The sequence below is a fragment of the Lemur catta genome, chromosome 21, assembly GCF_020740605.2.
Source record: "Lemur catta isolate mLemCat1 chromosome 21, mLemCat1.pri, whole genome shotgun sequence".
Lineage (NCBI taxonomy): Eukaryota > Metazoa > Chordata > Mammalia > Primates > Lemuridae > Lemur > Lemur catta.
In genome coordinates this window covers 31,304,886-31,446,526 of record NC_059148.1, presented here as the reverse complement: position 1 = coordinate 31,446,526, position 141,641 = coordinate 31,304,886, and the positions used below count along the sequence as shown (strand labels likewise).

General features: G+C 57.1%; 1 protein-coding gene and 1 long non-coding RNA gene across 2 annotated transcripts; both read right to left on the bottom strand.

Annotated features, from left to right (window-relative positions):
- Window positions 1–38,919: 38,919 nt before the first annotated feature.
- On the bottom strand, window positions 38,920–39,910 carry LOC123625771. The gene is made up of 3 exons (XR_006730644.1): window positions 39,699–39,910; window positions 39,315–39,438; window positions 38,920–39,227 (listed from the first exon to the last, which is right to left on the bottom strand). It is a non-coding gene; the product is annotated as an uncharacterized LOC123625771 (long non-coding RNA).
- Window positions 39,911–52,336: 12,426 nt separating this feature from the next.
- Window positions 52,337–137,260, bottom strand: ADGRD1 (adhesion G protein-coupled receptor D1). The gene is made up of 27 exons (XM_045534313.1): window positions 137,173–137,260; window positions 135,939–136,566; window positions 135,812–135,848; window positions 126,513–126,596; window positions 124,471–124,566; window positions 122,711–122,833; window positions 118,204–118,383; window positions 115,669–115,923; window positions 113,420–113,484; window positions 112,214–112,369; window positions 111,524–111,583; window positions 109,143–109,260; window positions 108,250–108,360; window positions 107,169–107,244; window positions 104,898–105,039; window positions 85,884–85,957; window positions 83,482–83,605; window positions 77,277–77,380; window positions 76,335–76,446; window positions 75,801–75,954; window positions 67,925–67,991; window positions 65,515–65,581; window positions 59,682–59,773; window positions 55,556–55,682; window positions 54,358–54,399; window positions 53,120–53,212; window positions 52,337–52,534 (listed from the first exon to the last, which is right to left on the bottom strand). Exons 2-27 carry the CDS (start codon window positions 136,002–136,004, stop codon window positions 52,439–52,441), a joined length of 2,721 nt encoding a protein of 906 aa, XP_045390269.1. The 5' UTR covers window positions 136,005–136,566; window positions 137,173–137,260; the 3' UTR covers window positions 52,337–52,438.
- Between the last annotated feature and the right edge of the window lie 4,381 nt (window positions 137,261–141,641).

Sequence of the window (141,641 nt, the reverse complement as noted above, 5' to 3'; positions counted from 1 at the left end):
ATCCTGGTGCTCGCTTCTCTTCCTTACCAATAAACATCCTTCGTAGCATTTTTTTTTTTTTCCAGAATAGGGCACTTTTGTCTGCATGAAAAATCTGTCATGCAGATATCCTCTCTCCTTGAAGATTTCCTTTGCATCTGGGAACCCGTCTGCTGCCTCCTGGTTGGCAAAGCTGCTTCTCCTGTTATCTCGACACTTTTAAAGCCAAACCTCTTTCTAAAATTATCAAACCATCCTTTGCTGGCATTAAATACTCCAGCTTTAGATCCTTCACCTTCCTTTTGCTTCAGTTGTCATTTAATGACTTCACTTTCTCCCAAATTGTTTTAGAGTCCATGGGGATGCCTTTTTTACAGCAATCGTGCACCCACATAGAGGCCGCATTTCCAATATGCAGCAAAAGGGTATTTTGCTAAAAATGCAAGGCTTTCTCTTTTGCTGGCATAGCTGCAGCGACAGCTTCATAGATATCCTTTCCTTTTCTTTTTTAAACAATGGATATATGTATCTTGAAAACGGTGGGAACCTGCAGCTGCAGACCTCGATCTATGGCATGAATTCATATCAAGTCATTCAACCTCTCCTCGTAATGCCGTGACTTTTCCCTGCTTCTTGGGAACACTTCCAGTGTCACCAGTGGCACTTTGCATGGCTTCGGTGGTTTTGCACTAAACATGATGAAAAATACATGAGAACCGTGAGGCATCACTTTTTACTGCAATATGTGATTTACTGGAGAGAGAAACGCTCACTCGGAAGCCATTAGCGTCTCACGGTGTTCAGAGCGAATACTCACAGCACCTGAGCTCGCCACGGCGCCAGCGGAGGGGGCTAGGAAGTCACTGCAGGGGTACAGCGTGTACGACAGGTAGGTTATGCAGTTATGATTTGACACTGCGGCTTTACATTTGTTTGCACTTCTCTTGACTGCAAATGGTGCCACGTGTGGTCTGCGTTTGTGTGCACAAGTCTTGATAAATTTTAACTTTTTATAATAGATTTGTGTATATTTTATGGTAGTAAATGATAGAATAGACTAGAATCTACATGTATTTCATGCACTCATGACTTAGATTTTTCTAAATTTTTTCTGATATTTCTAGGCTGTGAGGTTCGTCTGTGAGTTCTTTTCAAATTGTTGTAAGTCTCCAAAATTTTTTCCAGCATGTTATTGAGAAAAATCTGCATAGAAGTAGACCCACACAGTTCAAACCCGTGTTGTCCAAAGTTCAACTGTATATAAAAGGGTCTTCAAAAAGTTCATGAAAATGCATATTTAGAAAAAACTACGTATGGATTCCAATTTTTTGAAAATTTTGTCCACCAGGAGAGGACACTCGGGGAGTGTCCGGCCGAGAGGGGAGCTGAGCGTGCCGGGTGGACACATGGGACAGCAGGGCCTAGTCCTGCAGCCTGACGTCCCGCCCACCTCGCTCCTCGGTCCCGCCAGCTGCAGCAGGGAGGCTCTCAGCTGGGAGGGCATCCAGGGAGCTTCCCTGAGCCCCTGTCAGCCTGGTGATGGAGCAGGGGCTGCCTGGGGGGCGGTCGTGGGGTCACCGGGCTCCGTGCCCACTCCGGGGCCGGCAAGCAAGTGGGGCCACTGCTGACATCCCAGTGCAAGACACCAAAAGCATCAGGAAAACCTAAGCACCCCACACAGGGACCGACCACGACCTCAGGACAGCAGCGGGCGGAGCCTCTGCAGAAATGAGATGGTCGCGTGGATCTGTGTTTATTTACACACAGTGGTGTCTGCACTCTGGTAAGTGAAATTTCATTTATAACATGGTGCAACTGAGGTGTAAACAAGGTTACCCATATTACATGCATCCTACACACGCCTTGTTAAAGGGAAAGTTTAAAACATAGTAAAGATTCGATCCCGGCCGCTGGCAGTGGTTTGTGTCTGGTAATAAATGTTCATGTGGTTTCATTTCCTTCTCTTTGCCAGTGTTTCCCAACCTTCCTGCCTTCCCTGCCGTTGAGTAATGAATATGCATCACTTATGCAATTGAAGAAATGGGAGCTTTTAAAGCTTGGCTGGGCTTCCCGGCTGGCACCTCCTTCCCCGGGCACGTCTCCGAGTGAGAACAGCCTTGGATTTCCCGTCAGGTGGGAAGCGCGGGCATCGGCTGCCTGGCACGGCCGAGGCCCAGGCCAACCCGTCAGGAAGGCGGTGAGGGTGAAAGGCAGAGGTCAAACGTGACGCGACTTGAGTGACAGAACCCGTGACCCTCTGTGCACACGCTGCAGTCTGCCTCGGTTACTCAACCCAGCGGAAAAGGTGCCAGGAGAAAAACAATCTGGGAGTGAGTAAGCCCCAGATGATTTATGATCTATATTGGGCTTCAGAATAAATTAATTCCCTTTTTAATGATGACTTCCTCCCAGGCGAATTACATTAGTGTTTGACTCCTCCATTCACCTCATTGCAGGGGGAGGGTCCTGCCTGGAGCAGAAACTTCCCCCCCCGGCAGGCGACCCCTGGCCCCCCCAGGCCCCTATAGGCAGAGCAGGGATGTCCCCGAACTGCGGGCGCCAGGGCAGGGTCCCAGAAAGGGACCCCTTTGTGGACTTAAATAAGGAAAATCTAGGCAGAGTTCGTGAAATCTAATCGGATGATCTGTGCTTATCATTAAAAGTGGAAGTCCAGGTCCAGGTGAGGCTTAGGGGAAATTCCTTTCCATGATTAATTAAACAAACCACCTGCTTTTCTCCATGGAAACCCGTCCTCTCCGCGCCTCACTCCTGTTGCCAAGGGAACTGTCAGGACGGGCTCTCCCGGGTCAGACCCCTGCTCCCCCTGGTCCTGTCACCTCCTCCTGCTGCCTCGGGTCACTGCTGGCCGCGTGGCACCTGTCGTGGAGCAGAAGACCCCCGTGGTGGGCGGGTGAGAAGGTGCTCGCGGCCCTGGTGCCCCCCGTCTTGGCCCTCCCCTGCCAGCTTCTGTCCAGGCTCAGACCCCACCGTCACGTGGGTGCTGCACCTCGGGTGTTTGGTTCCATCGAACTCCCGCCCCAAAGATGTGATCATGTAGAAAAGGACGGATGTCATCGAGCGGAACATGGGCTTTGTCCGCCCGGGCAAGGGTGGGAAGTGGCGCTGTGTTTCCACGTGGATTTGGGGTAAACCAGGAGCCTGTGGAAAGTGAGGCGATTCCCGGTCGGTGTGTAAGGCCTGGGACCTCGCTGTGCAGAGAAGCTAACACAGTGTTGTCCCCTCACGGATTTCAGCCCTCACGTGCCCCAGCCAGAGAGGGAGGCAGGACGGAGCCGCCCGAGAGGACCCCCAGCGCCCCACGATCTCCCGAGGATGGGATAGTCCACGTTAGCATCGTGGGAACACAACAATTCAAACAGATTAGAAAGGTCTAGCGTCACCAAGGGGAAGGGCGACATTCGTGGCGTCAACTCTGAAACTGTCTCACCCCGGGGCGACCCCGGGCCCGGCGCTCAGGCAGACGCTGTGTCGGGGGAGCCCCGTCTCCCGCGAGGGGCGGTCTCAGCTGCCCGGGGGGTTCGTTCCCGTCCACAAGCAGCTTCTTCCGCGTGGATAAAGTATCCTACTTCAATGAATAATCACCTCCCTCAATTATGTCATTAGTAAAAACCCCATAATTATACGCTTAGAACCTGAAATCATCCGTTGGGGGGCCCTGTTCTGTCATCTGAGCTGTGATTCACCGTGAACCCCACACAGTCCTGCAACACGCAGGGAAGGCAATTTCAGGCCGATGACAAGGGACGCCGCGGAAGACTGAGTGTTAACAATCTTTGTGCAGTAAAAAAAGAAGTCTGGAGGCCTGGTGAGAAGCTTCAAGTTACAAAAGCCAAGAAATTAAATAGAAAGTAGATTTGAAATACACTCCACAAACGGGTAATTTGTCTTTGAGTGTTTCAAAATCACTAACTAGGAAGGATTATAAAACACTGCGGTGTTGTTCAAAGACAAAGGGTGGTATTTTCCCCAAACGTGTAGAAGCGTGTGTGACTGCCTGTGTTAATACGACTCCACGGTAAGTTAGTACACACGACAGGACTCTCCGTTATTTAAGAGTTGTCTCCTGGGGAACTTGGGTGTGTGTTTGGAAACAGTTTCCTCTGGAAGGAAACTGTATCAGGAGCAGGTCTGGCATCCTTGGGGCCCAGCCCCGCACCTTAGGGGTTCAGGGTTCTGGGGAGTCAGGGGAACGTTGAATCAGCAGTAAAAAGGCACGTTTTTCTCTTGCTGCCTCCTGCTGCCAGGATCTGACCTTGCCTTGGGTGGGGGGGGGGCTCTCCTGCCTGCCAGCACCCGGCTGCCCGCTGCCCCTCCCCCGGTGTTGGGGGTGTGGATCGAGAACCCAACTCAGGCAGCCGGGGTCCTGCCGCTTGGGGACCGGGGACACCAGCTGCTCTGGGGATGGCCGTGCACTCCCTACACTGCACACTCCCGTTCTCTGCTTCCAGGACTGTGTGTCTTGCACCATCCTGTCCTTGTCCCCCTAGCTGGCTCTCCTGGGGGGTGGGGAGAGTCCCGTTTACACAAGCAAGGTCCCTGTGTGACATCCAGCGGGGCTGGGCGTGCATCTGACCTTCCTGATCGAGAACCCGGTGACTGGGGTGAATGCACCCATTAATCCTGCACCTGACGCCCAGGTCGGAGCAGCGGTCTCTGGTCTCCGTCCTTTGGAGCCTTAAATTAATCCACGATGCATCAGTGAGAGTCTCACTGGGAAAACTGAGTAATTACCCCAGGGGATTAGCAGAGACGGCAGCTGCTCCCACCCAGGGCGGAGGGGCGGGTGGGGGCTGCTGGGGAGGCTGAGCCTCAGCCGCCGGGTCAGGCAGGAGGGCAGGCACCGATTCTCACACGTGTTCCTGGAGGCTGTGGGGACGGTCCCTGCATTACTGGTTGACACGGCCGTGCAAGCACTGTGGTTCAGGGGTCTGGAATTTCTGCCATCGCAGCTGGTTGCAAGGCAGAGGCTGCCCGTGTGCCCAGCCCCCGGCAGAAGTTCTGGACTCTGCAGCCTCTGTGGGCTTCCCTGGCAACAGCACTTGGACGTGTGGCTGCTGCCCGTGGCTGGAGCATGGAGCGTGTTTGACGCGAATCCCCTCTCCCCAGGGAGCACGCTGGGAGGCGGCACCTGGGTCTCCACACTCACCTGTGTCTTTTTCCTTCCCGACCTTGCTGTGTGGCCTCTCTCGACAGTAAACCAGGGCGCGGATGAAACTTCTGCGTCCCACGAACCCACCTGCGTCATCGCCCAGCGTGGGGGTGGCAGGGGACCCCCGACACGAGGAGCTGCGGGAGACGCTGGCGGCAGAGAAGGGGGAGACACCCGGCCCCTCCCAGCCTCTCACTGTGTGAGCCTCGCCTGGGGCCAGCTGCCCGGGGCTGGGGACGCCACTCCAGGGCTCTCCTCCCCCAACCCCAAATCCACAGCAGAGCAGGAGGGGCCGGGCGGGGAGGGCAGCAGGTGCAGGACAGGCCCAGAGGCCACTCTCGGGCGTTTTCACGTGAACCGAGAATCTGCAGGAAGGACAAACACACACACCTGCCATCCCCATCGCCAAACCTTGTGGTGACCGCGCTCCCTCTCCGTGCCCGGCACGGCAGGCCGATCCTGGAGCCTCCCGAGGCCGGGAATGGGCAGGGGTCTGAGGATACTGCTCTCTGGGGCGACAGCCCAGCTTTTGCACTTCCGAGTTCGGACAAGACGCAGGCTTGAGCTGGGCGGGTGTCCCAGCCGCAGGCAATGCGGAGAACCCCGGGGACAGCCAGTACAGCCCACCTCGCTGTCCCCGCTGCACCCCCCGGGGTGGGAAGGCCGTCATTCCCACGACAGCCGGGGGCGGGATGGGGTTGACGGGCCCCTGAGGTCAGCCGTGCCGGGGCTGGGTGGTCCCCAAAGTGCTGCCTCACCCTCCTGTGCCCCCACCTGGAAGAGCAGATGCCAGCCGGCCTGGGCCCCCCGCCCCACGCACAAGGCAGACGGATCTTGGTGACGGGGGCAGGACGAGTGTCTGGACCTCCCTCCCCCTTACGGCGCGTCGGTCCCCCCAGACCCGTCAGAAAGCCCCTCCCGACGCTTTGTCCCTCATCGCTCTCACCTGGGCCTGTGCCGGCCTCCTCCTCCTCCTCAGTGCCCGCACCTGCGCTGCTCTGCCAGCCCCGGCCCTGCCCAGAGCCGCCAGGGGGCCCTTTACTGTCCTAGTCTGACATTTCCTCAAAGTCCCCCGTGGCCCCTGTGACTCCCTGGCTGCTCACACCTGTCCTCCCCACGCGGGGCTCCTAGCACGTGGGGTTTCTCTCACTGGACACTTTCCTCCGGTTTCCACTGGCCAAATTCTACTCACCCATTAAGGGTTCTGCTTAAATGTCCTCAAGGGGTCCCTGCTGGCCTGCCCGTGGCCACGGTGTCCGGGTAAGGAGCAGACAGAGCGGCGAGGCGGGGACGGGGCTCAGCGGTGTGGGTGGCGGGGCAGGGCCAGGGGCGCCAGACTCTGACCCAGGCAGGAGGAGAGGCCGTCGTGTGTGGTCCGGGGATGCTCTGGCTTCCTGGAGGAGGGTGCACGGCTGGGCACGTAGCGGGCTGGGCAGGTAGAGGGGCGTGACCGGGTGCTGGACGGCACAGCCAGGCTCGTGCCCACCGGGCATGGCCCGGAGCTGGGGCTGGTTCGCCCTGAGCCAGGAGCCGCTTGCACTCCCGCCCCTCCCCCACTCGGGCCTTTGCAAAGCGTGGGGGCCCCCTGCAGTCCGCATTTGTGATTTTGTGGTGTTTCCTCCGAGCAGCCTCCCAACCACGCAGGCTGCAGCCCAGGGAGCCCGGGCGCCCATCCCTCCCCGCAGTGGGGCTGCGTCGGTCCCTGGGGGGCCGGGGCCTCCCCAGCCAGCTCGCTCGCGGGGCTGCGGTTCCTGTGGGTGGTCACCCTGGTGGGGTCCCCTCTGATATAGCAGGACCTGCCCTTTGTTTTATTTTCAGAATATTGTTTCTTCCGAGGCAAACAACCACAAGCAGGAAGAGGCATGTGGGCAGAGAGGAGCAGCTGCAGAGAGTGACGCCCCCGAGGCTGGATCTCAACGTCATTCAGGTGACGTCAGGAGGGCAGCTCTGTCAGCCTGGGCCTGGGGGCGTCGGGGCTGCCCCTGCTTGCTCTGGGCCGGAGCTCTGTTTGCACGGAAGCTGCGGACAGGGGCGGGGCCAGCCCCGCTCTCAGGAGGAAGGTGCTTCTCCCTCAGTTTCTCTGTCACCGTCGAGCGAGTGCCTGCAGCCGCCGCCACACCACCAAGATTACTGATGAGTCTTGGGACAAAATGCACCACCTGTCCCCCATGACCCCACTGGCCCTGCGCTGGGGGCTGGGCACACGTAGGACGTTCCACCCGGACAGCAGCTCACGCGTTTTCTTCCGTGCTCCTGCTGCAGCGTCACGACTGCACCAAACTCCAGGGGGTAGAACAGGCCTCGGGACATCTGCGTCTCAAATCCTGAACCCAACCTTCCACCGCGGGAGGCTGGAGAAAGACCAGCAAACGGAGGCCAAAGGAAGAAGAAAGCAGTCAACAAAGATCAGAGCAGAAATACGTGAGATTCTAGTTCTCCGAGAGGATCGACAGCATGGACAAGACTTTAGCTAAATCGACCAAGAAAAAAGAGAGGAGACTCAAACGATTAAAATTAGAAACAAGAAAAGGGCATTAAGAGCAATCTTATGAAGACCAAAAAGATTACACGGATGCACCGAACAGCACGCGGGTGAGACCACCTGGACGGGAGGGCCGATTCCTAGGCAGGTGAGTCACCAACTGACTCAAGAAGAAAGGGAAAGTGGAATATACCTACAGCAGGCAAGACACTGAGCTCATAAATAATAACGGTCCCTGCAAAGTAAATGCCAGGACCAGGTGGCTTCGCTGAGAATTTCCCCAAATGTTCCAAGAAGAAGAAACATCAATCCTTCAAAAACTCCACCCAAAAATATGAGAGTAAGGAATTCATACTCATAATTCATAATATTCATATTCATAATTCAGCCTATGCGGCCAGCGTTACCCTGATACTAAAACCGGACAAAGATACCAGAAGACAGGAAAACCACAGGCCAATATCCCCTAAGAATATATAGATGCGAAACTCTTCAACAAAGCACTATTAACCCAAATTCAGGAGCAGAAGAAAATTGTATGCCATCACTAAGTAAGATTTTTTCCTAGAATGCGACGTTGGTTCAACATGAAAATCAATCAATATTCTACATCGTATTAAGAGGACAAAGGACATAACCATGCAATTATCTCAATAGATGCTGAAAAAATAGTCATGTTTGACAAATCCAATACCTTTTCATAATAAAGGTGACACAGGAACGTGACTCCCAATGCTGGGAGCCACCTGAAGTCCAAGCGGGTCCTTGGCTCTGTGCAGGAAAGAATTCAGGAGCTGACAGTATCAAGTGAGAGTGAGATTCATTCAGAAACTGCAGAAAGTCCACTGCACAGGCAGAGCAGAGGCCGGTTCTCCCTGCAGAAGAGAACCAGCCCCTGGCTCCTGTTGACGACTTCAGTCTGTCCCACTGCACCCTGTGCCCTTCACGCTGCCTTTTGCCTCTTAGGAAAAACTGCACCCTCCTGTTCACAATGACACTGCTATTTCTGCCCACGCGGCCGTCCCCTCTCCACTACCTGCCCTTTGCTTTGCCTTTGGGGGCCACCCCCAGGATGCAGATGGAGACACTGAGGGGAGCCTGCCTGGCCGTGGAGCCAGCAGGGAGGACAGCAGAGCTGAGGGGCAGAGAGAAGCTCAGATGCATCCCCTGAGCGCCTGGATCCAGCCGCACCTGAAGCAGCCACCCTTGCACCTCTCCGTTAAGTGAGCCAATAAATCCCCTTTTGTTCTTTAGCCGGTTTGGAATTGGTTCCATTTCCTGACGTGTGGCATCCTAGTTGATAACCCTCCTCTGTCCCTCCCACCCCAGCTTCCGTCTTCTGGGCCTGGGAGAATTCGGGGCAGACTTGAGTGGGCTGTGGAGAGTCAGGTTCTGAGATTGGGCCATCAGCCTCCTGGGGGGCTGACATTTTGGCCACGACACTTCCAGCAAAGCCTTTAGTGCATCCTGGTGCCCCCTCAGCCGGGCCGAAGGCCCCTCCCCGGAACTCCTCCTCTGATGAGCCCCGAGCTACTGTCCCCCCACATCCTGTGCTCAGCAAGACCCCAACTATTCCTGACCTTGGCACCCCCAGCTGTGCCTGCCCCGCAGCAGGAGCCCGTCGTGTCCTGGGTTCCCCGTCTCCTGGCAGAGCAGGGGACCCGACAAGCAACACCCCCGGTGACTGACTGTTCCCCCACTGGCATGAACACACCGTTTGCTGCTGAACCGCAGCGGGTGAGGGAGCAAAGGCTGGAGTTGCTGCCTGCCTACGGCTGGGATGCATCACTATGGTGATCTAATTAGGCTGATATTTCAAGCGGAGGCCACACTTCAAAACTAAAATTAAGGAATAATTCTGCAAAGGAGGAAACGGATGGTTTTTCATTTAGTTTCAACCGCTGTGCCTGGCAGGCGGGATCCGAGGGCTGGCGGAGGCTGTCACCCCCCCTGGAGAAGCCCCAGGGACCAGGACAGTTGAGGGAAACGCATTTTCCTCAATGTCAGCGCTAAGTGGTTTCACCCCTCCCTGACGTTCCGGCCCTGGGCATCTGCTCCTGCGGGCTCTGGGAGGAGATTGGTGAGAGGCAGGGACGGGGCCTCGGGCAGGTGCCAGGTGGGCCGGGGCGGCTGCCCCAACCCGGTGGGGACCAGCTCGGACCCTCCTGTTCCCGCGGCCCTGACGCCGCCCGCTGGGCGCCCGCTGGGACTCCCTCTGGGCGGGTCCTCCCTGGCCCCTCGCTGGGACCCAGCTCTGCACGGGAAGTGGAGGCAGACTCGGCCAGCTCCGTGTAGACCCCAGAAACGCCCGGAATGTTCTGCCCTCAGTGTCGGAAGCCAAGATCCAGCCAGCCACACGCAGAGGGTCCACACCGGCAGAAAACTGTCCACGGGAAACGCAGCAACACCAAGAGACTGTGTGTTAGCTCATTTCTGTTGATTTAACTGCAACGCGATTTGTTCCTGGGTGGGGTTGAGCTGGGGCTGTTGGAGGTTTAGCTGACGACCGTTAGCAGATGGTCACTGATTCCGCTGTGCTGGTTCACTCAGACTCATTTTCACAACCAGCGGAAGGAACCGTTTCTCCCCCCTAGGGGATGCTGACAGCCTAATGAGTTGATTGCTGTCACCGACGCCCAGAGATGCCCCGTCAGGGCACAAAAAGCAGCCTTTCTTTCCTTTAATTGTCATTTGTCATCTTTGTTTGGACGTTAAGGACAAATTTTTGACTTGAATGTTAAGGACAGAATTTTGACCTAAGACATCCAACCTACATGACAAATTATTAGAGAACATAAAATCTGAACTTGAAATTCTAAGCAGAAGCAGCCAACATTCACGTGTCACCTTCGCTCGGGCTCTGAGCTGTCCTAGAGGCTTGGTCTGATTTCTGTTAAATGACATTTTTCTTTCTTCTAAGTTCTTAGGCTTCCAGCTATCAAATCAGATGAGGACCAGGCTCCTGAGGGCCCTAAAGCTCTCGTGAGCCCTGCTGGCCCCAGGGCCACAGACAGGGCGAGACTCACCTCCTCACTGCCCACAGGGCCTGGGGGGACGGTCACCTTCCCACTAAGTCGCCTCTGCAGGGAGAGGGCTGCAAGCCGCTCTGGGTCCCAGGAGGAGCTGCTGCCCCGAGAGCTGCTTTGTGTTGAAAAGCAGAACTCAGAACTGTCACTGAAATCTGAAAGGGACACCAGGAGGTTCCCAGAACAAAGAGTCCACAATGTGTGACTCGGGGGGACATCGGCCACTCTGAACGGTGAGCGGCGCCTTGGCTGGTGGCTCCTGTGGCACAGTGCACGTCCTTGGCGGAGGGGGCAGATTTTCCGAGCAGAGAATGTCCCCGGGGACGTGGGGGTTGAGCTGGGCTCGAGGGGCATCCGTGGGGGGCAGCGACTCACCCGTGTTCATTCCTTCGCTCACTCAGGCATTCACGAGTTTATCCGTATCTGAGGCTACTCGGGGAAATTGTGGACGGGTGACCCTGTGGGGGACACAGGCACGGCCAGGTCAGAGCAGGAATCTGAATCTGAACCGCACGGCCCGACCCTGCTCCCTCACGCCTGTGTGTCCTTGGACAGGTTCCTGCACGTCTCTGTTCCTCCTCCATGCGTTGAGGCCAGCAGCAAGCCGACCTCCTGCACGGTGAGGGGGTGAGTGGGTCCTCCCGAAGGTCCCCGGAGCAGGGCCTGGCACCCAGAGTCCTGCAGCTCTCGTGCCTTCGCTGGGGAACTGGCGGGTCAGGCGATCACGTCCCCGCTGGATTCTGCCGTGAGACGCACCTGCCGGGGCTTGGGCCGCCGGGACTGCGCGGGGAGCCCCTGCTCTGATTGGCCCTTCTGTGACTCAGCAACGCGGGATTCTCACCGTAGCCACGTTTAAGTTGTATGAATTCCAATACATGCCGTTTGCAAGAAAAAATGAGAGAAATAATTCCAATTGAACGGCAAAATTAAGTTTAACACATGCACTATTTATTATACACTGTTCATTTCAGTATGTATCATGCATCGTGAATATATTTGCATCTGCTCTGAATATATTTTGCAGAACCATTGGGTGCTGTGCTTTTTGGTGATTTGAGAGGTTTTAAGGGCCGTTTAGACCCCGCAGTTCCACCCTCTGTGCTGGCGCCAGGGCCTGGTCCACACCCGGAGTGCGGGTCGGCCCCGGAATGAGGACTGTCCCCCTCTCAGCCTGGACTGAAGGGGAGAAGTGAGAGGTGTCAGCCAGCCCTCCCCCCTACGGTAGCAGGGTCTCCACCGCATGCCGGTCCCGCCCCGGCCTGTGCAGCCCGCCTTGTTCCTTCCCAAGCCCACGTGTGTGAATTCAGGGTCCACACGCAATGAGCACACGATCTCGCACAGGCAGGGGCAGGGCCACCGCAGTAACCGGGGACAGAGGGCGGCAGCCTGGGAGAGGGGCCCAGGCCAGAGCGGCTCCAAGGCAGAGCCAGCGCCTTCCCTTCCCACCGTCTGTGTTCATCTGCATTACTTATTCAGTATTTTTCTTTAAATCATCTCGCTTTCAACTTAACTAAATTCCTCTAAAGAGGAAACATCACTTCACTACCACAGACAGAAAATCATCCTCAGTTACCATAATCAGAAGGTGGCTGGGACGTGGCATGGAGACAAAACGATGTCGTTAACAAGGAGTTACAGCCGGCGTCTGCCGAAGGCTCGGAGCCTGCGCCCGAGGTGGACACAGCCAACGCCGCAGGGTCAGGGAGGGACCTGCAGGGGGACGGGGCTTTATTTGCACAATAAACAGGTGACGCTGATGGGGACGATGAAACCTAACAACTGACGTTCTTTCCACGCACGAACTCTACCCTCACCAGAGCCGCAAACATGGGGCGTCGCCATCCCCATTTCACAGATGAAGAGACTGAGGGTCAGAGAACACAAGGGACCTACCTGCTCAGGACACAGCTGACGTGGGGAAGCCCAAGTGAACTGGCTCCTGGAGTCGAGGTTTTAGCCACTCGTTTCCCACAACCGTGAGAAATGTCTGTCCGGGGGTTGTCAGAACACCCAAAACTCTTGGTCCCTCTTCTATTTTCCTAGTTTTTGTAAACACGAAAAAAAATTTCCCTTTCCGAGTTAGTCTGTTCTAGCGAGGACTCACCTCACTGTGGGGGGTGGCGGTGAGACTGTGGCGGGAGAACGCGGGCCACCAGAGGGCGGCAGCTGCTGCACCCACGGACCCCGCAGCCAGCAGCCCCGGCACCCCGACCACGCTGTGGGCCCAGCAGGGCCTCGGCACTCGGGCAGGGTCTGTCCCTGTCCCTGCGTACCCAGCACCCAGAGCGGTGCCGGCTCAGAGTCGGGCTCAGTAACTGGTAACATGTGAATGCACGAAACCTCCCACTTCAGCTCCTGGCGACTCACTGGAGGCTGCAGAACGGGGCTGGACGGTGCCGTGTGGGCCTCCAGGGTCGTCCTCCACTGGGCCTCGTGGACGCCCTTCGGGGAGCAGGGGCTTCCGAACACCCTGCCGAGTCCCTGCGAGTCTATCCTCCGTCCTGGGCCTCGTGGATGCAGGATTCCCACGTGGATTTCAGCGGGGCAGTCAGATCACCGTCCCTCACCTGGGATTGTCTCTCCATCGCGTGCACCGCGGGCTTGGGGCTCCCGGACGGAGCCAACACCCACCCATCCCAGAGCCCCTAAAAATGAATTTTGCTCGACTTTCCTTTCTTGGGGATTAGCAAATAAAATACTGTGTTTTTCACAGTGTCCTTTCTTCCCAGCTGAGATCAAGAAGGGGGAAGGAGGGAGGGAGCCGCGGGGTGGAGATTTGACAAGTTTAATTAAAGTCTCAAGTTCAAGCCCGGGTGATCCATTACCTGAAGTGCTGGCTGCGCAAACCTCAAGGAGAGACACCCCGCGCCCCGCGGATCAGAACTGTCTCCCGGCTGAGGAGTCGGCACGTGGCAGCTTCACTGACAGGCGCTTCTCCCAAATTCTCCTCTTGGCGCTGAAGTGATCTCCATGGTAACCGTGAAGTCCTTGGTGGTGAATTAGAGGAGCTGTTCTCAATCGTTCTGGAAACCATGCTGGCAGGTGCCTAAAAGCCTTCCAGAAGCTTCCGGCTCAGGGCGGCCACCAGCTGGATGCAGCTGAGGGAGTGACCCCAGCCAGGGCCACGTGGAGCAGAACAGCCACGTGGCTGGGCCCTGCCTGCAATCCCGGCCACAGAACTGTGGGGATCCAGGAATCATTGATTTGTGGTAATTCACAGCGTTTCTGGGTGGCTGGTTAGGCACAGCGAGGACAGTCAGGAGGAATGATGTCCACTGGGATCCGCGAGGAAATGCCTGCAAGGTCCCCGGACCCGGATGCCTCCCACGGGCAGCTGGTGACCTGCAGCTGGTGCTGATGCCACATGGCCACGTACCTCCCGCTTTCCTCATTGGCTCTTTACTGCCCTCCTGCCGTGTCGGGTGTAGTTTCTCTCGGCCGTACTGAGTCCTCCTGGCTGCATGGGCTCCACACCGAGTTAGCTGCCCTGCCCGACTCGGATGGTTTTCATCTCTGATCCGCTCTCATGCCCGGGGCACCTCCAGGCTTGTCGTTGTCTTAATTCACCTTCTGTGATTTAGCAAAGGGATCATGCCAGCGTGGGCCATGTCCACACCACACACCACACCTGCCCAGCCCCAGCCAGGCAGGACCAGCGCTCAGAGCTGCTTCGGAGGGGCCGAGGTCAGGGGCTCCGAGGGGCAGGTCACGCCTGGTCACGCCCTGCGTCCAGCCTTCGCCTCCAGCCACACAGAAGCAGCTGGGCTGGCCACGGCACAGTGGCCTGTGGTCGCAGGTCCTGCTGTGTGTTGCGTGTCTGGTGTTCGTTCCCTGCACGTCCAGCAGCAACGCCCTGACCTTGCTGTGGGCGGCCGCAGCCCCCTCCCCTCCAGCTCTCTGGACAGCTCTGGCGTTGCCGTCTCCTTAGCCGGCACTTGGCACAGGACTGCGCCAGTCAGACCCTCGCCTGCCCCCGGAGAGCATGGCAGGGAGTGATTTGGGGTAATTGCATTTCTGCAGTCAGGGCAGTCGGCCAAGGTAAACATGCACCTGAGTCCCTGTGCCAGGCTCTGTGGCTGAAATAAATTAAGCAGATGGAGTTTCCCAGCATCGCAGTAAACTCCGCACAAGAGTGGGGAGGGTGCTGCCGCCTCTCGGGGCGTCTCTCCCCTCGGGATGAGCCGAGCGGCAGGGGGGCTCCTGAACCAGCTTTGAGTTCTCAGCACAAAAGTCACTTCAGAGAGAACTTTTCTGCCCTATGCAAGTGGCCTCCCCGGGTTTTTCTCTACATCTCACTTTTTTGATTTCTGTTGCAGCGATTATCACTACCTACAATTATTTTGCTTTGTGACGTATTTTATCATTCACTGTTTTCTCATAGGGCAGAGTCTTGTTAGTCTTGACCCTCATTTGTCCGCAGTGGGGACAGTGTCGATGACAAAGTAGATGAACAACAAAACTCTCCTGGAGGAAGGAAGAAACCAATGAACAAATAAGCAAATGAATTAAACAACATTTTACGAATTTGACGAAGACACTCTGCTGGTTTTTCCTGCTCTGACCTGAAGCCTTCCTCCCGCTCCCTGGACTTGGAGGAGGCAGCTGCTCCCGAGTCACAGGGTTTAGGAAAGGATCAGACTTTGCCTGTGGCTTCCTCCGCCCAGTGCTCCGTCCTCCAGCCCGGGCCCGTCTCCCTGCTCTTTCCCGTGTCTGTCGACGGTTTCTCCCGTCTCCTCCCCAGTCAGCTGCACCAAGGGCTTGGTTGAGTGGCCCGTTTGCCCACCCTGAAGTCACTGAATGCCCACCCTGAACCCCACCTCTCCAAGCCCAAAGTGGCATCCACCTTGGATCAGCCTGCCTGGCCCTGGACCAATATTACTTCCTTGTTAAGAAAAAAAAAACTTTTTGCTCCTCCTTGGCTCTAAAACAAACCTGACATTTGTTACACTGAATTTCACCGTCTCCCCCGAGCACTCTCCGGAGTGGAGTGGGCAGACGCTCCCAAGCCATCAACACGGGTGCGTAAAACAACTCGATTCTTTTATAACTAAATATAGTTTCTCTCTGGAGCCCTCGCTCTGCCTAACGGCACAAAAGAACAGACTGGATTCCGGGTGAGCGGCGCCAGTGCGGGGTTGCAGGCTTTTGTTCTAGACCATTAAGGATTTTCTCCCCGCTCTCAGGTCGCCTGTCTGCTGCCGGTTGTCCTGGGTGGGGGTGGGGACCCCAGCTGTCACCTCTCGTCACCTCTCAGGCTGACACCTGCCATCGTGCACATCCCTACTCCGGGTCGTGCCCTGTGATTCCCCGTGTGCCTGGTGTCAGGGTCTCCAGCCAGGAGACTTCGTGACGTCCCGAAGTCACGTCCTTCCTTCCACTGTGTGACCAGGGCCCACCCGTCCCCACCATTGTCATCACCACCATCACCATCACTGTCACCACCATTGTCCTTCCGTCACCAGACTGTAGGTCAGTGTGAGCAAACACCTGCGCTGTCTGTCTGCTCTGCCCGCGTCTAGAGCCGTGCCTGGCATGCAGAGCACACGCGGGGCCACTGCATGATCGTGGCATTGTCACATGGAGACACGGACCGTGGCCCGTTGCAGAGGAGGCTGCCGCGGCGCCGACACCACTCGGGACAGGCTGCCCACGGCTGAGCCTGGCGCTGCAGGATCGAAGAGAAAAACCCTCCCTTCCGCCCCCCCAGATGCTCTTCCCGGCGCCCTGAGTCTCGCAGCTCCACGCGGCTGCATGGATGAGCTGCCCGGGCCGCACAGGGGCGGATTTTGCGCGGCACCACCCTGCCCCGAAGCAGGCGGGCAGGAGAGCCTCTAAATAAAGATGTCTGATGATGGCGTGTGCCCGGCCTGGGGAGGCGGGGAGGGGCCCCACCTCGTTAGCGAGGCCAGAGGGTCCGCGCTGGAGGGGGTGCGAGGGCGGGAGCCCCGGCCGTGCTCAGAGCCGGCTCGGGAGGCCGCCTGCCGTGCCCGGTGGGGGCTGATCTGGCCAGCGGCGCGGCCGGCCAAGCTCCCACGGAGGCCGGATCTGAGCCCCGACTCCCCGCCGTCTGCCCGGAGGGCGCCGGGAGGAGGGGTTGGGAGTAGCTGTGGAGTAGAGAGGAAATCCGACTGTTTTGTCCGATAAACTCAGCTAAACTCAGCACGCTGAGTGCAGGGGGATGTGGGCTCTGTGATGTCAGTAACGTTCTGCTAAACCAGATCACGACAGCAAAAGCCATGGCCTGTTTTAGTCAAACTTGCAGGGAAAATTGGCTAATTAAAAATGCTACTCCCAAATTTTTAACAGATACTTATTTGTTAAATTGCTGCTTGTATATAAGCACCTTACCTACACCTGTACCAGGGGAATTGGTCCCACCTGCTGAGATATTGTCCTGGCCCTCGTGTCCCTGCTCCCGTGTGCCCAGCCCAGGCCCAGGGTGGGGACAGAAAGGGGGATGGTGACTGACGGATGGAGCTTCTGGGGCTGGGACTAGGGGTCGGCAGCGGGGTTTGCAGTTACTCCCTGGGCTCCCCCAGCCCTCTCTGCTGTGCTGCAGTTCCTGCAGCATCCACCCTCCAGGCCCACTGCCCTCTGGGCCCCGGGACACCCCTCTCCTCCCCTGCCCCAGGCCTAAGGGAGGGGACGGCCTCCTGCCCTGGCCAGTGCCTGGGGCACCTTGCTCCAAGGGTGCAAGAGACCCCCACCCCCACTGCGGCCACGGGGTCCCTTGGACCCTTCCGTTGGGGAAAAAGGATTCTGCCCTCCGTCCAATGCGGCGATTTTTGTCAAAACTTTGCTAAATCATTCAGAAGTTGCTTAAGAATATTATTTGCTTTGAGTTGACTGAACTTTCAGCAGAACATCAAACCCAGGTGTTTTACATAAAAATTTAAAATAAAAATTGATGTTAGAACTGTCAAAATTAAGACTATCGCCAACAACTGAGTCGAGTTGATTTACATAATGCAGTGGGAAGCGTGAACCAGAGCCAGAGACGTCCTGCCCGAGGACAACACATTCCGAGACTTACGGGTTATTTATTCCTTTAATTCCCCCTCAAATGCAGCCATAAATCCATAGTATACGAATTTAATGAATATTTATTTCTAAAATGAAACGTGGCTGTTCTGATTTCTAACGAAAGGCCGAGGGAGGAGGAGCCGGCGGCCCCGGCTGCTCCCGGAACACTTGGTGTGGGAAATGGACCCGCCAGGGGCTGCAGGGGGCTCTGGGCTGTCCCCTCGCCCGAGAGGAGCAGGGAGGGCAGGGAGGAGCGGGGGAAGGTGGCAAAGCTGCTCCCACCGCCTGCTGGGTGCACAGCACTTCACAGTTTGCAGGGCACCCCCCGCCCCCACGCACACGGGGATCCTGGTGCGCCCCTGAGCCCCTGCGCCCCTGCGCCCCTGAGCCCACGTGGCAACAGCAGCACCCGCCCTCCTGTGAGGCAGTCCCGTCTGAGCGATGGCCCTGTGTGCTCACCGCTTCCTGCCCATGAACTTGAGTTTGCCAGCAAGACAGATGCTTCTGGAAACAAACTGCCGTGCACGGGGCTCTCAGGCTCCTGCACTGGAGGGTGGCAGGTGGTTGGGGTGTGTGGCTGTACAGAGGCGGGAGGCCTGGGGGCGGCGGGGTCGCCCGGAGACAGCGGAGCTCATGGCTCCATCGGCTCCGCTAATTGAAACGTAACCTCGCTCGTAAATCTCAGCTGGTGTCGCCAGGCCCTGATCATAAAGACACCTCGTGTACCTTCCGCGCCATTACCCGCCGTGGTTATTTGATCTGCGGGGCGGGAGCGAGTCGCGGGGTCTCGCCCTCCATCGATCAGCGACTCAGAGAGGAGGCCGCATTCACCGCGCCCGCCCGCCCGCCTGCCAGTCCCCTCCAGACCAGGGACGCCCCCGACACAGCCAGTGGTAAACGTTGGGATGAAGGGAGCCTCACAGGCCCTGACTGGACTCTGGCAGCTTCCAGCTCTTGCAAATCGTCCCTTTAGCACAGGGAGACAGACAGCAGTGAGTGTCACAGCCCTCGGCCATGAGCCTTTGATACCGGGGCTGTTCCTTGTATCCAAGGAAAACGTGAGTCATTTTAGGGAAAATAAATAAAAAAGGAAGAATTCGCAGGGGCAGCCGTGTAGGTGCAGATGCGGAGGTCGGTCTGACCTTGAGGATGGTGCAGCTGTGTGATCCTCGCGCCCCAGCCCACCTCCCGGGCAGAGCCGGACACACCGGCTGGTCCACACCCCCACTGGCCCCTCCCACCTCCCCCTGAACCCCCTGCCCTCCAGGCTCCAGGCCCCCCGCCCCCCGCCTGCAGCCCAGATGGCCCCCCCCAGGCTGGCCCAGGCCCCGTTGACAGGCCCCATTGCCTTTGTCTTTCCGGAACTCTTTTCCGCTTTGTCCTCTGCCCCACCGGGTGGCGTCCAGTGGCACAGGGACAGACACAGCTTCTTCAACCAGAGGGCTGGCAGGAAGGGGGCGGGGAGAGAGCAACGGAGGGGAAGGACCCTCACGGCTCCGTGGTCAGCAGGCCCTAGGGCGGGGGACACACACTCCCCTCCCCGGGGGGGAAGCTGATACACAGGACACAACCCGTCACAGTCCCTTTCCTAAGGGACAGCTTCCTGGTCACCTCAGGGAATGGCCTGGGTTTTACCCTGATGTTGGAGCTTAACGCACCGGCCACGAGCGTGCACCGTGCGGATCTCCCCGCTGAACACGCTGCAGCCCGCCCTGCGCCGGGAAAGACACTTTGCCAGCACCGCGGGACCCCTCCCGCCCTCTCACGACACCACCCTCCTCTGAAGCCCTGCGGAGGGGGCGTGTAACCGCAGACGCTGAGTATCGGCGGCGGGGCCTTCGGGGGCGACTCTGGGGAGGCCGTCTGAGCCCCACACCTGAGAGGGGCGGGTCCCGGTTGCAGACCCGGCGGGGCTCTGTCTCCGTTCGCCCTTGCACTGTTTATGGTTTCGGCTGTTTCGCTGCCGTGTGTCCCCCCCACCCTGTATTCACAGGGAATCAGCCTCCCGGAAAAACCAATTAAAAACAAAAAGAGATTAGCGGCATTCACTGTCACCAAACTCGGGTCTCCTGCACCGCTGGGAACACACAGCCTGACACCCGCCCACATTAACATTAAACAAATATTTTACATTCAGCATTCATTTCCTTGGTCAGATTTTGTGTTGTTTCCATGGAAACGTGTAGCTTTTGCGCGAAATGTAGGGCCCTTCATGCCTGATGCCTTTCTGCGCCCGGCTGCGGGCATTTCCACGCAATTCCAGGTGCTCCACGGCGGCTCCTCTCCGGTGTGGGCGCCAGTTGTCACGCGTAGCAGCTTTTCAAGGCCAGTTTCACGGGAGGTGCAGAGAAGTTTTGCCTCGGGAACTTGCACCAAATCCTCGGGAACAGAAGAGAGCGGCAGGGAAGGGAGCGGGACGGAGCGGCACCCCCGAGACTCAGGCTGGGCCGGGGTCTTGCGCTCTGTGGTCAGCAGGCATGGACCCTCAGGGACCGGCCTCCGGGAGGATTCAGGCCCTCGTCCCGGGTCTCATTCAACCGGCAAGAGATGCCGGAATGCTGACGGACAGTGGGGAGCCCAGACGGTTTGTGGTCAGAGGGCGGGAAAGGAAAACCCGAGAGAGAAACTCCACTGTCGCCCACTCAGTGTGCAGGATTAGCACCTGTGGGACACTCTGTGCCCCTGCCCCGGGGAGCAGAAACCGAGTCAGGAACGGGCAGCGCAGCAGACAGCGCGAGTCCTGGGCAGGCCCTGCTCCAGAAGGCTCGACGGCCATGAACTTACTGTCACAGCGGCTCTCGTGCGTCAGTACTAACAGACTGGCACCTAGCGTGCCAGGCCCCGCTCTGGGCAGGGGGGAGCCCCAGGCACAGAGAAGTCAGGTGACGTGTCCGTGGTTGCTGTGGTTTGGAGACGGTTTGTCCCCACCAAACTCATGTTGAAACTTGATCCAGATGTGGCGGCTTGGTTGGTGGGGCCCCGCGGTCGGGGAGGGGTCGGGGTCGCGGGGCTGTTCTCCTGCTGGTGAGTGAGCTCTGCTCTCCCAGGATGGCTCAGTTCCCTCGAGAGCGCTTGCTAAAAGGTCTGACTTCCGCGTGTCTCTCTCCTGCTGCCTCTCCCGCCACGTGGTCTCTGCACCCACCGCTCCCTTCCGCCAGGGGTCAAGCAGCCCGCGGCCCTCATGGGGGCAGATGCCCAATCTTGGACATTCCAGCCACCAGCATTGTGAGCCAAACACACCTCTTTACAGACGACAAAGTCTCAGGTGTTCTGTTATAGCAACACGAACGGACTAAGACAGTGGTCGCCCAGCTAGTGAGTCCCTGCGCCCGGATTTGAACCCAGGCATCCAAGTCCCGAGCCTGCTCCCTCAACCATGACAGGACGGGGCCTCTGGTATAGCTAAAAATGTGCATTTTTAGGGTTATTCATGGCAAAGTTATAAGAGCAACAAAGTGGAACAAATCTGTACGAGCAGGAAATTCCAGCATTAGGGAACCTGTTGGATACATCCCGGACAACTGCGCCATGGGATGCTTGCAGCAGTTACCGACAGCAGCAACGGCCCTGTGTGTCCCGAAAGACTGAACACGCGTGTGTGTGTGCACACGCATCGCACGCATACACCTATCACACACGCGTGCACACAGTCACATGATTGCGTTGCCAGCTCCCAAAGACTGTGGACACTGCTTACCCCTGGCGCTGGGTTAAAGGTGACTCCATTCCGTGTAGCATCACTCAACCTTTTGAGACTTTTACACAACTTTTTTATTTTAGGAGGAGGAAAAAAAAAAAAAACCTGAAAGCGGAATAGAAGGAAAAATGAGAGAAATAATCAAGCGCCGGCTGCTCTGCAGAGGTCGGGACTGGCCTGCGGGAAGATCGCTTGTGTGAACGGCCGAGTGTGTCAGGGTCCTGCCAGCCGCCCCGGCGTCCCGGCACCAGGCGCCTGCCCATGGCCTAATCCGTGCCCCAGGACATGAGACCCTCCACACGCCACTCCAGGCTGGGCCAGCTCAAGTGACAGAGGCTGGAGCCCCGACCCCGTCCCCCATGTGCACAGCCTGGCTCCCACGCACCTGCCGTGACATTGTCCCAGCCCCGGAAGCTGGTGGTGACGGACCCCTGTGTGTGCTCCTGCCTTAAGCGGAAGAGTTTCAGTGCCATCTAAGGGCCACGTTCCAAAGCAGCTGCCACGTTTTCCGTGCAAGGATTGGGGATGCGGCGTGTGTTTGGCACACGGGTTCCTGGGCCGTCCAGACTCCTGAATCAACATCTCCAGGGCTGGGGCCCGGGGTCTGCCTGTTCGAGATTGTCCCTGCTGCGTCGGGCAGGCGAGGGAGCTGCTCTAACGCGGTGGGTCTCACGCAGCAGTGTAAGACCCCAGGGGCTTGTTCAAACGCACCCCCGGGGCCTGGGCTCCTGCCTGTGGTCAGACCCGGCAGTCCGTGCCGGGATCTGCATTTCAAAGGCACCCAGAGTGGGCAGAGGTCTGACAGGTGCCCTTTCTGGGAGAACGTGACTCACCCTTTCCGTTAAAAAAGGAGCAGAGTTTTAGAAAGAAACTCACTGCCTGAGGGAAGCCTCTGCAGCTCTGGCCCCGGAGAACTTCCCGGCAGAGACGATGCCCCAGGGGCCCGTGGGGAGGGTGAAGGTGGGTGATGACACATGCGGGCCCTGTCACGGCCCCTCCGCGCAGCAGCCCCGCTGCGGGTGAGAACTGGGGACCCAGGGAGAGGAAGTGGGTCCCCGACTCCCCGCAGCTTGGGGACAGCGGAGCGGGGTCAGCCCAGCCGTCCGGCTCCAGAGCCCGTGGCCGTGGCCCCGCACTGTCCCGCCCAGGGAAGCAGAACCGCGGGTTACGGCTCAGTGTGACACACCTGCTGACCGAACCGCCGGCACCCGGGCCTGGCGGAGCGAGCGGGTCCCCGAGGGTTCAGGCTGGAGGTCGCTGGATTCCCAGGTCTCAGGGGCGGCCGCCCTGCCCGGGAAGCCGTCTCCTCCCGCATCCAGCCCTGGGACCCCAGGTTGGCCGAGGGGCCTGGGGTCACGGCTGGAGGTGAGAGACCCCCAGCACGTGTCTGGCCACGCATCCCAGAGCCCTGCGGGTCCTGGCCGTCCGCCTCCCTGTGAAGAGCCCGGCTCTCCCGCCGCCTGCAGGGAAAAGCGTGTTAGTAGCATGTAGAGATCCACGTCTTTCACACGGCACGGCCCTAGGATGCAACCCCCCCCACACCTGGGGCTCCGCAGGGAAGCGTGTGGCCGAGGGCTTGCCGTCCTCCTGCGTTCACCCCAGATGCAGCTTGAAAGATTCCAGAAGGTTCTCTTTTCCATCCCCTTCCCGCCCTGCATCTGTCCCGGCTGGGAGACCCTCACACCCTCAGCCACCACCGAGCGGCTCTGGGTTCCCCGCAGAGCAGTGTCCGGGCTCCGTCTTGCGCTGTGGCCACCGGGCGGAGGCTCCCAGCCCCAGAGGGCGGCGGAACCAGAGCCGCAGCCCCAGTGACGCCAGCCTCACCTCACGCTGCTCCCACCTGTCAGCACCTGCCCAGGGCCTCTAGTGAGGGACCCCTAGGGAGGCTGAGACCTGCGGCTGTCACCCCGGGTGTGTGTCCGGACCGTGGCTGCCCTGTCCAGGTCTCCCCAGGTCCACACGTCAACAATCCCGGGGGGGGGGCTCCTTTTGATCCTTGGCACACATTGTGCCCCCGACAGGCCATCCTGTCACCCTGTGCCCGGTCCCCTCTGTGTCCAGCCAGCGGCCACGTCCTGCTGTCCAGGCTGCACACAGGACCCTGGTGTCTGCTGCTCTGTGACCCCCAGGCGTCCCCCCAGCCCTGACGGTCACTCAGGGCCTGGTGCGAGGGGCCTGGGGGGATGGGCTGCACCCCCTCGCCTGCCAGGGTCCCCTCTGCCACAGTGACGCCGCCCCCCGGGAAGCCGGCCAGGTCCTGAGTCTCGAGATACATCACTTTCCAAAACCAAATCCTTCTGCCGGAGGCTTTCCACTCAAACGGCCATTGCTCATAATTGCTCATTTTGGGATCTGATCAGATATTTCCTTGACATGAGCCTGTGGATATCACGTTAATGGAGAAAAAATTATATTTGACATTTCTGCGCTCTTCCTTGCCAAAGGTGCTGAGCCCGTTTCTTATTAGTTTTCTGCCGGCAGATTTATTTTGCGTTTCCTCTTTATTGCTGGGCTTAATGGAAGCAGGGCCGCGTGCGGAGGGAGATTATGATTTCCACCTGTGTGACGCGTGGGTGTGACTCGCAGGGAGGAGGGAAAGTCGCGGACTCAGAGGGCGGGGGATGGGCTGGAGCCAGGACGAGGGGCCGGGGGTGGGGAACGTTCTCCCGTCACCGCCGGGTGGGGCAGAGTCCAGCGTCCCCACAACTTGCAGGCCCGGCGAGAGCCCTGGCGGCTGAAGGTGGCCCTGGCCAGGCCCCGGCCCCACCTCCTCCCCTCCGTCATTCCAGGCGTCGCGGCGCCTAGAAGTGCCAGACAGCTCCTCGCGGCAGGGCCCTGTGTGAGCGCCAGGGGGACAGCGCGTGTCCCCGGGCCCACCCGCCCCACGGGGCCCCACCGCCATGCTTTCCGGGGATAATCTCAGCCGTCCAGAAGGAGGGAGGAGGAAAGGGGTCCGTTTCCCGGCACAGAACCAGCGCGAAGCTTTGCCGTCTGTGGAGGTGGCGTGTGGTTCCTGTTAACGAGAAACCCAGACTGAGCCACGTGACAGTGTTAGCGTGTCCCATGCAGTAGGGCGTGTTTGAAGGAGGAAGTAACGTGCCTCTGTTTGTGGTTTGTCAGGTTTTTCACGTAATGTCATACATGAATTTTGAAACAAGATTGGGTCCTTCTTCTTATCATTTAACATCATGCCGGGGACATTTTCCCCAGGAATGCAGGCCTGTGCCGCCTCACCGTGTGGGTGTACCCTGCCCTGGGGTTGTAAAGCCAGTTTGATGTCAGCACAGACTGTTGTGGGTGAAGGTCCCTGTTCACGTGTCCTGGGAGCTTGTCCTTGCAGGACTTTATCCATGGCACAAGCATTTCCAAATTTCGAAGGCTTTTGACATATTTCACCAAACTGCCCCAGAAGTGCTGTACAATTGACACTTTCCCCAGCCCCTAACCCTAACCCTAACCCCTAACCCCTCACACTAACCCTAACCCTAACCCAGCTCTGAGAGCTGTGAGGACAACAGTTCCCTGGGTCCCCTGTGGTTAGCTTCAGTTTTTGCAACCCAGCAGGCAAAAACATTTTTCTTTTTATTTGCATAGCTTGGGTAACTAGTGATGCTGAGCTCTGTTGTTTATACATGTATCTGCTTTTGTGAATATCTTATTCAAGCCGCCCCTTTCTAGATAGAAATCTTCTTTCATATTGACGTGAATATTAAGGATGTAAACTTGTTGCTTGTCACATTTGTCATATTTCCTTCAAATGCTTCTCTCCTGTTTATTTGCCTTATAATTTTATGATGTCTTAGTTTACGTTCAGAAACTTTAAAATCCGTGTAATCAAGTTAACCTGTCTTTTGTTTATTATTTTCCATTGACATCATGCTTAAAACGTTCTTCTTTACCCTCAAGATTTTAGATTATTTTCCTGCCCTTTCCTGCAAGATGCATATGGATTTTAAATTTTCTGGTTTGAATGCCAGAATGAGTACATTCTGGTAACAATCTCACAGCCTTCGACAGAACTCCTGCGTCTGAGGACCTGCCGTCCACAGGTCCCGTGCTCGGTGCTGAGAATAACAATGAAAAATTCTCCTTCCTTTGGGCTCCTGCGTGGGAGGCCTCCGTGAATTATCACACCAATAACTGTAAAATTAGCACTGGGAATTCAGAAATTATCACAGGGATAAAGGAAAATGACGGCTGAGACAAATCTTATGAAGATGAGGACTGTGCGACAGTGGCTGCCTATAACAGAGGACTGGCCCTCAGTGCCCCCTCCCCCGTCTAATCACTCCCCAGGGGGAGACACTGGAACTGTGATACAGTGAGTGGAGCTTTGCTGCGGGTGGAAGACGGTGGCAGCCGGCCGGGAGGTGAGCGGGCACAAGGAACAGCATTCTGCAAATCTGGAAAAGCATGTGCAAAGGGTCTGTGGTCAGGTGGGGAACGGAACGCATGGGGAAGGATGGCTCTGAGATGTGGGAGAGGGCCTGGGAGGTCCCAACACAGAAGGGAGAAAGTAAACAGGCACCTTCTCTCCTCTCCGCCCTCCTGCCCTCTCACCTTCCTGTCCCGTTCCCACAGCCAGCCACAGTGAGAGTCGGGCGTGTGTCCTTCCCAAACATTTCGTGTGCATATTTAAATAGAAATTTGTAATATTAACAATGGAGAAATAAAGTCTGCGTGTGCATATATTCATATTTGCTTTCCGCTTGTGAAAATCTTCAAAACGTACACACAGGCAGAGGGTACGTAAAACTCCCAGGCACGCACCACCCCGCATCAGCCGAACACTCCCTCCTGCCTCAGGTTGACCCCAAGGATGCCAGAGGACAGAGGGTCCCCTTGTTGCACAATGTCATGGTCACCCTTCAGCAGACGCTGGGTAGGGAAGGCAGACGGCATGGGGGGTGGGGCGGGGAAGGACAAAGCGGACCCCACACCTGTGTCCTCCCCCTCCCTGATCCTACAGACTGAACTGTAATAGCTGATTCATTCGAAGCCAGATTCACATACCTTCTACGTACTGTATCTGGATGCCGTGTCTGTTACAGCTCTTTAAATCCAGAACAGTCTCCTTCCCCCCCACACCCCTTTCCCTGCGGCGTGCCGTTGAGGAAACCGAGTCAAACGTCCTGCTGAGGAAACCGAGTCAAACGTCCCGCTGGAACACTCATGCCATGATTTCAGCCGATTGCTTCCGTGCGTGTTTAACTCACCTCCCGCCTCCCGAACCGCTGCAGGCTTGGAATTAAACGCAAAGGCCGGTGAGATCTGGGCTTTTCCGTGCGCGAGTCCTTGGGAGGGGGTGCTGCGTCCTTTACAACGTCCTATCGGGAGTCGCCCGGTGCCTGGAAATCCCACTTTTTACGATGCCGAGATTGATCGGGGAGTTCCGACCGCGGCAATCTGATCCCTTCAGTGTAAATTTCTCTATTGATCTTCCACTTAAGAGTTTTACCACCCGTTGACGACACTAACACAGTCGATTCTTTAATAGGGCGTTGAGACTTCTAATCGTCCCTTTCCCTCTGAAATCATTTGCTTGCGTTCTTTTGTTTCCAAGAGCTATTTCTCATGCCCTAGGGCTATGGATTTATCGTGAAATACGGCTCATACCAGGAAGGCGGGATACATGCTTCATGTTCCCCTTTCTGTATTAATGTTCAGAGTCACGGGCTGCCGTCCAGGCAACCTCCAGGAGTGTGCGACGAGTTTTGCCGTGTACACTTTTTCCCTTCCCCACCCCCCGCGACCGCATTCTCGTACTCACAGCTTTTCTTTGTTCCTGAAGCGCATTTCACGTGACACAGAATTAACCATTTCAGGGTGCACGATTCAGCGGGTGTGCGGCTCACCCACACGGCCGTGCAGCCGTCCCCTCTGTCCAGTCCCACAATATTTCATTGTGTTGTTTCCAGCCTGGGGCTGCTGTGAGCTCCCAGGGACAGGGATCCGTTCGAGTTCCCATTTTCAATTCCTTTGGGCATGTACGTAGGGGTGACGGCTGGGTCACATGGTCTTTCTGCTTAATTTCCTGAGGAGCTGCCCAACGGCTGTCCACAGGGGCTGCGACATTTCCCATTCACGTGGCACGTACGGCAGCGTCGGAGGGTCCCACTTCCTGCACATCCTAGCGGATATTTCTTATATTTCACTCATCGTTATTATTATTGCTATTATCACACGCTGGGGGTGTGACGTGGTAGCATCTCACTGTGGCTTTAATTTGCGTTTCCCTAATGATCTTTTCGTTTACTTGTTAGTCATTTGCATCTCTTTTTGGAGAGATACCTCTGCAAGTCCTTTGCCTGTTTTTTTTTGTTTTTTTTTTTTAATTGAATTGTGTGTCTTTTTGTTGTTAAGTTGTGAGCGTCCTTGGCACATTCTGGATTCTAGACCCTGAGCAGATATGTAGTTTGGAGATATTGTCTTTCATTCGACAGGTTGTCTTTTCGCCTTGTTAATAGGGCCCTCTGATGCACAAAACATTTACTTTTGCTGAAGTCCAACTTATCTATTTTTTTTTTCCTTCTGTTACTTATGCCATTGGTGATAGCTAAAACTTCATTGTCAGATCCAAGGTCATGAAGACTTACACCTCAGTTTTCTTCTAGTAGTTTTATACTTTTAGGTCTCTCATCCATTTTGCATTAATGTTTGCACACGGAGTGAGACAGGTCCAATCCTGTTCTTCGCATGTGGATCCCTGTTTTCCCAGCACCATTTGTTGAAGAGATTATACTCCCTGTTGAATTTTCTTAGCATCCTTGTAAAAAAATTATAGGTGTGTGGGCTCATTTCTGGACTCTCAGTTCTATTCCTTTTGTCTGTGTGTCTGTCCTCATGCCAGTCCGCACCATTTTGATTCCTGCAGCTTTGTAATAAGTTTTAAAATAGAGAAATATGAGTCCTCCAACTTTGTTCTTTTTTTAGATTGTTTTGGCTATTTGGGATAACTTGTAATTCGGTATGAATTTTAGAATCTGATTTACCATTCCTGCAAAAAGAAACAAACAAAGACAAAAGAAAAAAAGCCATTGAGACTTTGATAGGAATAGCAACGAGTCTGTAGACTGCTTGGAGCATTTTGATATTTAACAATATTCAATCTTTCAGTGCATTAACACGGGATGTATTTGCATTTATTTAGGCCGTCTTTAACTCCCTTCATTAAGGGTGTGTAGTTTTCAGTGTGCAAGTCTCACACCTCCTTGATGAAATTTATTCCTAAGCATCCTAATTTATTCCTGCAAGACATGAAAATACTTTTACACAAGGGAAGAGAAATTGGCTACGTCCCTACAGGAAGACTAAGATCTTTTGGCTGCTCATGACTCCCATTTCAACCCACACATTCACTGCAACATCAATCAGTGTCAGAAACACAAATTTTAGGGCTATTTACAGATGGATTCTAAAACGCATCATGAAGAGAAAGTGCAAAAACAGTATGGAAAGAAAAAAGTGAAAGAGGAAGAAGAGAGAGGCGAATCTCTCCCTGTTTTCAACACATACTCGCTGCACGGTGTGGGAGACACGGGAGTTGACATTATAGAGCAATTCCATCAGCAGAATATCACGGCACGTCCAGAGACGGAGACATTTGCGTGCGTGAACTTCGTACACAACAAAGCAGCCACTTCCAATCCCAACGGGTGGAAATTAATGGTGCCGACACACTTGCCTATTCTTGTGGAAGAAAATATAAAATTAAGCTTCAATCTCACTCCATTCTTACAAATAATGACAGGTAGGTGTATGACCTAAATATAAAACACAACTATAAAAACATAGGACGGACATATAAGGAAATGTAACCCAGGAGACGAAAATGAAGAACTCATAAGTCTGGTACATCAACGTGTGACATTTCCCCGTGACCAAGATACTGTTAAGAGATTGACCAGACTAGAGGAAACGTTACACGATAGGGAACAAGAATGCACACGCGAATGACTGCACTCCCTCATGGGGTAACATCAAAAACGTGAACAACCCAACAGAAATTTAGACAATGGACCATAAACCGACAATTTACAGGGGAGAAATTACAAATGTCCAAGAAACATATGAAAAATGCTCAACTCAGTGGGAATGAGGGCAAAACAAGTTAAAAGGAGATATAATTTTTCTCCTATGTGTTTGGCAAAAATGAGCAATAGTGACAAGTATTAGCAAAGACGGTGGGGGGGGTGGGGGGGCAGCTCAGGCGGTGACGGTGACAGTGACACCAGCCAGGTTCCTAACAGGCGTCCACCTGGGGGTTGGGGACCTCGGCTCCGGAGGGTTCCTCCATCTTTCAACAAAGTTGTCTGTTCCCGTCAGTGTCCCCACCCGTCCCCACCCGTCCCCACCCCCTAGTCATGCGGCCCCTAAGCGCTCAAATCTCTCTGCGCCGTCGGGGGTTTGCTTATTTCCGAGACGCCCCCTGCACGAGTCAAGTTAAAACTTGAAGAACGCGGATGCGTTTCCCTGAGAATCTCCCTTCTGTCAGTTTAGCCCAGTCACCGAGCATAAGAAGGCGAGGACAGGTTTCCTCCGTACGGTTCTGTGAAATTAGTTTTCTCACCTAAATCTCCTCTCTGCTCTCCCCGAAGCCAGGGACGATTTCTGGATTAAATTTAGTTCAGGTCGAGGTTTCGTGAAAGTGCAAACCCAGACGGGGAAAGAGTCTCAACGAAGCCATCTTCCCAGAGAGCTTCCGTTGCAAAGCCTCCCCCGGGAGACGGGCTGAGGCGGGAGGGTTTGCAGCTGAGCTGGTCTCTGCCCAGAGGTCGCAGGATCCTCCCTGCTGGGGGCCTGGAAGCTCCTCCCAGGGTGACACGGGGGAGGGGCTCTGAGAATGCTCTGAAGGACCCGCGGGGCATGTGGAGCCCTCCGAGAGGCGGCAGCAGGTAGGGGACGTGGGCTGCGGCCCACAGTGAGTAAGGCGGCTCCGGGCAGGCGACTCACCTGCTCAGGGCCTCGCGGCTGGTGGGAAGTGCAGCTGGCATCTGTCCTCCTGCCTGTCCTCCTGTCTGTCCCTGTGTCTGTCCTCCTGTCTGTCCGTGTGTCTGTGCATCCACCCGTCTGTCCATGTGTCTGTCTGTGTGTCTGTCCTCCTGTCTGTCCGTGTGTCCGTCTGTGTGTCCGTCCGAGGCCTGCAGTGCCCGTTTCAGGAGCCTCTGACCAGAACCACCGCAGTCCTGGAGATCGGCTAGTGACAGGCCCTGTCACGGAAGCACGAGTGTGCGTGTGAGTGGGAAGCCGTGTGCAGCGGGCGGTGCGGGAAGGGTGGACGGGATTTCCAGTGGGTCGTGGGGAGTCTTGGAAACTGCTCTGGTCTCAGATCCCAGCACGGGCCCCTCCTTGGAGCCTTCCCGGCCCTGCCGTCACTGAGTTTGACGAGAGTGACCTCATCCTGCAACTCTGCACTGTCAACAGTGCCAGCTCAGCCCACCCCAGGAGTAAATCGGGTTGCGGTTAAATCAACAGAAATGAGCTAACACACAGTCTCTTGGTGCTGCTGCGTTTCCCATGGACAGTTTTCTGCCGGTGTGGACCCTCCGCGTGTGGCTGGCTGGATCTTGGCTTCCGACACCGAGGGCAGAACATTCCGGGCGTTTCTGGGGTCTACATGCGCCATGTGTCCTCCTGGGACCGGCAGGCCAGCCGGGCAGGGGTCCTCTTGGTGCCGGCAGAGGCCCCGGAGCCTGGCGGCCTGAGCTCCCTCGAGCCGGGGCAGCATCTGCCCGCTAACGTGTCACTGCACAGAGCGGGTGACACGGCCAAGCCGGTGAGTGAGGACTGGGGCAGAATGTTCCCCCCCGGAGGTGGGGGGTGCGGGAAGTGAAAGACACTTCTGGAAAATCATCTTATCTCCTCCAGAGCGCAGCAACATGTGGGCCTGGGGCCGCCAGGGCCTCGGGGTGCCCCTCCCAGCACCCCCACGCCGGCCTGTGTCCTGCCCAACCCGGAGTTTGGGCCCCCAGCCCCAGAGCAGACGGAATGATGCCTGTGCCTCCCCCCCCTGCTGCCGGGACCTCCCACGACGGCTAGAAGGAGCATAAAGCACTTTTGTCAGTTCCTGCCAACGACATGCTGCCCCATCTGCCACCCCCGCGCCCCACGGGCCCCGGGGCTCAGGGCCACCCGTGCTGACCCGGAGTCTCCTCGTCAGGACTCGATCCCCCCCCCACAGGCCCCACACGCTGCCAGCCCCACCAGGCCCCTCCACTGACGGGGGTCTCCACACGTGTGCTATGTTCTGGACGCGGAAGCCCACTGCAGTCTGATCACCTCTGTGGGCAACGCACGTGCACGGCTGTTCGGGAGGAGGTGCGGGGCCGTCTTTCTTCCTTACGGACAACCATGAGCAGTAACGCCGCGTTTACTGTGAGCTGTAAATTACCTGCTAAGTGTCTGAAAGCACTTCAGCTGCAGCAGCCTCTGCCGTGGAGATCACAGTAGACAACAGACTCCCCAGCTGCCTCCGGGGCTCCTGCTCCAGGGCGGATGGGACCCAGGGATGGGGACACGGAAGACCAAGGGCTCCGCCCCACAGCGAGGGCAGAGGGTAAAGTCCTGGGGCCAGGAGCCGGGGCCGTCCCTGCCCTCCCAGAGGGTCAGTTTACACTTGGGGGCAGGAGAGGGACAGGGACATCCCAGGGGCGCACAGGTGACGAAACAGGCCCTTGCAGGTGCGAGGACAGGGAAACCCCCTGGGAGGACACTGTGCTCCCGCCCTGCCAGAGCCCAGCCTAGTGTGTGGGAAAAGGGTCAGACGGAAAATGGAAAACACGCCGGGCAGGTGATGTGCAGCAGATGCTGAGTGAGAACGTCCAGAACTTTTAAACAATATTAAAGAAAGGGAGTTTAACTCCAGGAGCTGCTCACGACTGGAACGTCTAAAGAATATTCAAGAAGAAGAAAGAGAATGCGCTGAGAAGACAGTTTGAAATACCGTAGGTTACAGTGAGCAAAGAAAACGATGCATTTGGTATAATATTAAATAATTATTGAGCAATAATAATATCAACAGAAGAAATAAAAGAAACAGAGCTAAATGTCTGTGTATTAACAGCCTGTCGGCCAGAGGGCAATGATTGGAATTAATAATTATAATTCAAAGCACTTATACGGCTGATTAAAAAAGAAAAAAGTAATAATTATATGTCAGAAATGAGGTAGAGATATTAATTAAAGTGTAATAAATTAAATACACATTTGAAAAGGTGTGTGTAACCAATAATGTTATAGATACAGAACACATATCTTAAGAACTAGTAGAGAAAGAAAAAGAATGAAAAATTCTCAAGAACACAAGCACATACTATAGTATTTTGAAAAACACCTGCATACACACGTTTCTGCCTATGTTTAAAGCATCTCTGGAAGGTTCACAAAAGACAGGGTCATCCGTACAGAGAGAACTTGGAATTTCAGATCTAAGCGGTAGTTGCTGTAGGAAGAGGACATTCATTTAAAATCACAGCACATCCTTCTTGGTGAAAATAAATTTAGTTTTAAAATCCACCGTTTGAAAAATTGAAACGCTTGACTGTCGTTTGGGGGAGAAATAGACGACACACTGGCAGAGGAAACGGGCTTCGGGCGGAGCTTCCTTTGGGCTGGAGCTTGGCGTGTTCGGGGAGACGGGGGCGGCGGCAGGAGCAGGGCGGGTGGGCAGCAGAGAGCGGTGCTGACCGGTGCCGAGCCAGGGCCAGCGCCTGCCGCTGCGGCCGTGAGTCCTCAGCCGGGGCCCCCTCTGGGACCACATTTTATGCATTTGCAGTATCTGCCTGGAAAAGGGAGGACCGGCTTCAGACGTCCGGGGCTTTTGGCTGGATAAAGGCCCAGGAGGTGGTGTAGACGCACCAAGACGTGGTTTAGGAGGGAACCCGCCCATGTGTGAACGGGGAATGAGGTCTCGGTGGGCTTCGTCGGCTCTGGGCTGGAACAGACAAGGGCAGCGTGTGTCCTGGGAGGGGGGAGAGGGGACAGAGTTGGACACTCAGCGTCACCCCTGCGCTGTCAGAGGGACTCGGGCAGGAACAGCCATCATAGCGGCGTCATCCTCACACCCGATGTCATCTTTCTCCTCCCCAGCCGGCTCCTTCCGTCCCAGTTAGCGAGCCCCACCCTCCCGCTCTAACGGGCAGACGGGGGCAAACTGTCCGTGTGACATAGGCGGACAGCTAGACGCCCGGCAGAGGACTGGAGTCAGGTGTGGGAAGTGGTGGCACCTGCTTGCGTTTGCTCGCTGAGTTTGTCCTGACGCCCAGGGCGCTTTCTGACCCAGACAGTTTGGCAGCAAATCCTCTGAAGCCAACGGGAGAGGGACATGCCGTGTATGATTTACAGTTTGGTTAATTTAAATAAACAGTCAAACTCGCAGAGAGTCAGAACCACCCCAGGACAGATGGCCCTCAGCAGGGCGGGTCCTTCTCCAAGGTCGTGCTGCACACAGGCAACCCCGCAGCACAGCGTCAGCTCCGGGAGCCGGATGCCCGGGGCCTGCCCAGAGCCGGAGCCAGGGCTGCGTCCTCCCCTCTCGGTCCACACCAGGTGCCGCCTGGTTCTGCGAGCTTGAACCCCTGCGTGCTCTGTCTGGTCTGCCGGGTGTGGTGGGTGCCGGACCCCCGCTGGGCTGAGCTCCTGCCGCAGCCCTGTCAGCACGAAGAGGGCCCTGGGCGGCCCTGCGTGCGCCTTGCCCCACATAGCCGTGCTAGGGGACAAGCACAGTGACAGCTGGCCTCACATCTGGGAGACTCCTGTCCAACTGCAGAGTTGGGGAGACACAGGAGCTGAGACGGTGCCGTGGATCGGACCCAGGGGCTTGGGGATCCCACCTTTCACCAGCAGAAATGGACCCGCTGTCTGCGAAGGCAGCTGCCTTTGACCTGGCGTTGGCTGCAAGGTCTGGCTTTGTCGATGCAGGAAAGAGATGGCTGTGACGGCAAAGCCTGGGCTGTGGGGCTCTCGGGACCACGGGTGGCTGCAGACCTGGCCAGGCCACGGGTCCCCCGCCTGCCCCAGGGCACGTCGGCCCAGGCCCGGCCACAAACCCCCAAGCAGCCCCTCCAGTGCCTCCTGCTTCCACGGGTCTCCACGTCTCCATCTGGACCAGGAGATGGGGGTCTGCGCCCGGAACCTCCCCAGGGAGGCCTCCGTGGGGCGGTGGGCGACGCCCACCCAGGCCACCCCGTGGGGGCTCGGAGACCCACGGACACCCGCCGAGGAGTGGCGGCCGCCGCGGACGCAACCCGAGCCCGGGAGGGCTTAGCCAACACCCCCCATCTCTCCCCAACAGGGGACTCAGTTCTGTGCATTAAATGTACGTTTATGTTCCTAAACCCGCGTTTCTTATCGCCTCAGTCTTAATGCGTAAAGCTACATTTTAGAAGAATAACAGGAACTAGAACTACTATTTATTATTTTCAAGATTAGCAGGGATTTCTGGGCCTCCTCGTGCTGCCTCTGGCTGTTATCGCTGGTTTGGCGTCTTCCTCCCTCCTCTCTCCCGCTCCCCGCCCAGAGGGCTCCCCGAGTCTTCAGTTAACTACGTTAGGTTATTTTTAATTTACACCGACAGAAAACGGAAACTGCTCAAACTTAAACTTTCTCCTTTTCCGTTAGGCTCCTGCGTCAGCCGGTATCATTTCTTGTTCTCCACTTTTTAAGATAAAAATCACATAACATAAAATGACTCAACGTAAAGCAAACAATCCAGTGGCGTTTCACGCATTCACAGTGTTGTGCAGTCACCACCTCTGTCTGGTTCCCAATCACGGTTGTCTCCTGTCCCCCCAGCAGATGGGTTCCAGGACCCTCTGCAGAGACACAACCTGGCGGAAGCTCACGTCTCGTATGTGAAATTGCTCCGTGTTTGCATGTCACCTACATGCATCCTCCCATATACTTCAGTCCTCCCTAGATTACTTTTAACACCTAACACAACATAAATGGTATATAAATAGTTGTTATACTGTATTTTTTATTTGTATTATTTTTTATTGTGCTGTTTATTTTTATTGTTTTCAAATATTTTTAATTGGAGGCTAGTTGAACCCGTGGCTGTGGGACTGTGGATAGGGAGGCCGACTGGATTTCCATCATCCCACTGCCCACGGCCCCTTTCCCACCCCAGCGCGGGCCGTCTGCACTCGGTCTCCGTGGATTTCCGTAGTTTGGATGTTACATGTAAATGGAATTATGCAATATGTCACCTTTTGTTTTGGGCTTATTTCACTAACCTTCATCAGCAATTAATTCCTCTCCATGGCTGAATAATATTCCAGTGTATGGATGGACCACAATTTGTTTATTAGTATAGCTAAAGCTTTGCCAATTTTCTTGATATATTTAAGGAACTTTTGGTTTCATGGATTGTATTGTTTTTTTCTATTTTCTGTTTTGTTTACTTCTGCTGTAATCTTTATTTCCTTCCTTCTAAGAGTTTTAGGTTTACTTTCACTTCTTTTTCTAGTTCCTTCAGATGAGAATTTAGATCACTGGTTTGAGATTGTTCTTCTTGTTTACTGCTGTAAATTTACCAGTAAGAACTGCTTTTACTGCATTCCGTACATTTTGGTATGTTGTCTTATTTTCATGTGACTTAAAGTCTTTTCTAATTTCCCTTGGGATTCCTTCTTTGGTTCATTGGTTATTTAAGAGCATTGTTTAATTTCCGTGTTTCTGTGAAATTTCAGGTTTTCTTCTGTTATTGATGTCTAACTTCATTCCACTGTGGGCAGAGAAGAGACTGCATGATTTCAGTCTTTTTAAACTTATTGAGACTTGTTTTGTCACTTAACATACGGTCTACCCGGGAGAACGTTTCACATACGTGTGCTGGGAATGTGTGTTCTGTTACTGTCCGTGCTGTTCACATCGTCCACTTCCTTATTCATCTTCTGTCTGGATGTTGGAGCCACTGTTGTTGGTGGGTCCCTCCATTCTGTCTTCTCTCATGCTCACTCACATGAAACATACTTAAATGAGCCAACATAGAATGGAAAATCCCTCTAGGAAACCTTTCAGCAGCTTCACACCTGTGTATATCCCCTCTACCCACCCCCAGGCACAGCTTACACTTGTCCTCCTGCCTCCCACCGTCCATACCTCCGCCCCAACCCCCGCCAACTGTCTACAACCATGAACCCCTCGGGATGAACTGTACTCTGTCGCCTGCAGGAGAAGGATTCAGCTCTGCCTGTCCAGTGCTTCTCAGACTCAGTGTGATTCCAGGGGTGGCTTCTGTGACTATGGGACACAGATGACGTTTGTCACATTGGTGAGAAAACATCAATTTTCTGAAATTCTAATTAAAAATATTTGAGGTGAAGTCAAAACAACCTCCCGGTGGCACCCAGAGCTCTAACGTGTGTTGATGTGCAGGACCTGACCCTCCCTCTGAGGCTCACACCCAGCTCCCAGGGGAGGGCCTGGCCCACAGCACACAGTGGACAAAGATCGGTTCACAGAATGAATGTCTAGGAACTGTGCGAGGGGACCAAGTTCCCAGAGCCATTCAGCTGAGCCCTTGTCCTGGACACAGACTCATGTACAGGCTCAATATCGTAAGAACTCAATGTGGACTTTTCAGAGGGAGTCACCTGCCACAGGTCACAGACAACATTCCGGGATCCGTGCCAGAGCTGGTGCAGCTGGTGATAACAAGGGAAGCTGAGAGAAACCGCCCAGCTACTCCATAAATAACGGCGTGTGATTCAGACCTGCCAGCAAAAGGAAAATGGCCCCCTCTGTGTGAATCTTTAGAAAGGATAAGAAAATCATAGCAAACAAAGAGCACTTTCCTTAACAAAATCAGTCTTTAGATGTATCATTTCACAGTTAGGACACAAAAGGCATAAACATGACAATTTCGATAGAAAAAACCACCTCAGCAGACAACACATTTTCCAAACCTCTTTCTTTTCCCACTATTTCTAGAAGGTCATTCGGCTGATCCTCTGCCAAGTGAGCTGAGCAAACGGCAGCGTCAGGACCCGGCACGCGGGAGCCGGCGATTAGCTCACGGGATTCCAGTTCATGGTGCCGGCGCTTTGGGGCTGGCTCACCTGTTCTACCTTCCAGGACACTGGGGAATGCTACCGACCTTCTCCCCTGGGCAGGGGGACACGCCCTTCTCACCACGTCTCTACTCTCCATCCCAAGCACCCTCCAGTCCCTGCACACGGGCCCGGGTGGAGCAGCCTTCCGGTCTCTGCAAGCTGACAGTCAGCTTTTTGTCACTCCCAGAAACACAGTCACATGCATTAGGCTCCCACGGCTGCCCTAACAAATGACCACAGACTTGGTGGTTGGACAACACAACTGTGTTTTCTGACAGTCTGCAGGTCAGAAGTCTGACCTGGATCTCACTGGGCTCAGGTGAAGGGTCAGCGGGCCGTGCTCCTTGCTGGAGCCCCTAGGGGAGGTCCATTTGCTCCCTCAGGTTGCTGGCAGAACTCAGCTCCTTGTGGTTGCAGGACTGAGATCCTGTTTCCCACCGGCTGTCCGCTGAGGGCCTTCCCGCCCTCCCAGCCTTCAGGGGCCGTGTGCGAACCTTGGCCCTCGCCACCTCCTCTGTCCTCAAAGCCAGCACAGGCTGAGCCCCTCTCACACTTCCTGTGTCTCCTCGGGCTCATCCCTCTGACCCAGCCGGGAAAGGTGGTGTTTTAGGGTCACACACGATTACACTGGGCTCACCCGGATAGCGCAGGATTCTCCATCTCAGGTCCACGCCCCTAGTCTCATCTGCAGAGCCCCTTTCCCACATAAGGCAACATGTTCACGGGCTGCAGAGATCAGGGTGTGGACGTATTTGGGGCAATTATTCTGCCAACCACACCGTCATGGGCCTGCATCAAGGTTCTTCCCGCTCTTTTCCCTACACGGCATGTTGTCCCGTGGTGTGCTGAGCTCCCTGTCTGTCCACCTCATCAGACTTGGAAGCCAAACCTTCTCAAGATCGCAAACAGCCTCACAATTTCCAAAGCTCCACTCGGTGGTATGAGTTGATGCAAAGCTGGAATCCTCAGGACACCCTCCAGCAGGAGGGACCAGACCCGCCGGAGCAAGGGGGGCTGGGGGGCTGGCGAGAGCACGCCCCCACGAGGGGAAGGCCACTGCTGAGTGCCACCTGGCTGCCATTTATACAGGTCACACGACCCACGGGAAACACACTCACAAATCAGCAACACGGCAGCACACGTTTGACACACACACAGACTGACTCTGGACCGAGACTCAGACATGAGACTGGAGAAGAACTAGGCATGGCCCCATATTCCCATCTGTTCCGGATGCCCAGAGCTCTGGGAAGGCAACGTGTCTGCAAACCAGGGCGGGCCGGGGGCAGAAGGGCAGTGGCCACAGCTCTCTTGCTGGGTCCTGAGGGATCCAGCACTAATGTGCGTGGCTCTGAGCCCTCCTTTGTACAGCACATCACAATTCTCAGTCATCGTCCTTAGATCATCTGCAGGAAAGAAGAACATCAAGGTGCTTGAATAAGATAATCCTCAGGAGTTGACTTCTCTTTTTAGCATCATCTGTGCAGTAAATACTTTGCAATGAAGCCTTTATTCCTTAGATTTAAAAAAAAGAGCTGACACAGACATTCTTTGTTCACTTGCTCCGTAAATCCTCCTGGTTATGTCCTGCTGCCCAGGCTGCCCAGGCGCCCCTCCCCGTGGGGCAGGTGGGTTTGCTCAGGACAGGGTAACTGCTGGGCTGAGTGGAGACGCCTCCCGGATCCTAGGCGGCCTCAGCTCGGAGTTGCCGGGGAGCTGATGTCCGGTGAAGGGAGCTCGTGTTGGCTGTGCCCATTCCTGAGCTCAAAGGAAGGGAAGGATGAGGCCAGGGACCCTGGGGGAGGTGGATTTTGTTAACGGGACAATGGAAAGTGATGCTGCCCCTGGAAGTCCCAGCTGGAGAGCAATTTCCCATCCCCACCTTTCCAGGGACTCGGGCGTGCTCTCTGTCGGCCTCACACTGGCCGAGCACTCGCCAAGGCGGGGCTGAGGGACGGAGCTGTCCCCGGGAGGTGTCATCATCCACCAGGTCTTCAAGGAGACCCCTGCCAGGGTGGAGGAGGACGCTGTTTCTCAGATGTTTGCCCGCGCTGCTGCTCTGGCCCAAGCGCCCTCCCTTCGCCTTCATGCGACCTGCACAGGGCATCAGGACAGGGGCAGAGGACTCCCAAGTTCAGGGGGAAATACATTCAATGTCACAGTGTTTCCAGCTTTTCAGATGTGTGGCATAATGCAGACAAATGAGGAGTCTTCGGGTATGTGACCTGGGCCGAGGTCCTTATCTATAAAACGGGGATGATCATACCTGGATACCACGTGGATATAAACACAGCATGGGGCCTTTCCGTGACCCCTTTTCATCTGCACCGGCTGGAGTCCGGGTCTGCTGCAAGACCTGCACCTGCAGGGACCATGACTGTCCCTGGCAGAGTTCGCGTCCTGTGGGTGCAGCACAGCCTTGGGCTCAGGCCCCTCAGGAATGAAGGGCCCTTTGCAAACCTCCCCGACTGTCACGACTCAGCCACGACAGGACTGGCGCCCTCACCCTCCGCATCCAGACTCCGGATGCGTCCGGTGCTGCCCACCAGGGCACAGGCTCGGGAGCTGGGCCATTACATTGCAGCGTTTCTGCCCAAGCTCACCCCCAGCTCCCCTCCCAGAATGTCACCTGTCCTGTTGCTTTCAGCGGAGCATAGAGAAAGGAGGCCCTGTGTGAATTAAAAATGCATTAAGTCTCTCAAAAGACATCAAAGTCAATTTCAGTTTTCAAGAACAAAAGACGTTTGATGGAGCAGCATTGCAATTACTTTGCATTATAAAAACCAGAACCCTTGAAGCCCCGTCTCCCCCCCTTCGTTTGTTATGCATGATCTTAGCACACAGTGACATCCACCTTCATTGTAATTAAAACCTCATAATATACAAATGTATTTAGAAGGGAAAAGGACACAGATCCATTGAGGATAATTGTGTGATTGTTACAGCTCATTTGCTAAGTCTCAGTGGTGTGTACAACTCACCCCGTGAGCCCTGCAAGGACCCTGGTGGAGCTTGGTCACATGTCACTCAGCAAGCATCTTCGGAGTGTCTGCACCGGCCAGTCTGTCCGTGTTACTGGGGTCCTGGGACCGGGAAGACAGAGCCAGCCCTGCCCCCAGTGAGCGCGCAGCCTGGAGGGAACGCGGAGGGGGCTGAGCACGCTCGCCAGCACAGGGGTTACACTCGCAGACACTGCAAAGGGACATCACAGGGTCTATGAGAACACACGGCTCAGAGGTTCAGGAGAGAAGTCCCCAGGAAATGACATTTGAGCTGAGGTTTTTTAAATTGGCAGGTGAGTGATGGAGACTGTAGGGCCCGGTGTTTCCCTGGAGGTCACACACATCGTCAGTGGTGGCAACAGTGTCCCTGGATAGTCACACCTGGTGGTCCGTCTGCAAAGACTGTGCCCAAGCACCTTACTGCGATAGAAGCGCTCACAGCCTCCCCGGCCCGCGGGAGGGGACAGGGTGGGCTCCTGACTGTCAGGCACCACCCGGCAGCCCCTGAGGACTGTGTCGATCCCAGGCAAGAGCCCTGCCACGGGCACAGTCAGACATGCCTGGAAAAGGCAGACGCCACCAGGGACAGACCGTCTGGCTCGGCAGGAGGCCGGAAGATTTTCCAGGGACTTTGTCGTGGCGCTTGGGTCTCAGTGAGTTTGGAGACACAAACCCAAAGACCATGAAATTGCCTCAAATCATTTTCCTCCTCTTCCAACTAGAAACCCCCACCCCACCCCACCCCGGCGCCACCCCTGCGTGAGGGCTGGCAAGGGGAGCAGCGGCTCCGTCTCAGGCCGCTGAGACTCGTGGGGTCTGCACTGGCCTTTGCCACCGTTGCTGGAAAGAACGTGAACAGTGATGGCTCCAGGGATGTGGGGGGCGCACAGCCCCGAGTTCGCGCCTGCCTGGGTGGTCGGCGCTTGCCCCATGGGCTGTCACCAGCTCTCCAGGGCGACTCTGTGCATGTCGGAGTTGGGCTTAGTCCACTCTGTGCTGCAGGTACTTTTGCACCAACCGAATACCCAGCTCCGTAGGGTGGGTCTCACGGGAAAATGGGTCTGAGAGTGACAATGACAGAGAGAGGAGGGAAAGAGGCGTGGTGAGTTTGTGGGTCCCTCCTTCCGGAGGTCACATGGCTCAGCAGCACCCCTGCCCCGACAGGCCTTGGTGAAGTGCGTCAAGGCCCCCGTGGGGGGTCCCCAAGACCACCCTCGGGTTTGACAATTCAACAGGGGGACTCACAGGCCTCAGAAAGGCTGTTACACTTGGGATTAGATTTATCATCATGAAAGGATACGGATTAAAATCAGCAAAAAGAAAATGTGCGTAGGTCAGAGTCCCGGAGAAACCGGGTTCAAATTCCCAGGTGTCTCCGACCAGTGAGGCCGTGTGGAGAGCAGGTGACTCCCGGCTGCTGTGTGCACAATACCGTGAGGTGACTGCCACCCAGGAGGCTCCTAGAAAGAATAGTCTCACCAGGCAGGACACTCCGAGGACTCACAGGGCGCCCCCCAGAGCCCGGCCTCGGGCCAGTCCCGCGGATCTTGGGAAAGCGCGGTGTGGATGGCCCAGGCCTGCAGAGTCCACCCTTCCCTACACGGGCCTCACTCCCCAGGTGGTTTAGACTGGTTTCTGTTTCTTGTACCCCAAATCCTTCGTGCATAAGTGGCTGCATAATTCACAAGGCCCACTGCAAAATGAAATGCAGGGCCCCTCATTCAAAAATGAAGAATTGCTGGGCAGTAACAGAGCGTCAAGCCAAGCGTGCAGGGCCTGAGTGGACGCTGGGTAGCGTGCCCGTGTCGCCGTCCCTGCCGTCGTGAACACCGCGGCTGGGGAGTGGGTGTGGCTGAGGGGAGCGTGTGCCATGGAGCCAGCCTGGAGCGGGAGGAACCGTGAGCTCAGACAGTGCGGCCGGCGCAGAATGAACGGGGAGAGGGAGCTGGGGCTGAGAGGAGACAGGAGCCAAAGCAGTGGCCCCGGGGGCCATTCCCGGAGGCAGGCTTTGCTCTGAGGGGCAGGCAGGCCGCGGGGCACTGGGGGACAGGGGTGCCCTGGCCGAGCCCCCACAGCCTGCTTTACTAAGGGCGGTTTACTCACAGTGGGTGCACCCATTTGAGTGTACACAGTGCCCGTCCCCACATGCCCCCTCCTGCAGCCCCACGCCCCGCTCAGACCTGCTCCTCGGGGTGCAGTGAGTGTCACCTCCTCCGGGAAGGCCACGCTGACACCCTCGACTGGGTTGGCCCCCGTCCCAGGTCCCCACAGCACCGCCAGTGTCTCGCCATCGCTCCTGTCACGGCTTCCTTCACCTGACTGTCTGTGGCTCTTGGCTCCAAGCTCCCCTCCCGCTGACCTGGGAGCATCGCGAGCCCGGGGCCGCGTCTGTCTGAGGAGTCCCTGAGGAGGCCCAGCCGCCGGAGGGCCGGGCCCAGAGAGGCTGAGCAATCGGACCTGGTGCGGAGGTGGATAAAGGCCCGAGCTGTAAACTGGAAGATACAGAAAGCACGGGCGCTGGCCTCGCTGTCCCTGCCTGCACGGCTCCCAGTCCGTTGCTGAGTGCGGTGACAGTCCACATCAGAACGCAGCAAAGGCTCTTTGACTCAGTGATCCAGTTTCCAGGATGCATCCACAATACCCAGTTTTTGCAAAGACATATCTACAAACAAGTACTTCTAATGGCAATTATACCCCATATATACTTACTAACATGATGGCAGAAATACCCCATTTCCCATCATATGACATTGATTGAATCAGACCTTAGGTGTCCCCAGGACAGGACACTGTTCACCGCTGTGTCAGCATTATTCGGTCAGAGCCTCGGGGGCAGCCCGGCGATTTGTGCACTCTTAACGGCTCCTTAGGGACGCCGCTGTTCAGACAGAGGACAGCTCCTGCTAGGCAAGAATGATTAATGTCGTTAGAAACAAAGTCGTACTCTATTGCTACGTTGTATTAAGAAAAACAGTCAGATATCTGGTACCCTCTGGATGACAGCCCCTGTGGCCCCCTCCCGGCCTTGGCAACCAGGATTCTGCTCTCAGTTGGGGTGGGTTTCGCTGTTTTAGCTCCCACGCGGAAGTCGGGGATCACACAGCACTTGTCATTCTGTGTCTGGCTTGTTCCACTCAGCCTGAGGGCCCCCAGGTCCCTCCGCGTTGCCACAGATGGCAGGATTTCCTCCTTCCCTAAGGCTGGAAGACATTCCATACTATGTGTGTGTGGTCACGTGGACAGGTGTGTGTACACATGCGGAGATCCCACGGTTTCTTTACCGTCGTCCTTTCATGTTGTCTCCGTGTCGTGGCTGCTGTGAGCGCGGCCGTGCGGTTCTTTCCGAGATCCGGATCTCATTCCTTGGGGGGTCAGACCGTGGTGCTATTGGCAGTTTTTCTAGCAGCTTCCCTAGTGACTTCAGTTGACAATACTGTATCGTAGACTTAGAATTTGCTAAGAGGGCAGATCTTAAGTGTTGTCACCAAAAATGGAAGGAAGAAAGGGGCGGAGGAGGAGGAGGGAAGGAAACGGTGACAGTGAGGTGGCGGGTGTGCCAGTTCCTCGACTGTGCCAGTCGCGGTGCCAGGCAGACAGAACCGCAGCTGTGCCTGCAACAGAGGTCATTCCTTTGCCTTGTGCCTCAGTGCAGCTGAGAAGGTGTAGAGTGAGCTCATTTCCGTGCAAACGGAATGCACACGTGTGTGTGTGTGTGTGTGCGTCTGTGTGTGTGCACACGGCCTCTCACACCCGCCTCACCTGAAAAGCCATGAAATAGTTACCGTGGTTCTCCCAGTCGGGCACAATGACAGGTGATTCTTTTCCTTCCTTGTGGTTATCAATAACTAACACGTTTCCACAACAAGTATGTATTTTTATAATAAAAAGAATAACATTTTTTAAAAAATTGCTTCTAATCTTCCCAACATGATTGACACTTGGATACTTTGGAATGTACATACATGATAATACTAATAATTATAATATCACAAAGTAGAAAAATCCCAAATCCCATAGGAGTGATTTTATAGACTGTTGGAAATTATTGAGAGTTGGAAATGAATATAAATAAATTTGTGTATTTGGAGTCTAATATTCACCAGCTAATTTGTTTTCTGGTGAAGTTGCTCAAGATTCTGCTCTTTAAAAATTAATAAAGGCAAACTTAAATAAATAGATGAATTCCTGGAATAGGGCTAAAACTTGACTCACTGTTCAAGAAAAAAATAAACAACAAAATGATGAGTGGAGATGTTTCCCTGGGGAAGCAGCAGAGATTTGAGCAATCTGGGAAGACTTCAGGGGAGCAGGGGGCAGGTCTGAGGGTTCATCGTAAGAGCCAGGCGATGCCCAGGCTGCTCCTTGCAGGACTGTCCAGCCTGAGAAAGGACAGCGAGGAGCGCTGGGCTCTGCAGAGGCTGGGGTGACAGTCCAGGCGGCATTTACAGCCAGTCTGTGCAGGAGCCAGAGGGGGGCTTGGGGGGAGATGGGGCAGGGAGAAGAAGCCTCCGATTCCAGCTGTCTTGAGGAGCGCTAAGCATCCTCAGGAAAAATCAGCATTCCTGGGCTGCAGCCTGCACTCTCTAATCAACCTTCAGAAAAGAGAAGGGAAGCCCATCCTCAGACCCAGCGAACGGCTGACAAAGCCTCCTTCACAGGTCAAGAAGAGCATGAATGGAAATTAACTGGTCCTCTGGGTCTTTCCTAGCCCTCTGCTGTCACCACGATGCCCCAGTTTCCCGCTGTGGAGTGACGCTCACAGGACAGCCAGGCGGGGAGAGGTAATACGCTACCTGTCACTTGAGGCTGAAGAGTGACGGGGCAGCCACCAGGACCACAGTCATTACAGAGCCTCCGCCCCGCAGACACGTCTGCACTGAAATCCTCTTTGCTGATGGCTTTTCTCTGGAGGCAGCGGTTGGACAGAAAGTGTCCTGAATGTGGCAGGTGGGGACACCTGGGCTGGGGCCCAAGCAGGCAGGTGCGTTCTAAGCCCCAGCTACTCCAGGTGTGGGCAGGGGCCCTGCAGCACAGAATACCCTCGGGGCTTCTCAGAAATGCAGAATGCCAGGCCCCGTCCCAGGCCCAGGGACCAGCACCAGGGGACCCGTGAGCACACTGTGCTCTGAGGAGCACAGGGCTGAGCCGCCAGTCGGGAGGGAAGCAGCTTTCTCCAGTCAGCACCTCACAGCAGGGTCAGGAGCGCTCCCGTTCTGGCCACATCAGTTATGGGGAGAACGCCGCAAACCACAGGAGCTCAGACAAGCCAGGAGTTAGCTTCTCTCTTGTGAAAACAGAGTGCAGAGGAGTGTGGTCTAGGGCTGGCATTGTTCACCTCTGCAAGGGAGGGAGGGAGGCTCCCCTGCCTTGTCCCAGGGTGTCCTCATGTTCCACGATGGCTGCTGGAGCTCCAGCACCCACACTATGTTCCATCAGCCTGGGACAGAAAGGCCACCATCCTATCTGACTCTACTCTCCTGAACTTCCCCAGTCACCTCTGAGCTTGGGGACCAGCTTCCCACAAGCCACAGCAGCCACGGCCTGCATCCGGGATGGGCTCTGGGGGTGTCCAAGGAATCTCCCGCTGGGCCAGGCAAGAGGATTCTGTGTGCCCTGTGCTCCCCACCCCCACACGGACAGAGCCTGACCAGTGCCCACCTATAGGACCCCCTGGGAGAGGAGAAAGTCACTCCACTGAGAGAGAAAGCCCCTCCAGACCCAGCTCTGTAAAACCAGGACCAGAGCAGGGGCAGCACTGCCCGCAAGCTGTTAGCGACTGACAGATGCTGCTTGTTAACCTAATGGAAGCAGAGGAGTCTCGGGATGTCCAATTACGGGAGCAGGCTGAGCAGCGCCGGGAGTCAGGCCATTGTCTCATCTATCTGGACACACTCCATTAGGCCATTACTCTCTCTTGATTAAATCTTCCCTAAGGACGGCGGTCCAGGGAGGGAGGAATAACTGCAGGTCTGCGGAGGAGAGGCCAGGGCGGCAGGGGATTCCCCCCGGGACCTGCCCTTAGCCCCTCACCCTCAGCGCCAGGCCGGCAGTGCCCAGCACACAGGCCCTTCTCGCCCTGCGGGGACATCCTGGGGCTCCCGCTGTGAACAACAGGAAACCCTGCTCCACGGGCAGATGGGAATGAGGACACTGTTCTCCCCCAGCAGTGGCCCAGGGGGGCTCCAGGGCCAGGGCAGGAAGCAGCTCTGCCCACAGTCAGGGACCCCGGCTCTCCCCATCGTCCTGAGCCATCCCGGTGGTCAGCTGTGGCCTGGCCAGGTGTCCAGGTGGTGCGTGGCTTTCTGGGTGGACACCCAGTGTCCAGGGCAGGGACAGGGAAGGCTGCCCCTCCTGTGTCACAGCTGAGGTGCCGCCTGTGCCTTTGTCCGAACCAATCAGCAAAGGAGGGACATACTCTCCTGGAGGAGATTGTCCACTGCAGCAGTAGAGCTCGCAGCGTGGCCGTTTTGTCAGTGGGGCACAGGAACACGCCGCGTCAGACAGAGCAGCGGCCGTCGGGGTAGAACGTGCCGTGCAATAAGCACCCCAGCAGACTAAACAAAACTTCTGTTGAAAGCAGAAAACAGGGCTGGGCGCGGTGGCTCACCCCTGTAATCCTAGCACTCTGGGAGGCCGAGGCTGGTGGATCGCTCGAGGTCAGGAGTTCGAGACCAGCCTGAGCAAGAGTGAGACCCCGTCTCTACTAAAAATAGAAAGAAATTATCTGGCCAACTAAAATACATATATAGAAAAAAATTAGCCGGGCATGGTGGCGCATGCCTGTAGTCCCAGCTACTCGGGAGGCTGAGGCAGGAGGATCGCTTGAGCCCAGGAGTTTGAGGTTGCTGTGAGCTAGGCTGACGCCACGGCACTCACTCTAGCCCGGGCAACACAGCGAGACTCTGTCTCAAAAAAAAAAAGAAAGCAGAAAATAGGAACTGGCCCTGCAAAAAAATATATAAATTTGGTAAGTAACAATCAGTTTATGAAATACATCCAAAACATCAAGGAAACATAAAAATAAAATAAGAAAAAATAAGGGAGGATAACAAACACGGAGGACACGGCACAAATTTCTAACTGGTGAGTAATGTGAGTCCTGCCGGATGTGAACACAGACAGACGTCCTGTACGTACTCTGAGATGCAAGTTAGAAAACACAGCAAAAAAAAAAAAAAAAAAAAAAAAAAAAACTGAGGTTGAAGGAGGCATAGGCATATTCTACTAATAATAAGGAGAAAAACAATATCAATACGTAATATGGTTAAAAGTTAAACTGTAAGGAAAAGAATCTTGAAATTTTCCAACTAGATCAGACGAGGGCAAGCTGACTTTCAGGTGAGCTTACGTTACGTGACTTGAACCTGCCTCCTTCAGTAAACGGTCATGCCTGTAGGTGTTTCTAGGGGAAAGGATGTGATACCAGAATTATGTACCCTGATCCTGAAAAAGGAAAAACAAAAGATACCCGCTTTTTTATGAACTTTAAAAAATTCACAAGGCAAGTGTTCACTCAGCCAAGTTTGCTCAAGGCCGGGCGCGGTGGCTCACGCCTGTAATCCTAGCACTCTGGGAGGCCGAGGCGGGAGGACTGTTTGAGCACAGGAGTTTGAGACCAGCCTGAGCAAGAGCGAGACCCCATCTCTACCAAAAACATAGAAGGAAATTATCTGGACAACAAAAAATATATAGAAAAAATTAGCTGGGCATGGTGGCGCATGCCCGTAGTCCCAGCTACTCGGGAGGCTGAGGCAGGAGGATCGCTTAAGCCCAGGAGTTTGAGGTTGCTGTGAGCGAGGCTGACACCACGGCACTCACTCTAGCCCGGGCAACAGAGTGAGACACTGTCTCAAAAAAAAAAAAGAACAAATTCCGGAATCGCCAGAGTAGACACAGAGACCAGAGAGGTGCAGGGACACGGTGCAGGGACACGGAGCGGCACTGAATAATGAGAGAGGCGTCAGCTCTCCGAGACGTAACGGTCCTTACCGCACGTGCGCCAAGCAGCAGGGCACCGCAATGCCCGGGGTGAGCAGCGAGAGAGCCGCAGGGAGAACACGCCGGTCCACGTACCGACTGCACCACGCAGACACTCACTGGGACAGCGGTGCTCAGTGTCACACGTCACCGGGGAATTGAGGGTTGAAACAACAGGATGTCACCGCACACCTGCTGGAGCGCCTGACGTCCGACACGCTGACAACACCAGATGCTGGCGAGGATGCGGAGCGACACACACTCGTTCGTCGCTGGCGGGAACGCAGAACGGTGCCGCTACTGGGCAGCTTCGTACGCAACGCGCCTTCTCGTACCACGCGCTCTCGCAGTCCCGCTGCCTGGTATTTGCCCAAACGCGATAAAAACCTATTTCCACACAGAAACCTGCACACAAAGGCTTGTAGTGGCTTCATTCATCGATGCTAAAACTTGGAAGCAAGAAAGATGTGTCCTTCATAGGCAAATGGATAAATAAGCTGTGGTTCCTCCAGACGATGGGATATTATTCAGCAATAAAAAGAAATGATCGATTAGGCTGTAAAAATACACGGAGGGGCCTTAAATGCACATTGCTGTGTGGAGGAAGCCCACCCGAAAAAGATGCGTACTGTATGAATCCAGCTACGTGACATTCTGGGAAAGGCAAAGCTACAGAAATCATAAAAAAAAAAAAAAAATCAGAGGTTGCCAGGGGCCAGCAGGAGCGAGAGGAGAAACGGGCGGAGCGCAGGAGGGTTGGGGGCAGCGGAACTATTCTGCGTGATGTTGTAAGTTGATACTTTGTCAAGACCCGTACAACAGCGCAACGCACGGGGCGAACCCCACCGCAAACTGTGTGCTTTGTCTGTCACAGGGTCATCGGCTGCAGCAAACGCCCTGCTGTGACCCCGACGCTGACAGCAGAGGAACCTGCGGGGGAGGGGCGGGGCAGGGGGCTCTGTGGGGGCCCCTGTACTTTCTGCTCGGTTTTCCTACACGCCTGAAACTGCTCTGAAAAATAAAGCATAGATTAATTACATTTGCTTGATTTGTAAATAAGGTGAAAATAACATGAACGTGGATAACTTTTAAGAGAAAGTGCTAATAGGAATTCCTTTCTTTAGGTACCGAGCAGAAATATTAAACAAACAAAGCTGCCTCGGTGAGCGGCACACGCGTGCTCACCTGTGTGGGCCCACGTCACGGCACTGACATGGGCATGGTCACGGCAGTAACATGGAGACATTCGGGCACTGACACGGGCATGGTCACACTGACACGGACACAGTCACGGCAGTGACACAGGCACTGTGGTGGCACAGGGGGAAAGTCGAGGGCTCTGAGACAAGTGATTGTAAAAGATCCCAACCCAGACACCAAAGGGTAAAACAGAAGAGAAATAACAGAGAACAAAACAGAAAGCATGACTAAAATGTCAAATGCCCCTTAATATTCTGAAATTTTGAAAAAGCCAAAGGGTTACAAATATATCACATCGCAATGAAGACCTCAATTCCTCAGCTGAAAGCAGAGCTCTTCAGACTGAATTTGCAACGTGTCTAATGAAGTGACCTTTCGAAGTGAAAAAACTGGCACAAAGGCTAGAAATGGAGGCTGCGTAACAAGGGCCCAAATGCAATTTAGAAGAAAGCAGGGAATTGGTCCACGAGGAAAAGTGCCCACACCTGCCTCTCTCGCACCCAAATCCCCGAATATGATGGAAAAATATCCTCACGGGCCTCTGGAAGCACAAAAAGTAATGACCTCCATGTCATTTCTGGGGACTCTCGGAAGGAAGGGTGGCAGGAGCAGCCTGCTGCGGAGGTGGGATGGCAGCCAGGTGTCCAGGGACACCCAGGACGGTCACGGGCATCCGCGTGTGTCCCTGAGCCAGCTGGCGGCAGCGAGGTGACCCAGGCAGGCAATGGGCCGTGCACAGCCCTCTCTGTGCCCCCTGCACCCCCTGCCCGCGCTGCTGTTCGCCTGGTTTGTGTTCACACCCCTCCCCGGGACAGACGCTCCAGAGCCGGAATGCACTGGGTACACAGCAGGTGCCCAATAAATGTCTGTCGAGTAAGCCCCAGCCTAGGGTTCTCGTCTGTTGACATGTTAAGAGACTCGGGCCTGCTCACGCCCCACCAGCAACAGGTGTTAAAGACCACACTTCATTTTAAGGACAATAAGATTTTATTTCATAAAATCACAACATATTTTCGCTACACAGCGGCAGCCATCATCCTTCTTGTGCTACAAACTACTTTCAACACACAATTCTTTCCGATTTCTTATTTCTGGCCAAATTATGTGCAGATAATAAAGGACTACAGAAGCCAAAATCCACAGCCTATAAATAAAGTGCGGCTTTCATTCGTTGGGAATAAAAGGCGTAGGCAGGTTTTGTTCGTTAGCTACGGAGAGTGAACGTGGCGACAGTTACCCGACACAGAATCCCCCCGAACGCACAGTCCCGACTGGACTCGCTTCACCAGAAACCAAACAAGAAAAAAACTCCAAGTGTAAATCGTAGGAATACAGTGTTCTCACTTCTCGGTGCTCAGGGGCGTGACGAGGATCCGAGACTGTGTCCCCGTGACCTGGTGTTTGGCGCGTGGAACCACAGGGAACCGCAGTAGTGGCCAAGTGCAGGGTCAGCTCCCAGGGACGCCTCACTGGACACGCAGGCTCTGCGGTGGCCCCGGCCCCAGGGCACGGCCACGACTGTGGGACCCTACCCGGGGGAAGGGCGAGGACTGGCCCCCCAGCCGTGGTGCCCACGTCCCCCCCGCAGCGGGGAGGCCTGCGGAGGGCGGTTACGCCCGGGGGGTCGGGGCTGAGCTAAAGGCCACAGAACTAGTGGGAAACTTGCTCTGAAACGAAGCAGCCACGTGGGGGGGAGGAAGGGGCCTAAGGACGTTACGGTCACAGTTTTAGAGGAAGATTTTCCAGTACCAAGAACAGGTGTGAACGTCCAACGGCACGTGTCACAAACACCGCGGCTGCTGTAGTCACAGCGTGCTCACGCCTGTTTCCAGCTGTCCCAGCGGGGTCTCTGTTCACATCTGTGCGCCCAAACCCTCGTGCTCCGCGGGACCTGGCCCACGAGAGCTGCGACAGTCGTCCCGTTTGCTAAGGGGCTGAGTCTGAGTCCATAATTGTCACCCTCCCTCCCCGACAGTTGGGACTCAGGGCAGCTCTGCCACGTGGGACTCAAGCGGCCTCCCCCCCCCCCGTGGCGTGGCGTGGCATGGTCAGCCTGCTGGGCACAGAGCACAGTGTTGCTGCGGATGAGAAAGAGACCCCCCAGGGCAAGGGATGACTCGGAGACGACACGGGAAACTCCGTAGCAGGGAGGCAGCTGGGAAGGAGGATCCTCCGGCCGCCTTGGACAAGGGGGGCTGAGAAGCCCCCGGAGCAGTGGCCACCAGGTGGCCTTGAAACCCAGCTGCAGCCGGCCCCACCTGGTTCCTCACGTGGGTGGCGGTCACCCCCACCCCCACCGGACAGACGGGGACTCCAGCCCGCAGCTCTCTGCTAGGGCTCCGCGGACAGACACGCACTCCGCTGGCATCGGCTTCTTGCGGGGCCGGCTCAGCAGGTTGGGAACCTTCCCCACGCTCCCCACACGCCCCCAGCTGCCTGCACTGACCCTCCGGGGGTGCATGGGGACCTTAACCACCCCTGTGGCCCTGAGTCCCCACGGGGGTGCCGAGGTGGAGCTTCCCCTCCCATGAGCTTGTGCCTTGCTGGGTCCAGGGGAGACTCGCGCCCAGCGTCACAGCGGGCCACTGTGCATCCCAGGGACCCCAGACGGCAGTCACTGCAGTCTCGCAGCCCACAGGGGGGGCCACGCCCTGCTGGCCTGTGCCAGGGGCTCACACAGAGGGTCAGGTGATGACGCCGGCTCGGGCCACCACCCCCACGTCCAGACGGCAGTGAGGAGAGGGTCCCATGGGGAAGGTGGGCATCTGTCTGTCCTGCCCGGGAGGGGCTGCTCCGAGCGGCAGGCCTGGCGGGGAGCGGCCCCCGGTCACACGGCAGACAGGTCCACGCGGTGGGTGGAATGGCTGCTCTTGTCCCACGGGCTGAGCTTGGTGGAGGCCGTGCCCGGCCGGGTCCCGTTCATCTGCAAAGCACCCGGGGTGAGGAGTGAAGACCTCGCCCCAGGAGGAAGACTCAACCCACGTGAGTGTAGAGAGCTCTGGGCTGGAGGCTCGGGGGTCCCCCGTGGGAGCCTGCGGGAGGAGGGGCCGGTGCAGGGGACACAGTCCTTGGAGGCACGGCTGGGCCCCCCGACTTCTGTGCCCAGGGTCTGCCTCTCGTCAGCTGACCTGTAACCCCTCCATCCTCGGACTCAACACAAGTCCCGGCCCTGGGAATGGGCAGGGGAGAGGCTGTGGCAGCCTCATCAGGGTCAGGCAGGTCGTGGGGACGAGAATGACCAGCCCCCACAGCCTCCTGCCTGCACAGCGCCACCCTGCGGGGCCGGGGCTCACGGTGAGAGACTGAGCCTGCAGCATCCGGCGTCCCCGGCGAGCCAGAGGCCACAGTGGCACGGGGGAGCCAGAAGGCAGCCTCCAGGGCCGGCCTCCGGTAACCAGCACAGGAGCAAGGGCCCTGGGGCCAGAGAGGGCCGCGGGTGGGAGGCATTCGGGGTAGGGTCGGCCCAGGCGGGAGCAGGGGCTCAAGACGGGATGCCCCCCACACTCACAATGTCCGAGTGGAAGGGCTTCACGTTGGCGTGGCGGGTGGAGCTGCTCGTGAGGGACCAGACCTTGGTTTTGTGCTTGAAGGCGGCTCTCACCTTGGGAGGCGGAAGGAAGGGTTCGTTAGAGGCTGGAAGAACAAAAACCAGAGCTCGCTCTAAACAGCCCCTGGGAATTTGTGCTGAAGTGAGGCCCGAGGGCGCTGGCGCAGGTCGAGGACAGATCTGGACACATCAGAGTCACAGGCGGTGGCTCCAAAGAGGCCACATGCATCGCTGACTCAGCAGGTGCAGACCGTGCCCCCAATGCCAGGTGCCGGCGGGGTCTCTGGTGGGCTCCTCCCAGCTTGGCAATGACCGTCCCGGGGCAGAGTGTGAGGACAGAGAGATACATAAACCAGCACACGTGTGGCGGGCCGTGCGTGGCTCTGAGGCTGCAGGGTCCTGCCAAGTGGATCTCAGTCTCAGCCCCTGCTAGGGCCAGTCCCTGGTCCCTGCATCACGTGACAAGTCTGACACTGGGACCGTCTTCCTCAGCAACACTCTGCCCCACCTCACGCCCCGCCCGGCCTATCCTTGCAAACCGGCACCTCCACTGAGCACCCAGGCAGGGTGGGGTTTCACCGTCCCAGAGGCAGCCCCCCAACAACCGTGGCCTGGCAGGGGCTTGAGTGACAAGGGGCAGGATGCCAAGCCCACAGTGCCAGGGCAGACGTCCCCCGCAGGACTGTGGGCCGTGAGGGCAGGGCCGCGTCCGGAGCAGCCCACCCGCCCACAGCCGTGTCCACGGCAGATGCAAAGGCCCAGGGAGACGGGCCCAGCCGTGCCGCCCCGGCACCCTAAGCCCTCTGCCAGCTCCTGCAGACGGACGGACGTCCTACTGCTCACACCCCAGGCGGCTCCCCCGAGGCCCTGGGAGGACCAGTGGGAGCAGGGCTCCGTCCCACTCTCCCAGCGTGCCAGACAGTCCCGTTCTCTAGCGTGGCTCCCCACCGACCCCGTCTCCCGGGCCCCCTGCACAGCCGGCGGTGCCCGCGGTGACATCAGGAGAGAGGATGCTGGCACGTCGCTTAGCAACCAGGATGGGAGAGGAGGGGCTGCCGGAAGCCAGCCCGCTCCACACGCCCCGTCGCGGGACGAGGCTGAGCCGGGACTTGGTTCCCAGACACCAGCCTGCAGGGCACACTGTGCCCCTTCAGAAATGAAAGCCCAGCTCCGCTCCGTCGGGAAGGAGGGGGACGTACCTCTGAGTTCAGGAGACAATGAAAGAGGAAGATGAAAAGTCCCTGGGAAGGAGGGGAAGGAAACACAGGGTTAGAGCCATTTGCATTTTGTTCCAAACACTTTCCGAAGGCTCCTCCCACACACGGGCTCTGCGAGTGGCCCTGGCATGGCTGGCTGTCGGGGGCTCGCTGTGACCCCGGGTCCTGTGACCTGAGTCCATGGGGAGGGAGGACATCTCGGACCCCGTAGCCTAAGCCAGACTCAGGCAGCTGCTGCACCCAGAGTTCAGAGCTGGCGCTGCCGCGGGGGCCACGGGGCAGAGGCAGGTGGGTCCCGGGAGGGTTCGGCACGGACGAGGGGTGGACGTCAGACTGAGCCTCAGCTGCGCCTTGGTGGCCTCATCTGCAGGCTGGGTGGTGACAACGCCGAAAACAAGTGCCAGAGTGAGGATGTCCCAAATATCCAGAGGCCGCTGCTACGTGCGGGCACCAGGCCAATGTGCTGCAGGCGTTGTGTCATTTAGTGCCACCCACTGAGGGTCCTGCTGCCCCCCCCATTTTACAGGGGGGGAAACGGGGGAGGACACAGAGGAAAGCAGGGCTGCGGCGGGGACGACCCACACGTCTCACTGGGCACAGCCGGAGGAAGGTGCCACCTGGACTCTCATGGCCCACAGAAGGCCGATGCCACCGCGGGACGCAGCCCCGGCCCTGAGACGCAGGTGAGCAAGGACGGCGCGGTGAGGCCAGGGCTGCGGGTGGAGCCGGAGCCCACCCCTGCCTTTCCTTTGGCGGCCTGTGGTCTGAGGGCCCAGGCGTCCCAGACCTCTGGTCTCCGGGCTGGTGACCCCCACCTGTCCCTTGACACAGAGGACAGGGCCTGGGGCACTCTGGTCACCGCCTCCTCGCCTGGCTCCCTCTCAGGGGCCGTCCGCAGCCCGACCGCCGTCCATCTGAGGCCCGGAAGCGCCTCCCACGGATACCGGCCGGAAGCACAAGGCAGCCCCGCGGGGAGCGGGGCCAGGACACGGCAAGCCCCGGTTTCTGAGAGCCCCTGGTGTGCCTGTCCTCGGGTCTCGGGGTGCCCCACGCCGAGGGCTCGTGAGGTGCACGAAGGGGACAGAGCACGGGGCCCCTCCTGCCTCGGCAGCAACCTGCTGTGCACACGCTGCCCACGAGGGCGACAGCCTGCCCGCCCTGCCGCCCGGCGGGCTCTCACCTGCAGGGAGTTGAGTACGGCGAACGCGTACTGGAAGACCAGGGCCCGGTCGTTGACGGCGAGGACGCCGAAGACCCACGAGGTCCCCAGGATGGGCAGCAGCACGGCCACAGCCTTCGCCGTCAGCCTGAGAGAGAAACAGCTGCTGTCACTGCGGGCGGTGGGCAGGCAGGGGTGGGTGTGCGGAAGGCGTGGACACAGCCCTGCGGGGGACAAGACCTGGGGTCCTGCCTGCAGGTGACCTCAGGTGAGGCGTTTCCCTGGTGGGAGCCTCGGTTCCACCAGCTCCGCCCCTCAGGGCTGGGGGCAGGAGAGAGCTCTGGAGAAGGTGCGGTTTCCTACAGCCCTGAGCTCCACCCTGGGGGGCGCCCAGGACAGGAGGAGAAGCCCACCCAGGCCTGGGGGGGTGCGTTTGAGCTGTTTGCAAAGGCAAGGAGGGACCCAGGCAGGAAGGGCGAGACTCAGGGGGACTGAAGCAGCCAGGGACCCCTTCTGCATCCATAACTCAGAACCTCTAGGAGCTGGGAGACGTCTGGAAGGGGGTGACAAGGCCCTGGGATGAGGCTTCTTGCCCCAGTCCACGAAATGCCACGTCCATGGTGGGGGTTCTGGCAGGGACACCCCCGGCCCTGGCTGGGCTGCAGCCCTCAGCCCCCACCTGGGCCCTGGGCCCCGGAGCCCTGCACACAGTGGCACTGCTGCGGCACCGACAGTGACTCTCGGGGGCCGGTGCCAACCGGTCACCTTCATGGCCCCTGGACGTGGCCCAGAGGCGGCGCCAAGCCAGCGCTTGCTGAGTGGCTGTGCCGGGCGACTGCCCGTCTCCTACCACACGACACCCACCAGCATGCGCTTCTGCTCCTTCCGGCCCCGCAGGGCCCCCGGACACGGGTGGGGCAGGTTGTACATTGACCCCACTTCACAGATAAGGAGACTGAGGCCCCACAGCCCCAGTAATGGGGCCAAGGTGACACAAGCTTCCATCAGTGGCAGAACCGGAGGGTACGCAGATGTCCCCACCCAGGCCGGTGTGATTGTCCCCCCGGCCTCGCCCACCGTGGACCAGAGTGAGCCTCCCGGAAGCTCCCAGCTCCCTCGGCTTCTGCCCGTCCGGCCAGGACAGGACCCTGCGCTGCCCCCCGCGGGGCCACCCTCCGCCTCGGCTCCACAGCATCCTGGGCAGCTCCGGGGCTGCTCTTCCCTCATTGGCCGCTGACCCACTGGGACAGCCAATCAGGTTGCCCCGGCACCAGCGATGGCAAAGGGATGCGTGACTGAGGCCGGCCAATCAGAGCGAGCCTCGAGACGCCTCTCCTGCCAGGTCCCTTCACTGAAGAGCCCGGGCTCCTCCCAGAGTCCACGCAGGGCAAGGCCACCCGTCATTTGAGGCTGCCCTGGAGTGTGGCCCCCACACTGGGTCCTTTGACTTTGCTTGTGATTCTGTGAGCTGCCCACGACCTCCCAGGACAGGTGTTCTGTCCCAGCCAGAGAGCGCAGAGAGCCACCCGCGGGGGCCCAGCTGCGAGGGAGCCCCTCCCCGAGTCAGCACAGGCTGAGGCGACCTGGGACATGCGGGGCGGTTCCCAGCCAGGCCGCTCTGGGCCCCGTCCCCAGCGCTGTCCCTGCACCGTGGCAGCTGGCCGGGCACCAGGAGCCAGCACACCCTCGGCACTGTCAGACTGACCACCCGGATCCTGCCGGGTGACACTGGACGGCCGTGCTGACCCCAGGACGCAGAGGACGGGAAAGCCAAGGAGCCCAGCAGGGCAGGACCTGCCACACAGGTCTCGTGGGTGCCCTCAGAGCGCAGGCTCCGTGAGACCAGGTCGCAGGGCCCGGCGCAGAGCTGGAGAGCGGCCGGAGTCGGCCCTCCACGGGCCTCAGCTGAAAGACGGAGCAGCGCCAGGGTCTGACCCAAAGCAAGTCTGTGCACTCACGCAAGTCCCGTCCTGCCCGACTTCCCAAACACCCGGGCTTTCCACAGCCGGGTCCTTCCGCATCCGAGCTTTACAGAAAAGTCTAGAGGCTAAGGGGGCCCTGCTGCTCAGGCCAGCCACTGCCACATGCCTCAGTTTACCCCTCATCACTCGGCGCAGTGACTGTGAGTCTGTCTCCGTCACTAGACTGCGAGTTCCTAAAGCCAGGACTCTGTCTTTCCATCTCTGCAACCCCAAGTGCAGCCCAGCGCCAGGACTCAGATCCTCAGGAAGCAATTGCTGAATGAATGAATGATGAACAAACGGATGAAAGTGCAAAAGTGCCGCACATGGATCCGACACCTCCCAGGAGGAGGCGAGACACGACCAAAATGAGCTTCCTTGTCCGGAGCCCAAGATCCCGGCAAAATCCCTGCAAAACCCAGGACTGTTCCGGCACTTCAGCTCTCAGGGAAACTGCAGCCAGTGTGTTCTCATAATGTTAATGCAATAAAAATAAAACGCCTGTCTCTGGGAAACAAAAGCATCATGCATTATTCAGCCACAGTCTTTAGCTCATGGAGAGACCATGTTTGAAAGGATCAGTCACTGAGAAGTAGGTACCAAAATGTGCTACTTTAAAAGTGATGGTTTATTGTTTCTTAAAAATAGAGCAATGAAAGATCTTGGGGAAACAAGCTGAAGCTCTCTGAGGACTCTCGTTAGCATGGCCAGGGCCGCCAGTGTCCCCTAGTCAGACACAGAGGAGAGGGGGCCCTGGGCCGGTGGGGGCTGCAGCCCAGTCACACTTTAGTCCCCACTGCAGCCACCCCCTTCGCTCCCCCAGGGCTGGCCCTGTCGTGGGGGCTCAGGCCCTGTGTGAGTCCCCACCTGCCACACCCACTGCCCACGGGTGACCTTCCACGGGGATCTCACCCAGATCCCACTTGTGAAACCTGAACGCTCCCTGCTGCTTTCTTGGGAGTCTGGAATCTCGACCAATAAAGAGGATTTTAAGGAGTGGAGGCCAGCCCCACGGAGGGCCCTGAAGGAGCAACTCGTCCTGTTATTTAGAGAACATCAAGCTGCTCAGCACAAAGAAACGAGATTGAAACCAAAAGACCAGGCACGAGAAGGAGCCCAGGAAGTTTTCTAAGGATGCTGTGGTCACTCCCTTCCCGCCAGCTCCTGCAGCGCCGGGGTCTGCCGCGCCAGCCCAGGGAGGCGAGTGTTACGCGGCAGATAAGACCACAGAGTGAGACAGGGTCCCACGGGTCAGACTCCACCCCTTAGAGAGAGTTGCTGAAGGCAGAGGGACATGCTGGCACATGGCAGAGAGACCCAGGGGGACGCGGCCTGCACTCCAGAGGGGCCTGTCCCCGGGTGGGCACAGGGCAGAGGGGCAAGGCCTCGGCTGTGGCTCTGCAAAGACCTGGGAACACTCCACCAGCTCACGCTCCCCCGCCTGGAGCTTCCCTGGACCACGGGCACAGCGCCAGCCCACGCCTCGGGGACAGCCATGCAGAGCAAGGACAGAGGATGGAGGCTGCTTCCTCGAGGGTGTTGGTGGGGGGGGCACGGTAGGGTGGAGACAGGGAGGGGTGCACAGGTGTGTTCTGGGGTCTCCTTGGTGCGGGGGCTCAGAGCGGGGTGAGCAAGCTTTAGCTGGGGACAAGAGCTGGGGACAGACTGGCAGACCATGAATGCCGAGGTGACGGCCTCAGGAGCTGCCGGGTGGAGGGGGGCAGGGACGGGCCCCTCCCAGCCAGGCCACGGTGGGGCCGGACTGGCTAGAGGGAGGATGTGACTCTCGGCCCGGTGAGCCTCTCCTCCCACACGGGCACAGCCCTGCAAGGATTCCAGGGGCCGGAAAGCCCAAGGCGGCTGTGCCACCTGTCAGCTCGACTCGCAGCGTTCCGAATTTGCTACAGAATAATCATCTCATCCATTTGCCGCTGACTCATTTGCCACTTCAGCCTTCTCATCAGAAAAGACACCACAGCTGTGGCAACCTACGGGACGGCGGCTGCCCGGGGCCAGCCCTGTCTCCACAGAAGCCGCGAGTCCCCCGAGAGGAGCTGCCTCCCGCGTTCAGCCCGTGGTCTGGGGGCCCCTGCACTGTGGGGCTCAGGTGACGATGGCCTGGAGTCCAAGAGTGGCCGTCCCCTGGGGCAGGGCTGCGGCACCACAGGTGGCCAGAGGTCACTTACTTGAAGGCACTGGGGTCCCCGTGGATCTTGTAGTTGTCGGCGCTGATCTGCGAGATGACCCTGGTCACAGCGACGAGGATGCCGACGTTGACCTGCGGGGAGAGCGGGGCGGTGAGGATGGCCGGCCACACCCGCAGCAGGGCTGAGTGCCCCGGCAGCTGTCCCACCCTGCTGCCCTGCCCGCCAGGGCTCCTGAGCACGGGGGACGTCCCGGGGCCTTTTCCAGCAAACACCACGCAGCTCGCCTCAGAGACCCCCTGTGCTGCGGAGAACGGAGCAGAGGCGTGTTCTGGGCCCAGGGAGAGGGCAGGGCAGGAGGGGAAGAGCGTGGCTCCACTCCACTCTGCCGTGTCTGGCCACGTGGTGCTCCCAGCTTCTGTCACAAATCAGCAGAGGCCCTGGGGTGAACAGCACAATCCGTGGCCGCATTTCAGAAGGAAAACCAGGGATGCGTACTGTGGCAGTGACACGTGCCACAAAGGACAAAGTGGTGGTGGCCTTGAGGGGGGAAGCAGGCGGTGACCACAAGGATTCTGGTGTTCCATTTCTGGACCTGGCGCAGGGTCACCTGGGTATTTATGCATGAAAAGCCGCTGGGATACATGCCACCGTTTCACAATAAATGACACACACACACGCACACAAATGAGTGGTGCACAATGGCGTGCGCCTCAGTCCGTCCCCTGCTGCGGTAACAGAGACTACGCACTGCGTAATTATGCAGCACAGGGCTTCACTTCCTGCAGTTTTGGAGGCTGGGAAGTCCACGGTCAAGGGGCCATGTCTGGTGAGGACCTTCTGGAAGCATCATCCAGGGTGGAAGGTGGGAGGGCAAGAGGGTGCCCACCAGGCAGAGGCCGTGGGGGCAAAACTCTTCCTTTTATTGAGAACCCACACCTGCATGACCTACCTGCTCTCACGGTAGCGGCATTAGCCCTCCCCGAGGGCAGAGCCCGCCTGACCTAGTCAGCCCCTGAAGGTTCCACCTTCACCACCGGTGCCTTGGGAAGGAAGTTTCCAACACGTGGACTTCGAGGAAACATTCAGACCAGAGCTGCGTCTGTGTCTGCATTTATGTGTCCACAGGCAGCCCAGCGTGCAGCGGTTTCACTAACAATTTTCAACTTCACAATGGGGTGAAAGTGACGCGCGTTCAGTAGACACCGTACTTTGTGTGCTCACTCACCAGGCCGTTTTTCACTTTCAGTCAAGTATTCAACAAATTTCATGAGACAGTCAACATTTTATCATAAAATAGGCTTTGCATTAGATGATTTTGCCCAAGTGTAGGCTAATATAAGTGTTCTAAGTACATTTAAGGTAGACTAGGCTAAGCTATGATGTTTGGTAGGTTATGTGTATTATATGCATTTTCAACTTATAATATTTTCAATTTATGATGGGTTTATTAGGACTTAAGCCCATCATAAGTCCAGGAGCATCTATATTTCCCTGTAGCTGTATCTGTATCTATATCTCTGTATCTGTACATGTATCTATGTGTCTGTATCTGTCTATAATTGTATCCACATATCTGTGTCTGTGTATCTGCCTGGGTCTGTATCTCTGTATTTGTAACTGTGTCTGTCTCTGTCTCTGTCTCTATTTGTATCCATGAATCTGTGTCTATGTATCTGCCTGTGTCTATATCTGTATTTGTAACTGTGACTGTATCTGTCTCTACTTGTATCCATGTAGCTGTGTCTATGTATCTGCCTGTCTATATCTCTGTATTTGTAACTGTGTCTGTCTCTATTTGTATTGACGTAGCTGTGTCTATATCTCTGTATTTGTAACTGTATCTGTATCTGTCTCTATTTGTATCCATGTATCTGTGTCTATGTATCTGCCTGTGTCTATACCTCTGTATTTGTAACTGTGTCTGTCTCTATTTGTATCCATGTGTCTGTGTCTAGGTATTTGTATTTGTAACTGTATCTGTTTCTGTCTCTATTTGTATCCATGTGTCTATGTCTATGTATCTGCCTGTGTCTATGTATCTGTATTTGTAACTATGTCTGTCTCTATTTGTATCCATGTAGCTGTGTGTATGTGTCTGTATTTGTAAGTGTATCTGTTTCTGTCTCTATGTGGACTCGCAGCCACCCTGGCTTCGCCTCAGGGGAAACAGGATTTCAGCTTTTCCCCAGACCTGGAGGCACTCTCCTCCTCTCGGTGGGGCCAGCGCGGAACAATCCACTTTGAGGGCGCAGACTAAGGTGCCCTTCACATCTGTGGAGTCCCCTGCTCTGGTGGGGGTGTCTAGGCTCTGTGGCTACTGTAAAATCAGGTGCCGTGGGCTGTGTCCCCTCCAAAATTCATATGTGGAAGCCGTAACCCCCTGTACTTCAAAACCAGACTATATCTGGAGATAGGCTCTTTAAAAAAGTTAAAATGCAGTCATTAGGGTGGGCTCCAATCCACTATGACTTGTTTCCTCATTAGAAGAAGAGATCAGGACACAGACACACATGAAGGGACGACCACTCAAGGACGTGAGGAGAAAACAGCCACAAGAGAGGCCTCAGAAGAAACCAGTTCTGCTGACACCTCGATCTTGGACTTCCGGCTTCCAAAACTTTGAGAAAACAAATTTCCTTTGTTTAAGCCACTAGTCTGTGGCCCTCTGTCATGGCAGCCCTAGTTTGCCAGGGAACACACCAGAGAACCGCTGGTCCCATGGGCACATTTGGATTAAGTGTAATTGGAATCACCCAGTGAATGAAAACCCATTTCCCCGCATTACGGAGGACAGTCTGAGAAGGCACAGTGTGCATCTGGCAGCAAGATGACGGGAGAGGATGGCACCAGAAGGGACTCAGTCCAGCCTCTTCTCCCCAGCACCAGACCCAGCAGGTGCCACAACGACCGTTTACTGTCCCCCAAATTCCTGCCCCTTCAGGACAAACTTCACCAGGACACAGGGAAACCACACGTCTCAACAGAAACATACGGCTTTCCAAAGTGCTTTGCTTTAACATCATGCAAGCAATAGACGGGTGTTTTTAAAGGCGTGTAATCTTGAAGCCACAGTCCCCACGCCCAAATCTCCCCTTAGGGAGCCATCGTTAGGCATGCATCTGTCCAGACGTTCTCTTATCCACTCACACGCTCACGTGAATGTGCACTGCATGGAGCTTTTAGCCTCTTACACAAATGGGGTCACGCGACACTGGTTATCTTGCAGCTTCTTATTTAGAAATGAGGCTGATGACTGTGGGTAAACGGGAACATGACCCAAGGCGGCACGAGCCATGTGATCCTCTGAAGAGGGGAAAGAGGGGAGAGGCACGAGACCCACCCCCAGCCCAAGCCTGTGTGACGCAGGACAAGTGGGGGAGGCACGGGGTTGGCAGGACCCCCCACAGCACCCCCGGAGCAGGCTGCACAGTCGTGTCACCGTCCAGCCCAGCATGGAGCCTCAAAGCAGCCGCAGACGACGTGTAAATCAGGGGATGTGGCCGGTGCCAACAAAACTCCATCTGCAAAAGCAGACAGGGGCCACACTGGCCGCAGCCCGCTGACCCCTGTGCTGGGCCACAGAGTCACTTAAGGCTGCACTCAGCCCCTTTCAGCTCAGGCCTCCCTGCCAATCCCAATCCCACCGATGTCCGGGCGTGGGGGGCACTCAGGCTCTCAGGCTGCTGCGTGTGAGGATCACCCAGGAGGCTGCAGGGCCCTGAAGCCCAGGTCCAGAGAACCCAAACCTCTGGAGGGGGAGCACAGGCAGGAAGGACTGACAGGGAGTGGGAGTGGGGACCTAGAGGTAACCGACTGCCCCCCAGGAATGACAGCAGGGCACTGGCGAGCCTGCAACCAGGGAGCTGGGGCTGCACCCCACGCCCTGAGGGGTGGAAGGGGAGGGTCCCCGCTGAACAGCCTCAGAACCTCAGCCATCACTGACCAAAGTCACACAGAAAACTCATATCCCAGAAACGTCTCAGACAGGCCGACTCTGCCAGGCCCTGCAGTCCTGGAGGGTTTAAGTCGGCAAGAGAGAGAACACGGAACGTCATACTTAACACAGCTCTTTCTCCTCTCACCCTTTGCCACTAAATTGCCCTTCAAGCCCCATTCCAGGAGGCCGTGCTCAGATCAGGGCTCTGATTACTGGGGAGACTGAAGTCTGTTCCAAACACATTTCTACAGATTGTCCTTCTAGACCCCAGAGAGCCGGGAGGAGGAGAGAGCTGACCTCTTACTGGAGCCTCTGTCGTTCATTACAAGGCTGTCAAGTGACTGCAGGTGGCCCCATGCTGGCCTGGGGACAGCCGTGCAGCCCCGGGCTTGAGAGGCTGCACAGCACATCACAAGGTGCAAAATCCACGCTGACAGCAACCAGCAGAAAGACACGGCAGTTGTGCTCAGAGCCTCTGCCGGATGCAGGGACCCGGGCCCTCATGCAGGGAGAGCCACCATGGCAGGGGTGGTGGCCTGGACGGGTGACCCTCCTCTGCGGGATCAGGCGCCCCTGGCCCAGCGAGCGGGTCCCGGCGGGGCTTGGCCCCCACCACGCGGGGTAGGACCCACCAGCAGGAAACCCAGGCCGGGCCCAGCAGCCATGCTCACGACCACAGCGGCCCTGATGTCTTGCCCCGGGCGCACCCCCCTCTGGTGCCGACACCCATCTCCCCAGGGAGACCCCTCCCCACCCGCCCTCCATGGGACCTGGGGGAGGGTTGATCCCCCAACTCAGCCCCGGGATTAGAGCTGTGACCTACACCTGGCCAATCAGAGCATTCCTCTCCTCTGGCCACAGTGAGGGCAGGCCAATCAGAGCATTCCTCTCCTCTGGCCACAGTGAGGGCTGGCCAATCACAGCATTCCTCTCCTCTGGCCACAGTGAGGGCTGGCCAATCACAGCATTCCTCTCCTCTGGCCACAGTGAGGGCAGGCCAATCAGAGCATTCCTCTCCTCTGGCCACAGTGAGGGCTGGCCAATCACAGCATTCCTCTCCTCTGGCCACAGTGCGGCTGGCCAATCACAGCATTCCTCTCCTCTGGCTCAGCAGGGACTTCTGATAGATCCCTCAGGCTCACCAGAAGTGGCGAAACTCAACCCCAAGCCTTGTGGGAATGTGGGACAACAGCGGTGTCCCCACAGCAGTTGATGCCAGACTCCTGTGGGAACCTGGAGTCTCCCAGGGGCCTCGGGCACCTGTCTGGCCTCGGGTACCCCACACTCTAGTTGTCACTTGTACCCCACATCCTAGCTGTCACCTGCACCCCACACCCTGTCACCTGTACCCCACTCCCTAGCTGTCCTGTCACCTGCACCCCACACTCTGTCACCTGCACCCCACACCCTGTCACCTGCACCCCACTCCCTAGCTGTCCTGTCACCTGCACCCCACACTCTGTCACCTGCATCCCACACCCTGTCACCTGCACCCCACTCCCTAGCTGTCCTGTCACCTGCATCCCACACTCTGTCACCTGCACCCCACACCCTGTCACCTGCACCCCACTCCCTAGCTGTCCTGTCACCTGCACCCCACACCCTAGCTGTCGTGTGGCTCCCAGGACTCGACTGCTGACACTGCTTCTGCAGCCACGGTCCTGGTGCTCTTGAGCAAGGGGAGAGCTGCGTGGAGACAGCTGCAGGGAGCCGGGAGGGCACAGAACAGCGCCCGCATGGCAGGGCACCTGTGGCCTCAGCAGGGACAACGTCACCAAGTCTTCCTGAGTCATTCAGGGAGGTGAGACTGAGCCACTACCCCATGAGGAGCTGTGGCAGGTGACACTGCACCCTGGGGGGACATGTCCCTGGGGAGCCCATCCCCCCACCCCCCTCCCCAGCCCGGCTCTGCACCCACATGGGCAGGGGACCTACCACGATGACCGACAGGGCAGGGGCGACGAAGGCCCAGATGGCGCCACTCCGCAGGGACAGCCAGCAGCTGGGGAGGGAAGCAGACCGTTACTCCTCACCTCAGCCCACCTGCCCCGGAAGCCGGGGCCACCTTCATCCAAAGCAGTTGCTGAGACGGTGTCTTTCCCAGTGACAACGTCCACCTGGGGCACAGTCATAACAACATTCTTAATCCCAACAAATCTTTCTTATCCACGATGATCTCATGTCGTGTTCTTGGAAAGGATTTTCCAGGTCTGCAGACGGGGTCAGCGACCTCTGGAGAGTCTAGCCAAAAATCCAAAGTAGATTTTAATTTCATTACGAAAAATAAATAAGCCTTTGCCAGGGACCTGCTTTCTCGCAGAGCATTTCAAATATGACCTAATCAGCACCTTCCACGAGGGATGAGAGCGCTGACGGGTCGCCACGTGCACAGCACCCGGCCGTTTCCATCTGCCCAGAACGCGTGGTCAGTCCCACCCCTGGTGGCCCCACCAAGAGAACAGGCTGCGGAGGATCCCGGTGACGTGCTGACGTCCTGGGTCGTTGGGTCCAGTTTGAGGTCCAGACTCCAAGATGTGACCCCAGGACTCAGGCGGGAAAGCCAGGCCCTTCACAATCCATCCCTTTCCAGCGCCCGGGGCGCTAGCAAGAGCTAAGACTCCCCGGGCATCTCATCTTCTGGGTGCTGGGACACAGTGTTCCCCAGGCCACCTGGGTGGCATTAGTCAGGTCTTGGCAGGAGCCTGACACCATCATCACTAGCACAGATGTGACGTCTCCGCCTGCAGCTCACTGGGTGACCGTTTGCTGAGCAGTGCGCCTGCCCCGTGTCACATCAACCCCACACGCTGCATGGCCCAGCATCACCGCAGGGTGCCCCTCTGGCCGTGCTGTGCTCCCCCCACCCCACAGATGAGGAGTCCGAGGCCCAGGAGGCTCAGGTGACCTCCGAGCTCTCTCGCGGGCACACTCACTGCCTTTCTGCCCCGTTCCTCCCGACACCTCCTGGGCCAGGAGACACGAATGCCCGAGGCAGGTGACAGCACCTGCGAGAGGCTCACTCGAGTCTGCACACCCAGAGCAGGGGGAGGAGAGACCTCTCGCCTGCGGACGCAGAGCGTAGGAGGAAGACGTCCCGCAGGTCTGAGTGAGCCTCTGCGAAGGTGCAGCTCACACCGGGCTCTCCGGAGTGTGATGACTGCAGAGACGCTTTGTGTTTCCCGACGCTTCGTGCAGGACTTTGAGTCGACGAGGAGCTTCCGACAGACACGCGTCCTGCTCAGAGGCTCCCTGAGCTTCCTGAGCCCCGGCTGGCGCCGCCCGGCTCTCGGCAGTGGGGTGGGGGGGCTGATCCTCCAGTCCCGGCCTGCGGCTCAGTGCGGTGGGTGCACCCAGCACCCCCAGCGCCAGACGGGATAAAACTGAGCAACTGCCCTGGAGATGGTTCCAGAAGAACATTCTTGTGCTAATTAGTGCCTCAAGTTCTAAAAGCTTCCGGGATTGGGGGAACAGGCCAGCACAATGGTCTGCTTAATCATTCTCATTCCCGAATGCACGCAGACAGCGCTCTCTCTAAGTGCCTCGTCGTCACCGAATTGTTGCACTAACACAGACAAGCTGGATTCCTCCAGTTTCGTGGCTCGTCTGTAATATTGTCTCGTCCTGACGCCGTGAGAACGTCCGACTGGCTTTGTCTTCTGAAGTGCTCTCAGTAGCGTCTCTGTCATGTGCTCACTCGGTGGTGCCCCAGCCCGGCTGAAACAGGTGGCTGTTTCCTACAGACGTTTGAGCTAAAACCTTTTTTCTTTAAGGAAAGGAAATCAGAATTCTAGCGCTGGAACACACGACCTGGTCCCACGCGCCATCCCATCCTCCTCCTGGTCCAACCGCGGGCCCATCGGCTGCATTTCAGTGGAGCCTGTGACCTGGGACACGAAGCCCCCACGCCAGGACTCCCGCGTGGGCACCTCAAGCCCCGCTCGCTTGGTGCACGTGAGACCCCGTTTCTCCAAACACGCGTGTGCTCACTGCAGCTCCCCGGGCATGTACCATGGACTAGGCACGTGCGACTGCCATAAGAAAGGGTACAGGTCACACGTGTGGGCTCCATGATGGCAGGAACTGTGCCTGGGAGGACCCCATGGATGGGAAAGTTCCAACCAGAAACTCCTCCCGGCCCCTCCCTGCCCTGACGCCCTCATCGCTAGCTCCGCCCAGAGCAGAGCTGGCTGTTCCTCCCCTGTCTGGCCCACCCCCTCCTACCCCCGGGCCTGGGGGAGCCATCGCTGTGCCCGGGAGGACGTGGGAGACAGGGAGCGAGGCCAGGGGTCCCCGCAGGGACCTTTCCCCAGGGCCGTCCTGCCCGGGAAGGCAACCCTTCACTTACTTGTCACTTGTCCCGTAACTGTCCATGGCAGATGCCATTGAGATGACACAGATCAGGAGAGGGAAGCCTGCAGAAAGTCAGGGAACACGCGTCAGCTCCAGGCTCCTTTCAGTCACCGGTTCGTTCATTCACGTCACACCCGATGCGGCAGAGACCTGTGCGTTGAGTGTCGGGGGCCCAGGACGGCCCCGCTCCCCAGAGAAGTCACAGTCCGAACAAGGGACGGCGCACTTCGCACACCTCCCTGCCCACTCACACCCACACTGACTCACACACCAGCCGAGGAAGCGCACGAGTCTTGCCAAAGCGGTGACGTGGTGACACGCGGAGCTGCGGTGCCAGGGGAGGGAAGCTCGGCTCGGCCCCTCCAGAGCCTGGTTCTCAACCAGGCCCGAGGCCACCCCACGGGAGACAGAGTCATTTTGGGGTGTCACAGGGGGGTGGTGTCTGGTGGGTAGAGGCCAGGGACCCTGCTACACACCCTGTGATGCCAGGACAGCCCCACAACAAGGGTCACTCAGCCCACGCAGGTGTCAATGGTCTTGGTTGAGAGACCTGCTCCAGGGTGGCCGGGGAGGGGGCAGCAGGCACAGGGCCAGCCCGTCTTCATCCATGGACCCCTCCCGGAGCGTCCCAGCAAGGACCCCACATGACTCGGCCCCTGGGATGGAAGGTGGGGACGGAGAGGCACTAAGGACATGTGGCTCCTGGGAAGGCCGGCGGCCTGGTCGCAGCCTGTGGGAGATTCTGCCCTGGAAGAGGAGGAGGAGGGAGGGGACCCTCCATCCACCCGCCTGGGCGCCTCCGGGCCGTGGCTCGCCAGCGCCCTCTGGGGGCAGAATGGGCTCCACGCCTCCCCCTCTGCAAACCAGGGTTTGTTTTGTTTTTTAAATAATCACCTTGAAAAGGTGTCACCCTGGGCAGCCCTGTCTCTGAGCCCTTTGTTTTAAATGTCAAAATAGTCTAAATGCATTATGGGACGTCTGGCAATAAAGTCACCCGTGGAGGGGACGAGGTAGCCCCTGGGGAGGGGAGGACAGCCCAGGAGTCGGGGTGGGTGGGGACGACCTCTCACCGTGGCCTCTGTCCCCCCCCCCCCGAGTTTCCCACGTGCCGGCCCCTCTGCCATCCCTGCCCCTGCAGGTCCCCGTGTCCCACGGAGGGTCCGTCTGGGAGGAGAGTGGGAACTTTTCTCCAACCCACGGGAGCTGCAGAGCCCGGCTGAGTGGGAGTAGCAGGTTCTCAGCAAGAAAAGTTCCCAGGTGGGAGGATGAGGGGGTCACGGCAGGACGGAGAAGACAGCGAGGGGGAAGAGCCTGGCTTTGGGACCGGAAGCCACCACCAGGCCAGCTGTGCAGCTGCGGGGAACCAGCTGAACCTCTCTGGGCCTTCTTGTTCTCACTGAGGAAATGGACATGACAAGGCCCCCATATCGGGCTGCCATGAGGACCCCTGAGCTGTCTGTGAATAACGAGGCCTCGATACAGGCAGCTGGTCCCTGCAGCAATCTATCATCAACCTACTGGACCCCTGCCCCCTGCGGCTGTCACCTGAAACTCACACCCCGGCAGCTGGCATGAACTTGTGACATGTTTCTGCAGACAGTCGGGGCCTCGCAGCCTGTTGTCACAGGCACTGACACTGCCTGGTCTTCTCTGGAACACAGTAACCTTCGGGGGGACCAGGCTGGCGCTTTCTGGGCTTCTACCCGCCAAGGTCCAGGGGCAGGTGGCGCTGACCGTGGGAGCGTGTGCTGAAACATCCGCCAAGATGCAGGCAAGGCAGGGACGGGGGCAGGGCCCGGCGTCCACACAGAGGGAGGACGACACCAGGGCACGGGGAAGTCACCAGCGCCACCTGCCACGCATGCCCGGATGCCCCCCACGCAGGCACACGGGGCTTCACGCTCCTGCCAGGGCTCTTGGGGCCGTGGGGCTCGCTCTGGACAGGGCACCGGGCCGAGCGTTGATCTCCAGTGTGACGTCCCCATGTCTCCTCCCTCCCACGGCAACGGGCAGTGGCAAGAGGCAGTGACTTCTCCGTCACCCACCACTGACTGACCCACGGAGGACACAGAGTGTCGACAAGAAACGATCTTGTGTCGTTTAAACCCGAGGGGTGGGGGACGCTGTCGCCGCAGCATCATGCAGCCTGTCCTGACGGATGGACGGACAGACACGGCGCCCACGGCCCCGGCACGCCACGGTCTCCGGAAAGCCAGGCCTGGGACTGACCATGAGCAAGTTTCATCCCCAGACGGGTGGGAACGGACAAAGATACCAGGTTGCAACGGAGAAAAATAAAACAAGTTACATTTCTGTCGCTTTTGAGTTTGAGATGAGATTCACATCAGCTGCACTGACGTACAAACGCTCAAGTACTTGTCACTTTGCTCTCCTGGCCGCCCTGTGGGCTGCGGAGGACAGAGACCCTCGGCTCTGGCCCCCTCGTGGTTCCTGGTGCAGGGCCTGGACGCCGACAAAACCCCACCGAGAGCTGCTGACTCGATGTCCCCAACACCCATCTTGCCTCAGGGCACAGTCTCCAGGTTCCAAAACCACGTTGTTGAAGGCTGGGGTGAGGCCAGGGTGGGGTCTGCAGGGTGAGGCCGCTCCCCAGGCCCTCCGAGGGGACCCCACTGCTCTGGGCGACTTCCTGTCCCCGAATTAATGGCTGGAGGCTGAGAGCTCCGGCCGCAGCCGGCCCAGCCCAGGCAGAACGAGGGAGGCCGCTCCTGGCTCCTGATGAAATTAGCTGGGGGCGCTGACGGGAAGACGGATGGGGCCACAGAGCCAGCCCCGCGCCTGATGTGCAGAGAGCCGGTGCCAGGGGCCGCGGCCCGGAGTACATCAGAAGCCACACGGCTCCCGCCCTGCTGTCAGGGAGGAATATGAACTCAGGTGCCTGGAGTCTATGTAAAAATCCCTCAATTTTTACATTTTGGCAATAATTTTTTCTCCAATATTGTGCAAATCAACTGAAACGTCCTTCCAGGCTGGACCGGACTGGCTTGGATTCTCTCTCCCACTCACGCCCCAAGCCCACCTCACAGGCGGCACAGACAGCCCCAGGCACTAGGCCCCCCTCTCTAGCAACAAACCACGGACACTTCCCATTCACTCCGCCCGGCCTTGCTGTGCTGACAGGGCGTGTGTGCACCTCTAAATCCCGTGGCTGTGTCCACAAAGCAATGGTAGAATACAGGTGGCTGTCACATAGCGCCCTCTGAACCTTACTAATGACCTCGGAAATCTTGGGAAGGGGCAGTGTTCCTCTCTGGGGGAGTCGGGAGGGCAGGACGGGCAGGTCACGCTGGAGCCGGGCCACTGCAGGGAGGCTGGGGAGGAGAGGACATTCGTCACAGGACCCCCACATGCAATGGCATCCACGGGACGGTCCAGGCTGGGCAGTGAGGCTGTGGTAGGACATCCACGTGGCCTCGGGGCTCTCCCTATGTGGCCAGCAGCAGTTTGGAGGTGGCTGCTGGGTCCCCCCTTCAGTGTCCCCAGGGAGGCCGAGAGGGGTGCATAATTTACCTCCACCTCAGCCTCAGATAAATTACACTCTCCAACTCAGAGCACAAAATAAACATGTTTTTCTGCTCCTTGCATAATGAGGACTGTGAAAATTGAACCTATTTAGAGAAAAACAGAAACGAGTCACAGGTCCCTAGCGTCCGATCGCTGGTGTGTAACAGATGTGGGGATGCCAGGTACCAGAGCTCAGCCACCCCCTGGCGGGAAGCAGGGCCTCAGCCTCGCCAGGACGCCCGGGGACAGGCAAGAGCGATTTCAACAGCCAGCCCCGTCCAGGGCGGCTGACACCCAGATGACGCATGAGTCGGTCCACAGACCCACGCCCCAGGGAGACGACAACAACTGATAAAGGTTAGTTAAAAAAATACAACCATTTAAAGTCTCTGCAGATTTTCCTAAGGGCATATAGAAAAATTTTAAAATTTTACTCGAGAAAATCTATGAAATCTTGGTCAGAACAGTGAGAGTTAAAACTTGGGCCCTTGAGTCGAGGCCGCTTCCCCACCCAGCTCCTGCAGGGACGGCTCTGCTCCCAGTTGCTGTGAGCTCTGCTCCCCCAGGCTCCCAGGGTCTCCGGGGCGGGGCAGGCTGCCTGCATTTCTCACATCCCCCAACTCCATGTCACAGAAGCTCCACTCCAGGGAGAAGCAGCCAGCAGGCCGGGGTCCTCCTCCTCCACCAGCTCAGCGCAGTGTGTGGGGCCCGCCCTAGGGCCTAACAGGGTGGAGGGTCTACACTGGGAGACACAAGCTCTGAGGATTAGAAGCTGCTTCCCCCATCTAGTGCCCTGTGCAAGAAGAAGACACGTCACTCCACGAGAAGTGGGCCACTGTCCCTGCTCCCAGCTTTGGAGTAGCACCTCAGGGACTGCTCCCAGGGAAAGACGCATGCCATCAGAATAGAGAACTCCAAAATGTCCCCCAGGGGAACTGAGTTTATCTGACTCGGAGTGTGGGGAAGTTTAAGCCTAAGGGAAGGATGCAGCCCCTGTGGTAAGCGATGAAGAGGAGGCTGGCAGCTCCACGAGAACTCTGAGCTCAGTCACAGTCCGGCGAGTCCCCCAGAGAGATACAGGGGAGAGACAGGCAAGAGCCTTCCTGCGGCCAGAACGAACCTCAAACATTGGCCTCCAAACACACTTGCAAGGGGGATGGATTTACGTGGATCAGACTGCAGAGCGGTATGTGCCGCAGGCTGTGGGAACCGATAGAACAATCAGCTGGTGACAGTGGAGCCTGACAGGCGGGGCGACACAGACGGCCACAGAGAGACAGTCGAGCCCTGCGGAAACGGCCCGGGTGACTGCACACGTGCCCACGGCTGTGCCCTCCGGGGAGTGACACCAGAGACCTCGCACTGGGAGGTAAACAGACTTTGAAAACTGGTCCAGCCACGTCTCTAGACAAACACACAAGCGACAATAAGCAGCCGTGGGCGGAGGGCTGAGGACCCGGAGTTGCTACATTATCTAAAATGGCAAGTCTTCAACAGAAACGTTATGAGACATACAAGGAAACCAGAAAGTGTGACCCACACATGGGGGGAGAAAGAAAGCAAGCAACTGAAACTGCCTGTGCGAAGGCCCAGATGTCGTATTCAACAGAGAAAGCCTTCAAGGCAGTCATTATAAATATGTTCAAAGAACTAAATGAAACCTCCTTTAAGAAGTAAAAGGAGGCAGAATGACCATGTCTCATCAGATAAAGAGTGTTAATGAGCAGATCAAAATTTTTAAAGAAGAAAAAACAAGAACTAAATGGAAATTACGGAGTTGAAAACTATAATAACTGAAATGAAAAATCAACGAGGGGGTTCAACACTACATCCAAACTGGCAGAAGAAAGAATCAGTGAACTGACAAAGATCACATGATTTGAAGAACAGAGAGAAAAAGGAATGAAGAAAAATCAACAGAGCCTCAGAAAAATGTGGAACGCCGCCAAGCACACCAACGTCATGGCAGCACTGGAAAAAGAGAAGAGATAAAGAAGCATAACAAATATTTTAAGAAATAATGGGCTAAAATTTCCCCAAATTTGATGAAAAGTACTAATTTACATACCTAAGAAGCTCAGTACATGCCAAATAGGATAAACACAAAGAGACATATACGCCCAGACAAGGAAAACCACCCCTCGGGTAGGTACGAGGGACTCCGATAAGATTCAGAGCTGACTTATCATGAGATGCAGTGGAGCCGGAAGGCAGTGACATGATGCAATCAAAGCACCAAAAGGAAAAAGAATCTTATACCCAGCAAAACTATCTTTTAAAAATGAAGATGATGGTGGGATAGGCATCCAATCAATCAATCAATCAATCAATAATAAATGAAAATGAAGGTAAAATGAAGACATTTCCAAATAAACAACAACTGAGAGAATTTGTGGTGAGCAGACCTGCCGTACAAGAAATAATTGAAAAAGTTCTTCAGGCCGAAACAAGTGACCCCAGACAGTAACCTTAACACACACACACACACACACACACACACACACACACACACACACACACAGAGCAATAAAGCCAGATGGTAACTCAAATTCACAGGAAAAACAAGAAGGAAACCCAAAATGGTAAGTAAGAAGGTTAACATAACAAACTCTGTAAGTACGTATTTGCTTTCCTTCCTCATCTCAGCTGCTTTAAAAGACTTAAGATTAAATAAGGTAATAATTATAGCAATGTGTTGTTGATTCATGCTTTATGCAGATGTAATATGAATCATAATAATCACAGAAAAGAAGGAAGAGATGATAGGGTGATATAAAAACAACAATTATGTCTCATAATTTAGTATAAATATGAAATACACTCTAATATACTAAGATGCATATGGCAAGCATTAAAGCAACCACTAAGAAAATAGCTCAAAAAACAAAGGTGAAAAAATCATTAAGGGAATTAAACTGTTATACTGGAAAATAATCAATTCAAAAGAAAGCAGTAAAGAAGGACTGGAGAAATGAAATAGATAGTATATATAAAGAAAACAAAGAGAAAATGGCAGATATAAGTCCATTATATAAATCCTAATATTAAGTGGGAAAGGTTTAAACGATCCGGTCAAAAGGCAGACATTGCCAGACTGGATTTAGAAAAAGACCCAAACAACATCCAACTATATCCTATCGAAGGAGGCGCACTTTAGATTCAGAGAAACAAACACGTGGAAAAGATACACCATGCCAACAGCAACCATGCAAAGGCGGGAGTGGCCATACCAACATGAGACAGATAGACTTTAAAACAAAGATAATGCTAGAGATGAAGGGAGATATTTTATAAATATAAAAGGGTCCACCCTTCTGAAAGACGTGAGTATGATCGTGTGTGTACCTAGCAACAGGATACCAAGAGACAAAACAAAACCCAACAGAATTGAAGGGAGAAACTGACAATTCAACAAGTGGTGACTTCAGTAACTCACTCAAATAATGGACAGAACAACTGGACAAGAGATCGACAAGGAAACAGATGGCTGGAATAACACGTACACCAACGAGGGCTGACACACTACAGACCGCTCCACCCACCAAGAGCAGAACATGTGCTCTTTTCAAGGGCAGATGGAACATTTTCCCAGATCATTTACTAAGGTGCAAAACAAACCTTAACGCATTTAAAATGACTGGAATCAGATAAAATATGTTGTCTTTCCACAATGGAATGAAATTAGGCATCAATAACGGAAAAAAAAAATTGAGAAATTCATGAATATGCGGAAACCAAACAACACACTCATAAGAAGTCAACAGGTCAAATAAAAAAAATCAAAAAAGAAATTAGAAAACACTTTGAGATGAATGAAAGCAGAGACGCACTATGAAGCATACAGGATGCAGCCAAAGCAGTGTGTAGATGAAAATATATAGCCGTACACGCCCATATTAAAACAGAAGGATCTCAACTCAGTAACCTCAACTTGCACTTCAAAACACCAGAAAAGAAAACCAAACTAAAGCTAAAATAAGCAGAATGAAGGAAATAATGAAGATTAAAACAGAAAGTAATGAAATAGATAATAGGAATAACAGAGAAAATCAATAAAACCAAAATTTGGTTGTTTGAAAAGACTACCAAAAGTAACAAACCACGTCAGAAATGTTGGAAATGTTTCCAAATGATGTGGAATTTTTGCCTTTGATTGGGCAGTGGGTTCTGCTTCCCATCTTGGCCTCTAGGAGACCCCGAGAAGGACGACGTGAAGACAGCACCCGCCCTGCCCCATCCCACCTCCAACCTGCCCCGTCCTCACCTGCCCTGTCCCTCCCCACCTGCCCCATCTCATCCCATGTGCCCCGTCCCCTCCCCTGCCCACCCCCTGGCGCCCCACCTACCCCATCCCATCCCATAGTAGTAGAGGTGCTTGCTGTCCTCCGACCCGAAGACCTTGACCACCATGCTGTAGAGGTGCAGCCCTTCCACCAGCATCCAGGCGAAGGAGCTCAGGAGGAAGTAGTGCAGCAGCACGGCCATCGCCCGGCAGAGCGTCTGGGGTCAACCAGAGACACGGGAGGTGAGAGGGCCCTGGGGTGCGCACTGGGCTTGGCTGTGGTCCCGGCCTCCCTGCATCCACTTCCTGGGGGACCTAGACACAGGGCTCTGGGAGGGAGATGCTGTCCTCACCCCCTGGGGCCGCTGTCTGGGACTATGCACGCCTGGATCCGGGCCAGACCTGCCTCCCTCCTGCTGCCCCGCTCCCAGGGTGAGCTGGTGCGGGCAGCGTCGCCAGCCCCTGATTGATGGAAATACAGGATTCCAGGCCCCACTCAGCACTCCTGAACCCAAATCTGCATTTTAAGGATCCCCCATGTGACAAGGAATCCCACACAACAGGAAGGGCATCATGGGACACGGGCTGAGCTACTCACCGTGCCTGGCTCGAGGCGGAAGCTGGCGAGCAGCAGGACCTGGGCCACCAGCATGGCACAGGACAGGTTGGCATGGATGTGATAGCGCTGGTTCCTCATGGTGCTGACAGAGCTGGGGGCAGAGGCGGGGGTGAGGCCGGCCCCGCTGCCCCCACTGCGGCCCCCACCAGGTCCCTTCCTCCAGCAGCAGCCGGAGGGGTCTCTACAGACTCACTCAGAGGCTGTCACTGTCAGTCCCTGCTGTGGACCCTCGATGGCTCCCTATTGCCCTTGGGTACAATCCCAGCTCCTTCCACAGCCTGCCCAGCCCTGGCCGCTCTGACTTGACTTTTCTTTCCCGCTCACTACGCCCCTGTCCGTTTCTCGCCCTCCCCTGCCTCACTCCGGCCTCACGGCCCTTGTACCCGTGGTGGCAAACTGTCTGCCCGGGTCTCTGCGTCGCAGCTTGAATGCTGCCCCTTAGAGAGGCCTCCTGGCCGTACCACCCCCCTCTCTCCTACTGCGAAGACGTTTGTGCTTCTGTTGTCCAGCCCCCACCCCAGCATGTTCTCGTGTGTTCTGGGCACAGTCGGGTCCTCAGGGGTGACCCCACACCTGGGCTCGGGGGGCTTGGTGACAGCACGAGCAGGAAGGGACATCCGGGCCCAGCTCCTGCCCTGCAGAACTCCCTGTGTGTCTGGCTGGGGGCCCTTCCAGGCCCTTCCAGCTCAGCGGAAGCGTGGTGTCCCCCAACTCCACAGCCCCCCGTTCTCTAGGCCCCCCAGCAGCCCCTCAGCCCCCCCCACACCAGATCCTAAACTGAAGTGTAACCGAGGAGCAGCCGCCCGGCTGGGACACGCGGGGTGCGGGGTGCGGGTAGGGCCAGGCATCCACATCAGCGGCTGACACTGGCGTTTACACGGAGCTGCCAGGGGGACACTGGGGGGAGCAGAGGGCACTCACGACAGCAGGGCGAAGGTGGCCAGCGTGGCTGCCAGGCAGAGCACGGACACGGAGCAGCCCACGTAGCTGATGGACGACAGTGCCACCTGGTGTCCACGTGTGAGCTGGGGAGCGGAGCGGAGGTGTGGACGTGAACACCACGGACCCGGTCCACCTGCCGGCAGAGCTCCCAGGCCCAGCCCCTGCTCCCCTGCGTGGCCCACGACCCCTCCGCCTCCCCCAGCTTCCCCCCAGCCGGCCGCCGCCTCCCGCCCGGAGCACACGCTGCTGCCAGGCACCACCGCGCTGGGTGAAGAGTAAAGGGCACAAGTCCCCACTCGGCCACCTCCCAGCTGACGATGAGACACAGGCGGCTCGCTCGGCTGTGACAGGAGAATACCAGCCCCTCACAGGGCCACGAGGACCCGCGGGTGCATGCGTGCAGAGTGCTCAGCGCAGGGCCGGCCCACGGGCTCGCCGGGCCACGGCGGCTACTGCCCGGCCCAGGCCGGCTCCCACTCCTGGTCCCCAGGGCGCGAGGGCCGCGGCGTGCGCATCACTGTGCCGCGTGCACACGGCGGCTCCCGGGAGCCTCTCGCAGAGAGGGGGTGCTGAGTCCCTGCACCTGGCCGCTGCATCTTAACACCCCTGAGCAGAGCTAACAGCCTGGCCAGGAAGCCTTGAAATGATTACAAATATCAGCTGAGATATTAATATGTCAGAGGTCTATATTTCACAGGGGCTTGAGTTATAAAGTGAGGCTGCAAAGAGAAAATGATAGATGATCAAAATGACCTTGGAAACCTCCCAAGGTCCCCAGACAGGAGTGCCCGGGGCTCACGCGCATGACCTCGTACGTTATGTCCGCACAGCGGCTGGATAACACTGAGGCTGACCACAGGGGCCAGGAGGGAGCTGCCTGCGCGAGTCAGGGTCGTCAGACCTTCCCGCTGTGACACGGCAGCTTTCAGATTCAGAGCGGGGCGGGCAGCGGGGGCATCTGGGAGTGTTCGCTCCCGTCTCTTTAATACACACCTTCTCCTCCGACTGTGACACATGTCCAGCTCTGGGCTTGTCCCTGCGAGTGGTACGTGGACCCACCTCCCATGTTAAATGCAACTACGCCGTAACCCGTGAGGGCCCTGGGAGACCGGGAGGGAGGGAGGCGGACGCGCTGGGACACAGAGGTCCTGAGAGGTGCTCGGGCGGGAGCGGGCTTCACGCGGGTCGTGGGGCTTTGCGGGAGACTGTTGAGGGCCAGGAGCTACGTGAGCCAGGTACGTGTCGTGACGACAGGTTGTCGCCTTGCTTGGCTCTGAGTCCCAGCGTCCGACGCAGGACCTGGCAAGCTCTGGGTGCAGAGGAGCACTCCCAGGAGAGCGGGTGGTGCAGACAGAAAGCGGCGGCTGCCTTGATTGGGCGCCTGCTGCGTGCGGGCCCTGGCTCCTCAGAGCAACCCTGCGGGGGGACGTCGTGGGCCCCTTGACGGGGGAGCACCTGGGGCAGCCAGAGAGACCCTGGACAACCTGTGCTTCAGCAACGAGCATGTATCAAGCACCTACTGTGTGCCGAGCACAGAGGCTGCACTGCAGTGGGAAGCAGACGATGGACAAGGACATACACAGATGACTTGTAAATAAGTAAACGAGGCTGCCGGGGCGTGCTGTGATGGGGCTGCGATGGGAACCAGTGGGGGCCGCAGAGGGACGGTCCCCACCAGGGAGGGCACCATGCAGGAGGCCGACCACGCCCCACCTGGCCCTCGGACCATTGCTCGTTGGGTGGACGCGGCGGGAAGCCGAGCGCAGGGCAAAGAGAAGGATGCATGGAGACCAGGTCAGAGCGCAAACGCCCTCAGCCGCTACCTGGGCGCACGGCCGTGGAGACACTAGCCCCCGAGGCCTCGTGCCGCCTGCGCCCCCAGCTCTGACACCCGCCCCGGTTCCTGACAAGGGTCCGTCCATCTTCTGGTCCCCGGGACTGGATCCAGGCCCTGATGGAGCCTGGTCCACTCAGGGCAGCTCCCTGACCCCAGGAGGGCCACAGTCCTGCCTCAGCTGACAGCAGGAGCAACCGAGCCCCAAGGGGCACGAGGTTCCCTGGGCAGCCCGGGTTTGGTGCCCGTCCCAGCCTCAACCAGCCGCAGCATTTGCCAGCAATAGGCGGCAGCCTCCCGCTGGGCTGAGCCAGGCTCCTGGCACATTTCATACTCTGTTGATGGAAATGTACCAGCAGTCTGGGGACAGGTGACAATGAGCTTGGCTGCTTGAGGGGTGCGGGGTGGGGTGGAGTGGGCCGGATTTCTCCCCTGGGATGCACTTGACTAGACATCAGCCACTTCCCTTCCTGAGTTACCTCGTTAAAGGGTCAGCTGAGGGGGCCACGCACCCGCTTGGTGCCCAGGCCAGGAGCCCTGGGGCGTCATGCCTCCCCCCTCAGCTGCACGATCCTGTGTCAGTCTGGGGACAGCTGGGAAAACAGAAACCTCTCTGGCCTTTCACAGAGCGGAAAATTTAATTCAGGGAATTGTCTGCCAAGGGGAGAGGAGACTCCACGGGGGGACGAGGTGGCCCAGGTCTGTGCCACCCCAGGAAGCCGCCTCCCGGCGGAGGACACAGCCCTGGCTGGGGACCTGTCCCCCTGCAGGGCCCTCAGCAGGGACGTGGCCACTGCCAGGAAAGCTGCCTGCAGCCCAGCAGCTCCTTCCCCTCCAGCCCCGAGTGACGGGGACGTGGAGGCCGGCACAGTGGGCAGCCCTGTGGGGCAGAGCGGGCAGCAGTGGGGGACAGATCTGAGCCCCTCCCGTGCCCCCAGCCACGGGGAGACGATGCTGGGCTGGGCAGCTGCTGACCTTGGGGCCGGCATAGGCAGTGGGGCCCCCAGCTCCACACTGACGGGGAGGGGCCCAGGGACCGACCACAGAGCACATGCTTCGCTCCACACGGGAGGTACACGGACGGTGGGAAGACCCCGGCTCGGGCTGTGAGGGACACAGGCTGGTAGAGGATGGTGGCTGAGGCTGGGTGCTGAGGCTGGGTGCTCAGACTGGGTGCTTCAGGCTGGGTGCTGAGGCTGGGTGGTCAAGCTGGGTGCTGAGGCTGGGTGCCAAGGCTGGGTGTTTGAAGCTGGGTGCTGAGGCTGGGTGGTTGAGCTGGGTGCTAGGGCTGGGTGCTGGGGCTGGGTGCTAAGGCTGGGTACTGAGGCTAGGTGCTAAGGCTGGGTGCTCAGGCTGGGTACTGAGGCTAGGTACTCAGGGCTGGGTGGTGCTCTCTCTGCCCTCCTGTGGCCCCCTCGCAGCTCCACAAGGAGAGGGTCCCCCATGGTGCAGACGGGGATCCTGAGGCTCAGGGAAGGCACCTGCCCACAGCCTCATCATGGGGAGAAACCCAAGTGCCTGCCTGGAGAGGAGGCGAGGGGACCCGCTGATCTGGCCCCAGTGGCGGGCAGAGCTGCCCAGAGGAGGGGCTCCCTGGCACCCACAGAGACCCCTGTGCAGGGAGCCTGCTCTGAGGGGAGCCACTCGCTCTGCCGGCACCAGCTACACATGCCTGCTGCGATCCTCACGCTGCGCCTGCGTCCGGCCCAGGGGGCTCCGGACGCTTCCAGCACCCTGTGGTCAGGCCCTGCCGCCACCCGCCCAAGCCCTGCTGCAGCCAGAGCCAGCCTCAGCGGTCAGGGCTGCACCTGGCCGGGGAGCCACTAAGCACGGGTTCTAGAACCATCTGTCCAGGGTGGAGACAGGCCCTGATTGGCTGGGGGGTGGGGGTGGGAAGGCAGGACCCCCCCGACCTGGCCGCACTGCCTGACCGCGCGTTGGCGAGGTGTGGTGTGCCCCGGCCGTGCCCTCCTTTCCCACCACGGCCAGATTTAGAAACGCCCAGAGCAGCCGGGAGTTTGTTCAGGGCACAGATTCCTCCAAGTCGGGGACCACAAACTCAGACACCCCGGAGCAGCCCCGGTGGGAGCACGAGGCCCAGGAGCTGCCCGCGTGGCCAACGGGGGGCTGCTCTGCCAGAGGGAGACCCCTCAGCTGCCACGTTCTTAACAAAGCTCCCTCATTGCCCCCCCATGACGGGAACAGGAAACATCAGCACGAGGAAGGGCGGCTGCCGGTGTAGGGAGGCTGCGGGGTGGCAGGACGGTGGCAGCTGAGCTCAGCGGCTCAGTGGCTGTGTCACACCAACTCCTGGGGCATCACCTTTCCTCGCAGGCACAGCCGTGGTGGGACGGCCCGTCCCACCTGAGACGGCCAGCCTGGCCCTGGCCTGCCACCTGGGTGGGGACCACAAGGACAGAGGCAGAGGCTGAGCTGTCCTCGCTGGGCCCAGGTGGCTGCTGCAGCCCAGCCCTGCCCTGCACCCTCGGCCTCCCCCAGTCCCGTTGCTCCGACTTCCCTGTACCGCCTGTCAGCGCCTTCTGCACGCCAGCCACCGCGGCAGCAACGGCAGGAAACGCCCACAGGCCACGACTGAGCCACGACTGAGCCCCTCCTGGGCCCTGGCTGGGCCGGGCCGTGGCTCCATCTGCCACAGCGTCCCCGGCGGGTGCCACTTCCCCCCTCCCCTGTGGCTGGTCCACGGAGATGACAGAGATCCCGGCTCCTGCCTGACCCAGCAACACGCGTGACACCGTGGCTCCCAGGGAGAGCACGTCGCTGCCCCTGATCCCTCTCCCCGCAGAGCCGACTCGTCCGTCCACACCCTCGTTCCGCAGCTCACGGGGGCTCAGGACGGAGCCGTGACGAGATGAGCCCGCAAAACACCACACCTGGGAGCGGCCTGGGAAACACGTCTTCACGCGGTCAGTCCACGCAACCACACGGATGCCGGCATGGCTCCAACCCGGGCCGGGGCTGCAGCCCAGTGTCCCCGGTTCTGCCCCTCACGCACCGCCACGCCTGTCTGCCACATACCGAGATACAACCACGCGTGTTTGAACACATGTATGGAAACACACGCACACACACGTGATTTTGGCCTTGTTTTAAAACATGGGGTATTTATCCACTCTGTTCTACATCTTGCCCTTTTCACATAATGACATCCTGGAAATCCTTCCAGATACGCTGGCATGATTGTAATTCATGCTTTAATAGTTGCATGTTATTTCTTGATTTAATCATCCCTCTTTTAGTACAGAGATGAACGGTCTTCCTTGGCACAGATGTATTTGAGTTTATGCAATCACTAGTGTTACGGTTATTAATGCTCTGTCATTCTGCTATTTCTACCATAAATAATGTTGCAAATTTTGCCTTACTTTATACTTCCTTATGTCATCTTATCTTCTCATCCTTCTAATTCTTTGACCCTCCCCCGGAGCACCAGCCCAGCCCCGGCCCCACCATCCAGGCCCCACCCAGGGGAAGCTCGGGGTGTTGGGGGGGGGACCAGGAGAGAGTCTCAGGCAGAAGAGGGGCGAGACGCAGGTGTGCTCTGAACCTGGACCAGGGACCCGGGGCCCCGCGCCGGGGAAGACATGTGATCGGCGCCAAAGAAACACGGTCTCTCGGGGTATTTCTGTTAATCTCTGAACGTGCCGTGGGTTTGGTACCTACTTATGCTATCAGCCTGAATTTTCTCATTGTTCGTAAGAATGTTCATTTTTAGCACGGGTGATTTTAAGCCATTTTCAAATCAACCTTTTCTGGCAATGAATAGATGTGATTTCTCCCACGATGACACCTGTGCTGAGTGGTGACAGATTCATCATTGCAAACGCTCTCTGACTCCAGCTTCCCTGACTTACAGGACTGCACCCCGTCCCTTCCTCTCGACCACGAGCACGACCCCCACAAACTCGGCTTCCTGCTGGGAGTGGACCACCCGCTCCCCGCCCAGGAGGTCGGGCTGGTCTTCCGCTCTCAGCATGTGGGGGACCCAGAGGAGGCGGCTCCGACCCCCTGCTGTCGGGGTGCAGTCCCAACCCCAGCAGGGGGACCAGCCAGAGGCGAGGCTTTGCCCCCTGCTGTGACCTCAAAGGACCCCCAGCTAGCCGAGTCTGTGATGGCTGCGGTGACAGGGCCCGTGGTGAGGACCACACCGCACACAGCCGACACCCTCGTGGACCCGTCAAATCTCCGCTGACGCCCAAACACGCAGAACCCGGCACTGCAGGAGCCAAGACGGTGAGTTACGCTTGTAAACAGACCGCGCGGAGTGGATGTGCCACCCCCTGCCACCTGCAGCCTGGTGTCCCCACGGCACCCGCCCCGGGGCCCACTCACCTCCAGCGGGACCACCTGCATGAGGATGGCGAAGTTGGTGAGGTGCGTGCAGCGGCAGCTGGAGTAGGTGAGGTTCCCCCCGACGCGCGCGCAGCCCTGGTTCGACCACACGCCCTCTCCGGAGCTGCGGACACAGGAGAAACGGTCATGGAGCAACACGGACCCTTGGCCGGGGCCAGGGCGGCACCCCTCGCCCACACGGCCCTGGGCACTCGCAGCGGTGCCATGCCTGCCGGGCCGGGCACGCACGTCGGGACAGTGCGGGGACAGGGGTCCCACCATCGGGCTGGCGAGCGCTGGACAGTGTCTGGGGCTGGTCTGGCCACTGGGACGCAAGGCTCCCCCGGGACACTGTGCAAAGCACCCGGACAGGACCCAGGACGACATGAAATGAGCACCCCACAGCCCCGCTCCCAGAGAAGCTCCGACTGTATACACCAGGGACCACGTCCGGGGAGAGTCACTGAACCACGTGACAGCAGCTTAGGTGCCCGTCTAGGGGAGACTCACATAACCCCCCCAGGGGCCACCTCCAGAGAGGGCGAGATCGGAACACGATGCAAAGGTCAAAGGGGACCTTGGCTTTCTTGTGACATTTCTTAAATGAATCACAGGTGGATCTGCTACTTGTATCAGTTCTGACAGGGCAGACCTGACAAACGCGCCTGGCAGCAGATACGCCCCAGCGCTAACTGCGGCTCGTCCTTACGGTGGGAGGGTCGGTGACTATAATCTTCTCTGTATTTCCAAATTCAAGAAACAAAAGAGGTTTAAAATGGCTCTTTCCAGCACTTGGCCACTTGCGGTTGTCATAAAGACAAACTTTCCTGATGGCGGGAAGCACTTATGAAGTTGGAGAAATGTGAATCTCGAGTTTTTCTTTCCTTTCTGTTCAGCTTGAACTGTGACGTCAGCGTGGAGACCGCGGGTGAGAGATGTGGCCGTCCCAGTGGGGCGACCTGTGGACCCCGTCTCGCACCTCCCCCGCCAGTGACAGCGTCCCCACCAGCGTCTGCCTCCCGGGGAGGGTGGGGGCGGCCGGTGCCGAGGTAACCCTGCACTACCCTGCGTGATGCGGAGCCTGGGGCTGGGGAAGGTCACTCAGAGGTGACTCCAGTGGCACTGAGCCTGGGGCTGGGGAAGGTCACTCAGAGGTGACTCTGGTGGCACTGAGCCTGGGACTGGGGAAGGTCACTAAGAGGTGACGCTGAGCCTGTGGACGGCTGCCCAGGGACAGCAGCTCCCGGGGGGGTTTCCGTGATTAATGATCGGCTCTCTGCCTGGAGGCGAAGGCATTTAGCAGAGACCGGGGTGCACAGCCAGAGCCCCTCGCAGAGCAAGACCCCATTAATAACCTCAGAACAGGTGGGACTTGACGACGGGGCCACGTTCTGCCCCCACCCCTTCTGGCCTAACGTCCCCGGGACCTGGGGGGAGTCGACGTCACACACGGCACCTCCATCCGTCCATCGGATGCGGAACGCCGTGTCTCCATTGCGGGGTGGCTGGGAGATTGGCGGCACTGAGCTAGGGGGACATGATGTGGTCCTGGGTGAGCGACCCCGGTGGGGCCCCGTCTGCCCGCACGAAGGGTGGGGCAATCACCATGCGCCGCAGTCTCAGGACGGAGCCGCAAAGCCCCCAGCAACAGAGCTTCAAGATACACCAAAGAAAGACTCACAAAACGAAAAGGAGAATACAGAAACCCACCAGGAAAGCTGCAGAACTCACACTCAGCACAAGTCGACAGGAAAGGTAGGAGGATGTAGGGGAGCGGAGCACGACTGTCAGCTTGATCTGACTGACGCTGATAAAACACCCCCCAGGCATACGTTTTCTTCAAGTACACGTGGGATGTTCCCCAAGATTGAACATATCCTGGGTCGTATAAAAACTTTTAACAAATTTAAAAGAACTGAAGTTATAGAAAGTATATTTTCAGGCCATGAAATGATTTAATTAGAAATCAGTAGCAGAAAGTCCCCAACTATTTGGAAATTAAACAACATGCTTCGAAATAACACAGGGTTGAAGGGGAAGTCACTAGGAAAATCGGAAAACATTTGAAATTTAATGGAAATAAAGACAACATGTCAATATTTGTGGGATGCAGCTAAATCAGTGCCTACGGGAAAACTTATAGCATTAAGGGTTTGTATTAGAAAATAATAAAAGCCTCTTATCAATAATCTAAATCTACACTTTAAGAAATTTAGATCCCTCCAGGGCCTGCCCCACACCCAGCGTTTGCGGGTGACGCAACCACGCTGGCGCTGATCCCCTGGGTGGCGAGTGGCTGGCCTGGCTCTGGACACCTGCTGCCCGTCCGGCACGGCACCCCTCCTTCTCCCCACGGCCCTCCTGGCCCCGCTCCTGCCTGGCGGCCCCCACTCGAGCGGTACCTGAAGTCCAGGAAGGTGCAGTACAGGAAGACTCGGTTGCTCCCGTTGGTGGCCTCGCTGTGCTGCTTGCGAGTCTGAAATGAAAGAACGTGGACAAGCTCCGTGAGGTGGCTGGAGAGGCCCAGTCCCGGGCGCTGACGTGGGATGGAGCCCCTCATGCCGGTGCCCGGGGGTTGTGATACGCACAGACAGTGACTTTCTGTCTCCACCCCTGCTGTGGCCCCCGTCACGTGGCCCCACCGCCCACGCCCATGCCCATGCCGGTCCATGAGCCAGGGCTCCCCACCCCAAGGCCTTTGCACGTGCCGCACCCCTGAAGAATTGCCTCCCCCCCAGCTCCACCAGGTCTCTGCCCAAATGCGGGTCCTCAGAGACCTCCCGCCCGTTCCACGCAACACCCACCCCCGCCCGCCATGTCCCTTTCCTCTCGTTTATTTTCTCACAGTATTGATCACCACGTGGCGTATTATATATTCAAATATACAATATATAATAATATGAATGTGTTTACTTCTCTGCTCCCCTCCCCTCTGGAACACACTCGACAGCCACCAAACCCAGAGCCTCTGTCTGTCTCATTCACCGCCTTATCCCGGGGCCTGGATCTGAGGGTCTGGCATACAGCAGGTGCTTACTAAACGTCCGTCGAATGAATGGAGAAAGGAGTGGACAGACCAAGGAGCCCCCCCTGCTCCCGGGACGCCTTCTCCCCGGCTGCTCCCAGGCGCCGGCTGCGGGCTCCGCTCCGACCACGAGCACCGACGCCCGCAGGGGACTCGCAGGAGGGTCAGAGAGCCAGCGACCCTGCCGGGCAGCCAGGGCTGCTGGGGTGGATGGCGCCTACTCGATCCCCTGTCAGTCGGGCCAAGCACCCCACGTCTGATGGCCCGCACCCCATCCTCTGACCCGGAGATGCTGCGGCTCACGACCTTCGCTGGTCAGGCCGGCCAGTCCCCAGCCAGGCCCCCGCCCCGTGCGGGCAGAGCAGCAGGTAGCCGGCTGGCGCCAGCCCAGCATGGGCAGCGAGCTCCTCGCCCGGGGAGCGCAGCAGCAGCATGGGGGTGCCCCAGCAGGCGCCTCGAGCCGCCGCACGGCTGAACAGGCTCCCTCGGCTTCCCGCACCTCGGCCCGTCTGTCTACGAGCCCCTCGGGGCTCCGAGCCGTGGCTGCAGGGCCGCGTGTTCGCAGTGTTCGGCCAAGTGGAACCTCCACTGTTTTCACTGCCACTCCCTAGTATCTTAGCTTATCTTAATACATCATGGAGTCCCCTAAAACAGCCTGGAAAAGAGGTTTTCTCCTCTTTCCCAAAACCATGACCTGCTGTGGACTGTGTGCTCAGACACAGAGAGCCCTGTGTCCCCAGACACCCGGAGCCACAGACACCGTCAACAGGGGACAGTGACACCAAACCCACGTCCTGGGAAAGACACAAACCCGTGGGGCTGACCCAGCACAGCGAGGGTCTATGCTGAGGCCTCCCCGGCCTGGGCTGCCCAGAGCCAAACCCTCCAGTGCGGAGCACGTGTGAAATTTGTTAACCAACAGGTGTATTTGTGTGTTACGTGTGTGATTTAAAAGACACTTTTAAAGCCAGCCAGTGACTCGGGGCGGCGGGGGGGGGGGGGGGGGGGGGGGCCCGGCAGCCAGACTCACACGTCGACACGAGGCCCTGGCGGCTTCTCCCGGAACTGAGGAGATTTCTCCCCTCCTGGGCGGGGAAGGAGCCTCCCCAGGGGCCAGAGCAGAGGCTGGGTGGGCTCTGGAAGCCGGAGACTGACCGCGGCTCGAAATCACTCCTCAAAGGCGATTTCAGAGCCAGCCCCCAGGGCAGCAGGCCCAGCGCGAATGTGGTCAGAGGGTGGGGAGGGCGGACAGTGCGTACTTGGGTCTGCAGCCAGGATCTCACCCGGAGATGAGGCAGCGCCTCCCCTCCCCTCCCCGGCTCAGCCGCTGGGGTGGGAAGGGCCGATTGCCTCCGCCTGTGTTTGGAGGTCACGACCCAACTGCAGCCAAGCTCTCAGCGAGTCTCCAACAGCGAGTTCGCAGGAGCACCGTCCGCAGCAGGCGTGTGTTCAACACGGGGGAGGGCGGCACTGCGGGGACAGGCGGTGAGTCACCTGTGCAAGGTCCACACTTCCGGGAGAAACGTGGGTGGTGCCGGCAGCCCCTTGGCCTCCCAGGTGCCTGGGCGGGGGATAAAAGCCACTGCAGTTGTCCTGGGGCTGGGGACAGGGACATGAGGGTGCCCCACCCTGCAGTCCTCATCGAGGCTGGAGGAAGCCACACCCTGGGTGTCCCGCGTCCCCAGCCGAGCGCCGTGTGGACAGAGGTGGAGGCCTCCCGGCAGGAGCTGGCTACGCTTCGATGGCCTCGTTCTTCACGACGCACGGCACTGAAGCTGGCCCGATGGGACGGGAGTGCTGCCCAGCCCTCGGGAGCATCTCCCACGGATCTGAGGCTCCCTCAAAGCACCGTCATGATTTTCCCATTAAGAGAAACAAACAGGATGAATCAACTGCTTGTTTACTGCCCACTGTTCAGCAAGGTGAACTTGCTCCTTCTGGGGGACACAGGAAGCGAAGTGGAAAGTATATCTAATGACAGCCTGTTAATGTTCCTTGTTTAGGAATTTGCTTGCTTTTTATTTAAGTGTTGCCGTGGTTTGAATGTGTCCCCCAGAAGTTCATGTCAGGACTCCACGTGCTCCCAGAACACGGAGGGCCACAGCACTGACACGTCCAAATTACCTCTCGTGACATTTTTCAGGAGCAAAAAGAGGGGCCGAACAGAAAATCCATACAGCTGCTGCTGTACCTGAAACGAATGAACGCGTTTACCTGCTGAAGGGCATCTCCTCTAATCTCAGCGCTGCCGTCAGGCAAGAGCAGCAACATCTATAAACTCCCATAAAAGTGTCACAGCTCTTCGACTTGGCGCCTGAGCCGTGGCTATTTGGAATCTCACCTCGCATTTAGGGTTGTGGTTTTCTTCCCTTTGTTCCTCTTGTCGTGAAACTGGCCAAAGTGTTTAAGTCCCAGAGATCCAATCCATTAATTACTCTTTTATTTATGTGGCTCTAACGGGCCCCTGTCCAAGAAGAACTCGGGACGGCTCACGGAAACCAGAGGAAAGCGTTGCAGATGTCAACACGCCTGTAACCTTTCCAGAGAGACCGGGTCTGCGGCTCTCACTGTGGGAACGGCCAGGGGATCTTGTCAAAGTCGGGCACAGAGCCCAGCGGCCTCGGCCAAACGGTCCTTCTGCACGTCACAACACCGATGCGTACGGCGGCCAAGCCCACCCACCCCACGCTCCCCTCCTCGTCTCTCGCTTGGCGGGTGAGACGAACGTTCCTTCCTTCCTAGCTGAATGCTGCGGTTCTCTCTGTTTAGCGTCAGGGCTGACAGATCCACAGGCAGGGAACGAAACCCAAATGCCCGGAGGTGGTTTCCTGGGACAGAGCAGACTGCGAGGTCCAGAGCCGCTGGGCCCCCTGGCACCAGACCCTCTGCCCGTCCGTGGCTCAGGGTTCCCGCGGGACTCGGGCACCGGCCCAGGTCCCTGTGGCCACGGCTCTGGCAGCTTCGGGAAAGGGCCGTGGTGTTTAGGGCTTGGCGGGGCCTCCCCAACCTCCCCCCAGATGGATCACGGACCCGGGATCAGGGGTAGAGACGGGTGAGGGCTGCGCGGCTCTGCCAGGGTGGGTCCACCTGCACCTGCAGCCGCTGCTCAGGAGCCAGGTGGGAGGTGACCCCCGTCCCCGGCGCTGGCAGACACTGTCACGTAACCGATACTCACTTAGCCCGTATCCATCTTCCCGTCTTTCTGACCAACAGAGCCAGCTCTGCTCACGGTGGCAACGTGCCCAGCTGAGAAACTCGAAAAGCTACCTGTGGAGCCCGGAGCTATCTCTCAAATTCTAGATGCATCTACACAGCAGCTCCACTGGGATGTTCCCAGGACTCTCAAGCGCAACACGTCTGAAACGTGGCTCCCACCTCAGTCCCAACACAGCAGCCACCTGTCGCCTTGCCTAGTGGTTAATGGACACTCTGTCCATGTCCCGAGCCCCCAGATCTTGGGGACACCCCACGTTGACTCTGTCAGCAAGTCCCGACAGCAAATCTGGACCTAACCTGCCTCTGCACCCCCAGTCCTGGGCAGGGCCCCACCCCACAGCAGGAGCCTGTGGACACCGTAGTCGGTCCCTCGTCCCTGTGCACGGAGGCTCCAGTGGCTCCCGCCTCACTCGGGGAAAAGCCAAAGCCCCCACTGTCACCCCTGCCACGGCCCTCCTCACCTGCCTCCTGCAGCCGTTCCTAGACGCACAGGTGTGCCCAGGTGTGCGCTGCTCCCCCAGCTCCTCCGGGCTAGAGTGAGTGCCGTGGCGTCAGCCCAGCTCACAGCAACCTCCAACTCCTGGGCTCAAGCGATCCTCCTGCCTCAGCCTCCCGAGTAGCTGGGACTACAGGCATGCACCACCATCCCCAGCTAATTTTTTCTGTATATATTTTTAGTTGTCCAGCTAATTTCTTTCTATTTTTAGTAGAGACAGGGTCTCGCTCTTGCTCAGGCTGGTCTCGAACTCCTGAGCTCAAACAATCCACCCGCCTCGGCCTCCCAGAGCGCTGGGATGACAGGTGTGAGCCACCGCGCCCGGCCTAAAGGACGTTTTTTGAAGTAGAAAGGAAATGGTCAAAGAAGGGACCTTGAAACCTCGGGTGTGAAGGAAGACGGACGTGAGGAGAGGGCAGACAGCCTGCACGTCCTCAGCAACACGGCCCCACACGCCCGGATCCCGGAAAGGCCTCGTGGCTCCTCTCACGCAGGGCAGGTCTCACGCCCTCGGGGAGCCCCTCGGGCCCAGGACCTCACGCCGCGTCCCTGAGCCCCTGCCAGCAACGGATGTTGACAGAAACGAGCTGTGTGGGGCTGGGATCTGAGCCCCCTGGGGGACACAGACTTCAAACACAGACTCCGCCATCAAAGGACTTCTGGTCTCACGGGGGTGCAAACCACGAATCCACGGAAATACATTAGAAATCAAAAGAATAAAAAAACCCGACCTCTGAAGTTTCTTCCTGCTGTAAACTCATAGGACCTGGGAAGTTCCTGTCTGCTTTTCCTAATACTTTTCATTTCCTAGCAAAGTTTTAAAGGTTAAAATAACAGAAGCTCATGCTCAGCGGTGCAGAGAGAAAAAAACAGATAAACGCGAGTGAAGAGAGACAGGAAGGAAGGAGGGGCCGTGGTGTCTGTGACGGGCAGGTGGCAGCACAGGTGGAGAAAAGGGACGATTTTCTGTCTCATCCCAGCGCGCCGCGTCCCCACAAAATTCACGTCTACCTGGGACCTCGGACTGGGATGTCACCTGGAAACAGGGTCTAAGGTTCGAGAAGAGATCGTGCTGGGTTAGGATGCGCCTGAGTCCGCAGTGCCCTAACCGGGCAGGAAGGGCAGGGACACACGGAAGGGGAGGCCGGGTGAGGAAGAGGACGAGGCAGAGACCGAGGTTGGACCACCAGGAGCTGCGGGGCCGCAAGGATGGACGGTCCCCTGGGCCTCGAGTGAACCAGCCCTGCCCATGCCGTGAGTTTGGACTTGCAGCCTCCAGAACCCGGAGAGAATAAATGTCATTGCTTTAAAGCCACCAGGTCACGGTGACTTGTCACAGCGGCCCCGGGAAGCTACAGCAGCAGCACAGATCCCGCCCTCGCTGCCATCTGGCCGGTCCCCCCAGCTGTTCCTGGCTTGGTGGCCTGTCCCCTCCCAGGCCTCCTCCAGCCCTCGGCATTTCCCAGCACTCCAAGCTGGCTCCGGGGTGAAGCACAGAGTCTCCCTCAGACGGCAGCGGGGCCCGCCGGGCGGTGCGTGTGGTTCTCCAGGCCCCTTTGTCATGGTGGGTGGAGCATGTGATTATCCTCGTGACAATTTCCTCAGCCTGGAAAACTGCACCCGCGTTGCCAAAACACTGTCTCCCTCGACTCTACCCCATTGCTCTCATCACATGGACGGTATTCGGCCTCCCCAGCCTCTTCCCAGCCTCCCCTCCTCCCCAGCCTCCTCCCCAGCCTCCCCTCCACCCCAGCCTCTTCTCCTCCCCAGCCTCCCCTCCTCCCCAGCCTCCCCTCCTCCCCAGCCTCCTCCCCAGCCTCTTCCCAGCCTCTCCTCCTCCCCAGCCTCTTCCCCAGCCTCCCCTCCTCCCCAGCCTCCTCCCCAGCCTCTTCCCAGCCTCCCCTCCTCCCCAGCCTCCTCCCCAGCCTCTTCCCAGCCTCCCCTCCTCCCCAGCCTCTTCCCCAGCCTCCCCTCCTCCCCAGCCTCTTCCCCAGCCTCCCCTCCTCCCCAGCCTCCTCTCCAGCCTCCCAAATCTCAGCCATTTGTCAGGTGTCAACACGTGCGAGTCCCAGACTCACAGCACAATAGCAATGTCACCCGGCTATGGGGACGCTGGTGTCTCTGGCTCTCCCCAGGGGACGTTACTCCCCCTCCTCCCTGGGCCCTGGCAGCCGTGCTCATGTCTGTTTGCGTGCTGAGGTGTGTGCTTTGTCTCATCGTCTCCCGTGCAGTCCCCGCTAGACCCGGGGCAGGTGACTGTTCGCCGGAGGGGCCCCCGAGCCTCCCGGCCCTGCCAGGGCCCATCAACCGCCCACAGCAGAGCTGCGGCTTCTGCCTCCAGGTCTCTTTCCGAACTGCTTTCCAGCCCAGGTGCCTCTGTTCACGGACTATTTGTGTGATAAGTTATGTGTCCCCAGGCCCCCGGTTGGAATTCTCAGATGTTCCACTGCTTCGTCTCAGTGTCATCGGCCTCGTGGAGGAGAAGACGCCAAGCTTAAAGCAGCCCCAACAACGACCGGGGTTTGGGCAGAGCCCCGGCTCCCACGCGGCGGGTCTGGGCTTCACGAAGATGCTCTTCACCCAGACAAAAGGCGCGGCCGTCCCGGGCAGCCCTTGTTTTCGCTGCCACGTCTCGCAGTTTCCCCACAGCTAGGAAACCTCCTTCCTGGACTGTAAACCAAAGAATAACCTCCAGTGTACGTCTGAACACACTTCACTCTCAGGGCAAGTCTGTGCACACACCCGCGATTCTCAGCGTAGGGGGAGATGTTCTCACCACACGATCTGCAGGACGGGACTCTCGAGAGTCTCTCAGGCTGGAGGATTTGCAGATCATCAGGAAATTTCAATTATAGGGGTGCCCCAGGGGGCCAAGTTAGAATCTCCTGGGAAGTGTTAACACTTTTATTTCTGTGAAAATATTAATGGGGCAGGTTTAGAAGGTTATAAAATTCTGATCTACTTTACAGCCTGGTTCTTTGGCCATTAGTAATAACAAATCACATCTGTGGCCCCAAACTCTCTGCTATAGCCCATTAAAATGGTGCTATTTTCCATGACAGATGAACAGTTTGACTTAGAAAAGGAATTTGACAGTCTACGATTCGCATTCTAGAACTGTCTACGGAGAGAACCGCTGTGACTCTCCCCGTATTTCTGTCCCTACGCTTTGTTTCGCATTTTCCCGCATTTGCTGCTCTGTAAGTTCATAAATAAAACAGTTTAACCCAAACTTTCCTAGGCCTTAACCACATACAAAATCTCCTTTCCTAAGTCTCTTTTGCACAAAATCTCTTTTCCTAAGTCCATAATGAATATCTAAAGTCTCCCCTTTGAAGTTCTCTTCCCATATATTAAAGGATAATGTTTGAAAAGGTAAATCGTGACTCTCCTACAGATATGAAATGAACACATATGAAAGATATTATTTAACCCATTAATGAATGGAAGAACAGCGAGATGTCACTATCAAAGGAAAATTCAATGAACTCGACGCGCATGGGGCCATCACGAATGCTGGATTAAACCACTTGATAGATACAGGACCGGCGGAACAGGTCCACACCCACAGGGGACGGTCAACTGAAGCTGCGCCGGACAAGACTTGCATGTTGGTGGCTGAGGATCATCTGAATTCCTGTTCGTGTTCTAGAACTCGCAGAGTTGTAAGGGGCACAAGGACACTAGGAGACAACAGACCCCGCCAAAGACTCAGAGGACCGGATGATGCCCAGCGTCCCCGGATGCACTCAGAACCTTCCTGTTCTATTTCAAAGTCTTCCACAATTTTTCCCTCCACAAATTAAGTGTAAGTTTAAAAAATCTAACTTCCCATGCAAAAAGAAAAGACATGGCCAAGGTTAAAAATTCAATGAAATCTTCATGCAGCAGAAACGGGGCAGAAACACAAAGTGGCGGGTGCAGGGGAGACCCGTGTCCGAGGTGCAGTGACAGAGACAGGTGGGCCGTGAGGGAGGGTGGCCCCTGCGGGTGGGAAACAACACGGGCTGAGCTCTGTGCTGGCCCCGGGCTCCAGCCTGAGACCTCGCAGGCAGCGGAGCAGGGAGGGAGGCCCCGGCAGGACCCGGCAAAGTCCCCGGCACTTGGATGTCCAGGGCAGGTGACCAGAGAGGAGACAGCCACCCGGAGGGAGGGTCCTGACTGTCTGCAGAAGCCCCTCGAGCTCTGAGCACAGCGAGGACCGGCGCACACGGTATGGAACCTCCCCAGCGCAGGGAGAGAACCGCCCGAGAGGACCACAGGGAACTCACCCGGGGCCAGGAACAGCCCGAGCCTGCTGGCCCAGGAGCCTCGGCACGTGCAGGATGATGGGGCTGCCCAGAAGGGCCCCGGCTCACTGGGGGAGCGAAACCCGATGTAGCCCTACAGCCAACAGCTCAGCAAAACAGTGAGGGAGTGGAAACGCCAGACAAACAGAGAACACACTGAACAGCTCCACGTATATAAAGTTTTAGAAAATGTAAACAAATCTATAGCGAAAGCGCAAGGATTAGTGGTTGCCTAGGGATGGGGGCGGGGGGGTGCAGGGAGGGACAGGAAAGGGTGCAAAGGGGACCCGGGAAATCTCGGGGGGTGGGCACCTTCATCATCCTCATCGCAGTGATGGTTTTGTGGGTCTACACGTCAAACGCTGTAAACGTGTGCAGTTTATGTTTGCTGTTTCCCAGTGAGCTGAGCCGTGGAAGCGGGCTGGGCGGGGCCTTGCTGCGGGTGGGGCTGCCGTGGGGAGGGGCTCGGAGCCCCGGGGGAGGGGCGGACAGGGGGACGGGAGCGGGGTGTGGGCGGCGAGCGAGGCAGAGACGCTTGGCTCAGCAGCGTTCAGGACATGCAAGTTAAATCCTCAACCAGATTCCACTTCTCACCAATGCGCCCGGCGCGATTTCCTCTGACAACACTCGTGGGCAACTCGGCAAAAGTCGGCAAAACTGAAGTTTTCCTGCCGTGTGACCCAGCACCCCCCTCCCCAGCCCCACAGTAAACCGCAGACGTAACCGTCTGTGGAACGTGGCTAAACCGCCGTGGAGTAGCCACGACACGCGGCCACCCGGCCGTCACGTGTGCGTGTTCAGTTGACCGTTGAGATTCACCCATGTTGATTAGTGAAGTTCCAGTTCACTTACTTTGGCTGCTGTCACAGAAAGTCTAAAAATGTCTAAAATTCTTAAAATCAGTCTTGCTGATGAGGTTATTATGGGGTGATGGCCAATTACTTCTGGAATGATCACCTGTCAGGCCCAGGCCACAGAAATCGTTTCAGGGCCTTTCCAAATCCCTGTGTTTGCTTCTCCGGAGAGGCTTTTACTCGAAGGATATGCATCTTCCTCGTTTGGCAAAGCACTTCGGCAGAATGAACCAGCCTTGAGCAAACAAAAAGGGTTTCCGAGGCAAAGACAGAACGTAGCGTGCGAGACGGGTGCTCGGGGGCAGGAGGCGGGACGGGGCAGAGAGCTGCCGGGGGCGCCCGGGCCCAGCCTTGTCTGTCGCTGGGGGGGCAGGTGCCGACGGCTGCAGGGAAAGAACGAGCAGAAGGACGGGGAATGACGCCTGGGAAACCGGCACAGCAGCAGGGATGGCTCGGAGACCCGGCAGAGCACAGCCCGGCGCCATGCGAGAGAGGACGCTGGCCCTGCGGCACGGTGAGCACACGCTTCCCAGGCCCGGTGGACGCCCACAGACGTGCTCTGCACAGCGAACTAGGGCTGAGGACCCTCGGCCTGGCTCCTGAATGTGGTCGGGACACGGGGTCCTGTCCTCTGCAAGAGGAGATGTGGGAGTGGCTGCACCACGGGCAGGACCAGTTGTTATTGCTCACACCTGTATCTCCCGGGTACTCACACCCACACCTCCCCGGGTGCTCACACCTGTGGCTCCCGGGTGCTCATACCTGTATCTCCCTGGGTGCTCACACCTGTATATCCCCGGGTGCTCACACCTGTACCTCTCGGGTGCTCATACCTGTGGCTCCCAGAGTGCTCACACCTGCACCTCCCGGGTGCTCACATCTGCACCTCCCGGGTACTCACACCTGTACCTCCCGCGTGCTCACACCTGTACCTCCCGGGTGCTCACACCTGTACCTCCTGCGTGCTCACACCTGCAGCTCCCGGGTGCTCACACCTGTACCTCCCGGGTGCTCACACCTGTACCTCCCCGGGTGCTCACACCTGTACCTCCCGGGTGCTCACACCTGTGGCTCCCGGGTGCTCACACCTGTACCTCCCGGGTGCTCACACCTGTGGCTCCCGGGTGCTCACACCTGCAGGGTCACCTGCACCTCCCCGGGTGCTCATGAAACCACACGTCAACCCCGCAAAGCCAACAAGAAGGGACGGCCGTCCCCGCGCACACCAGGCCTCAGCGCACACTCGGGGTTCATGGCTACGTCCTGGCTCAGCTGCGAGGGCAGTGAGACCACCAACCCGTTCACTGGCCGCTTCTGAGCTGCGTACGAGACCATTCTGGGCGTACGTGGACAAACACCCGACTTCAGAGACCTGTGCATTCTAAGGCAGACCAGAAAACGCCACGGTCAATGTTTTATTCCCAGACTTTCCGGCTCTGGTTGCTTAGTGTGGGAGGAAGGCAGGCGTGTGGGTTGAGAAGAAGTTTATCACGGAGGGGCCAAGAGTGCACGGGCTGGGCCTGCACCTCTCCCTAAGGAACCAGCAGGCACTGTGGGCCCGGCCACCTGTGGTCACGTGGCCCCCGACGACCCTGTGCTCTGACAGTACCCAGAGACGTCAGGGACCACGGCCACACGGCTGACCCCGGATGGAGGGGGCCTCGCGCCCTGTGAGTTCAACTGCACAAGGATGTAAACGGCGTCCGCTTTCCCACGCTAACGTCCCAGGGCCCCACCCTGCCTCCCCCGCTGGAAGCACGTTCTTCTCCTTGTTCCTTTTCCTCTTTCTCTCCCACCTCCTCCTGCCCGAGGCCCAGGACCTGACTAGGCACTGGTGTCCCCGCCACCCCAGGAGAAACCCGCTCCCCTGCTGTCCCCAAGCGGGAGGCGGGAGGCTCTGCCTCCCCAGCCCGGCAGGCCGCACCCGGTTCCCTTATGTGTGTTTGCCCCCACAGAGCACGGGAGGGACACGCCAGCGTCTAAAAATGACCCCTGCCCTGCCCACAAATGAGGACTGGTTTCTCAGAAGACAACAGTCTCTTATGTGAACTATAAAAAGTTGCTGGATCCACAACCTATTATCATCGCGGGATAAATTACTGATCTGAACGTCAGCTGGGTGGTGCCTGGTTGGGACCCACGCCCCTGCAAATCCAGGGGCTCCAAATCACCAGCCACTCCCTGCACGGCCACTCCCAGGTGCCACCACCCACCTCACCTCCCCCCGGGGCTGCAGGTTCAAACCTGGGAGTGACAGGCAAGGGCCTCCCACATCGGGCAGCAGCTGGGGCAGCCGGGCAGGAAGACACGGCGGGGTGGGGAGCCCTTCCCACTCCCCCCGGAGGACTGGCGATTCCTGGCCAGCGGCAGGATGTGCCGAAAGGACACATGCTCCCTGGGGAGGGGAGAACTCGGAGATGACTCGGGGCTCCCACCCACGGCCCCGTCCCCCGGCTCATTCGCAGTTTCAGAAAAGCTGCTGCCCCGGGCTGACCCCTTCCTCCACCTCCTGCTAGCAGATAGGGTGCACCAGCCCCGCGTGCCGGGCACGGTGAGGCCGGACAGAGCTCTGTGACAGATGGACGCCACCTCCCCCGTGTCCCAGAGCCTGACTGACCACCCACAGAGACCACCGTCCCGCCCTCGCGGCCGGACGCTGCTGGCTGGCGGGGTATTAGGGTGACAAGCACAGGCCCTGCCCTGGCCTCAGAGGACGGGGCTGATGCGGAACGTGCCCCGCCCCCCCAAGTCCCCTGCAGATGAGAGAAACAGGCCAAGGTGTGGGCCGCTGTCCCGCAGGGTGGGCTGCTGACAGCCGTGTCCCCAGTGAGGCCGAACCTCCTCCCGCTGACTCACGGTCTTCCAAGAAGCCCTTGCCCGACGCCCAGAGCCGCACGCGGGCGCCGATGTCCCTGTGCTGACTAACTCCTGTCCGGAAGGGCTGCAGGGACAGGCGAGAATTCCCGTCCCAGAGGGCTCAGGACCATCAGTGCACGGGCTCCTAGGTGGCTGTCGGTGTCCCCATCCCACCCACCAGGACAGAGCAGACCCGCGGGGCCGGGGACGGCTGGGCAAGGGGGCGGGGCTGTGGTCCCCGGGGCACCCCCCACCGTCAACCCCTCAGCTGCAGCTCCCCGGCTCCAGGGGTGGGAGGGGCGCCGGCCCCCACGGTGTGTCCCGGCCGTGGGCTCCGCCTGCAGCTGGCACCTGAGGACAGACACTGCTGTGCCCGGGGCTGTGGCTCTGCCAGGATGTGCCCACCCTCGATGGGCCCCGTCCTCCCTGCCTCTGAGGCTGTCCCCCCACCCCGAGAGCAGGAGCCCTGAGGAAGCCCCCAGCCGCGTCCCAGAAGCCCAGCCCCACGGGCAGCCCAGGCCAACGTGGGGCAGAGCAGGAACCAGAGAGGACGGAGGGAGTGGGGGGAGAGGAAGGGACAGAAGGTGACGCTGCACTTCTCTGTGTGGGGTGCATGTCTTGTGGATGCAACACCCCCAAAGCCCCGTCCCGTTCCTGACAAATCCTGTCGTCTCTTCCCGACTGCACAAGACACGATGAAGCCCCCGGGAGCAAGAGTCCCGGGTCTCAAACCCGGGTCCCACGGGGGCTGGGGAGGGGACACCCACAGTGTCACCAGAGCAGCCAGGACCCCGCAGAGGGCAGCCGGCCACGACGTGCCCCTTCTCAGACCACCCCCCCCATCCTCCAAGGGAAGACAAAAACCCAGACTTTTATGTAAATCTCCCGATTTTAAAACATCTGCAAATAATTCATTATTTTAAAGCAGGAAAACCTCCTCGAGCCCGGCTGGCAGTCTGAGGCCTTTGCCTGAGCAAAACAAGCTGCTGTCCCGGCCGGAGATGCGGAGGGGTGGGCCGCCCGCCCACCTGCTCCAAGCGACGCCCCCTCCAGCCCAGTGAGTCTGGGGGTTCGGGCTGGGGGCTCAGCGAGTGAGGGGCGAAATGCCTCAAGAGAAAAGCCTTGGACCAGGCAGCGACTCCATGGTAAACAGTCAGCCTCCCGGGGCCAGATGCACTGAGCCGTCCCTTGTCTGAAATCTCTGCTGGGAACAAGACTCCTTTGTTTTTTGTTTTTGTTTTCTTTCTGCATCTGCGGCACAGCTAGCGTGAACTCTGCGTGACTCCCTTACAGCCTTCCAGAAGGGACCAAAGGGTGTCTAGACGGGACACCTCTCCTCACTACGCCCTCCTCCCGGGCCCAGCTGGAGGGGCCCCGGGGGACTGGGCCGGGAGCGCTGGGGGAGGAGGGCCTGGGTGGTCCCCCGGCCCGGGCCACCCAGGCAGGAGCCTGGGAGCTGCGAGGGCCCAGCACACCTGCCCCTGCAGCCCTGGGGACCCCACGGGGGTGATTCTGCCCGAGGACCCAGCTCGGCCTGCATCTTGGGGCAGTTTCCTGGCCTCCCTCTTCCACCCGCTCCTTCCGAGCTTTGCCTCGGAAACGTGGAGAAGCCAACAGGTCTCCTCCTCCCCGGGAGTCAGCCTGTATCTGCTCTTTCTCTTTTTTGTGTGTTGCAAATATTTTAAAACTCAGGAGACGTCACAGGCGAGCAGCTTCTCCAGAAAAACCGGCAGGTCGGGGCGGGGGTGCTGGGGGTGCTGAGGGTCCTAACAGGCCAGAGACCAGAACCAGTCTGCAGCCCGGGGCTTGGGGACCGCAGGGTCAGAGGAAGGGGGGCCCTCGGCCACCTCTGCCTCCAGCCAGGGAGCGGGACGCGCGGAGTTGACGAGCGTCCACCCTCCCCACCCCCTGGGCCACTCGGCAGCTGACCGCTGGGGGCGTCTCCGTTCCACGTCTGCCCCCAACCTTAGCACCGGCCCCTCTGCCGTCCGGCCCACGCAGAAGAAAGATGCTCCCAGCTGGACCACCCGGGTGGGGGACAAGTGGGGCTCGTGCCCTCGCGGGAGGCGTGTCGGCCCCCCTCGCCCCCCGGGCGTGGCGCCCACAGACCCGCCTGTCCGTGAAGACGCTGCTGTGGGTGGGAAGTCGAGGGGCCCCCAGGCTGCTGGGTCATCTGGACCCCCAGACAAGGGCTTGGGGACTCGTCCCCACACAACTTAACAGTCGGGAGGGAAGTCACAGCAGAAGCGGGTCCAAGCCCACCTGCCAGAGCCAACGAGACCCTCACCCGCGTGGAGCTCGAGGGTGACGTGTTCCCACGAGTCTGCTCACGGGGACGGGGGCAGGGGCAGGTCAACACTTCCCTGGGGCTAGTTGATTTTTGAAGCCCAAATAGGCTTCGCTTCTCTCTTCTTTGAAGCAGCTAAACAGCAAGAAACAGCATCCCCCGCGGTGCTGGGCTCCACTCCACACTCACCTCGCTGCGAACAAGCCTCCCAGCGACTGTCTTGCCTTCTACAGACACGTCGAAAACAACTAACCGGGAGAATAAAAGTCTCCTCTACATCATGATTTCCACCGCACAGAACGTCCGTGCGCCCCCATGGCTGAGGCATCGGTGGGCCCACATCTCGCAAAACGGGCCCGTTTTTCTCCTTTTATTTTGACTTCCATCAACACTGTCACAATACGGTTTCTTCAATAAATAATAACAATGTCACGCTGTTTAAGTGACTGGCTGTTGTCGTGTTTCCATTTTCAAATCTGAAACCACCAGCCGCGTGTCACGCCTGGGCACCTGCCGGGTCGCGTCCTCGACTAAGCGCAGAACAGCCGAGCCCGGGTCCCCGAGGCACAGAGCACAGTGTCTGAGGATGTGGATGGCATCCGCGTCGATTCCGCATCGATTCCACAGAGCATGGCGACTCCATGGTCTCCACGTTCGGACTTCGAGCCCCGGTGCCCTGCAGGCTCCGCCCCCCAGTGCGTCGTCAGAGCCGGCGTCTGGCTTTCCAAGCCCAGTTTCCTGGCTGTCCCAGGACGTGACTGTGTGTCCGAGGCCGTGGGAATGGCCACGCCCCATGGTCTCCATCAGTCCCCGGGACCTGAGGGCTCAGACCCAGGGGAGAATGAGCCCGGCCTAAAGGGAGCGAGACCAGCCCAGCCAGGTGACAGCTGTAGCCCGAGCCCTCCTTGGACTTGGCTGGCACAACTGTCGGGACCTCGTCCCGAGACACTGTGCGGGGGGTGGGGGTGCTCCGCAAGGTCGGGCCCCAGAGGAGCCACCGGACAGGGGCGTCCCTGGCTGCCGTCCCCGGCTGGCACCGCCGTCGGTGTGGGACTCAGTGCTGGGAAGTCGCCCTCTGGAACGGGCCATGGGAAGAGGGCGGCGTGATCCAGACCCGCTGCGGACCGTGAGAGGCGACTGGAGTCCAAGGTCGCCCAGCACGGCGCGGGCTGCCGCTCGGGCGCTGGCTGTCACCCTCACACGGTGGCTGTCCTCGATCTGCAAACTCCAGCTCCTTTGAAGCAATGAGCTTTAGACAAGTGTTAAATTACGGGTCTCTTCTGTGTCTTTTCAGTGTGACCGTGACACACCGCAGGCGTTACACGCTAAATTACACGGCATCCGAGCGGCAGATGCTCACGGCTGCTGGGAAGGGGGGTTTGCTGCTCCGTGGACGCCCCAAGGCTGCCGTGACGAGCAGCGATGTGCTCACGTGCTCGGGCCCTGCCCTGCGGGGGGGAGCGACACCCCCACACACCTGATCCCACGTCCAGCGGCCGGACACAGGACGGCTCTGTCACGAGGGGCAGCCCAGGAGGAAGAGCCTGCCCTCCCCAGGGTGGCCACTGGAGCTCAGAGTCCGGCCGCTGCCCAAGAACATCCGGAGGGGCTTCCCGCCGATGCCTCACTGGTCCTCAATGGCGCCCAGACATGGTGCCCAGCCCGGCCAAACCTGCCCCCACAGCCAGCGAGGGTCACGTCACAGGCAATGGGGACGTCTCCGGGGTGACTGAATCAAATATCTCGGCGCAGGGGGAGGAGCCTGGATCATCCATGTGGGCCTGACGCAGCCACAGGCCCGTGGGGGGGCGGGGCGAGGACCCTCAGAGCTGGAGTGGGACGGGAGGGGGGTGGTTAAAACGTGGTTGGGGGAGACGAGAAGTTCACTCGGAATAATCTGAACTCCGAGCTCTAACTTTTGAGTCCGAGTCTGCAATTCTACCTCCTCCCTCCGTACCAAACACAGATCTGGCTTAAACATCCAAAATAAATCTTAAAATGGGAAACACCGTAGACATTTAACTGAGCAATTCTGCTCCTGCGAAGTCACCCCACAGAGGTAAGGGAGCAGGAACACGGAGGTTCTTACAGGGCCGCGTGTGAGGACGCAAACCGGGTGCCTGACACGGGAGGACGGCAAAGTGACCGTCACACAAGACTGCTGTGGAGTCTGCAGTTACCGGCTGCCGACCTCGGTGACAGACGACCCCGAGACACAAAGCAACCACTTTGGGGGGAGGAGGAATCCGCTGAGCTCGGAGGGAAAGCACGAGGAGACCAGCCAGCCTCTGGCGGGGGGCGGGACGGGCGGGCGCAGGGACTGTGCCAGAGACAAGCCGCGTGGGGACCCCCTGCAGCACCCCAGCCTGTGGCTGCACCGGGCCTCAGTGTGACCCTCTGTCTGCAGAGCGCAAGCTCCAGAGCCACCCCTGTAAAAAGTTTGAAATAAAAATAAATGAAATAAAAAGATAAAAAATAAAAAGAGCACAGATGGGGCCCATCACCTTCCCACTCCGACCTGTCCCCTGCAGCCCAGAGGTGCAGATTAATGGACACACTCGGAAATGGGGGGCCCCTTCCTGGGGCCCCTGGAGGGTTTGCCGAGGTTCGACGGGGTGGGGTGGGGGTGCCGAGTGCCCTGCCCGCACCCCTGGGGTTAACTAGGTGCCCACGAAGCGGCCTCCAGGAGCCCCCTGTGACCCCTCAAGACCTGGGAGACCGTGCCCCACTCTGTGCTGAGAAGGAGGGTGCCCGAGCCTTCGCTGGAGGAAAATTCCTGCAACCTCCTCACTACCCTTTCCCTGCGGAGCTGAGGGGGACAGACAGCCGACAGCCGCTCCCTGCGGGGTCCGCCTCACCTCGCGGGCCCATCAGCGAGCGCCGTGGGACACGTCCCCGCAGACCCGTCATTCTAACTGCAGAAGGCATGCCTCCCCACGTGCTCGGAAATCGGAAAGCGACCTTCAAAAGAAAAACCCCCAAAACCCTGGAGAACGCTTGGCAAAGACAAGCTTTAATTAGCATCCTCTTCTGGTATGACAAAAATCCCTCTCCGCCTCTCCACAAGACAAGACTCCTTATTCAAACACTTTCTTCTTTTAAAAATAGCTGCACTAACCAACCATTAGCACGAGGACTGCATTTCAATCCACCCGTTCTTTTTCTGTGGTTTTCAAACTGGCATCTTTGCTACTTCACAGAGGACAAGAATGCAGCTGTCAGAGCGTCACGGCAGGGCCTGCGATTCTCCGCAGCGGGAAGCGAAGCGTCCGCAGAGACCGACTCCCCCCGGCACTGAGACCGTCCTCCCTGCGGCAGGTCTCCCCTCCCCCGTGAGAAATGGGCCGGAGACCGTCTGAGCCTTTGCAAACAGAGAGGCCTTCGGGTTCCTTCTCGGCTTCCCGTGTCTGGGAGCCAGAGAGATGCATACACGGCCAAGGTGCCCTTAAGACATATCTATGCGGCCACGTGCTGCTTACTGCTGCGTCCCTAGGACCGTGTCCTTAAGCGATTTGGCCCCGAGCAGACATCACAGCGCGCGATGACACAGCCCAGACAGCACAGCGACCGCACACCCGGGCTGTGTGTGGGACCTGCTGCTCCCGGGCCGCACACCTGTGCCGCAGGTGACTATCCTGAACACTGCAGGTAACTGCAACACGACGGTAAGACTTGTGTGTCCAAACATCTAAGCATGGAAAAGACTCAGTAAAATATACGGGATTGTAATCGCATGGGACCACCATCGCACACGCAGTTCATCAGTGGCCGAAACGTCACTATGAGTCATGTGACCGTATGTTCCCAAAATGCACAGCAATGCCAGGCTCGGTCAGCTGCAGGGCCGGCCACACTCGAGCCCTGGTGGCTTTGGCACCGCTGGAAGCCAGCCTCGACCTCCCTCCTGCCAGGGCCCAGCTGCCAACGCGCTCACAGCCGGGCATCAGCACCAGGCCCAGCCCTCCCCGCAGGCCTCTGCCCCCGACTCCACAGAGCACAGGGAGGGCCCGGCGGCCCAGCCCCCATACCTGTTCCCTGCCCCCGCTTCTTCCCGGGCTCCGCGGTGGGCAGGGAGGCGCCAATCCCTCCTCCCGTCCGAGGGCCACTTGCTGTAAGTCAGAGGACCGTCCACGCGTGGTGGCTGCACATGCACCAGGCAGCTCCCTCTGGCCTCCGAGGCCTTGTCCCCAAGGCCAACACCGATGACCAGCCCTGGGCACCGCCCGGGGGCTTCAGAACAAAGTCACAGAAGAACTGCAGGGACGGGCCAAGGCCAACCTGGGCCAGCGCCGACGCCACCCACGGCTCTCTGCACGTCACGCAGACAACCGGGTGCCCGTCGGTGAACAGCCGGACGGGAGGACGCGAGGACAGAGACGCCGCGGGGACTCACCAGCGTGTGGCTGAGCTGGACGGTGACGAGCGGAGACCCCGACAGGTTCCGGGAGAGGGTCGGCGGTGGGGAGACCTCCAGCGAGATCAGGGCGCTGGCGGCAGACAGGAAGCAGCCTCTGCAGCTCGCCGCCCCCGCAATCCTCGGGGGAAACGGGAAATCATCACAAAATGGGAAATGAGCGGAGGGGCGTGAGCGCGGGGACTTGGGTTCAGAATTTAACGTTAAGCCTGAAATGTTGGAGGCCAACAGCTTTTTCAGGTGAACTTTGACTTCTCAGAACCTGCTGCTCCGTTCAGGACACACCTGGCACCTACAGGTGGACCCTGTGGTTCTGTGTCTGGCTCTGTGACACGGATTCCGCCTGAATTTCCCCCGATAACTAGATTCGAGCTCCGTGTTCAGTGCCCTGCCTGGGACGGGGGCTGAGGGGCGGTCACAGTGACACACACATGTCAGCACATCCAGTCACGTCCCCTCTGCGGGTCACCTCTGCTCCTAGTTGCACAGGGAGGGCATTTAGGCCGGGCGCGGTGGCTCACTCACGCCTGTAATCCCAGCACTCTGGGAGGCCGAGGCAGGAGGATCGCTTGAGCTCAGGAGTTCAAGACCAGCCTGAGCAAGAGCGAGACCCCTACTCTCTCTACTGTCTCTACTAAAAACAGAAAAAATTAGCCGGGCGTGGTGGCACATGCCTGTAGTCCCAGCTACTGGGGAGGCTGAGGCAGGAGGATCGCTTGAGCCCAGGAGTTGGAGGTTGCTGTGAGCTAGGCTGATGCCGCGGCACTCTAGCCTGGGCAACAGAGTCAGACTCTGTCTCAAAAAAAATTATAAGTTGAAAATGTATTTAATGCCCAGATAAGCCCATCTTAGAGTTGAAAAAAAATCATAAGTTGCACCATCATAAGTCCAGATGTTCCTTAACCTTTGATGGGGCTAGGTATGTATGTCGCTGCTCATCCTCCCCAGCTCTGTCTCAAAAAAAAAAAAGAAAGAAAGAAAGAAAAGAAAAGAAAGAAAGAAAGAAGAAAGGAAAGAAAGGAAGAAAGAAAGAAAAGAAAAGAAAGAAAGGAAAGGAAAGAAAAGAGGGAAGGAAGGAAGGAAGGGAGGGAGGGAGGGAGGAAGGAAGGAAGGAAGGAAGAAAGAAAGAAAGAAAAAGAAAGAGAAAGAAAGAAAGGCAAAAAGGAGGGCACCTAAGATTACCAGACTCCAAGGGTCCATCTGGGAATTCTGAAATCTGTGAGCAAAGCCCAGACTTCCCGCATGTCGAGGGCATCAGCTCTGGAACTCAGTCAAAAGTCCGGACCACGCCATGTCCTCGCTATTGAACCGGGGCTAACCCATGACACGCGTGTGCACGGAGGAGGTAAAACTCAGTGGGAATCAGGGAGGGGAGGGACAAAAGCCCACCTTACGGGGACAGTGATCACCATCTGGGTGATGGGCACACTCACAGCCCTGACGCAAGCGGTACACGAGTGATCCGTGTAACCAACAACAGCTGTACCCCCGCGATATTTTGAAAAAAAAAATCGAACAAATAAAAATTAATAAAAATAAAATTTAATCCCTGGTATTTAAACAGCTAAGAAGAGAAGTCAGAGCGAGTGCAGGAAGAAGCTCCGCCTGGCCCAGACCCCCCCTCTGTGCGGCCACACTCAGCCCCTGACCCAGACGCCCACCCAGGATGCCGCGAGCCCCCCACATCCCGTGTTCTCACAGGCCACGCGACGTGTGGTGATTACAGCGCACAACACGAACGCCGGATACAAGCAGAAACCGGAACGCTGCCAGCGTGCAGACTCCACTAATCCCCTGACAATCGGGCCTGGGATTTGATAGTTATCTTAAGGCATAAGGGCGCAGACACCCGATCATCTCAGGAAGGAATGAGACCGAGCACCACGTGCCGTGTTTGGGAGCACTGAGTGCGGCATCAACAACCGGCTCCCGCGATCCCCGCGGGAACCCTCCGAGACCCGCGCGTTGTCACTCCTGGCTCAGAGAGGCACGGACGCAAGTCGTTCGCCCGAGTCTACAGGACAGGGTTCTAGAGACGCGGGCAACCCTGGGGCAGCTGCCTGGAGGATGCTTTTCCAGGTCAGCTGTGACGGCGTGACCTCTCTGCAGCACCTGCTGACTTGGGAGCTTTACCCAAGCCGCAGATCCGACCTCACGGTACACGTGACTAGTACGTTCTCACCGGGGCCGGCCGCCCACGGCAGGCGCACGCACACCCGCACCCCCCCACCGCACGCGCGGGAGACTCACCTGGTGCTGGCGGGCGGGATGCGGCTGAGGGAGCTGTGCACCGTGTGGTAGAGAAGCCCCACGATGGTGGCCCAGGCTGGGGAGAGAGCAGAGGCCCAGAGACACCGTCAGCATTCCAGGTGACAAGCAGGAGAGACACAAAGCCCCTTGCCCAGCCACGCACGTCCCTCACCCCAAGAACCGCCTGCCCAGCCCTGCGACGATTGCTCTGCCCACTAACTCTCATGACAACACTGCGATGCAGGGGCGACACCGTCCCCACTCGCAGATGGGGAAACTGAGGCACAGGCCAGCTCAGTAACTTGCCCAGGCCATGTGGCCAGGAAGTGGAGGACTCGGATTTCCCTCCCAGAGTCGGACTTGTGCCCAGGGAGCTCTGCTGCCAAGTGGGCGTCCCCAGGTGTCCAGTCACGGGGCTGCGGCCTTGCTGGCTGTGGAGACCTGAGCACAACCCACGGGACCCCCTGCCTGGCCTCCGTGTGGGGACATCCCGGGCAGGACTGTGCTCCCCACCTCTCCCCAGGGACAGGGCACACGTGACGTCACAGCAGGTGCAGCAGGTGACCAGCTGGGGACCTTTCCCCCAGGCCGCTCCTCGCTGGGAGGGGAGACACTTGACCCCAGCTGGCCTGGCCTGCACCCCTGAGGCAGAGCCCTGGCTGGGCGGGAAGGACGAGGGGACGTCTGTGGGGCATGTCCACGTTTCCAGGGACCAGAGAAGGCAACAGTCATTGCAGCAAACATAGCCGGAGCCGCCTGGGCCCCGACGGCTCCCTGGTCAGTCACGGGTCCCCTTGGCTGCTCGTTTTGAATTGCGAGATGGGACTTGGGCCCCCACGGAGTAGAAGCTGGGACCCTGAATGGACGAACCCCTCGCCTGGCCCGTGGCCACCCTGGGCCGGGTCGTGGGGAGAGATGGCCCATCCCATCCGTTTACAGTCGGCTGACCAGGCGCTGGGCAGACCTGGGGGGACACGTGACGTCCTCCACGGTGGCCTCACCAGGGCGAGTTTCAAAAGCTGCTCCCCAGCCCCCGCCCACCCCCAGGCCGGCCGCGGGGCAGGTGGGACCCCGCACTCACCATGGCCACGGAAGGCCTCCTGGGGGATCTCGATGTAGCTCTGCCCTCGGGCCGGGAAGCGGAAGTGGGAGAAGTTCATGGCCCTGGGAAGGACTTTGGCCACAGCGAACTCTGCAGGGAGCGAGGGCGAAGCCACAGTCAGCAGCTCGCAGGACCCGGCTGCGGGGGCCGGCTCGGAACCCACCTGCTCCCCCTTTTTAACAGAACGAGCTCCCCCAGGGAGAGTGACTCCCTTCAGAAAGCACAAGCCGGAAGTAGCCGGAAGTAACCGTGACCCGGAAGCTAAGCCGTGGCCGCCCCTCCAGGGCACCTACCTGTGGGGACCCCCCCACCACCCCCAGCTCCCAGCCCCCAGCCCCCGGCGACTGAGCCAGGGATGCGGGAAGACCCCAGGCTCTGGGGGACGCGAGAGACCCAGGAAACTGACACGCCCAGGACGTGTGCTCGGCTCTCGGGGTGAAGCGCCGGCACCAGGACGCTCCGCAGGTAAAGGCCTAAACCGCAAGGCCGTCCCCTGCCCCTGTGTGCAGCCTGACGTCACCCGGTCACGCGTGTCTGCACCGGGCAGCCCAGCTGACACCAGGAACCCGACCTGCCCCTCCCCTCCACAGACACTGCCGCCCCCGACCCCCACTCCGGCCTGAGGCCAGCCCCCACGAGTCACGTGTGTGGCCCCGTGGGCACATCACAGCCCAGCGACCCGCCCTGACCCCCCTCAGTGTGACTCTGCATGAGGCAGCGTGGTGGGGAGGTGGCCAGGCTCTTCCCCAGGGGAACCCACGGCCGGCGTGCTCCATGCTACCCATGTGCCCTGTGCTGCCCGCGTGCTCCGTGCTGCCCGCGTGCTCCATGCTGCCCGCGTGCTCCGTGCTGCCCGTGTGCTGCCCACGTACCCGCCACGGAGGAGGAGCCCTCGATGGTGGCCTGGGGCTCGCTGGCCTGCAGGTTGGAAGATACGTGGCCCATGACGGTGTCGATGGTGTCGACCAAGCCCAGCACCACTCTGCCGTCCTGCAAACGACACAAGCGTGGGGGGGCCGTGAGCGCCCACCCTGCTCAGCGGGCGCACGAGGCCGGTGCCTGGAGCCCTCGGAACCAGCTTGCTCGCCCCGGCCCCACGGCGGGAGGAGTCACACGACTGCCCTGGTTCACAGACCAGGAGCACCACAGAGAGGACACAACCCGACCGAGTTCGTGGAGCAGGGACACGGGCCGAGGTGGCCCACTGCCCAGGACACGGGCTCGTGCGTTTCTGCACTAAGATGCGGTGGCAGGTGGCCCGAGCTCCGCCTGACTCACGAGGGGCCTCCAGCAAGTCCTGGACCTGCCCACGGGTCCCCTCCAGGTTGAGGACACCAGCCGTTCCAGCCCAGTCCCCACGAAGGGGCGTGATGCTTTGGGGGTGCAGCACCCCAAGTCGTCTCTGGGCTCATTGGCCGGCCTGGCGCCTCCCTCCCTCTCCCTCCTCTCCCACTCCGAGTCCCCGAGTCCCGGAGGCAAAGGGGCTCCCGTGTGCACTGTCCCAGGAAGGCGGGGCCCGTCCTGACACCCTGGGCCGACCGTCCCCCACCCTGGGATGCCCTGCATGAGGCACAGCCTGGTCTCTGCCCAGCCACGCCTCCCTCCGCCTCTCCGAGGAGGCTGGTCCCCGGCGCTCCCCCACAAACCCACGCGCCCTGAGAGCCTGAGGAGCTGGAAATAGAAATCTGTGGCCAATTTTAGGAACTTGCAGGCCGGGGGCTGATTTCCCTCAGCCAAGCACAGTTACGCACACGGAACTGCGTGTTTCTGGTGGGCAGCTCTGTTGGGAGGCGGCTGGTTCGTACGTCCTCTTTAGTGCATGTCAGAGCCTGCCGAGTCTGAACAGTCCCTTTATTCTTATTTCGTGACAGATTTGCATATTTCGCATTTAGAAAACGTTAATTTAAAATGATGCCGCAGCACGTCTGCTCGGGCCCCGCCGGAGCCCCCGGCCGCTCCCCAGGCCGCAGCCTCGGGCACGGAGCCCCCTGGAAATCTGCAGCCCCGAGGCTTTGTGCTTTTTAAAAGATAATTTGTTTCTAGATCTCACATTCGTGACCCTGTCTTTCTCCCTTAGCCAATGCTAAACCTCAAAAAGTTTCTCAAACGTAAACCCTACAGCAATCTTATTAACAAGAGAGTGAGATGTTCTGTCTCAAACTGGCAAACATTGTTTAGTATTTATACGGGTTCGGGAGAAGGATCCCTTTAACATCTAACACCAAGACCCGCTCACCCTTCTCTGTCCTGCCCCACCCTGCCCTCAGAAGCCACACGCTGAGAAGGCAGCGTCGGTCGGACAGAGCCTGGGTCCCCGGCCTCCGGGTGGGGGACGGTCTACTCTGATCCGCGCTGGACTCGGACGGGTGGGAAGCGCATTGCCACCGCGCTGAGCCGCCGGGAGCTGCGGGGCTCTTTGTTACTGCGGAGGCCTCGCCTGTCCCGACTGCAACAATGTTGCAGACGAACACTCACTATCGCTGGAAACTGTTCTCCACGTAATTAAGGAACAACAGGTAAAATTGGATACACAATGCTTGTAGAATATGAGTGTGTGTGTGTGTGTGTGTGTGAGAGTTGAAAACTAGATTGTAAGAGAAACATACAAGAGTGTTAATAATAACCTCAGTCTTGGGATTTCAGCACATTCTGCTTTTTATGTTTTTTATTACCTGCACTTTCTAACTTCTCCACAGCTATTTACTTGTTTTGTTTTTTAAATAAGTAAAATCAATAAAGCTATTTTTAGAAAGAAAGAAAAAATTGTTCCATTCTCTCTTCTAATTATTTTGAGCACAGAGGATGAGAGAAGTTTTCTTTCACCCTTTCTTCGTGCAGTACGTATTGTCACGTGTTCCACTTTTCCACTTAACTTTCACTTTCACTTTCACTTAACCTTCGATATAAAACAGGTTTTTTTGTTACCATTCAAGAATGGTGTGAGGGTAAAAAATACGCTCTGTAAAGTGGTAAAAACCAGCCAGACGTCCCTCCTAGAAAAAAAACGTTTCCTTCTCCGGAGCTGAGGACAGTAACGCCTCACGGATGGTCACGCGTCCCAAGCCCTGGGGAAGGCGAGGCGTTTGAGTCCCGCACGTCCAGTCAGACCGGGCTCTGACGCCCCAGACGTCGGGACTGAGACATGTCGTCCTTTTACAGACGGGAATTGGGCCAGATGATGCCACTTCCAGGAGGACAGGATGACTCCTCAGGGGCACACGTTTTTGAAGATGGGAATGTTCTTTTCTCTTACCTCTGCCACGTCAGGCCATGCGGGCAGTAGCAGGACCCCTCCCACGGCCTTCAGGAAGGTCTAAAGGGGGAGAAAATGACGCTGTTCAGCGCTTGTCCTCACGCCTCACGTCCCAAGACCTTCCGTTCTCCCCACATCTCCCAGCACAGGCGGGGCCTGGACCGTGTCGCTGTGCACCCCCCGCCCCAGCCCCCGGGTCGCTTCCTGGTGACCAGGCCGGTGAGAGGGACCAGCCTGTGCGCAGAGCAGGTGTAGAGTATCTCGGGGAGCGAAAAGAGGAAGGATCTTGATGTTAACACTGTGAATGTTGATCCGCTAAGCGCTTTAGACGACTCTGGGAACTGCCACCGGGCACAGACTGTGGTCCACGGCCCCGTGGCTGAATCTACCCGTGACCCAGCTGCACCTAGTCTACACGGGGGACTGCAAACCCAAGTGCGCAGGGGCCAGGTGGCTGCTTAATAGACCAGGCAGGCCGGCGTCGGGCAAAGTGAAGCCTCGGGCCCCAAAGGGAAGCCCCACTGAGGCCACAGGGCCGGCCCGAGAGGCCACGCCACCCTTGTCCGGGACAAGCCTGAAATCCACACTTCTAAGTGACAGTGCCTGACTTTTCAACTCTCTCTAGGTCAAACACAACACGTCTCCGGGCCGGGGCCTGCAGCGCACCGGACACCACACCGCACGGTTCACCTCGGTGAGATTCAGCGCCGTTTCCTCCGACAGGGATTTGTTGGGTAAACTGAGGGACACGTTCTGAAGGTAACTCAGCACAATTCCGGGGCTCTGGAAGTTTCTCCTCTCCTCTGTCAGGTTGGTTATGATGGGGTGGTAGGCGTCGGTGGGCACCTGGAAGGAGGTCGTGGCGTGAGGTGAGCTCCTGCTCAGAACCAGAGCCAGATACTCCACAGAGGCTCACGTGTCCAACTCTGGGTGCAGCGCTTTTTATGCCATGATAATAACCATATAGGCAGGGCGCGGCGGCTCACGCCTGCGATCCCAGCACTCTGGGAGGCTAAGGTGGGAGGATCACTTGAGGCCAGGAATCTGAGACCAGCCTGAGCAAGAGCGAGACCCTGTCTCTACTAAACATAGAAAAATTAGCTGGGCATGGTGGTGCACCTGTAGTCCCAGCTACTCGGGAGGCTGAGGCAGGAGGATCGCTTAAGCCCAGGAGTTTGAGGTTGCAGTGAGCTAGGATCACACCACTGCACTCTAGCTGGGGCCACAGAGCAAGACTCTGTCTCAAAAAACTAAATACATAAATAACAATGTAGTACCCACCACATACCCGGCACTTCTGTGACCGCTTTGCATACATTAGCATTTCACCCCCACGACAACCTCGTGAAGTGGGAGCCCACTGGGCGGATGAAGCCAAGCACAGAAGGCTCCGCCCAGGGTAAGTGGTGGAACCAGATTTGGAACCGGCAGGCTGAGCCCACGCAGATGGCTCAGTCTGCATGAAAGTTCTCGGGAAAGGAAAGTTCTTTGATTACACACACTGATTCCAGAGGGGAACATTTTCTATACGAATCGACCGTTTTCTCCAACGTCAGAAGAAAAGGGCACAGACGGAGGGCGAGCGTCCAGGCAGCCCCTCCCCACGCCCCACCCACCGAGCCCCTGCCCAGGACGCGGCCTCGGCATCCACCTGTTCCCAGGAATCTGGGTCCCTCCTTGCAGGCACCTGAGCTTGCTGGGGACAGGAACCAAGGGGGTTCCCCAGCCACGATTCTACCAGAGCCGGCTTCCCGTCCGCCTGTCATGTCCCCCAGATGGCACTCTGCCCGCAACCAGAGCCCAGCTCGGCCACGGGAGTCTGTCCCTGGCAGACAGACCGAGCAGACAGACGTCAGCCGGGGGGTGACAAGAGCCAAAGGAAACGCATCTACTCACCGCGGTGCTCGCTGTGGGGGTCACACCGAGGCTTGGCGGGGTGGACGGCGACAAAACATGCTTTCCTGGGGGAAAAAATATGCTTCATTAAGGATGAAAACACGCCACCTTTTCTCACCCCGAGGAAGGCCTGTCCTTATTCAAAAGTTTCCTGGCTCTGAGACTGTTTGGAGCAGGGACGTTGCCGGAGAGATAAAGGTGCGTAAATCAGTGTAACGGGTGTTAATAGACGGTGTGGATTTTCCCACGTCCAATTATTTTCCCATTTACACTGTAAATTGCTTTCGAACATCTTTCATGCAAGTCATCATACACAAAGATGATTTTATTCAAGCTATTGCTGATTTCAAATAAATGAAGAACCCAAAGAAATAGATTTCCGTGGCAGCCATGGGGTGATGTTAATCACGGGGCGAGGACACCCGGGGGACCCGTGAGTGCTTTCCTGCGACACAGACGGAGCAAGACGAGACCTCAGTAAAGTAGCCCAGGAAGCCCCTCCCCAAGGACTGTCACTCTGTCCTCGTGGCCCCATGGGGTGAACGGTGGATCCGTGTGCTGTGAGCCTGTGAGAACCCTGCCCTGCCCTGGTATGAGAGGTGACGAGACAGGGAAGCTCCCTGTCTTCTGCGGTGGCTGCTGGGGCTGAGGACGCAACCCTGGAGGGATGGCAGCCACCTTGTCACCACGAGGCAGCCCACACAAAGGCAGGCGGGGCAAACCTGGAGATTCCTACTAAATCATCTGTACACCTGGACCGAGCCAGTTCTGCAGCCAGCTCTGCCCTAGACATTCCCTCGTGTGAGATGGAAAAAATGCCCTTCGTGGCCAAAGTTATTTTGAGCTGAGTTTTCTCTCACACAATGAACAGAGTCCTCACAAGTGATGGACTCAATGTTAGAACCAGAGTGGGGACCGGTGGGTGGGACCCAGGCCTTTCGCCTCCTGGTCCCAGCACCGATGATGCAGGGCACCTGCGTGGCCGCTGTCGTTTCCTGACAGATTATTTTATGTGGACATAAAGAAACTGGGTTCACTTGTAGGCAGATGAAAACAAAATTGTAGGGGGAAAGTGAATATTAACTTTAAAAACTGGCCAGGCTCTGTGGCTCAGACCTATAATCCCAATACTTAGTTTGGGAGGCTGAGGCAGGAGGATCACTTGAGGCCAAGAGTTCAAGACCAGCCTGGGCAACATAGCAAGACCCCATCTCTTAAAAAATGGAAAAACTAGCCAGGCATGGTGGTGCACCTATAGTCCCAGGTACTCAGGAGGCTGAGGCAGGAGGCTCGCTTGAGCCAGGGGGCTGGAGGCTGCAGTGAGCTGTGATCGTGCCACTGCACTCCAGTGTGGGTGGCAGAGTGAGACTCTGTCTCTAAAAAAAACGAGAAACAGCTAAGACCTATTGAAAACTCGCCACATGCCAGACATGGCACTAACGGCCTTGCACATCTTTTCACATTTAATCTTCACAACGTCCCCCAGGAGAGACAGGGTGCAGTATTGCTTTTATCCATTTAAGAAGGAAAAAATGTGATTTGAGCTGTTACGACAAAAGGGCCACGCGCCGTACGATTCCCTGTCCATGGAGTCACTGGAAGGGGTAGATCCGCGGAGACAGAAAGTAGCTCGGCGGCTGCTGGGCTGGGGGAGGGGAGCGACCGCTTACGAGGTGGGGGGGGGGTTTCTTTTGGGGGGTTTCAAACTAGACAGATGTGGGGGTTACACAACACTGAGAACATGCTAAACGCCACTGAACTGCTCACTTCTAAATGCTTGAGTTTGTGTTATATGAATTTTCCCTCAATTCTTAGAAAACTGACTTCCCAGTGCCCCACGGCTCATTAGGGCAGAGTGGAGATTTGAACCCGGGTCCACCCGCCCACGGGTCAGCACCGTCCCGTGCTGAGCTGGAGGAGGCGTCCCGGGGACTCCCCAAGGGATGAGCAAACTCTGGTTGGTGGAATGCGCTAAAGACCCGGAACATTCCTTCTCCAAAGCCTCCCCCCTCATCCATCACTCAGGCAGCCCCGTGGTGACCAGCAGGAGAACGTCCGTCTCTGGCGTCCCTGGGAGGGTGTAGACGCCTCTGTCTCAGGGAACGGGTGTTCCACAAACAACCGTACCTGTAGGGTCACGCCTGCAGGGTGACGCCGAGAGGGGGTGGAGGGACGTGCTGGGAGGGGGAGGGGGACATGAAGGGGCCCCAGGGCCAGACGCCAGACCCACCCAGCCCCCGCTCACTGACCAATGGCGGCTGTGAAGTACATGGCGATCTCGTCGGGGGTCAGCGCCCGCTCCCAGATGATGAACTCGTCGAACGCCCCGTTCTCGTAGCGCTTGGTCTGGTCCTGCTCGGACCCTATCACCAGGTTGACGTCGGGGTCCCCGTAGGCGTGGGACACCTTCCCGCTCGGATCAGAGGTGCTCAGGGTCCCGTTGACGTAGACTTTCAGGCCCTCCTTGGACTTCCAGGTAAACAGGACGTGAGTCCAGTAGGGGCCTGCAAGACAGGGGGGTCTCCGTGCGGGCGCTGTGGGAATGGGCTCCCCGTGCGGTGTGTCCCGCGGCTAAGCGCGTCCGTCTGTCCTGAGACGACCGTCGCTGTCCACCGTGGCGAGTCCGAACACGGGTCCTAACAGACCTGACCCTCCTGAGCCCTTTGCAGCACAGGAGGGAAGTCACCTTTTGCCCCACCCCCAACACTCCAGAAGCTGTTCAAGGAGACGCCTTGTCCCTTGTCACAGATCTGAACACTGCAAGGCAAGGCGGGCGCACCTGCCGGGACCCCCTTCCTCCAGACATAGCCAGGGAGGGGACAGAGGGGCCGGCGGCCTTTCCAGTCCAGCAGTTCGGTTTTGCTCAGGAAATAATGATTATGAAACAAACAGACAAAAAGCCTTTTTCTTGTCAAGCCCTGAGCTGCGTGTGCACAAACTGGCCCCTGGGGACGTTTCCACCCCAAGGAAGGGAGAAGACGCTGCAAAGTGACCCAGCAGATGCGTCCAAGGGGAAGCTGGTGGGTGACCCGCTGCCAGAAACAAGGCAGCTGGCAGGTGGCCATGACCCAAGGGGCAGCTGTCACCTCCCTGAGCCGTCTGTCCTCATCTGAGAACCAGTGTGAGGCAGGGCTGAGGCAAAAGTCACTGGCCAGGACAAAGGTCCCTCCACCCTCCAAAAAATAAAAAATAAAAAAATCCAAGACAGGAAGAAAAAAAAAGGAAAGCAAAGGTGATAAAATATTTGAAAGAGGAAAGAGGCCGGAGTACGAGCACCAACCAAGCCGACAGGAGCCCAGGAGAAAAAGCCAGTGTGGTCAGGAGCCAGGAAGAAGGTCCCTCTGTTCCAACATCACACAGAAAGTCCTAACTATGCAACAGGGCAAAAAATAATAAAATATTAACAAAAAGTCTACAGATTGGGAAGGATGCAATAGAACTATCTCTGTTTAGAGAGGACATGATTTTCTATGTAGAAAACACAAAAGAAATCAACAACAACAAAACCCTTAAACTAATAAATCATTATAGCAAAATTGCCAGATGCAGGATTAATACACGAAAGTCAACCACTCTTCTGTATACCAGCAATGAACAAATGGAATTTAAAATTAAAACAGTAAGTTTTCGTTTATACTAGCCCTCCAAAAAAAGGAAAAAGAAACACTTAGGTATAAATCTAACCAGAGCTGTGTCACATCTCTATGAGGAAAATGACAAATCTCTGCTGAAAAGATGTAAACAAAAGCTACATGAACAGAGCGATGTCCCTGGTCCCGGCTGGGAAGACTCAGTGTCGTCAAGCTGTCAGACTGATCTACGTGTTCGACACGATCCCAGGCAGAATCCCAGCGAGTTATTTTGTGTCTATCAACACCCTGTTCACAGCTTCAGAACTGACGGTTAGAACATGTCGATTCTGAAGTTTACGTGGAGAAAGCGACACACCTAGAGCAGCCGGCACGGAGCCGACGGCCGAGAACCGGGTCCGAGCCCCGGCACCACCTGACATGGAGACTCGCTACGAACCTATGGCCGTGGGGACGGCGGGATTCGACAGGCAACGGCAGACAAATGCCCGCTCCACCTCCGCCCTCCCGCGCCGGTCTCCAGCCCTGCCGGGCCCTGCCTCCACGGCCCTGGTGCCTGTCCACCCCGACCTCACGCCGGCAGGTGAACACGATGCCACAGGGAGACGGGGTCCCCGACAGGACACGGCCACCTGCAGGCTCAGCACTGAGCCCCCCTCCACCCCGACCCACCCCCACCACGGACCCTCCTCCACCCCAGACCCCCTGCCCACCCCTTCGTCCCTGCCCCCCACCCCCGGCTCCCTGAAGCTCCACCCTCTCTTTGCAGGAGCGTTTTCCCATCTAATTTTAAGCCACGGCGAGTGGACACCACTAAAGAGGAGGAGGAAGGGGAGGAAGAGGGAGCCACCGTGTGCACTTTGTGACCAATATTCCATTAATCTCCCCCAAGCCCTGAGGTTAGTGCCACTGACGTCATCGGTTAGTGGAAAGCGAAGCAGCTGGGAGAAGTCGGGTGACCCGCAGGAGTCACACAGCACGGTCAGATGGGACCCGGCGCTGCCCGCCACCCGGGGTCGTCTCAGCAAAGGCCACGTCCCTGCCCTTCCCGGGCCCTTCCGGAGCGAGGACAGGCGCCCGCACACCCGGAGGCCAAGCACCCTGGGCTCCCCGCACCGTCGGGCCCCGGCGTCCGTCCTCGGAGAGGACTCGGCTCCTCCGGGCTGAGCTTTAGGGGCCCACCCCGTCACTCACCAGGCGGGCTGAAGGTGGCCTCCCACGTCTTGGAGTTGTCCCGCGTGTACAGCTCCACGGAGCCTTTGCCGCCGCTGGAGCAGACTTTGAACCCGTCGGAAATGACCTGCCCAGCGTACGCAGAAGGGGCCGGTCGGGACTGTTCTCCTTGCGTCTTCCAGAAAAAAGAAAAGGTGACCCCTGCGGGCAGGAAAGGACGCGGTGAGTTGCTGACGGGAACAGGCGCACGTGACTGTCGGGAGCAGGTGACTCCGCTCTCCGCTCTGCATCTGAGGCACTTTTCCCTCATGCAGAGGCAGCGTGTGTTCAACTCAGAAAACACGCAGTGATGTTAGCTAGCGTGTATTAAGGGCACTTCTCTAAGATCTTTAAACGAATTGTCTTCTTTTAAATAGTACAAACGCCTGTTCCCGTCCCATTATACAGATGAGGAAACCGAGGTTAATCTGCTCAAACCCACCAAACCAGGGACCGACTCAGAGCAGTGCAAACCCAAGCGCATCGGCAGGGCGGGCGGACGCGGGGACCTCCCCTCCTGCAGACACGGCGTCGCGGGAGCGCCTTCCAAAGCCGCCGCTATAAATATATTTTACAAAGAAAGGAGCCATCTCGCGTATACCGGTTTATAAACAACATTCTTCTAACAATTTATTACACCGTGAACTTCCCCCGTGTCCATAAATACACCTGGCGCCGTCGTTTTTACGTCTGTGCAGCAACCGTTCCAAACGGGTGCGGCCTTCTCTAAACAACAGCCCCCTCCTGCAGGGTCGAGGTTTTCTTTGGCTTTTTGGGGAAATGTTTCAAACAGAATTTGAAGCAGACTTTCCGGCACAGCTTGGTGGGGGGTTTCCTGTCGAAGGGAAGGGCACTGTCGAGGGTTTTGGTGTCTGGGATTGTCCGTGCACGGCGCCCACAGGGACGGGGCGGCGGCGAGAGCTTTTCCCAGACACCCGTCTGCAGACTGTGGGTGACCTCTGACCCCAGTGCCACCCGGGGAAGGTGGTGTCCACGTGTTGGCGTGACCGAGCTGGCCCGTCAGCGGACGGCCCTCCGTCACCGGGAGCGGATGGCACATCCTTCAAATGCCGCGTGACAACATAGTTCGGCCATTGCATCACATTGCACCTTTGTCAACACGGAGAACAGAGAGCAATTTTTATAATCCTGGTTTTGAGTTTCCCTGTTTTATTTTTTAAGGTAAGAGGAACCTAAAAGCGCAGCTCCTGATGGTGACTCTCGGTCCCGAGTTCCCCCCTCGAGGGTCTGGGGGCCCCTCGCTGAAAGGTGATCAAGGCTCAGCCCTGGCCGGGGCTCGGGGGCCCTGGGGGGCTGGTGCCTCACTACCGTGACACTGCGGGGCTCTGATTGGCTCTATTCTGCCTCCAGGAACACTCGCCCCACCCCCCGGCCTGTCTTTGCGTGCGACAAACGTGGGTGTGACGTGTGTGCACGTGTGAGCTAAGCCGCCACCTGGCTGGACTCTGCCTACGAAAGCCAGAAGCAAATCCGGCTGCTCCCCCCCACCCCCCACCCCCAACAAGCAGGCCCGGGCTCAGCGGTGACGGGGCCTCAGGGACGCCGAGAGAGGACCCCCGGTGGGACGGGGTGGGTGGGCAGAGGGAGGAGACAGCAGCACATTTGTCCTTGACCTTATTTATGTAGATGGAACCAAGTTTAGACTTTAGACCTAATCTTCCAATGAAGTCACAGACGTGGTCTTAGAGAGAGTCACTGAATTAAAAGAAGACACTTGTCATTCATGTATAAATTGGTTTTTCATTACCAGCCATCCTTACTGTGACGCCTTAAAAATTAAATACATTTGTTACGAGGCCTTCAAATGCCTTGTGACAACGTCGTCTTACGAGAATTGCATTGTGCCTTTGCCAGTTCAAAGCCCAGTATGATTGACAGAAACATGGAAAACTGCATGATTTTTATGATCCTGGCTTAGAATTTCTCCATCTTATTTTTTAATGTAAGAGGAACCTCGAAACTCTACAAGGCCCCTGGATGTTTCTGATCTCTGAAGGGTCCGAGTCACGAGGGTGTGTGCCGAGGGCCACCGAGGAGAGCGAGAACCCCTCCAGCTGCCCTGCGGTGGGGGTCCCCACTGTGAAGGGACGAGACTGCGCACGGCCCAGGGTACTGACGGTGGCGTCCCCGGGCCCGGCTGGGCCTTCCCGGCTTCCCCTCCTGAGCCCGCTCCCTGCGAGGGCCGAGTGGGGGAAGGAGACTCGGGGCCACCCCCGTCCGAGGGTGCCCTGTGCGCCGTACTCGGGGGCCACAGAAGCCAGGAGCCCCCCGGGCCTTCTGGCTGCATCTCCCGCGCTCGGAAGCCACCAGATTCGCAGGGAAATGAGCACAGCCCATTGTGAAATTTTCGTTATGAAACACATTCCCAGTAGGATTCGTGAACGTTAATTTTTTCCAAAAACTTTGCTGTGTCGAAAAATTCCTTTCACTCAATTCAAAATTATACTGTCTCGGCCAAACGTCTTTCTGTCCAGAAAGAAAAAGAAAAAAAATAACAACACTGTGTGTGGTGTTCGGTGCGGGGAGGATGAAGGGCTCAGACCTCGCTCTCGTCTGGGTAACTCGACCCGCAAACAATGGCTTCTGTCCAAGGAACGGCTTCTATTTAAATATTAATTTGTGTCTTCGCAGAGTCTTAAAAGATTCACAATGTGCCTTCAGCATTAGCATTTGAAGGAACTCTGCCTCTCGGACTGGGACGTCAGTACAAAACGGACAAGCTGAAGGGAAAAGAAATAAGCGCGATATTGACAAATTGATTTGATTCTTCTTGTCGTGAGCATTGAATCCTCATCCATCCAAAAAAATAAAGCGAGGACGTGTCTTTCTCAACAAGACAACAAAAAGGAAAAACAAAAATCCAGACATCACAAGAAAAGACTGATAAATTTGAGTGTGTAAATATTATAATACTCTGCAAGGCAAAAAAAATTACCATAACAAAGTCAAAAGACGAATGACAATGTGGAGAAATAAAATTCGCAATACATTTAACAGACAAGAAATTCCCTCAATATGTAAATAACACTTTAGAAAGAAGAACATGACTTCCAGCATCGACTGAGAACCAACTATGGGCAAGGAAAGCTGTGCTGAGGCTTTTACACGTACGAGCTCTTAGTCCTCCCAACAACCCTATGAAGCAGGTGCTGTTATTATTCCCATTGCACACATGAGAAAACTGAAGCACAGAGAGGTTAAGTAACTTGCCCAAGGCCACACAGCTAGTCAGCAAAGTCGGGATGTGAACCCAGGAGTTGGCATTTGTGATCAGTGTACAATGCCATCCTTCCCTCGGAGAGAGCATCTCCCTGGTCACCGGGGTCTGTGGGCTGCACTGTCCCCGTCCCCAAATGAGAGCAGTTCTGGTGCAGTGGCTGGAGCCGCAGAGACACCTCTACCCCGCGGAGGAGGAGCGGTTCCCTAGAAACCAGGGAGGGACAGCTGGGACTGGAGCACAGTCGCTGTTTGTCCTCCCTGCGGCTGTCCCTGCGCCCGGGGGTGTTTTCAATTTGGAGGAATAAATAAGCCTGGTGTGTTTACACGGCTCTCTGAACTCGGAAACAGCCCAAAGTACAAATCTGTAAACCTGGCCGTGGTTCGGAACCTCAAAACCATTTCTCAAAATTCTGGTTTCCACAAAACGTCCCCTCCCACGTGTTTGTGCCTCGTCAAGCTTGTGTTTATTTTTGCTGGACCGTGGTCCTCACTGTCCCTGCATCGTGCGTGCACCGTGGACTCATCTCTTGGGGCCCTCTGATGTCCAGAAAGCCCTGGGGCTTCAGACCAGGCCTGCGTCACACTGGTTTCCTCCCTGGAAATGACGACTTGTCATTTTCCCGGGAGAAAGGACCCTGAAGGCCCAAGGCGGGCTTGCAGGGCGGAGAACACGTCCCCAGAAAGTATCCGACGGGCCCAGATGCTGCGGACAAATTTTCACATGACAAAAAAAGGAGCCGGTCCCTGATTATTTTTTTCTTTTGCAAGTATGTGTCCTGTCCGCCACATGGCTTTGGCCACAGGCTGTGGCCACCTTCTGGGGCCGATCCCCCCCTGCCCAGCCACTCCTCACGGCCACGGAAGAGGCGCAGCCGCCCGCGGGCGCTAACAGGCCCCGCCCTCCCTGCCACCAGCACCCGGAGCCAGAACTAACGTTCTGTGAGCCGCACGGTGGATTTCCTTCCCGCGAAGGCCGTGGCCCTGCCCAAACCCGCCGTGACATCACTGCCTCTATTATTTTAAGGAGGTTTTTTTACAAGGTTAAACATTTTCATCTTACATCTCTGCGAGGCAACGTCACACCTCTCAGCCCCCGGGACGGCAGCTGCCTGTGTCCCTCCCCTGCCCCCCCCAAGGTTTGTCGTGCGTCCTGCAGTCAGTGAGAACCTCGTACTCACACTGCGCCGGCCGGGGCGGGGGCTCCCCGACAGCCACGTGCACTGGGGTCACACCAGCGCCGGCCACTCACCTTCGGGGCCGCAGCGCGCCGGGTTGCTGATGCAGGAGCTCTGGTACCGGCCGTAGTAGAGCAGCGTGACCCCTTTCTCCTCCTTGAGGTAGATGCCTTTGTTGACCCGCCCCTCTACGATATCTGGGGAAGAGAAACCGCGCCGTGCGTTAGCGCTGCAACAGTAGAAGCCTAGAGACGTCTGTCAGACTTACAACTTGTGTATGATACACGTTACTATTTATCTTTCTAATTCTATTATGCATTTATAATCTATATACTCTATGATAGTAATATTATAGAATGGATTAATATTTATTATTAATAATTAAATTGTAAATAATTTATGTTGCCGTGTTAGATAATAAATTAGTATTAAATCCTATTGATATTATATTTGCATAAGATAGGTGTTATAATACTATAGTTATTGTATTGCCCGCAGGTGCACTCTAAGAGGGACATGACGCTAACCTCCTACTGGCCTGGACTTTGGTGGCATCGACACGTTTTATGAGTCCTTCCGGCTCGCAGCCTCCCACGAACTTCCCAAGCGAAACACTTCAGCAAGAGTGTGAATATACAACTAGGACTTAACTCCTCTCCTTTTGAGTCCTAATTGAAAGCCCCTGATCCCAGACATGTGTACTCAGGATTTAAAAAATAAATAAAACAAACAAAAAAAACCACCCATTATCAGACTCTACAAGGAAAACCAGAGTCACATTTTAAATGGCTGCCGAGTGCACAAAACGGCCGTGAGTCCGGGGGACGGGCCCTGCCCGGTGCGGCCAGGTTTCGTCCCAGTCCCGCAGCACACGCATGCTGGGAGTGTGAGGTCAACGGTGTGCAGAATAGGGAAGTGGAGACCTTAGAAACCACGAGTGAGCATTTATGGGCAGCTGGGGTCACAGTTGCTCAGGTCTCTCTGCCACCACGTGGGCCAGGCAGGGAATGCCCCAGGCGTCCCCAGCCGTGGATGGACCAGACCTGCAGGATCTGACCTGCCACACACCCGTCACATAAACACCTTGGTTGCCATCAGCAAACTGAGCTGTGCGGGAAGAGCAGAAGCTGCATGGGCTCTGGGGGTTATTAAATAAGACAACTTAATCGGGATTCTTGTGGGTGTGTCTCCTACAACAGCTTCTAACGACTCTTTTTAAGTCCAGCTACAGAAGAAATGCGGATTTTAATGTTTGTAAGGGATCAAATGTTCGACGTGGCATTTTAAACTCAGCTTTGCTTTTCCATTAAAAGGGCCTGCTTTTCCTATCCCCAAGGACATGCTCTATTTAAAAATCCAAACAATTTCTATGTTTAGAAAAGGCCTCCTCTTGTGTCTGTTTGGTTCTGAAAACGAGCAGCTGGTTCAGAAAGTGCTGGTAACTTGAAAGACTAGTCCCGCCTTCCGCTGTATCTGGACTTGCGACACCTGCCCTAGGGTTGGCCCTGAGCAGCCACTGCTAACACCTGGGGCTGCTGGGCCTGATGTGGGCTCTGCTTGTCTGCCAGCCACGGCAAGGAGGGTCCACATGCCACAGCAGGGGGAGTCCATGTGCCACAGCAGGGGAATCCACGTGCCACGGCGGTGGGGGAGTCCATGTGCCACGGCAGGGAGAGTCCACGTGCCACAGCAGGGAGAATCCATGTGCCACAGCGGGGGGGGGTGTCCACGTGCCATGGCAGGGGGAGTCCACGTGCCACCATGGTGCCCCGGCCTTAGAACTCGCTGCAGGCCCAGACGCGACAGAACGCAGAGCAAACGTGTGCGTGCTCACCTACGGTTGCAGAGAAATTTGAGTAGGCAGAGTCATTGGTGTGCACAAAGGTGGAGTTATGGGGAGGGAGCACAGTGAGGTTGTGGGTTCGCAACGCTGGGGGAAACGACAAAAGAGAAAAGCACAAAACATGAGTGACACGAAACACGGATGGATCCGACGTATCTCTCAACCCGCAACACGCATCCGGAGGGCCCGTCTGGCCGAGGGACACCTCCGTCTTCTCTCCTGCCTCCCCCCCTGCAGCCCCCACGGCCGCACCCACGCAGCCCGTGGGACGGCCCCCTCCCAGCCCCGTGGGTCCCAAAGTTGGGGCACGGTGGCTGCGAGTTTGGTGCCAGCACGGATCCCATCCGCTGGCTCCAGCTCCTACGCGGATACTCAGTTGAGAGATACGAACTTGAACTTGGCCATTTACGAAACGGCCTTCACAGAAGGGTTAATGGTGATGACGTCACGAGGACTGATGACAGAAACACGGCATGAGGACAGCTGCATGGGATGCGACACACGGATGAAACACGGAGAATTCGGCAACAAACGACAAAGCCGCACATCCGAGAGGTGCTTTTCAAGGCCACCGGACTGTCCCCGGCCGGCAAAATGTGCTGGCGGAAACTCCTCTGCTCCTTTTCCCTTAAGAAGCCGTAATCACAGTGAAACACGCCGGCCCGGCGTCGTGGCGTGAGGAACGGCTCCCGCAGGCAAGCGCCGTGAGACCGTCACCATCCCGTGCTTCAGAACAAACACTGATATATTAGAGTTTTCCTAGAAGCCGATACACTCAGCAAACAAAACTCCCCTGCAGTGTGTAACTACATGTGGGTAATTACAGCACCTTTGGAGGAGACTTTTTCATGGGTAAAGGTTTTCCAAACGCCAAGAGTTACTGATTTAATCCACAACCAGGCGCTCAGCTCGGGGGTGAGGGGAGAAATATGCTGATAGTTACTGGAGCTCTTGTGTGAAATAACTCCTAACGTTGGAGTTGCCGGGTCCTGACAATGGGCTATTTCAACAATGCATTTCCACGTAGGGAAATGATCCCCTTTCAGTGGCTTTAAATTAAAGGCCCTGAGAAACGAAACCTAGATTGTGACAAGGGGACGTGGTTTATTTTAACCTGCGCCAGTCATAGAGCAAACTTTCACAGGGACGTTTGTCACCGCTGCAATGCAGAATGTTCTCGGGAATGAGGAAAATGCCAGCATGCTGGTGTGGGAAGGACAGTACCCGGCAATATGTGGCTTTTGAAAAAAAATGCATGACACAGAGCCAGTATACAAACGACTGAAGCATGAGCTAGGGCTGGTGAACAGTAAGCCCCTTCTGTATACCTCGGCTGTCTGACATGTCCCACAGCACGAAGCAAAGAAAAATAAACCATAAAACAATCCCAAATCCTTCAAGACTTACAGTTGGAAAAAGGTTCTTGTTGGAATGGGGAAAAAGTGCTCAGGGATATCTTGGGTTTCTCCTACTAGCAAATGCAGGAGTTGAGTCAAATAGAGACACTGTTCTGCACGGAATGGGACCCCTGGGAAGCTCTCAGGTGACCTTTAGTCTTCTCAAGGGCAGCTGGTGTGTGGGGAGCCGACGGGGAGGTGTCAGTGCCCTTGCGGGTGACACAGTGGCCCACGAACTTGTGAGTGAGTCTCGGTTGGCTCGACCTTTGGTGCCTGCTGGAAACAGGCCCCTGCTTTGGCGGGCACAGACACCCTGCCGGTTTGGTCGAGCTAGAAAATATATACCCGGACTCACCCGCAGATGGATCCGTGACAGCAGGTTCTGTTTTGAGGTTGGGGGAAAATGCACATTTGAATCATATTTTGAATCAGAAATTCTGTCCTTCAACATATAACAGTTCTAGATATAAAAGTTCTAGTAAAATACTTTGCAATAATTACGAGGCGGAAGCTACACAAATATTTGCTCATCTCTTCCGTCCCAGTTTCCACTCAGAGCCGATTCCTCCCACATCCCCCCGCCCCCAACGGCGTGTGGCTTCCTGCGACCACGGCTTCCTCACCACCCGCGTCTACCTCCGGTCGTGTCCTGCAGTTCACGGATCCCGTCCACGTTCTCCAGCGGCCAGTAATGGGAAGCAGAAGCCAAGACCTCAAACCCTCGGGGAAAGAAGAGGAAAAATTTTAGATCATATTAGGGAGGAGAGAACTGCAGATGCAGAACCGCTCAGCACACACTTGGAATAGCGGCGTACCGCGATGGCCCAGGGCGACATTGAAAAGGCACCGGGTAAAAGCCAGTACTCGTTCTCGGTTTAAAAAAGACTCTTAAATCATAAATTGGTAAATAGTTCCATAAGGTGGACAAAACAGGTTAAGTAGGAAAAGATAGATGCCTCTCACCTCGTGAAAACAAAGCCACCGTGCCTGATGGTGGGTCAGGAAAAAGGCAGATCCATTATCCTACTCTTATTTCACATGGTTTTAGAGAGAATGTCTGATGCAAACAGACGACAGAAAGAAGGTCAACAATCATTTTAAGGCCGGGTGCAGTGGCGCACACCTGTAATCCCAGCACTTTGGGAGGCTGAGGCAGGAGGATCGCTTGAGCCCGGGAGTTGGAGGTTGCTGTGAGCTAGGCTGACGCCACGGCACTCTAGCCCAAGCAACAGAGTGAGACTGTCTCGGGAGGAAAAAAATCACTTTAAAAGAGGAAGAAACTAACATCGATATTCTGCCAGACATGGTTTGAGGTACTTAACAAACACTTCCTCGTTTTATTCTGAGGAGCATCTGCAAGAGAATTGTCCGCTTGGCCTATTTGTGAAGACAAGGAGTGAGGGTCTTGCTCGGAACCGCACAGCATGGTAGGGTGCACACACCCTCGAGTCTGAGTCCCCCCTGCTCCTCCCATCGTCCCTCCATGTTTCCCCCCACCAAAAGTTACTCAGTTCAAAATTTCCTTTACGCTCCTCGTACTCTGAGCAGACAGAACCTTTTGCAGATGTATTATTGTCTGTCCTGCTCTTCTCATCGGATACTATGTGGATGATTTAACTCATCTGTGTCCCGTCCTCACAATCAGTGTGGGTAACATTCCCTCGAGTGGCCGCGCCACTAACAGCCACCTTCACCACCCTACTACCGACGGAGCGTCAACAGCTTCCGTGTTTGCCGTCACGGTAACTCTAACACGGGTGGCTCCGTGCATAGAATGCTAACATTCATCTTTTCTTGGATTAGTCCCCTGCGACTAGTTCCCAGAAGTGGAAATAGTGGTCCAGATGACTAAATCATCATCAGCCGCCCTAAACATCTGCTAGATCATACGAAAGTAAAAATAAAGTAATCTTTGTGCTATTCTTTGTAAAAAAAATAAAATAAAATAAACTTTTTAAAGAGGAGATAATATGATCATTATTTCCAAATGATGTCTGCCTGCTAACCAAAGTGAAAAAGCCTTACACACAAGAAAAGAATTTGGTAAGTGAAAAACTATTACAAACAATAAAAGAATTTAGCAAAAGGCTTATACAACTTTAATATACAAATGTCAATAGCTTTCCTGTGTTCCAACAACAGTGCTAAAAAAGAAGAGAAGAAGAAAAGTTCTCATTTATAAGCGTAGCCAATAAAGAGAAAACATTTAAGAAGAAAAGAACAAGAATGGCACAAGATTCGCACAAAGAAAACAAAAAATAACAACACTGAGGGGTGTTAACCCTTCGACAAATGAGAGACTTATCCTATTCTGGGAAAAGCAGACTCAAGATCATAAAAGTGTCAACCATTCTTTAATTAATCTATAAATATTAAGAGATTTGCTGTAAAAAGTCTAAGAGAATTTCTTGAGATGGAAATCTGATTATGGAGTTTATACATAAAAATAAATAAGCAAGAATAAACAAGAAAACCTGAAGAAGGAAGATAAAAGGTTAATGGGAGTGGTCGTGCACTCGAGGCAGGACATTGTACAGCTGCAAGAATTAAGACAACTTGTGACACACGAATAGACAGTTCAGTGGAAGAAAAACCCACCAACACTCCCAAGTACATGTGGAAATTTGTTTATGATAAAGGCGGTATTTTAAATCAGAGGAGAAATATTATTCCACAGAAGGTATTGGAGCCAGTTGACCCTCTGGGAAACATTAAGATCCCTACCTCACTCCTAACATCGTAACAATTTCCAGATGTATTAAAATTGAAGTGTTACAAGATAAAACATAAAAGCTTCTGAGGGAAACAGACTACAAATTTGATGCATACGTATTTTAAAATTTCCGTACGGAAAAAAAATCCAGCTAAATCAAACCAAGGAATTATGTTTACATAACGCATATGACCGAAATGTATGGATTTCTCTTTAGCTGTGTTAAATTTATTATGTTAATAAAAACTCCTACTATTAAGAAGAAATAAACCAACATAATAGTGGGGCAAATGACACAATTGGATAGTTCAAAGTAAAAGTAATATGAATTATTTTTAAATACAGGAAATGATGTTCAGTCTTGCTCATACTTTTAAAAGCATGTTAAAATCCGCAATGACATAGCCTGTCGGAGCTCCCCTATCAGACCAGCAAACAAAAGGTTAGATACGCCAGGTTGACAGCTTCTACCCCATTTCTGATGTGAGTTCAAATCAGTACAGACTTTCTGGCAGGCAATTTGGCAATATCTATCCAAATTTTAAGTGTACGTTTGCTTTGATCTAGCAATCCCACTCCTAGGAATTCATGCTAGAGACATATTCACATAAATGATCAAAGACCTACATACAAGGTTTATTTGTTGCAGAATTTGTTATAGTGTCGGAAGCCTGAGAGTAGCTTAAATGTTCGTGGACAGAGGGCTGGCTGGACAGACGCGGCAATTCGCACAAGGCACTAGTGTGCAACCGGGACAAACACGGAGGCTCACAGAAGGATGTAGAATGTTCTTTGATTGACATTGTTAAGTGTTGACAAATCAAGATGACAAAAAAAAAATGTGTATGCCAGGAGCTATCTGTGTACAATACAGGTGTTTGGGGCAGGGAGGGAGAGAAGAGAGAGACGAGAGCGAGAGTGAGAGCGAGAGAGAGAGAGAGAGAGAGAGAGAGATGCTTGGATGGAAACCCCAGAAACCGATGCCAGTATTTTCGGCGTGAAAAAGTTGAGGAACTGGGTGTCACGTGTAAGGAGAAGGTTTACATTGCATTATCTTTCTGTTCTATTTGAATTTTTGGACCTGTATTCCTATAAAAATATTTTAAGACCTGCTGTCACAGTGAAAATGACCGTAAGTCGTGTCCGTACTAAATTGCCAGATGAGAACTGAGGCATCCGCCTAGTATCTGCATTTTTGCCTCCCGGGTGCCCAACATCTGCACACGTCCGGATCACGGGCTCCTTTTCCGGTTTGCATCTGTGGCTTCAGTGCTCCGTACACGAGCCCACGCTGCGAGCCAGGGGCAGAGCGCGCTCTGGGGCATACGCCAGAGAGAAGTGTCTGAACAACACCCGACTCTCCCGTGCATGTCGGGAAGTAACGCCCGACCTCAGTGGGTTTCCAGTGGGAATAGTCCTGCCATCGTAACGCAGCACTGAGAATCTGAAATGCAAAAATTGAAACTCTTCCTTTTCATTTGTACCACGCTTTTTTTTTCCCCCCTAAAATCTAGGATATTCATTCTGAAGAGAAGAAAACCTCATTGACTTGTTATTCGATCCATCTGGGGAAAAGTCGCAAAAGGAAATAGCATCTGTTATACAAGGAACAGATGCTGCGTCTTCAGAACTGTCATCTCCATAAAATAAGCCCTGTGGACACAAGATTCTTTCTGTCCTTTCCGTTTGCGCCTGGCCACGGTCAGCTCTGGGTAGAAAGGGGGACGGAGGACAGGGGGGTGTCCCCTTCACCTCAGAAGACGCACCCCGAAGCCAGCCAGTGTCCACAAGTGACGGGGGCCTGGGGAGGGGCGTTGGGACCTTCCATTGCGTGTCACTGCCCGTCACACACACGTGAAACACGGGGCTCATGTGACAGACGGGGAACAGGCGCGGAAGGGGCTGCAGACAGAAACGTCCACGAGGCAAGGGGACGCACTAGGAGTGATCTGGACAGAGGCCGGGGATGGCGCTCCAGGCAGTTAACAACCTGGAAGGGTCAGGCAGGGACCCCAAGGACAGGCGCTGGACACAGACGCCAGGCATTGCCCCACGTTGCCGACTGCGGAGCCCGGGGCAGGAGAGGCTGCGGGGACCAGAGGTGTGTACCCGGTGCCAGTAAAGCCACCGCCTCCTCTTGCCAGAGAACTCCTGCTCTGTCGAGGAGTTTGCCCGGGATTGCCAGGTATCCCACTCTTTAAAGAGAAGCCGGACATCCGGATTTTTTCATTTGAAATCTCCCAGATTTTTAATGTTAGCAATTTTTTAAAAATTAAAACAGTGTGCGGCACTACAAGACGTAACGGAGGACTGAGTTCAGCCCGTAGGTTCCCTTTTACCATCTAAAGAGTAAAATAAACTATAGTCCTAACAGTTTCATCAGGACAAGGAAATCTCACTCTTTTGTGAAAAAGACACTCTGTGGCTCTTTTCCCTTCGAGACGGTGACACAAGACCCTCCGGCTGGGCAATCACCTGAGTTGTCACCAGATAAACTCTCATAGAGAATAAACGTCTGCTCAGACAGGACGGCCAGGCCAGCAATAACGTGGCTCGTCCGGGGACTTCAAAATATCCCCAGGCCTCAAGAAATTGAGTAGGAGGGGAAGGCAGAGAGAGAGAGAATCCAGAAGGCACGGAGGGCAGGACCGTTCCAGCTGCCCCACCGTTATAAACCGAGTCTTCGGGACTGATTTATCATCCACACACAACGGCCCATCGATTCGGTTTGCGGGGGGGGGCGTGTGTGTGAGAGAGAGAGAGGGAGGGACGGAGGAGAGGCAGGAGCATTAATACTCAAAAAAAAAGTTAATTTTCCCTTTTCAGTTTTTCTTCCAGATTTCCCTATTCCTATCCCTTCCATATTACTTATTCCTTGTGTCTGTCAAGGAAACCACATGCCTTGGTTTCATTTAGGGAAATACATCTTCTGTGTCCATCTACTCGATTCAGCTGAAATCCAGACACACAAAGCTCACCTTCCCCATTGGACTTTGCCTGCTGTTCCCACCACCTACGATGCTGTTCCCTGCGCTTTGCATGGCTGACTCTATAATTCAGGTCTCAGCTCACAGGGCCCTCCCCTCGGACCACCCTCTCTTCACACCACCGTCCACCCTGCCTCCCACGTCCTCACGTAGCTTTCTCGTGGCATTTACTGTTATCTGGATTTCTTTGTCAGTGTGTTCGCCTGTGGTCTGTGTCCTGTGCCGGACTCTTCCTCAACCGCTCCATCTGCCCCTTACCCCTCGTGTCTGAAACCAGGCGTGGGGTGGGTGGGAGTGTATCGGAAATTCAGATTTTTGCATTTTAAGTCTCCCAAATTTTTAATCCTAGTAATTTAAAAAATAACTCTAAAGATGAAATGCAAAAATGAGCAGATGAATCCACATAGAATATAATTATATATATATATAACTCTGGTACCCCAGAGAATCTCTATTTGCCAAATCCCCATTTGTTCAATGGGTCTAAGCATTGTTTTAAAAAATCCCATCATAAGCATATCTTTTCCACTGGGAATATGAAGAATGAAGTTTCTGCCGTGACCAGTGGTTGTGACAGTCCTTTATAAACTATGCAACGTTATGTAAACACAAAGAATGATAATCACTATAATTATCCGCCTTGGCCTCCCGGGTCCCTAAATAGGGAGGCAGAGTGACTGCCCACCCTCCTGGGAACGGACTGGAACCAGCCGCACCAAGCACCCCAGGACTAGAAACTTCTGGAAAATGACATGGTTTTCTTTTTTTCTTTTTTTACATTCCCTTTTCCTCATTATAAATGTTATCTATAAAATGGTTTGTTTATAAACTTTAAGAAAACCTGGCCTGCAGTGTCCTGGCCAATGCCATTTATGGATTTAGATTAATCAACATCACAGCTTCCCAGGGAACAGAGGCAGATGCCCGGCTGGGCCGTGGAGACACCTTGGCTGTGGGTGGGTCGGACTCGGGGAGCCCGGCCGTCCCCTCTCTGAGCCTCATCTTCCTCTCCTGGTGTCCCTGTAAAGGGGGCTGGTGGCTAACGAGTCTCTAGGGCCCCTTCCAACTGCAACCTCCCACCACTCCTCTAAAACGGCAACCTGCACTCACAGACCAACACAGGTGGTGCAAAGGCTCAAAACGATTCCCAGTGGATTTGCGATTACTTACAAACCGAGCACGTGTCTGTAAGGCGGGGTCGAGCTAAGACCTGGCGCAGAGAAACCAGACGGTGCCAGGTGGGCGCCGGGAGCTGAGCCGTGCAGGGCGGCCGTGCTGCCTCCTCCCTTCCCTTCCTCGACGGCGTGGACAAGTCCACACGGCCTGAGCACCTGCCGGGCGCGGGGCCCGGTGCTGGGCACCAGGACGAGAAGGCAGGGAAGCCCCACGGTTCTGGTAAAGCCCTGCATCAAGTTCAAGCGGGCTCCGGAGACCGGGGTTCCCGCCCTGTGCGGGGCCCTCCGCGAGGTCACCTGGCACCTGTGCGCACCTGCAGTGCCGCACTCGCCACTCGGCTGTTATCTTCCGGTAATCTCCGTCTGTCTCCCCAGTGCCCTGGGCGTCGTGAGTCCCCTGAGCTCAGTGCTGTGCCCTGAGACCACAAGCAAGTCCCTTAATCTCGCTGGAAGACACACGTCTTCATCTGCAGTGACGACACTGCTGCCGGGGGTGGCTGTGCAGGCCCCGGGTGCTGCCACATGGGCGCTACATTGTAGCGTTCCCGGAGTGAGACGCTGCGAGCTGTGCGGGCTGCTTCCCGCGTCCCTGTCCCAGCAGGCCGCGCGTGTCGGGGCGTCCACGCCATCAGTGGGTGCCCTCGAGATGGTGCCGGGGTCGGGCTTCCCCCTGGGGGGTCCCCGGGTGCCTCGGCCTCAGGGTCGTGAGCGGGAGTGTGACGGGGGTGCCCGGCTGGAGCCCCCAGAGGCCGTGGATGGGCCGGGGGAGAGGAGACAGGCAGAGAGGACTGGGCAGGCAACGCCAGGGGAAACTGAGGAAAGAAAAGCAGACAGAGCCCGGGGGCGGAGTGCAGGATGGAGGACCCTCCGAGCTCGGCAAACTGGAGCCCTTCACTGTCCCAGAGCAGGAAGCGGGGAGGAAAAGGAGGAAATAAAAGGGAAAAACAAAGGAAAGAAAGACAAACCCACAAAGCTGAAAGGGGCAGTCGAGGAAGGACCAGCAGAGAGGGGGTGGCTGGGGTCGGGGCAGTCGGGGGCACCTGGGTTCCAGACCCAGAGCTCAAGAAGCACCACCACCCCCCGCACCCCCCACGCCAGCCCCGGCACCACGGCGTCTTTCCAGCGACATTTCTGTCATTCTCAGATTGTCACATGGCCAGTTGATCAAGAAACATGGTTTTCTACCCTAAGGCAGGACGTGGCCGGAGCACAGTCTCTAGATGGAGCCAAGACAGTGCAAACTGCTGCATACGCTCAGGGCCAAGAATGTCAGTGCAGCAAATTGAAACACTCAGTGTGCAGGTAGAAGGGTTAAAGAATTTTTAAAAATAAATTTTAAGAAAAGAATGTGAGTGCATATGTGTGGGCATGTGTGGACATGTGTGGACACATGTGGATGTGTGTGAGGGTATGTGTGGTGCACAGGGGTACATGTGGAGGCATGTGGACATGTGTGCAGGTGTGTGGATATGTGTGGATGTATGTTCATGTGTGAGGGTGTGGGTGGTGCATAGGGGTACATGTGGAGGCATGTGCATGTGCAGGCATGTGGGCATGTATGTGATTTGTGTGCATGTGTGTGAACACGTGGGCACTGAGGATGTGCGTGGACATGTGTGCAGGTGTGTGGACATGGGTGGATGTGTGTGCATGTGTGAGGGTGTGGGTGGTGCATAGGGGTACATGTGGAGGCATGTGCATGTGTGGACATGTACAGGCATGTGGGCATGCATGTGGCTGTGTGTGCATGTGTGTGAACACATGTGGGCGAACACATGTGGGCATTGAGGATGTGTGTGGACGTGTGTGCACGTGTGTGTATACATGTGGACCCCGAATCACAAGGCAGCGGTCTGGGAGGTGCCCTCATGGCTCCCTTTCCAACACTGAGCGGCAGTGAGCACCGTGGCTGGGGCCTCGGGGCTGCTCGGGGCTCCAGGACCGTGGGGTGCACAGCCCTGCCCGACCCCCGACACCAGCTCGAGGAGGCACCTCCCTGTCCTCCCGGCTTCCTCCTCTGCTGGAAGCCAGCGGAGCGGCACACTGGACGCGGTGCTGGCCACAGAAACCCTTCCCTTTCTTCCAGCAACTCGGTTGGGGAAAGGGGAACGCGTGGAAATCCACAGCTTCTCACCTGCTACACGGGGGACTTGAGAAGCTCCCCGAAAATGTGGGTGACAGAGGAACGGCAGCACCCCGAGCCCTGTCGCTGGCAGGCTGAGGGGTGGCGTGGCCCCGCGTCACAGCCAGAAAGGAGACCCCTGCCAGGGTCCCGGGCTCTGACCGGGGCTCTTTCTGGGGGCCCTGGGTGCAGCCTGAGCCGGGTTCTGGCTGGTGGTTAGAGGCCGGTCCCCGTGGCAGGCGGGCAGGGCCCCGGGGGCGAGGCTCTGCGGGAACAGAGCCAGCTCCCCAGCAAAGGCTCGGGCATTAGCGGTGGGGGGGCCTCCCCACCTGCAACTTCCAGCAGCATGCGACCCCCGCTGCCCACAGGACCCCTTTCCCTCTCCCGCCTGCTCCTGACCGATGGGGCGGGAAACGTGCCCCCCGCACACCTGCCGGTGGAGGATGGGGCCTCCCCGTCCACCCAGAAAGAAGCCTCGTCCTGACGCTTCTAGACTGAGCATCCCGATGGTGAAAGGAAGGCGCCTGGCCGGGTGGGCACCAGGCTTGCTCTGTGTCCGGCACCGGACGAGGAAAGCCCCACTGTGCGGCTACCAACAGCCTCGGACGGGCCAAAGCTCCCAGTCAGCGCGAGAGAGCTCGCCCGGGAGACACAGGATGCGAGTTGATGGGGACAGAGGGCGCTCGGCCCTGAGGAGGCTGAATTCCCCTAATCACAGGTTTCATCCGACCCAGAGCCAGGGGTGGCCCGGCTGCTGCTCCGTCCCAGCCCGGACAACGGGAGGACAAAGCTCACGGCCAGCCGGGCAGAGAGTCTGGAGGACCAAAGACCCCAACAAGGGCCCTTTGAGGACAGCCTCTGTGATAAACAAATAAGCCGTTCCCAGGACACCCGCGGGGCAAGAGGAAAACGTGGTGAGAACAAGGAGACGCCCTTACCTGGGTGGTCCTGCGACCTGGAGTGGGCTCCGCGCACCTGCACACAAAGACCACACGGTGAGACTCTCGGGGACACCTCCCGGCAGAAATCTACCCGGCACCAACAGTGGCCACTTGGGGACGTTACCTGAAAGTCACAGTCGAACAGCAGCAGCCACGAGTACCAGCAGCAGAGGGGCAGCAGCTTCCCCATGGTTCCTCGGAGGACAGTGCGATCCACGAGCAAGTCCCCAGGGGCTGGGATCCACGAGCAAGTCCCCAGGGGCTGGGAGGAGGCGTCCTCTTCAGCTGTCACCTCCCCGGGAGAGGGGCATCTTCACAGGTTCCGGGGAGGAAAAGCTTTTGTCTCCTTCAAGTTTGTGAAACGCAGCCGTCTTGGGGGTTAACGGGTGTCTCTTCCTTGTCTCAGAGCTCGAGCTTCTCGGGCGATCGGTGGGCTCATTGCGATGACCAGACCTGCCACGGCACGCAGGGAGGGACGCACGTCCCAGTCGCAGCGCCGGGAGAGCAATCGGAGGCGTCACCGCGTGCGAGGCGGGGACTGTGTGTGTCCTCCAGGGCTTTCCTGTATCCCAGGAGCCTTCGTGCGTCCCAGTCGGATGTGGACTGGACTTTTCTCCTTTTTCTTGCGGCGGGAGAGAGCAAGGAGCCTTCCCGAGTGACTCTGCCCCGGAGCTCCCGGCCGCGGCTGGAGCCCGTCCCGGGCCGCCCGCTAACTCCTCCCGGCCTGGCTGGAGTTTACGAGGCTCCGCGCCCTGGGTGGAGAGCAGTGATGTCAGGTTCAGACCTTGCTCTGCTCCTTCTCTATTTATATCCCGGCGGCTCCGTCCTTCCTGGGTCCTAACACCGGCCCGTTAGGAGCAGCTGGAAACGCCTTCAGGATCTCAGGCTCCGACGCGGCCGGGGACACGGCCGCCACAGGTGCTTCTAATCAGCACCGCGGAGGCCGCGCCAGTTAGTGTTGGCGACGTCAGGACAGACTGTCAAACAAACCACAAGCTCCCTTTAGAGCCGAGTCTGGTTTGCCCGAAGGAAGGCAGAGGGGACACGGGGGCAGGAAAGGGAAATAAACACGCCCACCCTGCCCCCCGCGCTAGGGGCCGACCCCATCCCTCCTTAACTCTTTCAGCAGTCGCGAAAGCCACGGGGTTAGTTACACTGAGCAGGTACGCCAGACCCCACGGCCGTCCCCACCCAGCACCCAGGACAGCGTCTCAGTGTGACAGCAAAGGGACCCTCGGCCAGCCATGCCTCAGTTTACCCTAGACCAGAGTTTCTCCGATCTACCCAAGTGTACACGCACACACACGCACACCCTGTGATCACGGCCACGTTTGCCGCGTGATCTGACCAACACTCACCTGTCTGTGAACTGCCCGACACGCACGGGCCGCGCTCTCAGGCAAATCCCCGCGTCTCTCTCGCTGGCAAATTCCTTGTCTGCAAAAGGGAGGTCGTGGGTCCCCCTCGGCAGGGTCACATGTGTCAGGCTCCTAGAGCAGCGCTTGAAAAACACGTGGCGCTCAATAGATGTTAGTTTTTATTAAGGAAAATTGTCAGTCCATAAATGTTGGCTATGATTATTGTTATAAAGTAGAAAATAACACCCAATAAATGTTCGCTGATAGCGCAATCCCCACGGTCCTGGCTTTAAATGGGGATTAGGAGCCTCGAATCCAACCGACTTCCTAAAGAGGAGAAAGCGGCTTCCAGTCTCCACGCACAGGGAGAGAGACCTGCTGCCCAAGGCGGCGGGGGACGGGGGGAGGGGGGGATTATTTTGAACTTGCGCCTGCAGCCGACGGCAGCTCGGATGCTCCGACAGCCGGACCCCCCGGCGCAGCGGGAGGAGACAGGTGGTTTCTTCCCGGCCCCTCTCCTGCCACCTCCAAAGCCTGGAGCTGGGACCGTGACCTTAGGCCGCTTGCCCAGGCTGATCCGCCTCAGAAGAGACTCGTCCACGACCTTTATCTCCACGTGGCATCCGCTGCCCAGTCCTTCCACCTCCCTCGGGGGAGCGTGGAGGGAGGGACGGTGTGGCAGTTGTCCCCGCCCCGGCCTTAACGTCAGAAGAACCACACGGATTCCCGAACACACGGGCCCTGCCCAGCCCCAGACCTGGGCAAAGCCGATGTTTCTTTTCCATCATAAATCTGTCATTGGACGACGGACGGCACCCAAGTCCAGGGCGGCCGTAAAATCCGGGTAGAAAGCAAGTTGAGCAGAACCTGCCCCGCAGGCGTCTACACACACCCAGATGGATGTTCGATCCCGATGCCAGACTATGGGATGGCACTGGCACACGGCCTCCCCTCTCCCACTCAGAGGTGTGGAGGGAGAGCCCACCTCCCCCTGGAGCAGGTCCCCAGAGGGCGGGGGCTCTGGGAACGGGGTGGGCCCTGACCAAACAGCTTGGGGTCCCTCTTGCGTCCCACCCCATCACCCCCTCACGTCACCTGGCACACACTCCTGCGCCCCAGCACCCTCCCCTGCGGTGTTGCTCGCAAAGCCCCCATCACTGCGGGGCACACGTCACATCTCAAACACTGACCTCGTTTATTGTCAGCCTCTCCCCACGGAGACGCCCACGAGAGCAGGGACTTCTGCTTGTCTCTCTGCAGTCCCGGCCCCCAGAACAGGGCTTGGCACATCACAGGCATTCAACATGCAACATGCAACACACAACACGCAACACGCACCATTCAAACGAGACGTTCTGAGCGAGGACAGCCCGCTTACCTCAGGGATGGAGAAACTTGTCGTGCTTTGGTAGAATGTATCAGGCTTCTGCTGAGTAAATGCTAATTAAATATTAAAAGGGGCTTCACATTCCGACAAGGCTGTACTCAATAAATTTTAACAGGGATGCCACAGAGGGGGACAGCAGCCAACCATGGGGACGTGACTGGATTATTCACGCGGGTGATGCCTGTGCACACCTGACATGTGTCCCCGTGCTGGGGACAGCATGGGCTGGCAGGGAGAGTCCCGTGAGCGGCCCCCGTGCTGGGGTCGGTGGACGGGCTGTGACACAGGAGCTCCTGACTCCTGACACCCCCCAGCCGCACCTGCCTGCACCACAGACCCCCCCCAAACCACCACCCTGGGAGACGTGCCCAGAGCCGGGGGGACCCCTCACATGTGCTTCTGGGGACCCCTGCGCACGGGGCAGGAGCTACAGAAACTCAGGGGTTAGGAAGCTCTGCGGGTGAATTCACTGGGGTAGCGACGTGGAGGAGTCAGGGGATTCCTCCTGTTAATGGCTAAAGAACATTCCGGAAAGGAGCTATGGGATGGGCATGGCATGGATCATAAACACACGTGGTCTCTGCCAGCGCAGCCTCCCTGTGCGCTTTGGAGAACACGGCCTTCGCCAACCCGTGAACGGGAACCGTCAGGGACTGTGGTGGGCACGTGGCCATCGGAACGCATGCAGCACCCCCCTACCACAGGCACTGCGATTGGCCCAAAGGCATACATGTGACCTACTGCTCAGGACCAATCAGTGTCTTCCCTGGGATTAACAGACTGACCTCGGGAGGGAGAGGACTCCCCTCCCCATTAGAGTTGTTGACCCTGAATGATCTTAAATTAAAGCTGTCAATGTCCATTTTTATAGAACAGAATTGCCTGCAGCAGAAAGTAAAGGGCAAACATAGAAACACGAGCATCATAGCACTGAAGGGGCCAAGAGAGGACTTGAGGATGTCAACTGAGCCCCTGGATCCTGCTGCACCTAAAGCCAAATCCCCCTGACAGACCCCAATACTGTCATGTTTGGGCTCAAGCAAGTTTGAGCTTGGTTTCTGGGTTTTTTATTTTTTGGAGACAGAGTTTTGCTCTGTTGCCCCGGCTACAGTGCTGTGGCATCAGCCTAGCTCACAGCAGCCTCCACCTCCTGGGCTCAAGCGATCCTCCTGCCTCGGCTTCTTGAGTAGCTGGGACTACAGGTGTGTGCCATGACGCCTGGCTAATTTTTCTATTGTTATGTTTAGTACAGACAGGGTCTCATTATGTTCCCCAGGCTGGTCTCAACCTCCTGGGCTCAAGTGATCCTCCTACCTCGGCCTCCCAAAATGCTGGGGTCACGGGCATGAGCCACTGCACCTGGCCTCATCCAACTTTCAAACAGATGGAGAGAAAGGACGAAAGCTTAAGAAACTGCAGTTTCTGCAGACATTGCTAACTACTGACCCAAAATCTGTTCTCTTTCTTCTTTCAGTGTCGAATTGCCAACACACTCAGTTAAAAGTGCTCTTTCAGGCACGACCCTGTGACGTTCTCACAATGAGATGTAGCAGACGCCTCTTGAATAAGCAAAACTTCTGCAAAAACATTTTTGAGAGGCAAAATCTTTGCCCTTTGATCCTTGCTCTTCCTGCAGCCTTCTGACCGGACCCTTCTTCCCGGCTGGAACCTGGGAGTGGGACGGGTGGAGCAGCTGCCCCAACGTCATGAGAACGGAAACCACACGCCACCCTCCTGGGGTGTGGAGGGCGGCGAGAGCATCACACCCAACTCAGGAAAAACCCGGCTACTCTGCACAGTCAGGGCTTTCCTTAAACCCACCAGAGAGCTGAGGTCCAGGGAAGCCACCTCGCCTGAAATCCGGGAAAGTCACACGGGTCCGAGGAGCGTGGACACAGGCGTGGCCTCGCAGGTGGCAGAGTGGGCACAGACGTGGCCCCGCAGGTGGCAGAGTGGGCACAGGCGTGGCCCCGCAGGTGGCAGAGTGGGCACAGGCGTGGTCTCTCAGGTGGCAGAGTGGGCACAGGTGTGGTCTCTCAGGTGGCAGAGAGTGGGCGCAGGCGTGGCTTCGCAGGTGGCAGAGCACAGGAGGGAAGTGCAGCCCACAGGCAAGGAGGACGCAGCAGACATTGGTAATGAATTTGGCAAGGCCGGTGTGGGCTGGCGCGAGGACACAGAACCCGCAGCTGCACCAAAGGGGTGTTTGTCCCCACACACGGCCGCCCCTCCCTGGAACCCCGGCAGGAAGCAGGGGCTGGAGGAGCAGCCACCACCGTGCAAAGGCACCAAGGCTGACCTTGACCTTTCTCCCAAGGAGCAAAGTCCTCACGTGGCTGGGGGGACAGCCAGCCCCGCCAGCCCTCCCGGCCCAGGGCTCGAGCTTCAGCAACCCCTCTTCCCAGGGAGGGCGCAGAACGTCATCGCAGATCCCCTCTGCTGGGAGAGGAGTGAGGCCCCTGAAAACATCCATCCGCAGACAGGGACACAGGGCCCACCTGAGACAGAGGTCGGACCAGGAAACAGAACCTCCGTTGTTCCCCACGACCAGGCTAGCGAGACCCCCACTCTAGCGTCGGAGGGACGCTGGCATCCCGGAGCACAAGCAAGGCCTGAAACTGAAAGTGGAGCAGGAACGAGAGAGAGAACCCTGGGCCAAAGCAGACCCCACCCTGAGCCCGAGATCCTGCCAGAGGAATGCGGGGCCCCTGGCGCTCTGGAGGTAACCATGGCAACGGAGCCCAACCCAGCTCCACTCCTGACTGGACTGACTTAACACACGTGCACGCGCACACACATGCACACATTACACACACGTACACAGAGATACATTGTACACACATGCACACATTACACACATGTACACAGAGATACACTGTACACACATGCACACATTGCACACATGTACACAGAGATACATTGTACACACATGCACACATTACACACATGTACAGACACACATCTCACATACTAATACATCACACACATACATATACACAGGCATACTAGGCACACATTACACATATATACACACACATATCTCACTTACACACATTAATATATCACACATATATACGCACATGCA

Coding starts and splice junctions, on each gene's coding strand:
- ADGRD1 (XM_045534313.1), bottom strand. CDS start 136,004: ATGGGGAAGCTGCTGCCCCTCTGCTGCTGGTACTCGTGGCTGCTGCTG. Junction 115,924..118,203: donor GGCCACCTTCAGCCCGCCTG/GTGAGTGACGGG, acceptor CCTGTCTTGCAG/GCCCCTACTGGACTCACGTC. Junction 53,213..54,357: donor ATTGTCTCCTGAACTCAGAG/GTACGTCCCCCT, acceptor CCGCCTCCCAAG/GTGAGAGCCGCCTTCAAGCA.